Genomic DNA, 140416 nt, shown 5'->3' on the forward strand with positions numbered 1-140416 from the left:
TTTGGAATTGATGACATTGTTACACTGAAAACAAGAGTTTCAGAGATGAAGCGGTGACATGTTGATGAAGACGTCACGTCAAAATAAGACTAATGATTTGTCACTTTGTGAGAACAAACAGTTCTTCCCTCAATATCGTCCTAATATGACGAGAGACTGGGGAGGAAAATAGTCCTTGTCCACAGAGTGTTGATGACTAGTTAATGAAACTGCTTTCATTTCCTTTTTTCCAGTCTATTGTTTTTTCAGTGTAAAATGGAAGCCGTAGCAATTTATTTTCATGATGGAAACTCAACATGAGTGTCACAGAGGTGGGGCATTTCCTGTCCTTTATTTCCACTGACAAAATTAGGGAAGACAAATGAATACAATTTTCCATCGTTCCACTCTGCTGTCGGTGTGGTGGAGTTTGGTAAATAAAAACTACAATAAATATTGATCGTTCTGTTTCAACGTGCCAAAGTCTAACGCTTAATCTTCATCAGCCGTGATTGTTATATATAAGACGATGAACAGATTATGTTTTAGAACGACACAGTCATATGAAACATCTCAGCATGAATGATGACATCAATAAAGTTCATCTCACGAGCTTCATATTTATCCCAGCAGGTATTTTGTGAGAGTAGATGACAACGGGTTTATGAGGAAGTGTCTCACTCGGAAATTCACTGTTTATTCAGTTCGTCCCAAGAAATAGAAGCAATTAGTCAGTTCATTGATTCGCTGATCAGAAATGTAGCTTCTCTGTGGTTGTTAACTGGTTTTCTATAATATCTTTATGTTTTAACTGACAAACCAAACGTCAATATGGATTTTGTAAAGAACAATCTTCACAATAACCATTTTACAAGTTAAATGCTTATTGAGTTAATTACGAAAGTAGTCCGTTGATTAATCAATAATGAAAACAGACTGTAGTTAATCCATTCAGATATTATATCATGGTCAAACCTCAGTGTTGATCAGAAACCTGTTTCCTCATGAGTCGACCTCTGGAAGCTCATTACACACATTTGCTGCCAAATTCAACTGACTCCGAATGCTTAGAAAATGTCCTTTCTGCTACACTGACCACCTGATGTTCCTCCGGTGCACCTTCATTTCCCCTCACCTGTGGCAAATGTCCCCTGGGTTGCTATGGTAACACTGGCACCGTGGGTTAGGACTGAAAGCACGGTTTGCTCCAGTTTTCATCTCTAACAGAGTCGATGCGTCTCAGGTGATCGCAGCACTGGCGGCTGCTGGTCTTACTGGTTAGGGCTCCTGGGAGGAGTGGGCAGCCGATCACGTATGTTGCCAGCTGTCAGGTGATAAAAACAGCATGTCATGAATGCTCCTCGTGGATTCCCTGCCTTTCCCAGGACTCCATGTGGCCGTAGCACGTGTGTTTATCTCCACAGTCACTCTCACATGTCTGACTGTGGTGACGCAGGACTGAAGTAACATGTGACCTCAGACCATCAGCTAACAGGGCTGAGTGGGGAAATGTTTAAATAGGAGGGACAAGCTGGGACACAAACTTAAAAAGTACAGCAGATTTAGAGTAATGAGTTAAAATGTGGAAATTCTGCTTTTAGGAGCTGATAAATATTTAAACGTTATTTAGAATTATATTTAAAATGTATTTTGACTCAATGGTAGAAGAAACAACAATGTGATGGCGTGCTGGGACGAGGTTCAGCAGCTGGCAGCGTAGTGTGCAGACAGTAATATGACCCTCAACGCCCAGAGGGCCAAGAGATCACTGAGAACTTCCAGAGAACTGGAAAGCACATCTACACGCACACTCATAGTAGTGGAGCATGATGTGTCCAACTTTAATTTTCTCAAACTTCTACTGATCTTTGTGACCCCCCTACCGGACTGTAAAACCACTCATAAAATACAAAATAAAAGTGTTTTAATCACAGTCAGACCTGCACTACGTTTGAACTTGCACTAACTAATCCCCACATGCTGTACACATCACTAAGAGTCACACTGTCCATGTCCTGTAGATATGTCCACATAGACTGAAGAGTGTGGTGAGGGACATCAGGGGTAGACAATCAGATTCTGGTTGAGTGGTCGGGGCACAGTGGCACGGTTGTTTGCTTGTGTGATGACGACACAAAAATCAGGGTGAGATCAGTCAATATTGAAAGATCACTATTTCTGTGAAACGACAGAAATGACGTTTTTGACCTGACGTTATGTCTTTTGGAATAAAGGCTGGAGAACTGGAGAAAGTGGACATGTTGTACTGCAGGCGTCACGCTGGTTGTTTTAGGAGGACCACCAGCACCTGCTCCTCCTGGTCTGGGAAGTGCAGGTCTTGAACTATAACGTGTGCACCACTAATTTAAGATCTCACTACATTTCATCTTTGGTTTAAAATGTTAATGCTGAAAGGAAAAACACAGCCCCCTACAATTATACTGGATGGCGATTTAGACAGCGATGCTCAACCCCCCACTAGACACACACTCGTCTCATTCCTTTACTCGCCGAGCACTCTGCACTGTGGTTGCCATAGTAATTACGAAGCCAATAACAGCCCAAACCTTTCCTCCCTGAAGTCAAGGGAGCCAGGGAGGAAAATTGCCCCAATCAAATTTGCCCTTCAGAGTATAGGTTTTCATTGCTGCCACCACGTCACACCATTCCCAGTACCCCCAGTCTCCATTGTGTTTCCCCATCCTCCAACCTACTCAGGAGAAGACAGCATTATAAATCAATTTACAAGCTGTGAGAGACATCCGGCAGAGGATGGAAATGAACAATGGCAGATGAAAGATATTGGAAAACATTTTCTTGCAGGCACAGTGAGCTGGGCGTAGGCAGGGGCAGCAGCTCGGTTGCAGCTGGCACAGGAAATCTAATAGTATTTTCGCGTGTGCACGTGTGTGTGTGTGTGTGTGTGCGTGTGACGAGTTAGGGACGATGGGGATGAACACACAGAGAAGAGGATCTGTGTGAGTCTATTGCTGGTGATCCCGACTAATAAATAGTGGAAATGTTCAGTCATTGTGGGCAAAGTTGTTTGAGATAACTCAATTCTTGAAGGAGGTGCGGAACAAAAAAGTGCTAAGACCTCTCATAAACCATCAGTCAGACCTACACCAGCCTGTGTGTTGTGCTGCGACTTTGGTGGATCTACTGAGTTGATCGATTTGGAGACCTCATAGGAAAGCCAGGAATTTAAAAACAAGATACCTGTGAGGTTATATATATTCAATTAACGGCAGCCTCATATCTCATATCTCTCACTGCTTTTGAGCATGTCCATGACAAAAGACTGCAGACAGAAGGAGGGAGTGGTAAGAAAAACTGTAAAATAAAACTGAAGCTAACACAAAGCTGCCTGTAGAAATACCCAGGCTCAGTCTGCTCCAACAAACACATGTAAAAGAATAAAAAGTCGGGAAATTGAAATCTGTGAGACAACATCAGTCTGAAGTAGAGAAGAAATCTGCTCGTGTGGATGCGCAGTAACCAGTAGAGCTCATGCCATCCATGTTATACGATGATAACTCCTCCGCATCATAGTAATTTGTCATGTTGCGATATTGATGATACAGTTGTGTGATGACACATCCGCACTGTAAAAAAAAGTCCTTCCTCTGTCATTTGGAAAAAGGTTCAGCAGCAAATGAGACGCGAAGCAAACATCTGTTATTTGCGAGTTGCGTAGGAAAACAAAGGGTGCAAACGTGAATCAGATCTTTCACCAGCTCAAGCACAAACAATATGAGGAGGAGATCGTAACAGATGTTACAGCAACTGCACTAGCAAGCTTAGTTTGCCAGATGTTCTCCCTATGTTGAAAAAGAAGTAACCACTCTCTGAAGTGGTTACTTCAGACTGACTATACTGAACACCACACTCCGTTGTCTTTGCAGCTCTTACTCCTTTATTTTGCCTTAAGCTTGTATCTTCCTCTTTTGGTCGTGGCTTTAGAGCCTGGACCTTGTTTAAATCATTTCAATTGGTTTAGTTCATTTGATGATGGCTGGGATTATGGCCAAAAGGATATTGTTGAATGGAACCATATTCGTATATTGTGAAGTCTGTATCGCCCATTCCTATAGTAACCAGGTTGAGTGCCAGCTTTGCCAGATTAGACCGTTTTCCACCCACACTGGACCAACTGTTCTGAAAAGGTGGGCGATCTGGGCTACTTTTTGTATATTGTGGGATGTGTCCATCAACAAATAGTTTATAGTTATAGTTTTCATGACATTTTTCATCAACACACACAGCAAAACCTAAATATGGCCACCCCTGGAAAACCAACACTGAATGAGTTTTCATGTTTAACTTGAAATGACTTTCAGTTTGACAGTACTTGATTTGGAAGCTTTGTTTGCCACGATGAAAAAGTCAAAATTGTGAGATAGAAAGTCAGTGTTCATCTTTACACACAGTGTTTTATCACAATCTGTGAGTTCATCAATACGTGTACATTAGCAGCTGTTATTACCGGTGTTTCCAGGTGTGTTTCTTCCACGATCCCACACACTTCCTCTCCAAATAGGTCGATTCCAAAACTGATTCCTCCCTGAGGCTAATGGCGATGGTGCTGAATTTTCACTCTGCCAATTAAAGTCAGCATGGCGGAGATGAGATGTTTAGTGTGGCTGTTTATTTCTGCTGTACATGCTGATTCAGGGCAGAAGATATTCAGCAGTTGAGAAGGACGGGAGGTCTGAAAACTTGACTGGATATGGGATTTTAAGTGGGAGGATGCCATTAACATGATTTGGGGTCAGTCCGAGGCAGCAGGAGTGTCACTTTTCTGTGGTGAATCAAGTAATTAGAAAGACAGAGAGGACAGAGGCAGGGCAGCCAAAGATGGGGGAGGGAGGAGGCACCAGTGCTGCTCTCCAGACTGAAAATGCTGTTTACAGAAAGCCAAAGGAGATTCTTGAGGACACATGGACGTTATTATCCTGTCAGTTACCAGTAACCTTTCCTCTTTTACTTATTCTGTGCAGACTAAATGTCTGGATAGTTAACTCTCAGTTAAAACACTGGGTTTCCAGCTCCATTGATGTATTTATTCAGGTTAGCTTAGTTTTTCTGTTTTAAAAGTCTGTGATATTTTAATGCAACATGAAAATAATCAAACTGATGATTACAAGATGTTATATGATAAAATGTCTTTTAAAAGATACAGTATATTAATTCTTGTCAAACAAGTTTTGTTTTGTTTTGACAGATACAGCTTCCACCACTGTCAGAAACTCAGAAACAAATGAAAACCATTGTTTGGAACATTCAGTATCAGCTAGTGATGCAATGAGTGTGAACAAAACAGGTAAAAATAATAATTAAACACTAAATCAGGGACGGCAACTGCAAATTAATTAATGGAGATAAAATTAAGTGATTTTATTGCACCTATTGAAGCAACAATGTCTAAATCAGTTTCTCTTGTCTCGGGACTTAACAACTCGATAGGACGCTGCTCAGCTGTGAAAGTTATTACTGGTGTGTTTGTTTGACTTTTACTGGTCTCAATTTACTACTGATACTGACAGCGTGCATTTCTGTGTTTTTTTACTTCTTTACCTTCTCAATCAGCTTTTGTTGCTGATTTAAAGGCTAAAACAAGCTCAACACAGTCTGTAGAGTAGAATTATACAGTCTTCTTGGAAAATATTCTCTATGATACAAACTTTATATATGACTTAGATATGTTTAGAACGTGTATAGTATAAAATCTTCTCAGTACTATAATTGAAACAGCTGCACAGTATCTGCACATAAGTTTTAATTTGAGAGCTGCTTATAAAACATGGGCTGATTTCTTCTGATCAGTTTATCATGATAAATATATTTTTTCTACTGGATTACAGCATTATTGAAATGTATTAATTAAAAAAAACTGAAATACCTTTTAAACAGTGTTTTATATTTCATTTTGGAAGTTAATCAAACTTTTAAATCAAAAACCTTCAGTTCTGTACACATGCAAAAGCAATGCTTGGTACTTCGAATGAAAAGACATGTTGTACAAAACTTTAACTTAATTCTACAAATTAACTACAAGTCAAAAACGACGAAAGCAGAGAGACTGTGGAACTTTTGCTTTAATTAAAATATTTCACACCCATTGACAGTAACAGAACAGCTGTTGGTGGCTGTGGGATCACAGTATAAAAGGATCTATCTGCTGAGGCCAAAACACAACGAGAACAGCAACAGCACTTCTATTTTTTATATCTAAGGCTGAAGAGAAAATAAAGATTTCAGTGTCAAGTAGCGGACCGGCACTTGTTTCATGTTTCAGAGAGAACCTGTTAAGACAGGAAGACTTCAGAGACACTTCAGCATATGTACAGTATATTAAAAGACATAATATCATTACTGCCAATAATAAAAAACAAAAACAATATCAAACGGCTCACACACACTCACAGGGAATGACGTCTTCCTTAATTTTAAATATTAGTAAAACTATTTTGTCCTTTACTTAATTCAACAGAAACTGAGCGCAGGGATATAAAGACTAATTTTCACCTCAACAATAGACTGAAAATGGGAAAATTTATTATTTCAATTCTGTGGATCAAATTAAAGTTAGAGCTTACTGAAAAATGGCCAAATGACCGTGTCGTTACTCCAGGAGTTCAACACCAGTGTCAGAATGAAATATCCAGACAGATGGATTAGTATCACTTGGTACGCAGATTCATGGTCCTCAGAGGACAAATCCTGATGAATGTGGTCAAACGTACCACAGAATTCACTTTAAAGGAACAGTTCACCTTTGTGAACAGCCCAATTAACTGCACTCTGTACCTCAGAACACATTGTATTTATCAGTTAGCTTTAACAATGTTGGTAGATGTGTTTTTGAACTTTTCAGGAAGGCTAACTAGTGAGTTAAAAGGCCAGTTTTAGTGTTGGTTTTTGTCTGTATGCTTAGTTAAACTAATCATCTCCTTCTTGTTCTGCCTTATTACGTTACACTTGGTAAGTAAATAAGTGTATTGGAAATAATTCAGAAGATCTCTCGTCCATGGCAGCAGAAAAACATATTTGTTTTTCAGATAAAATGTGTGATTGATAACTATTAGTCCAGGAGGTGTTTCTTATTTCACAGGTTTTAAGCTGTAAGAAACAATTTTAACAACATTTGAACCCAGCAAAGACAGAAGTCAGGAAAAACTTATCCATTCAAGAATAAGACACATTCAGAGGTGTTTTCATACGACAATTTCTGTTGATTGCAATTGATTTAATAATTTGCAGAAAACCAATCTGTGATGAGGTCACAGTTTGACTGAGGACAGCACAGCCCGCCAGGCAGAAGTGTTGAGATAATTGTTTTGTATTGTTTTTTTTGCCCTGCATATAAATGCCATTAAATGATAAGCCACATGAAAACAGCCAGAGCAATTCATTAAAACAGGACTCAGTCAAACACTTCACGCGTATTTCAGGTGTATTATTATAAATATTGGTGTCAGCAGGAAATACTTATTTAGACCCACCACTGCACGATAAAACCCACTGAGTATAAGAACTGACACTAATGACATATTTTAGTCATGCTTCAAGGAACGTCTGGTATCAACAGGGTTGAGTACAATTCAGGAAGTCTGAGTAAAACTACAATTAGTCTACGAGCAGGCACTGTATGTTTGCACACCAAGTATACAACAGGGATTACAACAGATCACAGAATTTCACAGGAAGCTGTGTCACTGTATATAAAGGAGCATATCGATAGCGGTGCTACAGGTGAGCTACAAACACCAGGTGAGAGTAATCCTCGCAGACTTAAACTGAAGCTTTGGGACAGCGTGTAAGGAACCTCAGTAAATTGCATCATGCTGTCGCCTCTGACTTCTCTCTCTGTAGTCCCCCCCCTCCTCCCCTGTCGAGCCCTCCAAACTGCAATCACACGTAATTTCTCCTAATTCCTCAGAAGGATAGCAGAGGATACCGACAGTGGGGCGAGTGCTGCTGTCTGTGTCAACACATGTCATATTGTTTTTCCGTGTTTCTTTCTCGGCATCTCCGCCTCCCTCCCCTGGGCTTCAGTAAAGACGTATTTAAAATGCTTCTCAACAGCACTTTTCACTTGCTGGTGCATAATTGGCATATCACTGACGATTGTAGAAACGAGTACATGTGTCGTTATGTACAGTACAAATCCAACACACATATTGAGTCATTACAAACTATTCAAATACATTTTACAAAATACTACATCGTATGTACTACCTTTGGACAAAATGTTGCACTAACCAAAATACTCTCTTGCTCTCTCTCTCTCACACACACACACACACACACACACACGTCAGGCTAAGGCTTTAGGGTTTCAGAAAACTTGAAGCACGTCATGCAAACACCAGTTTGTCACTGACATATTGATGCCATGCAGCTGGTGCTGTGACACCTATGCTCTGTTCTTCTCATATGAGACATTTAATACACACACATGCACACAGTTACTGTATCTGTCCGCTGCCGATACTGAGACTAAGGCAACAGCTTGGTTGCATAAACTGATAACTGTTCAATTCTGTTTCATTGACTGACGTAAGTGTAGCTTTCAATAACAATGTTTCTTGTGTGCTATCAAAATGAACCAGAGATCAGTTCAATGTGCAGGTGAAGTGCTTTGTCACAGCCACATGATCCTGTGAAGCGTTGACCTTATTATTTTATTATTTAACATGATCAACTGAAGCATTTTGTGACTGCACTTTTGGGGAACAAGCGATCCTGAGGGACTCGGGTGAAGCAGAGTGGAAAAAAATGTTTGAAAGATTTTTTTTTTTTTAATGTGGCTGCGTGACTGACTGCACAGTTGAAATGTTCTCTGTTCCTGGATTCCCAGTGTTGACAGTCTGCGCAGAATAATACTGAGCCGATGCCAAGCGCTTTGAATGCAGAGTGAAGTTGTTGCCGCGCCTCTTTGGCGTTGGCCTGTTGCCTAGTTGCACAAGATTTAGTCGAGGTGCCCGTGTTGGATGAGGCATGTCCAACATGCTGCAGCTGGACACTCCACGTTCATGAGGCTGAAGACGTTTCATCAACCTCATTTACATATCAAACACGTGAAAGTACTTTCTCATATAGCGTGCAAAAATGTTTTGCTCCATCTACCACATTCATTAAATCAGTGAGCTGGGTTTTCCCACAGTTAAGGAAATAACGTGCTTTACAGACATTAAAAATCCAGGTAGGCCAAGTCATGTCTGACTAATTGAATTCTAAGTGAAGATGTGAAGACATCTGCCAAGTGCAGTAAGAATAGTCCTATAAATAGATAAATACTAAATAATAGTCCTACCTATTTTGAGACACGCTAGTTTCAAGATTGATCTACGAGAGTTTCAGAAAGACAACTTGTGGTTTAAAATATTCCTTCTGCAGCTGCTGATTTTAGAAAAAGGGAAAAATAAACTTTACTAGTGGTGATCTAAAATATTAAATATGTTGTTTCGTGAGGAAGCAAATACATTCAACCTGTTTGAAACACTGAATGGAAACATCCATTTTGTGTGTGTCTAACTTACAGACAACAGATCATTCGGTAGCTCACAAGTGTTTGATCACCAAGACCGACACAACCTGACGCTCTCGGGATCAGGTTGTGTCGGTCTTAGGGTTCATCCTTACTTGCATTACAGTTCTATTTTTAATGTGAATGTAAATGTGACTATTATCACTGCTCTGTCCCTCGCCATCCGCTGTAGGAGGTGGATCATGGCAACTGGGATCAAAGGGTCATTTGCACATCAGTGCCACTTCAAAGCCTGCACTGATTCACAAAAGCATCTGGGTGCTGAGCACACATGTAGCTAATGTAAAAACCACATCCTGCGCTGCTGTGGACTGGCATCACATTACAATGATAAAAAACCATGTAGACAAGGACGCCGAGGCCAGCGGATGCACAGGTGTGGTCAGACCTGTGTGAGGAGGCGTCCATAAGAAATAATAATAATAATAATAATAATAATAAACCTTTTCATGTCAAATTCATCTGCTGCCAGGAACATAAACCAAGTAAACACACAACAGAAGTGCTACAAATCTGCCATCCAGGCCGCTTACATCAAGAGATGTTCATGGACACATTAGTAAAGACTCTTTCTTCAAGGGGATCTGGTTCTTCGTGGACACACCATGTGTCTGTTTAGGTTTTCATAACTTATTTCATCTGTAGAATAAAAAGGGCAGATTGTGTAGAAACCAGTGCAAACGTATTATTTCACTTCCAGTCAGGATCCTTGGATTTTGCCTCCTTTGGCCTCGGTTTCCAGACTTTAGAGGCCTGAGAGCAGCTTGTTGAGAGGCACCTCTCGCTCCCCCAGCAGGGTGTCCCTCTTCAGGCTGGTGCCCTTGTTCACCACCTTGAACTTCACCGACAGGTTCTTCACCTGCACCGAGCTTATGGAGTCGAAGAAGAAGTCCTCGTTGAAGACCGGGTTCCGGCTGTTCTTGATGATGTTGCTCCTCTGCTTCTGCAGCTTCCCGGGGTTCAGGTACACGGACACGCAGCAGTTGATGCTCTTGATGTCGACGTGCTTGTCGTAGAGACTCTCCGCCGCCAGGACGCGGATGAGCAGGCGGGAGGTGCTGGAGTCGTAGTTGGCGCTGATTCTCACCACGCCGCCCTTGTGCAGGTTGATGGTGTGCTCCCGGTGGAGGCCGTGCTCCGAGGCCCCTGCGCCGCCGTGGAAGGAGGGGACGTGGAGCCGCCGCTGGATGTTGGGACTGGGCTCGGCCGAGCTGCACTCGTCGGTGGAGAGGGAGCTGTGGCGAGCCAGCGTCCGCTTGGCCTTCACCACCTTGGCCTGGGTCTCATGGGTGAAGATCTTGAGCAGGGAGGCAGATCGGGAGAGCAGGGGGGAGCTGAAGGGGGAGGACTCCGCGGAGGAGCAGGTGTCACTCTCTCCGCCGCTGAAGTATCTGTAAGGATTCATGTGAGAGGCGCTGAAGTCAGCCGGGTTCAGGTGGTTTCCTCCTTCGCTGCTTCTCCCCGCGGTCCTCCTCTGGGTGTTCGGGGAGGTGATGGGGCTGGTTAGCTCGCAGTGGAACAGTGACTCTTTACGCCGGGTGTGGGGGCTCTCCTTCAACGTGGCAAACCCGTAGGATGTCTGCGTTTTGGGTACGTAAGGCAGGGACATGGCGGTCTGAGACTGCGGGTCTGCGTTGGTGTCTCCAGCCACGACATCATCAGCACTCTCGATCTGTATGATGTGTCGGTTCGCTGCTCTCAGCAGGCTCTTGGTGTCTCCTGCGATCTTAGCCACCAGACGGGGACTTCTCGGGCTGCTGATCTTCCTCCCGCTGCCGATGGTCTGCTCTGAAGTGGATGGTTGCAGCCCCTCTTTGGGTTTCACAGCGGGGACCTCAGGCTCTGGGGGGCAGCTCACTAGTTTCGGAGGAATAAAAAAGTCTGGGATCTTGTCGGGGGTGAGGACGTTGCTGTAGGCCGGGGCCACACTTTTCTTGTCCCCGTTCTCCCCCTGTCGCAGCACACCGGTCTCCACCGAGCCTCGGATCTTCTCCAGGACCCACATGGTCCCACCGGACAGTGGGGTGTGTGGGCGCGCCGAGCAGGTGCACTCAGGTGTGTCTGCAATCATAAACACACGGGAGGAGATGTAAATGATGAGAGGAGGGTTGGAGGGACTCGACAGACGCGTCTGATGAGCAGACACAACCCCAAAAATAGAAAAAAGATAAATACTGAATAAACATAAAGACAGAGCTGCTGTCCCTGAGTGATATGAAGCAAAAGCTCCTACAAAGACAGGTTAATGATACTATTACTGAGGTTCGTACGTGTTAGTACACGACACCTGGCTGAAATAAAGATCTTTAACGTGACAAATGATACAACATGAACACGAAGTAGAGTCAGGAGACAGGAGAGAACAGATGAACAATTTCTATTACTTTCAAAGGACCACATTTAAAGTCTCATTCTTTATTTAAGCATCAGTCGACACTGGTTTCAGTTGAACTATCAGTGCTACAACCTCCAAGGAAACAACAGAGCCGTTATTTAAACGAGATATTAAGTCAGAAACTAACTTTTGCAGTAGCTATTTAGTACATTTGTGTGGCTAAGATGAATAATCTAAGGACAGATCGTCTCTCTGGACTTTTTCAGCGGACACACATTCTCCTCCACAGGTGCGAGATCAGCCGTCCTCTCCCTTTACGCACCAGTCCGCTTTACAACACCTCTTCCATTGACTGTTGCCTTAACATCCGGGACAACGCAGTGCTCTCATCTGCATCAAATATCACAAATAACATACTTACAGTCCTGGGGAAAACGAAACACTCCTCTTTGTCCAGCGGCGCCGTCAGTAACAGGTGTTTCCTCCTGTGCGCTCTGCAGCGCGGCTCCGTGCCCTCAGACGCTCTCGGCTCCGGGACTATCGTGGTGCGTTTTATAGACGACACAGAGCTGCAGCTGACCAATAAGATCAAACTGCACGTTTCCGTGTTTCCCAGTAGAACCAGCTAGAAACATACTGGTTCTGTTGCCGAGGCAGAGGAATCTAACAGGTGGGTTAAAAACAGGTTTAACCAGGACAGCCACTGCGCTCTGAGCTGAATAAACGTGATGCTTCCTGCTTTATGAGTGTAAAGATAAAGATTCCAGTCACTCTGCTTCTCTCACCGTGGTTTCTAATGTCAGTGATATAAAAGTGGGGGCTGACTGATTTACTTAGTTTCCTCATCATTCATTTTCACTTTGACAACACATATTAATTTCAACCCAAGGACATAAAGATGAAGCCCCCTTCAACCCTGAACCTTACAGCAGCCTTTTCCCCCTTCTTGTCTGTTTCTGTCTGTCTTCAGGTTTAAAGCAACTGATCAGTTTCCCTGGAAACTTTGCTATGGCAACAAATACATTTGTCTGTCTAAAATAGAAAAAGGCCCCACTGACTTCATTGATCTGCAGGACAAAAAAAAAAAATAAATCACTTTGTTTGTCCAGATTGCTGGTTTAGAGTCAAGTGCCATGTAACTGTGGACTGAGAAGGGCACTGATCGTGTGCACAGAGGCAATGGCAACACTGCACTGACCTGACAGAGAGGAATGTGGAGACGAGCAGGTCTCTGTCGCAGTGAGTGGAAACAGCTGATTAACAAACATTTAAGGTGAATGTGTGTCAGCGCTGCCTCAGATGGAAAATGAGACGAGCGCAGTTGTTCTGGATGGGTTTGCCCTTCTTGTCACAGCTAATTGGGAGCTCTGCAGTAAATGAGCTGTTGAATATAACTTCAATTTGAATCTCAGCCTCATTTAAAGCCAATAAAAACTCAAGACATCGACAGGGAAAAGCACAGTGATGGGATTTTATAGTTCATTTATTGTCTTCGTAGGCCATTAATTATCTAGTGTATATTCTCTGTATCAGTGGTTTTAAGTCTCATTTAGGCCTATATGTTCTCCAAACTACACAAACAATGGTAACAAAAATAAAAAGAGCTGTTGAAATGAGGCTGAACCAGTGCATAAAAAATGTCCATTATCTAAAATGATTATCATTCTGTCCATTAACTAACGCGTTAATCGACCAATCAGTTCAACAACACAGTTCATTACACAACCTTCATTCTTATTCCAGCGTAAAAAAAAGGGGCTACTTTATATATCAAACACAAATGGGGGGAGAAAAATCAAGGATTAAACAGTTTATTCAAATGGAAGCAGTATCTGCTGGGATATCTAAATGTCATAGCACTCGGTGAACAACTCCAGGCTCAGACTGTTGGCTGCTTCCTTTTACAAAATAATGAGATCAATACAGAAGCGTCTGAGAATCTTCAGCTTTGAGACGAGAGCCGGCTACAGCCCGAGAAAAGGTTAATGTGTCTGTTCTGAGCTCATTAAAGGGTCGGACCATCAGACATCTCTGTCTCTTTGAAAATGCGAGGAACACCTTATCTGTTGCAAACCCACAAGTGAGCAGCACAGATTTGACTCACGGCGGCTGAGGGAGTCAGGCCAAAAGATGTTTCACCACTGTGGAGCAACGTCTACCCTGCTGATGTCAAATTGCCTTCCTGGAGGGACAGGAAGGAGGAGTTAGGGTCGGTGTGCTGAAGCGAGGCTGTCAGAGTGTACAGAGGCTGAACAAAAGCGCAGCAGGCGGTCTGGTGTACCTCCAGGTATGCTCACTTGTTCCTGTGTATACACATTGACTTTCAGCATGGATTAGGGTTTTTTAACACATGGTTACTCATTATGGCTGCACAGGGACGTAAAACTAGGCCTGAACTGTCACAGGGTCCCTTTTATTGTTGCTATCTGCCAAGCTGCTTCCACCTTCCACACAACTTCTGTTGCCTTGGAGACATCTCATATCGTGACATATGGATCAATCCCTTCCTCTCTCACCGACCAACTCTCCCTCTCCTCTCGCATTTCTCCAGCTCTCCACTCAGCTCACCTGGTTTGTTCATTCCTCAGGCCGACCCAGACACACACAAACACACACACACACAGTCGCACAGGGCTGATTCCTCGCCACAGGGAGCCTGGAGATCAGTGCCAGGCTACCAGCTGGAGTAACACATGTGACTCGCGGTCATAGTGTGACACTACCCAGAGAGTGCTTGCAGGTTGTAACATCTGGCTCTGATCTGGCAGTCAGGTTTATGCCCTGCAGTTTAACCAGAGTGTTATCCTTTCTGAACAAAAACACTGTGCGGCGTATGAAAAGAAACCACAGAGAGAGAGAAGCAATTCTGCAAATGCCAGGACCATTTGAGTGAGCTACCTTTTCTGGTCCGCCAAACTGGCATTTGGATTGGACACACGCAGGGCAAAAGGTCAGACCTGTCGCCACAGGAAACAAATTTGATGGACTCTGCAGAAAAGACGGTATATCTCTGCAGGAGGGGGGACTAATGGGATGACCTAGGAGCTTAGGGGAATATGGGTAATAGCATTCAAGAAAAAGAACAACGATTGGTGAACGCTGGTCTGAAAGCATACAGCATATTGATCTCTATTTTTGTTGGGAGAAACTTCTTTTACAGCGTCTCACTGATGGATGATTTTCATTTCAACTACCAGATCCCAGATAGTTTGGGTGGGTCAACGTTACCAGGAAGAAATGAAAACATGGAGATAATAAACCGTATAACTCATGTGCAGAAACGTCACATAAGGGCACGGCGTGCGAGTTATCCTGGCAGTCTATTTACAGAGTCGCAGTGGGTGATGAGAAAAGTGGAAATAACCAGAAAGTACTTTGGCACTTTGATGTGAGAAGGCGAAATATATGACTCATATTACTCTTTATTTCGGTGTGTGTGTGTGTGTGTGTAGATGGCAGCGCTGCGAAGTGGAGAACACACTGCAGGATTCAACTTGTGGTTCTGCTCGAAGAACCACAGATGTTTTAGCTAAGAAAACAAAACACACACGCACTTCATTAGACTTGAAAATAAAAAAACCCCACAAACTTCTATACATATTTATATTATAAGTGATTGTTTTAACTCTTATCTTTGTAGTCATGCAGACTCTGTGCTCACCACTGACAGAAGTTCAACTACAAACAAGCTGCTGCTGCCCTCTAGAGGATTCATGTGGTCACATTTGAAAAATTTGGTGCAACTGTTGAGAAGAGGAGAGTGTCCGGACATGTTTTAAGTACCAGTCTCCCTGATTGAGCTCGACTGCAGGGCACAGATCTTATCAGTTTCACCCCTCACACAAAAAAACAGGTCAAAACAGCTTCAGGCTTGAGGGGGAAGTGTGTTTAAAGGTCCATAAATCTGCAACACAATGTGTTAATGCTGCAGGAAAACACGGTAAACTGGTGGATTTAAGAGTGCTGTAACATAAAGAGCTATTCACAAAAAGGAGAGTTTATCAATTAGAGCTGCACTTTAAGTCTTTGCATTTACGGCATTCAAGGGACAACAAACACTCTCACCTCATTTTCCGTCTTCGCTTTAATTTCTAAAGGCATCTGGAAAAAAATAGGAGACAGGAGCCTTGTTTACTTTTTTAAAACTTTCTGTGTGTGAATATTTAAGGCCGACAAAAAAGAGGAGCATCAGTGCTAAAAGCAATTTGTCAGTTTAAGTTTATTTAGTGTGTAAAAAGTGTGTTAATGTAATGTATAAGATAATGCTGTCCAGCGTTTCATTTACTTTTTCCACCTTCACTCTATATATGAGTGGCTGTGTTCAATAAAATCTCAACAGTTTGTGTTTTATCAGCTTAGAAATATTGTGTTTGTGTCTATTTGTAACTTTGGTGATCATCAAACCATATTTCATGACCACTTATGCAGGAAACCAGGAAATTGCAGTGCCACTCGGTGCCATTACTGTTTCTTGTTGACTGTTTTCTTATTTTTTGCTTTCTGCATAGCCTGAGTTTGCAAAAAAGCGAGTAGTTCCAGGATTTAGCATTAAATTCCAGTTATACTATCACGTTTATGTATTGTTTCTTGCATCACTGTCTCCTTTTCCTTTCATTCTGTAGGATACTGCACAATGTATCTTGTAAAGATGTTATGAACAATTCAAACATTCTGTTTTTCAGTAGTAGCTTCTTCTTCTTCTTCTTCTTTTCCTTTTGGCTGTTTTTCACCACAGCGAATCATCTTCCTCCATTTAACCCTGTCCTCTGCATCCTCTTCTCTCACACTAACTAACTTCATGTCTCTACATCCATAAATCTTCTCTTTGGTTGTTCTCTAGACCTCCTGCCTGACAGCTTCAACCTCAGCACCTGTTTACTGATTCACCATCTCTTCTCGAAACTTGTCCAAACCACCTCAATGTGGCCTCTCTGACTTTATCTCCAGCTCTGTTTTCAGAAACACTTCCATACCTCCACAGATATGTCATCAGGACCAGCTGCCTTTCCACTCTTACTAATCTTTGCTACTTCACCTCTTCTACTCGTCGTTCTCTTTCATTTTCCTCATTCATCAACTCTTCAAAGTACTCCTCCCATCTTCCCATCACACTCCTGGCACCTCTCAGTACATTTCCATCCTTCCCATCTCTGTCCCCTGCCTTGCCAACCTGTACAAATCCACCTCTCCCTCCTCACTGTCCAAGTCCTCATGTGCCCTTTGTTTGGTCTTCGCCACCTCTACCTTCACCTTATGCTGTATCTCCCTGTACTCCTGTCTACTCTCTTCAGTCCTCTACGTTCCACTTCTTCTTAGTTAACCTCCTTCACTGTATACACACCTAGACGTCCTAATCCCACCAACAAGTCTCCTTGTCCACTTTCCACTTCCCTGATGCCACATGAAGTACCCTCCTACCTGTCTCCCTGATCACATCAGCTGTAGTTGTGCAGTCATCTGAAAACATTCCTGACCACCCAGAGCCTGTCTCACCTCCTCCCTGAAAACTACACACCATTCTTCCTTTTTCACCTTCGACCACTTCGTCCTCTGCCCCGCTTTAGTCCTTTGCATCTTTCTTTCCACCATAGTCATTTTACAGACCCCCATCCAGTGTTGTCTGGCTACACTCCTAACAATACTTTGCAGTCACCGGTCTCGAGATGTAGTCCACCTGAGCGCCTCTCCCTCTGCTCTTATACAGTATGTTCCTGCCTTTCTGGAAGAAAGTATTCACTACAGCCATTTCCATCCTTTTTGCAAAGTCTACCACACTTCTGTTCTCTTTACCAACATGTGCATTGAAATCTGCACCAATCACCACTCTCTTACCTCTGGACATGCTCTGTATCACATCATCTAACTCACTCCAGAATTTCTCCATGACTTCTAACTCACACCCTGCCTGTGGGACATAACCACAAACAACGTTGAACATCGCACCTTCAATCATTTCCAGCTTCAGTAATATAACAATTAAAATGTAAGAGATTTTTAAAAAGATTTACAACACTTCTGCTGATCAACTAATTCCTTACTAATGTCAGCACTAGGTGCTAGGCTTTTTAAATTTTAATATTTCAATTTGCATTTACAGTAATGCACAACAGCACACTGTATTTTTAAACTTTAAATGCCTCCAAAAATTGATTTGCATTTATTTCATGCTAAGCAGGACTAACAGAAGACCTCACAAAACATACAGAGATGTCTTACCATGGTATCTTCCCAGACTTAACATTTCCTAGAGTCACAAAGGGAACAGAAGAAAATGAAATATAAACGTTCAATTAGAGATAGCATTTCGTGAATTCCTACTTCTGAAACATAAAACATGGAAAGCATCAGAAAATCCTTTAAAGTCTCCACCACCCTCTGAGTGTAGCAGGGTAACTGCTGGTTAAACATCTCATCATGCACTTTCTTCACACTTCAACTCCACAAAAAGGTTTTCACCATTAAGTGAAAGGGAAAAGCAAAGACGTGACTCTTACCTTTCAAAGCCAGTCTCTCACTTTCATTTAAATTTCATTCACTCATGCGACTACAGCGTCTATAAAAAGGACAGAGGAGGGGCGACCAATGAGACCATGAAAACTCTCTCACTGAGTGAGAGAACGTAATACTCCAATAAAAAAAAGGCAATATCTAATAAAGATCTTTATTTCAGAATTTAAATAGATTTACAAACCATAAGAAAAAAAAGAAAAGAAAATATAAACGAGAAAAAACTAAGAAAAAAAAAACAAACATTAAGTGATCGCAAAAAATCCACATGTGCATTTCAAGGTGGACATTGTAAACAGTCCTTTGAAGCCAAAAAGTGAGACTCCCTGGGGTCAGGTTCACTCAGTTGGAAAAGTATTTGTTTGTTGGTTGGTTGTTGTTGTTTTTTCCTGAGGTTTTTGTCATTTTCTGTAATTAACTGCTGGGTTTTGTCCCTCAGTGATGCTTCCACCAATCAGAGCTCAGAGAACTGGGGGGGCGGCGGCGACGAGTGCAGAGGAAAAGACAATAAAAATAAAACTAGTTTGACAGAAATACATTAAAACAGGCTGTGTAACGGACATGAGTCACTTATTGAGTAACAACAACTAGTTTCTGAGCACTCCGGGCTTGGTAAAAGGCTACAATGATTACAGTATGGTGTGCTGTGCCATCTGTGCGAAGCTTCTGTAAATTGGCTGGTATATTTATTTGTTCTTCTGTGAAAAATCTTGGGTTTTCAAACAATCAGGTCAATATTCTTAGCACTTATTATATGTGATATAGAAAACATTGCAGCTCACTCCACAATTTGGAAAAAACAAAACAAAAAAAACAAACAAAATAAATCCTGAAAATAGTAAAAGAAACCCAAACTAAACTGACAACCCTCAGCCCACTCACAATGCAACAGTTTTAGATAAAATTGACAACTTTTGACCCTGGACACAATCCCAACCCTTATAGCAGATCTAAAAATCACAAACACATCAGCATGCTAGTTAAGAACCACATTCTCCTGTTCATGCTCAGGGATCAACCCTTATCCTACTACCTTCCCATGTCTGTGCTTCTCCCCCTCAGCTCCTCAACACACCTTCTAAACAATCAGTACATATTCATACACAACAGAAACATGGCTATAGTGACGTTGAGAATCTCCTCAGAAATACTACTGGATAATGGTAATGTGTTTTTGAGTGTGCAACAAAGCACTTTCTGGCAGTTGCGAGAGGGTCTCTGACAGCATACACTGAAAACAACACCCCATCAGGCTGCGATCATTCTTCTGAATCACTCACACTGCTACCTGATCTCTGAGGTAACAGGGTTCACCGATTCAAGTGAGTCAAGATGGCTGTGGCCCAGCTGAACAGTGGGGGCAGGGGAGAACTCCCTATAGACACAGCCCTCTGAAGGCTAGTGTACGATCTCGGGAGACTTGTGCTACTCTGGTTTTGAATAACAAACCACTGAAAAACAAAAAAACTAATACAACTACCCATGTCCACTTGTTATAAAGGACACACTCAGTCCAAAAGGTATAGAGCCGGCTGTATAACACTCAAGCTGGAGTTCAGGTCAGACTGTGGAAAGGCTCAGCTTTCCTGCCACGTTTGAAGCACTGCATATTAAGTAGGTTCAAGCACTGACTGCATAGATTTCTTAATACAGTACATTGGATTTCAGTAGCAGCAGCAGGCTTCGCTAGCGGTTTCTTAATGCATACAGGCCACTAGTAGCACGTGCTTGTGTGATGAAGGCTATGTGGCAGTAGGTGGAGGACGTTTTTGGGATTCTGACCTACATTCCACTCTTCACTTCAGCTGTTGGAGCTTACCTTTCTCACTCACACCGCAGACACATCTGACAGGTGCTGCTATGAATAAGTTGGAACTTGTTGCATCTGGAGGGCGCTGTTTACACAGTGTCCCCACCTGAGACCTCGTGAGCCTGAATATTACCCTCATGTTCCACCTTTGCCTGGTTTGCTTGACACGTCTGTCCAACAACTCATTCTGATCTTTAATAACAGCGAATGAAGGAAGGCACAAGGGAGCATGAACAGCTTTTTTTTTTTTTTTAACGGATAATTTCCCTGTTTGGAGCAGCACAAGGCCTGGGGGCTGAAAGGGTTAGAGGTGAAGCATGACAGGGCTTCAAACAGCCTGCTAACTGGAGATCACACACATGGACTCAGATGTGGAGGGGACTCAGGTTTTCCAAACACACACACACACACACACAGTCAATTTTTTCTAAAGATACTTTCTGCTTGTTTTACTCTGACCTGTGACATTACATCTTGGTCATCAGATAAACTTAGTTCTTCACAAAGCCTGATGTCATGGAGCTAAAATATTTTAGGAGAAATGCCAATTATCAGTGCACGCAAGCAGAAGCTAATGAGGATGTACTATTACTACAAATTGCCCTGCTCTCTGTGTGTATGTGCGTCTGTCATGTGTGCAACCTCTACGCAGGCAACATGAGAAAAAAAAACAAAAAACATGTAAGAAACAAACAGAAACAACTCTGTAGCTTTCTTTTCGATGCATCAGGTTTTAGTGTGCATACTGTGACTGCACATGTGACAGAAGGTGGACAAGGGGTGAATGCTACATGAGGATGAAGAATTAAAGGGAAGAAAGGGTGGAGGGTGGTCGGGGAATTAAAAGTTCAGTCCATGACAGAAAGGGGAGATGTTGGGGGTGAAGGCAGGGACTGGTCATGGGTGAGGGCTGGGGAGGCGAGGTCAGGAATCCTCTGTGCCCGAGTCATCCTCGTCATAGCAACAGTCCTCATCGTCATCCTCGTCATCGTCCTCCAGCTCCTCGTCGTCGTAGTAGTCGTCATACAAGAGGTTTGAGCCGTCATCTGTGGGGGGAGCTTGGGTGCGGACGCAGTACTCGTCCAAAGTGATGGGAACCTTGACGCCGTCCCGCTCTGCATCAGCTTTGGTAGCGAGCACTTGCTTCCTGTGAGAGGGAAAGACCGCAGATAGAGTAAAGGGGAAAATAGAAAAATCAGACCAGGCCAGCGCTTAAGTACTCTGTGTACCTGCTACACCGACAAGCTCCCATTTGATGTGTGAAAAACACTGCATGGTACCTGATAATCTCGATGTATTCTCTGTCCTTGCCCTTGCTGTCCCTCCACTTGCGGTACATGACGGACGCGTCCACGTTGGCTGGGGAGAAGGTGTTGGGCTCATTCAGCAGAGATATCACACTGAGCAGGATGGTCCTGAAAGACGTCAACAAGATGACCGAAAGTGAAGAGAGAGATTAAAATAGAGGAAGGCAATACAGGAGGAAGGAAGGGAAGGGGAGAAACCCCAACCCAGGTGGTAGGGACGGGAGGATGGAGGTAAGACGAGACAAGAGACATTGATAATGCAGGACAAAGACTTGTTCAAAAATGGAAAGAAGGGCATATGGACGAGAGACAGAGATGGAGATGGATGACGTTTAACCTTCAATTATTGTTGAGCTGAATTTAGCTGCTACCAGACAACACTTTGTGTGACTCAACTAGTTTGACAAAGATGTCGATCACCTCGTGGAGTGCAGTTAACGCCACCAAAACATGTTTTCATATTTGTGATTCCACCAGTTCACCTAGTGTCTCCTTTATTCTTGGGAAAAAAAAATGTAAGACTACACTAATGTGTCTGCTGTTGAGATAATCAACTCCAGGAGCTAATTCTTATGGACTCACTTAAATGCTGCTGTGAGTTTTTCCTTCACAGTTAAAAAGTGTTTGACCAGTTCCCAATTTCAAAAAATCATCTTTCCATATTTGTCACACTTAAATGATTCAGATCAAACTTAATGTTCTATTATACAAAATATCCAGAGTAAATAACAAAATGCATATTTAAATAGTATTTTCATTTATAAAAGAAAAAAAAGCTGTCAAGATGGACTACAAGCTGCACAAATATGTTGCACAATATGTAAACCATTTAACCTGTTATGACTGGTAGACAGGGAGACACGGGATGGTGCGAAATTGATTAGACACCTTTCCTGTCCTAATCAAATCTTTGTTAAATCCGAAGGCAGGAATATAAACAAATAAACAACAGAATAAAAAGAAATTTAAGCTCATCAGTTGGCTGAGAGACGGCCGATTGGTCTGAATCAATTCTAATACATAAAATGTATTAAATTTCAGGAAGCAACAGCAGAGGCAAACACTATAAACAAACGTGGCTGAACTTATGCTGTGTGTTGTCTTTCAGCAGGAGAACCTAGAAAGGAATTGAGGACATTTCACTATGTTGAGCACCTGACGTTCTGTGTGGGGTTCCATCGCTCTGAAGGCAGCTCGCCACTCTGTGGGTCGTCCACTGGTGGGTGCAAGATAGAGATACACACATCCCCGTTCTATGGACAGGAGAAGACAATGTTGAGACAATATTTTAGTTATAAGTACCTAGATACAGTTTAAAAAAAAAAAAACAAACATTGTAAGCTCTTCAACTATTCATTTTGTCTTTTATGCGTTAACATTAAAACGCCTAAATCAAATCTTATACTTCTATATCCCCGGCTTAACCAACTCTAGCTCACTGTCACATTAATTATTGTTGTTCAATCAGAGAATGAGTATTTTTGTGCTGACATAAACTGTTCATTTGTCATAGTTACCTCATAAATGTTGGGATGCCACATTTTTGTGAGAAAGCGGAAAGCAGGTGGAGAGTATGGGTAGTCGACGGGAAACTTGATTCGTGCCTGAGGGAGAAAAACACATTAGCAAAGTGAGAGGCAGGAGATTTATTTATACTTCTGTCATGCCAACATACAAGTCTTGATTGTTGTGTTTGGTAAAACAATTTCCACCCCTTAGGCAACAGAAGGTTATAGAGTGTAGTAGGGAAACCTACAGGTGACACTATGATACCTTAAGGTACTGCATATGATTTTAATATACAAGTAGAGTTGTTAAAAACACTACAATGTTTACTATAGACACATCCTTTCTAAAAACTATCTTACTGGGGGAAACAGGTCCCCTGGGTTAACTGAATCCAACATGTAAGTCTGTGCAATGCTGCAGAAGGAACACACTCGCACACAGCTGCTGTGCAAAGAGAGGGCCTCATCCTAAAGGCTTTTCTGCACAAAGACTTTTGACCAACTGCTGAGTTAAGACCTCTAACATCACGCTGATCAGCTTTAAAAGTAAAAGAAATATATATATACACAAAGGTAACTATACTGTATATTCAGATCAAGCCCTTTTGTGGTAGCCGAGCATGGAGGGAGGTGTAATATAATATGTGGAGGGAGGAGGCTCGCAGTGCATGGAGCTTAGAAAAACACCAGTGGGTGAGGGGGGCCACTGATATAAAGACAGTTACACCACCATCTACACTGATGATGGTATAACACGCAAACATCACTCACAGCATGAAGCCTTCTGCTGATACACACTGGCACACATTTGCTGACTTGCACGGTCAGCTGGTCCTCACCACAGTGACCTGATGAGCAGGAGGGAAATCGCCTGCATGGGAGCAGGGAGGTGGTGGAGTTGTAGTGGGAGGAGGAAGAGGGGGTGAGCGATTTTATTTGGAATAAAGGGGGTTGTGCTCTACAGTATATAATACTATAAGCTCTTCAGCCCTCTCTGACTGTGCTGCAGGGTTTAAACCTGTATGGCTGCATGTAGTGAAAACACTGCAAGTGTGACCTGTTTACAGTCACCAGCTTTGTTAGAGTTGTATTTCAGGGTCTGAAGTCATTGAAGTATGTATCTGTACGCACAGAACAACTTGAAAAGAAAATCTTGGATGTTAAGCATTTAACCTGATTACAGGATAGATTTGTTGTTTGCAGAGAGAGAAAAAAAAAAAAAAAAAAAACAGAAAATCCCAGGGTCCTATTGACCCTGCCAAAAACCGGCAGCCCTTTGGAAAACAGGGTTTGAGCCAACATTGTACACATTAAAGGGTAGCAACAGTGCAACACATAGTAGCCAGACAGAGGGACAGAGGAAAGGGCTAGGTAGGAACAGGGACAGCTGTCCACTAACTGAGAACTGGGCAAAGAAACTGTTATTTTGTAGATTTGGTAAAAATGTACTCTCTTCAAAATGAATTGAAGAGGGCTGCTCTCCAGCCATGTGAAATCTCTGTCCAGGATGTCTTTAGTTTGCAGGCACGGTTACAAATATATTAAAAACAAGTGCAAAAGTCTCACCACCACCAAAATCAAATTCACACTGGAAAACAGACGTCTATTCATCCACTTTCCTCCAAAATGTTCTGTGGTATTTTAGAAACAAAAAGACAACCAGATATGGAAAACAAGTGTCAGTCCAACTGTGGAAAGAAAACTGAACCCTGGTGACACACAGAACACAGGCACATCTTAATGCCAATACATGTTAGTATAAGAATATCTCATATCTCACTGTGTGGACTGCTGCTGCAGAAGAGAGACCTGTGCATCAGCACTTTTTCATAAAATAGCTCCATTCATAACGATTCTGTGAATCCACAAGTAACACAGGAAGCTGGGTATATGTATTAATGATAAGCATGAGCATTGATCCCTGTAAGAAGTTAAGAGCATGGTTTCACAATGCAGCTTACCATGAGGCTTTTCCTAGAACACACGGCCAAAAACTGTATGTAAAAACAAGCAATGCAAACAGTTATGATTTAGGGTTGCTAAAATAAGTTGTTTCCAAATGTGTCATAAATGATGAAGTGATAAGTCTACTTTGTGGTTTTAGCTGTGCCATGTTGGTGACTTTACTGAACAAAAGATCAGAGGGCAGAGACTTGAGTTGACACCAAACACTGAATGGGTAGAGGAAGGAGAGGACAGGCAATTTATAGAAGCGTGACGGAGCTGGCCTACACACAGACGGGCTGCTTGGTTGGGTTGTTTGCTCCATTTAGTCAGCACCAACCAGACGGAGGAGAATAACACAACAGGGTGGAAGAAGGAAAGAAGAGCAGGACAAAAATCACATTTCTCTTAAGTTTCCAGGGAACATCCTTACGTAAAGTAAGACTTTAGATCAAATTCCTATGTGTGTTCCTGTCCTTTATTTATATTCACACACTAGCCTATTCACTTTTCTCCCCACAAAACTCCACAACCTTTCTGGATCAAGCAATAACAGGTACTGGAAATGATTTGTTCCTTCAGACAGGGCAGCTCAACCAAATTCCCTGTGAGTTTCAAAGTACTAGTCCTGACATCAGTACATTTGTTATAACATGCTACCACAGGCTTGCATGTCATGCCTCGTAATTGGATTGACCACAGAATTAACAGCATCCAGAGTCAAAAGATGATTCACCTTCACCAGCTCATCAGAGAACTCGACCTGAAGAGCAGCCAATTTCCTGCTATGCACGCAAAAACAGACCCATAAAAGGCTGGGTGCATAGAATACAGAATTTAAAATTAATTTACTTTCTTGGATTGTGACCTAAATAAAAAAAAAGCTAATGAGAGTGAGTATACCCACTCCTTGGAAAATGACTGTAAGGAAAAAGTAAACCAGGTCAATGTAAAGACCCCGAGCAGAGCAAATCATTCTGTTCTCCTAGTGCACCTCTTTACTTTCTCTATAGACCTTATCACACAATTCTCCACACACCCTCTCTACCCCCAATGACAAGGAAAAAGGTCCTTGTGTGAAGTAAATTCCACAGCCCCACACACACACTATCATGTTCATACCCAACAGGCTCCAGCCTCATTAACTCAACTCAGGAGAAGGCTGTAGGAGAGGAGAAGGGTCAAATGCTGGGGTTGTGTTCTAAATGATTATTGATTCCCAAATGACTGTAAGATTTGAAACAAAAAGCTCACACAGCCATGTGTCAGAGGTGTGATTGCCAAACTGGTGGTCCATATAGGAAGAGAACAATAACACAAGGCTGTAAGTGCAGGAGACAGTTATAAGCGTCTACTGGGGCCCCACATTCACCTCTACTCACAGCGGGCTCTCCTTTCAATGGGGCAACGCTGCAAGGAAGGGCTTTGCCTGGTCTTGATCTGGCTTTATCTGTACCCCCTCTTTTTTCCTCTACCCTGCTCTTGTTTCTCTGTGTCATAGCCAGAGGGGGGAAACATGACGCTGGCAGCTCAGCTGGGTCTGACCCAACCAAGCAGCCCTGCAGCTGGGTTGGGCCCTTACGTCCATACCTTCCTCTCCGCTGCCCCTTGTACAAGCTTGTACATATTAGGAACCACACACAGCTGCTTAACTCACCTGAGCCTGTCAGAAACTAAAACGACAAGACAGACCTGGACTAAAACCAAAGGATAACACCTTTCTTTACCATGCCTGCCATGGCGAAAACCTTTTCACTGAGATCTAAAAGTCACGGTCACCCATCTAAAGTCCCAGATGCCTCCACAGCAGTGCAGCACAGACTGGTGTTACTACAGACACAGTATAGTTTCTGAAACATAAACAGATGGCCACATAGTTGTAACGGTAGAGCACAAACAAAGCTAGATATCAAATATTCTCAGCTGCCAGAAAAAGAAAAACTGTCGTTTACAAACTAAGTTTGTAGACCCACATATCTTTACACATGTTTTTGTTGTTTAATGAGCCCAATAAGCTCATCAACGTGTCAAAAACAGAAACAGTAGGAGCATAGATGTCTATATTAGCTCAAAAATACGGATTTTACCATCTGTACATAACCAAAGAGCAAATGACCCAATTACCAAAAAAAAAAAAAAAAAAAAAAACCTCAGTATTTTCTTGTCTGCAATTATCTGGTATGGATAGCAGAGCAAAACAAAATGCTTTTTCTAACTAAATCAGAGGGGTGGTACGCTGCCTGGATTCTTTGGAAAGTACAGTAATTATGTTTGGCTTGTTAAGGAGTCACTTGAATTGAATAACAATAGTAAACACAACATGAGCCAGTCATATAGTAGATTTCATGGGCACTTTGACCATTTAATGTTAATATATTATTTAAATATTAACATTAATTAAAGTTATTGTATATTGCAGGTACTGAATAAGGAAAGTGCTAAATTATCATATTTTGAATTTACATGATGTCTTTAAGGGCAAGAAAATGTGTGATGGCATCATGGAGATGTTCAAAACAAAGAAAAAACTGCAGATTGAGCATCAAATAATCACAGGCCAGAGAGCTATAGCTAGAAAATAGACTAAATTAGAAAATGACTAAAGGAAGGAGCAACTTGACAAATGGCATGGCAAGTAACTGCAGCCCCCCCGGTTCGAGCCCAGCTGAGGACTATGCATGTGTTAGTCCCTCTCTTATCAGATGTTTCCTGTCTGTCTCCTTATTAGAACTATCTAATAAAGGCACAATGACAAAATAAAAAAACAAAAACAAATAACCATCACAGTTTGTAAGGTTTGATGATGATTATATGACAAGTAGGCCATAAAACTATACAGTCTGGACATCAATTTTAACTGCACAGCTACAATACAATACAATACAGCACATAAATATGAATGCTGTACATGTTTAAGGTTAACCTCACAGTTGATGCTAATCTGAACATCAGCAAAGTGAGATGGGATAGCACTTCAGTGCAAGTAACAAATGCCATTGTAAAGAAGGGTCAACATAATGGCAAAATGTTTCAGTTTTGGTCCAAGGGCTACTGTCCAAACACCTTATAGAAGTCTGTACTGTAATGGTAGGAATCTCAGATGCTTTGCCTCATACATCTAAAGTCCTAGCTGTCTATGGTCTATGGAGCTGACTGGTCATCTGCCAGTAATCATCAGACTCTCAGAACCTGGAGCAATATGTCACATGACAAAGCAGAAGAAAAAACACTGAAGACCTTCAGCTTGTAAATTTCTCAGAACCAAAGAATAAATGTCAGCATAAGGCTGAATGTGAGACCAACAGGTCAAGGGTCAATTTTATGATGATAACTTGATACTGTTTACTCATGTATTGTTCATCCAAGAGATTATCTACTTCTCTTTTAATGACATTTAAATATGTCTCACTCCACCTTGTGCCGGCAGTCATAATGTATTCACTACATCCTTGTAGAAATTGACACACCTGACTCAGCCACGTTTTGTGTGACGTTATTAAGTGCCCTATTTCAAATGGAAAGGCAGCCTCAGCATGTCTTAACTACTTGTTTGCTTGGGTAACCTGGTGTGTATGTTTCTTTTTCTTTTTGTTAGAATATGGCAAACTGGTTGGATGGAAACCCAGCACAAAACAATGAGTCACAGCCATGCGGTGGATTTCACAGGCAAGCTGCGCATTCCTGGCCCGACAAAGGAATCCAGTACACAGCACCCACACAGATACAGCGAACACCGTCTACGGTAGCCTGACTGGGGCCCTCTGTGATCACAGGCTTGACTAAGAAAAGAGGCAAAAAGTAAGGCTTTCTCAACAAGTGAAATGACAAAACACTGTAGAAATAGATATTGGAAACAGTGGGAGCCACTACTTATACATTACCTTTTAGTTGTTATGTTTAAGCAATGTTTAATGCTGGATTTAGTATGAGCATGTGACAAAAACCTCTTGTAAAAAGGCATCATGTACAAAGCAATAAATCCAAGTATTTTATAGGATAATTAATCATATGTACATGAAGCTTGTCAGTGCTTTGAAAAAACTGAAGTTGATTTTGACATGCACTAAATTTGAGTAATAAAGTACTAAACTGTGTGCAGGGCCATTCTGTATTTACAAAGTAGGTTAAGTTAGTTACATAGGGTAACTCCAGCTTTTAGGGCAAAAACAAACAAGTTAACAGGTAAAATAAGTTCAGGCTGACAAATTATGAGCTGGGGAAAAAATGACACTTATCTAAAACTCGAGTGGCTCTGTTAACCACCAGTGTTTTGTGACGGAGGCAGAAATTAAAATAAAGAGGAACCAACACATCTTCCCTCTCAAGGGAGGAAGTATGGCATGAATAAATAAAATGTCTTACGAGCTACTTTAAGCTAGCTAAGCTAAGTGTTGATATTTCAAAAGTAATCCACGTAACGTGGGTTGGTTTCATCGAGTTCAACTCAATATAATGCCATCTTAATTAATATTAAGCATATCCCTATCCAACCTAAGTTTGCTGGTATGTAATGATAAAATAAAATGATTTAACGTCAATTAACTATTGTTTGATAATACAAGTCAGAGTAACAGAGCTCGATGCTGTTATGCTAACAACCTTTTGTTTCATGTTAACACTAAAGTAACTCTGTGCCACTATAACCAGCCTCCATGGATGTCTATTTTAAAGACAAACAAGCCAAAGGCAAAAACTTTGAGCGGCTACTCCTGCTGCTAACCAATAATGGTGATTGAATTTAGTAAATTATAAAGTTGAACAAACTAGAGGAGACAGTTTATCACAGTAAACACACAACAACTGTCATGTTAGCTAAGTCAACGATGTTAACGGTTAACGTTACCTGTCGTCGTTGAAAGCGGTTACACGGAGGCTAAGGTTACATGTTAACCTGAGTAAATCACCTCAATAAATATAATTAAATCAACCAGCTAACGAACAATGGACCGACTGCTAGCTAACGTTAGCTACTCACCTTAAAATAACCACCCTCGTAGTGAGTATTTGGGGGTCCGAATATCGCTACTTCCCAGTTGTACATGTCCGACTCGTCCACCAAAGTTATTTTGAACCCTTCGACTGGCTCATCTTGGAGACTTTTCATCTCCAGCATTAGGGCTTTTTGGGAACTGGCTACATAATGTCCATGCTGAGCCATATTCCACAATGGTTTGTATAAATATAACAGCAACCCACCACAGCTGTGACTGCGAAGAAGGACAAAGCTAACCTAGCTCGCTACAAACAATAACGCTAGCTACCAGTGGAGGAATGAAGCCGTTTCAAGCTGGAACGCGTTAACGTTGGCCTCCGTCTGTACAGATCCGAGACAGGGTCTAAAATCTGGACTGCTCTTTAACCTATTGGGTCGGAGCTGAGACACCGTCCTCTGTTGTGAACAATCCCAGGGAGCCCCAGTTATGAACAACCACCTAAACCTAGCTCCTGTTATCAAGGCGCACACTGTCTAATCGACTTCCGGCTTCAGCTCTGCAAAGAAAAACAAAAAAACAAAACAAAACAGCGCACATTTATGTTTCAAACATACTGTGGCTGCAAAAAGAAGACACGAACAGACATTTTCTTTGTTTATTTAACAGCTCGCAACTTAAAATGATTTTAATTTATGTTGATTGTTATATACAATATATTATCATTCAAGGGCTACTATTTAAAATCACGTTATTGTTTGTTTTCAGGCAATTAGGTGATCATTTAGCTAGGCCAATAAATAGCCTGCTCCCTGAAACAAGGTAAAAACGTTCAGCAGATCAGCGACATAATACTTAGAGAATGTGTTTTATTTTGAAAGTCTACACAGGAAACGCGTTTCTTTTTTTAGCCCGGTTAGCTTGGCAGTGATGCTAAGGAAAGCTAACCCCTCTCTTTTTAGAGTGCATGTAGCGGTAACGGGACTTCGGCTGAGGGACCTTTGTGTTTAAACTACCTATACATGAAACAATGCAACTAAAATCTGTGGCCTTGTGAGCTGAACTTTACTCCGCTCAGCTGTTCACTGTCAGTCAGTACGGATGTCTCGATTACTTTTGCTGCCCGGCAAGGCTTTCTGGGAACTGAAGTTCAAAGCATTACTCTACATCTACGAATGTTTACTGTGAACAAGCAATAATCTCTATCCAATATCCTTTCTCAGTTAAAAAAATAATGGTATCAATAAACGTGTGATTGTGTCCTCCACACACACTCTACCATCTGTCGTCCCTTTTTGCCATACCCAGAAAATATAAAACAAAACATTTTGGCATGTGTGTTTACTGGTTCACTACAAAACAAAAAACTACAGGAGCATCTTACAGCTTTTATTTTTTATTGGGGTGGACTTTCTTTAAAGGGAATGTAGATCATTTATGGTGTCCCCTTTAAAACATATTGCATTATACAGATGGAGAATTGAGTATGGAGAAATAAAAAGACAGGACCTTTAAAAAAAAAAAAAAAAAAAAATCAGTCATATCAGAGTATATTTCAAAGTCACCAGCCAAACAGGACTCACTACAACTGAACCAATAGAGAATTAAGACAGACTGGGTTTCGTCTTAGTACACCCTACAAATCACCTGTTCTGCTCAACCTATTTTTCAGAGCCTCTTAACGCCAAACAGAATCCCCTTCCTTCCTGTGTTTAATAATTTAAGACATTCAACGATATCACTTTTTTTTAATTGTCTGAACTTACAATAGATAAAACATCATCAAAATAGAGAATGGTCATGTAAACCAAGTAAATCATTAAAAAAAAAAAAAAAACTACAAAGAAAAATGACAAGATGGAATGACAAGTTCTTGTTTGGGTAAGCATGGATCAGGGAAAAAAAGAGAATTAAAAAGTGTACATTCCTAATCATGCAATATACAAATTTTTAATCAAACATTATGCACAAGAAAAATGATCAGAATTAGGACAACGTGTGATTAGGGAAGGTGTTTTTTGAGTTTTGTTGTCATTTTCATGAACATGGTGTACATACATACTTATTTACTATTGACATTCTGGATATACAGCTGATTACCTCTGTATTCAGACTTTAGCATTGGACAGAAGATCACATGGAATGAGTCACCTGACCTTCAGGTCACAAACATCATTATTGTAGTTTTCTTCAACAGACAGATGTGAAAGGGCCTTACCAGTATATATGAACAGAGACGCTACCAAGTCAGTTTTTATCTTGCTACTACTAAGTCGTGCTGAACTGGGTAGTGACGTCAGACTTGAATAACACAAATTAAAACATCAAATGCCTCTGAGAGACTTCTAAGTGAATGTCATTTCTTTTAAAAATGTTATGTTCCTCATGACATGTCAATGCACAAAATAGTAACAAGGCAGATTCTGAAAAGAAAGGGAACATTGGAGTTTATCTGGGTGCACGCCATCTGGGTGACAGCCAGCTTGGGTGCAGTGACTGTAATGCAAATGACAGAGTGGCACAGGCGCAAATGTTTCACATGATTTCACATGAAGACAGACAAAAACTGCGTTCTGTTGTTGTCAAAGTGCATGCTTCCTTACAGTGGAAGCCACATTGCCCAATACTGATGGAGAGGGAAACTAAAACTACTGACCACTTTATGTAACTTTAATGTAACCTTAGTGACCAGACATACAGACCAACAGGTTTTAAACATTGGGAAATGTTGATGGTGAAACAGTGTCATCCTTAAGCTAGTCATAGTTTTGAATTTTTCAGATAAAGGAGCCAGGGCAGTGATATAATGTGGCCCTCTCCATGTCAGATTTTTCTGTCACTTATTTGACCATGTGGTGACACAAATGGTGGCCTATAGCACCATAGCGGTAACAATATGCTTCTGTGTCATTACATCAAAATAACATCTAGCATACAACTAACAACTCCAGCTTTGCATTGAAGTGCCAGCTGAGATAGGCAGCACTGACCTGATAGCAAACCATCCTGTGCTGATATAGAAATCTAACATTACATTACACTTGTGTCAGAGTTTCTTTCTTTCATTTTGTACTCTTGCATTTTAATTTCTTGTTTGAGAAGAATTCTGTTTTTAAATGGCCAAAAAACAACTTGAATCAGTTGAATCTGGGAGCAGATATACGATGGAGGATGTGGGAATATACCAGACTCATGAAGCGCTGGAGTAGGTCAGACTGCGGGGCTAAGGCACAGAGCAAAACCACTAATCTACTGTACAAATCACCCGTAGTGCCACACAAGGATTTAGTTAAACTAACACTAGCAGATCTGCTCTGGGTCTTGGCAAAAGGCAAGTGGGGCAACAGCTCTGGTACAACTTCAAAACCCATACCTTATGTGTAACTTTGGTTTAATCTCTGCATTATTCTCACACACAGTCATCCAGTGTCTGTTTGTTCCCCAGGCACCAGGTCAGTGGTGCCATTTTACAGCTTGCCAGTCTGTAAAAGAGTCAATCACATGGTATTTCCAGGCCTACACAGATGAGCAGCACATACACTGATGTTTAGTGAGCGGAAAGAAAGGGGCGAGACAAAGGCGCAGACAGGCTTCAGACAAAAACAACAAAAAACAAACCAAAAGACAAAAATACTTCAAATCAGTAAAAACACATCTCAACCATCAACAGCAAAAGTCCAGTTGTTAACATTACGTTACATGACTGTCACAGACTCAACTGCAGACAGAGCGGAGGATGGAAATGTATACAGGAAAGAGCAGAGGACGCAGGGCATCCAGAAAAAAAAGCTCACAACAGAGTCAGAGTCAAGGTGAAAAGGGTGGCTTTTTAGGGGGTTGAAAACCAGAAGGTAAAAATGAAAGTGCATTGCAGAGAAGACAGAGCATGAACACAGTGAATCTGTAAAACAATAAGTGTCAGGGAGTGACCACTGAGCTCAGGGTGCAGAGAAACAACAGACTGTGGGATACTGAAGTAGGAGGTAAAGGGAAAGAAATCTCGCAAATCTGAGGACTAATAAATAGGGCAATACTGTCAGCCGCAGTGTTTTGTAACAAGATCATGTTGTGTTTCAGCGTGGAAGGGGGTAGCATGGAGTGGTCGGGGGAATCCTGGGGCTGTCAGACACAATCAGCACTGAGAGAAGGTCTGCTTGATCTCATCCAGCACATTCCCAAGCAGCGTCGGCTCGTCACATTTAGCGTCAATGGATACGGTTTGGCCAGACTGGCAGAAAATAAGGAAGTAGAGAGAGACAAAATCGAAATCACATTTTTATTTATAAATGGTGCTACATTTCACTATGGATATTCCTTAACGGGTGAGCAGTGAACTGGTTCACTTACAGTTTTGACCAACAGACAGACGTGGTGACCCTGGATAGACCTGCTGTACATGGAGGCACAGGAGTCGATCCTCTCGACGACTAATAAAATGTACAAAAACACAAGTGTTAGCCCAGGCGAGGTAACTACATGCAGTTGTATGGTGTGTTATTTAGATTACAAACATTATAATGAACTTCTCTTTGTAAATAACACAACTGGAACAACACATTGCATACTGCATGTCAAGTTCATCATCATAGAAGTCTTTCACTTGAGGACAGTAAATAGCGTCTGTACCAGAGAAGTGGTGGTGGAAGCAGATTCTGGCCAGTAGGTGGTGAAAGGGCATGTTAACGCCTTCCAGTCTGACAGAACTGCCCTTCAGGTCCCCTGACTCCAGCAGCTTTGCAAATGCATCACTGTTAGCAGAAACAAGCCAGGTTATAGCAAGATGCTTGAAAAAGTAAACCTGGTGATCAAAAATTCATGGTCACCAGAGGATAAATCAGATGGTTTTCAGTGACTTGGTGGATTTTCCTCTAGTGTCAGAAAATTTTAAACACCAACCTGTAGCAAGGAGTAGTGATTAGGTAGGAGGTGCAGGTAAAGTGCAGTTTGAAATCCAGTTTCTCATGAGTGGAGGAATCCTCATTCTGTAAGAACACACCAACAAATAAGGATAAGAAAGTAATGTGACACTTTGATTGTCTGCTAACCTGTAGAGGCATCTGGGTGAAAAAAAAAAAAAAAACAGAGCAAGTGGAGGATTTAAAATCACATTGTTTCAGCTGTAACTGGTTTCAAAGACAAAATCCATTTACCCCAAAATAAATCACCAATTCATTTTGTTTTTGTTTTGTGTTTTCTGCTGCCACTTTATTTTTTTGCATTTTCCTACTGACCTTTACTATGAAGGTGAGCGTTCCCTTCAGTTTCTGTGGCATCACAATGCTCTGCACAGTGAAGACGAATCGTGCCTCATTTGACACTCCTGGAAGAGAACATCTTATGGTTAGATAATCACACTCATAACTCAAACTGCTAAAGATAATTATTCTGCTGTTAATTACTGACCAGGTGGAAGCTGGAAGGGGACGACGAGACCATCATGTGGACCCGACCCCTCTGGCCTTTGCAGCTTGGAGTTCAGAGAGTCCAAGACGTTGAACTCCATTGATTTGAGGAAGCTGTTGCACTTGTTTTCAAAAATAACAGACACCACTACCTGACTGCCATCCTGCAGGTTTCCCTGGATGTCACACACCTTAGAGAGAAAATAAAATATTTAATAAATTAATTTGCACATCTAATTCTCCCTCTTATATTTTTAAAACTGGCCAATGATTATATAAAGAAGGCACACAAAGGACACTGCAAATCTGATTTATCAAACCAACACATCGCTTTTTCCAAGAAATCAGAGTGAGCAAAGTCACAAGGACAGAATCATTGTCAGAAGGTGACGCAACACAGCTGCGCTACAGAAAGATTAGCATAGTCTGTGATACAGGTCAGTTTGTGAAAAACAGAGAAACACATCTAAATAATAGTTAATTAATCTGATAGTTAATTTTCTGTCACTTGCAGAACAGACCAAATACCTCGTCAGCATCCTCCATCATCTTTAAAGACAGGAAGAGAAAAAGGAGAGATCTGCTTATGTTGCTTTTTTCTCCTAGTTACTTTTGTCTTAGATAACTTTCCCATCACTATTATTAGCACACATAGGAGCCTTAGCAGGGCTGTTTCCACATTTGCTTGCTTATTCATGTGATGTGAGAAAATAACGACACACCAACACAACAACAAAAAACAAAAATCACATGATCAATTAGATGATGAAATACATCTATCCTTTTAAGTAACCACATGAAAGTGTTTCATGTAGCAGGCACACCCAATTTAAGAGCAAACCTTTTAATTATCCCCCTCTATCGCAAATGAACGACCATTAGCATGATTAAATCAGATAAAGAAGTACCAATACAATGTGATAATGTGTGACGTATTCATGTAATGTTTTGTCATTTATCAGCGCCTCCAGGGAATTTGCGATAATGCAATTGCAACAATTAATGCAATTATAACCAATTCCTTTGGATCACCACCACAATCACCATAACATCTCTGTTAATTTGATCAAACATTGTAGTTTCCCCAAGAGATTTACCAATCACAGCAACCTTCCCAGCAATATTTTGACTGATGCAGATGTGAAGATGCAGACCTGTGACATAAACATCTCAAATGTTTCAAATGAAAAGGAAGTGCGAGGCAATTTCCTGATGTTCTGCATGAAAAAAAGCTATTATTACAGTGGGACACAAATGAAAGTCATTGATTAAACACTTCTACTGCAAATCTCCTGCATATTTACAAAAGAAATTATAGCTGGTTCTTAGTCGGGTGTTTAAAGAGCAATTTTGGGGTTAAGACTAGATTTTAGGGTTAAAATTAGGTTTTGGTTGGGGTTAGGGTTAGGCAGTACAACAATTAAAAATCAATACAGAGTAGCATTAAAATGGTCTAGGGAATGCATTATGTCAACGTGTTTCTTCACAATCACTACCATACAAAAGTGTGTGTGTGTGTGTGTGTGTGTATGTTGAAGAATAGTGAGGTTTCTTCTCACTGGAACAAGCTGCCTAGGATTTTGAATTTGATTAAAAATAAATAAATACACAAAATCATGACTATTTATGTGATGTTCACATAGTCAGCTGATGGTGATATGATCAATATGTGGCCACATGGTGGCAAAGGTATAAATGAAAGAAAGAAAAAAAAAAAAAAAAAAAAGGGACCACTGGTAAAAATCTCTCCTGCAGCATTGCACTCGCCATCACTCACCATCTTTATGTAGGAGTTCTCAGCCAGCAGGCAGTAATTGGACATGGGCTGAAAGAAAAGAAGAGCAGGTCAGACGAGGCTTTCTCTGTCACTCTGTATGCTAACTAGGCAACATGAGCTGCCTCTACCTAGCTGATGCATAACAAGCAAGGCAGTGTGTGTTTGACTGCAGCAGTCAGTGAGTTTAAACAGTGAATGGTAAGAAGACACAGATCTTAATCACGATAGATTCTACAGCCTACATACGGCACTCATGGTATAGAAACAGAATGATGTAAGGATGCTACCTTACTTTCAGCGTTATTGGGAAATCATTATTTCTTGCAATGATGGCACGAAGGATTGTATTACGAGTACTTTCTTTTCATTGGCTGTTAAATGCTGATGGCAAACACGTACCGGGAGTGGTTCTTCCTCCTCCACAGTGCCATTCTGCACAGACTCCTCTCCACCTCCATCACTGTGGTGATGATGGTGATGATGCTTCTTCTTTTTCTTTTCCTTCTCTTCCTTTTCCTTTTTCTGCTTCTTCTTCTTGTGTTTTGAGGACTTCTTAACATTGAAACACCACAAAGAAGATGGAGACAATCCATTAGAAATTCAAATGGTCAAAAACTAAATTGGTAATGAAACATAACCACGGTATTCACATTAGAACTGGCAGATCTCTAGTACATCATTGACACAAGTACAAGAAGAGCTGCCAATGTTCTGCATCCTGTCAGGTCACTGTGAACTGGGATCTCTTGCACTGCAGCCAAACTTTCTACTTTGCAATTAGTGCTTCATCAGTGGTGACTCACAGTCTCCTCTGTCTCGGCGTCTTTGGGCTCATCAGGCTCAGAGTCTGGCGCCATGCCAGAGGTTGCCTTGGGGACGGGGGCTGCTTCTGGTGCTGCTGCTACTGTTGCTGCTGTTGCTGCTTCCTGCTCTCACACACGCACAAACACACAAGCACACAGAGAGAAAAGCATTAGCAAGACCAATCACCTACAACAACTAACACCTACAGTAGTGTTGCCACTTCTGTGTTGACAGAGGTAAGTGAAGTTAGTGAGTTCTCTCAATCATTCAAAAAATATCAAGTTCATGATCAGCTGCAACCTACTGAACTGATACCAGATTTGTTAAACTAAGAGTAAAACTTGCAAGATCGCTAAATCACAATTAACCTGCTCTGAGAGACCACAAAGTGTGATTTTCCTAACCGACTACACTAACCATCCACTCAAGCTGCTGCTCACAGATCAGGGACAGCCTGTTCTGCTGTTTAGGGTGTCAATCAATACAAAAACAAGTCTTCTACAAAGACTTATTAAGGAGCGTCTATGACAGATCCTGTTTCTGGGTCATCTTTTGCTTTGGGGCTAACAGCTCGCATAATTAAAAAACAGAATTCTTTCAGAAAAGTTAAGATGTTAAAATGCCTGACGGACCTGGTTTCACAAAAAAATAAAGTCTGTGTTGACAAAATCTGCCTTCTTGCTGAATGTTAATATGAAAAGATTGGCACAGTTCTCATATCTGTCTGCCCAGCAGTCAGTCAATTTAGCTTAGCACAGAGCACTGGAAACAGGATGACGGCATGGTTGTGTCCAAACGTAACAAAATTACCTTATCAGCATCTGAGAACCTTTATAAACCATACCTCTCAAATAATCTGCATGTATGCTCGACAAAGCCATTTCCTAAATATCCTAAATGCTGCATTGTTTCTATCAATGTTTACCAGCTAGCACTCTTCTTCTTCTTCACTGCCTTTATTGTTGCATTGATATATTTCGCTGTTTGTCACTACAGCATCACATCATCAAAGAACTGACTCCAGGCCACATTCCAGGGAACATCAGGTGACTCGCACCCACTTGTCACCACCATCCAACACAACAACAACCACTTTGAAATGAAACCTGACATGACACCCAGCAAGCAAAACAAAAGCTGAGGAAGAGAACTACTGGCATTGTGAGACAAACACACACATACTGTGTACATATACATGCTAGAAAACAGAGGGGGACTGGAAAATGTGAGAGGAAAGTGCTATGTGACCTGTGAAAGAGAGGAAGATGTATCAAAAAGGTGAAGTATGAAGATGAGGAAAAACATAACTGATCCATATCAAGAGTAGAGCGGGAATGCATGGCAAAATTTAACGTACAAGTCAAATCAATAAAATAAAGAATTATGACAGAAGAACTGAGGAGATAATGGGAAGATGGCGAGAGAGAGAGAGAGAGAGAGAGAGGGGGGCGACTCAACCTGGGTGTTAGAGGGCACTGGAGCGTTTGAGAGCCAGAAATCCAGATCCGAAACCTAGAAGAGGAAGGGAGGGAGAGGAGTGCGAGGAGGTGAGAGGGGTGAGGGTCAAAAAGGTTCTGTATCTTACTACTATTCATGAAAATGGATACAGAGATAACACTGTTCTGTTTCATGAATAAATCAAGTATTTGGCAAGAGCCTGCACAGTCGGCTACAAGGGAACTGATACTTGATCACTAAAGCTCACTGAAAGAGAGGCTGGGAAGAAGCAATGGAAGTGCTGAGTCAGTGAAAATGATCAAAGATATCCATTTGCATGTATCCTCAAGAAAGACACTGTACACTATGTTTAACGGTATTCCTGAGCAATGTTTGATATTGGTCAGATTATTTAAATGAATCAGGTTTTGGGATCAAATAAATAATTAGATACAATCTGTGTTGCTAAGTAGGAAACAGCCTTGCTCCACCCTTTCACAAGAGCATACCTCAGCACTGGTGGAAGTGGGCGGTGGGGCCACCTCCCTTGCTTCTTCTGATTGAACCTCAGGCTCGTCTGCCTGACCCCCAAGGAGATCTTTCTCCTTTTCTTCATCTTTATGTTTTTTCTTCTTCTTCTCTTCTTTGCTCTTCTGCAAAAACAGAAGAATAAATTAGGCTCCGTGTCAAAATGAGGTTTAGAAACACAACCACTGAGTCATCACGTCAGAGCGGTTGACAGTTTTTTGTTGTTGTACTCTTGCTCAAACTGCTCCATAAATCTGATTTACAGGTTTTAACCAAGAGCTTCATCAGCTAGACATAATGATATGATTGTTTTTTTTTTTTAGTAAGACAGGCGTACAACCCTCAATAAAAAAAGAGCTCACCTTCCTATCCCTGTCTTTATCCTTCTTCTTCTCCTTCTTTTCTTTGCCGTTTTTCTTTCTGGGTTCTTGTATGGAGGCACTTTGTGCTTCTCCATCTTCTCCCGGGCTTTTTGGAGTCTCTGCTGCTCGGTGTGACCTGACTGGTAGCTTCTCACTGTCTGCAAGAGGCCTGCACAAACAAAAGCATACAGATACACATTTGAGTTTGCTTAAACGACAACATATACAGTCATTATGGTCCAACTTAAATTAGTGTCATCCTCTAAAAAAATATGTTCAATAGTTTTTGGTAAGTGTTAATTTTAAGTGATTTAATTAAGTGATCAAGGCTTGTAGGTGCAGCAATCCATCAAGAACATATAGCGCACTGTGCAGCAGTCAGGTCTCATTCAAAGCGTTGAGTTAAGCCATTCTTCTAATAGACCTGGAAGCACTAGACATTCACAGATATAATTAATTCCTCCATACTGAACTAATGGGAGCTGTTTCACTAAGTCTGTCCCTGTAACCAGTAAGGATATACACTGCAGCCCCCTGCTGGCTATAATCGAAAAAGGCACACTTACTCTATGTCACAGTAACAACATGTATAAGATACATTTTTAATTCTCTCTTTTTTAGTTTCCAAGAGATTTATCACCATATGTACATATTTTGTCTGGTTCTGGTTTAATTTGAAGTTTCTAAGCAAAAGGAAGGACCTGCATTCACATTTTGTTTTCTTAGAAAGACTGTTGATGTATCTTGGGGACTTTATGTCAGACACACACACACTATAACCAAAAACAAAACAAAAAAAAAAAAAAACAGAAAATTTAACAATTTGTGCTTGTATATATCCGAAGCATCTAATATGCAGTTGCTTATTAGATCTCTGAGACAGAGAGCAGCAGCGGGCTGAAGTAATACTAACAAAATGGAATCCACCAGTCACCTACAATCAAAAAAATGAGTCATTGATACTAAGGATAATTTTCAGAAAGGTGCGAGATATAAATATATGCTCTACAGGCATGACTTGAGTTGTACACTAACTTTTAATTATGTTTTCAACATATTAAATTAAAGCATAGCTCTAAGGGCACATGTGCTTGTCATTTCCACTAAGGGCAGACAAGAATCCACTTAAAAAGACAGCTGGTGAGAATTTGGAGGCATGGCAAGTCTACTGAATTAAAGTGACAAGGATCTGGGAAAAGCGAGCAAAAGAATTATAGGACCTAACTCCTGGGATAGATTTTCTTAAAAGCATGTTGATGTGGATTATTTTTTACCACAAAAAACAAATGCTGAAATGCTTTTAGGAGCCTATTCCAGGAGGACAGGTGATGAAAGAGATAAAGCCTTGAGAACATCAACAGCAGCCCAGTAAAAATCGCCCTTTGGCCATTAAAACTCATGTTTTTCAGAAGAATCCTTATTTATTTAAGGTCAGAACTAAAGAGTTTGCTTAAAAACAGAGCTGATGATATAATCAAGCTTAGAACAGCGTAACAGAAAAGCAATACTAGATACTAGTTCAAAAGCTACTATTACAGAGAATTAAAATACAAGGAAAGAGCAGAATTATGTAGCAGGTGCTGCACAGTCCAAGGAAAGCATAGTAAAAAGCAAAGAGAGGATAACTATGTTAGTGAGAAGAGCAAGACAGCTAACAGAAAGAGGCAGACCAGGTACAGTCGGAGCCCAGGGCCTATGGCTGGGGTGATACTCACCTACGCCCAGCCGTTTCCATCAAACTGCCATAGACGGAGGCAGTAATGGGTGTGTGTAGGCATAGAAAAGAGGAAGCAAAAAGCCATGAGAAGAAGTCAGAAGAGGGAAAGGGCCAAGTCACATGGCCTCTGATGTAATGGCCAGGAAGCTCAAGGTATTAATCAGGAATAAATGCTGAATTATTTGAGACAAGAAAATATCAAGATCAAAAACAATTCCTACAGGTCTTTGTCTACATGCACTCACTTATCCAGGTCAATGTCCAGGGCTTTGTGAGGGTCATTGGGGTCTTTGTCGTCATCATCACTAGGTAAGGCATTCTAAAGCAATGACACAGTGGAATAAAAAAATAATGATTAATTAATAACTTACTGTTTTGCCACAGCACACACACACACACACACTGTGAACATATCTACTGAGATACAGAACAACATACTGGAAAGAAAATAAAATAATTTACAATAACACTTATTTTATGAGCCCTGTTTCATGCCGTCTGTGGTAATTTATCCATAAATACTTTTTTTTATGTTGACACTGCTCCAGTGTACCTCGGGCATCTCCTCTGTAACTATGTCCACCATGTGAGCAGGTGTGATGTCCTCTTCGCTTTCCGGACCAGAATCGTGTTTTTTCCCTCTTCCGCTGCGCTTTTCTTTCCTCTTCTTCTTCTCCTTCTTCTTCTTCTCTGCTCTCTCTTTCTGCCGCCGCTCCTCCTCCAGCTTGACATATTGGTCAGACATAGGCAGACCTGTGGAACAGGATAAAGCAACAGAAAGAAAAGGAACTTAAAATAAACATGCAATAGATACAATCTAATCTTAGTTTTAATCTTTTAAAAGTAATAACATTAGCATCTTGTGGTGGTGTTAGGACAGTGTTTCCCACCTGGGACTTTGAGAGGCACACTGAGGTCAATCTGCACAACTGGGATGTGCTCAACTCCAGGGGTTTCCTGGTAAACCTGCACAGAAAATAACAAATTTAAAACACAATTTCTTTTTTTTCCTTCCACAGAAAACATTTTGTTTATTAGTTTGTGTGTATATAAGTCTAGCTACATTTATTTACATTCAATTATATTATTCAGGTATAAAAGTCAGGTTTTGAACACACTGAATTAAACAGAAATATACTTTATTGAATGAAAAAAATGCAGCCGAGTACTGGTTGGTGAGCACACCTTCTGAGAGGATGGGGAGGCTTTGATGTAGAACGGGTTGTTGGCTTGTTCCTGCTTTCTAGCTTCTCTTCTCTGGGAGTGGGGGAAAAGAGCAACATTAAATTAATCATTGAAAAACAGTCTAATTCTGTTAAAGCCTGAACCAGAACCACATTAAAAACCAGATTAAACTAAAGCTGAACTCGGAGTAAAAGTCAATATTGGTTGTATTGTTTAGGAGTTCATGTATGCATGCTTACAGTTGAAGAGTTAATCATGTTTGTCTATTTATTGTACTTAATATGAATATCTTAATTATTTTAATGTGGCATTTTGGTGAAGCGATATAACTATCAAGACTATGAACTTATGAACTTTTGCAGTACAATATTTTAAACAAAAAGTTAAGGCAGCAAAAACAACACAAACATTTTCCTACATTTTTGTTTGAGTGAATATTACAATACACAACATGAAAACATTCAACACTGTAGCCCTGAACTATTTATAAAACTGTAAAATTCAGTGAAGCTTTGATCATTGACCAGCTTACCCTTGCCAGCTCTTTCTCGTCCACCTCTGTGTGACGGGGGCGGGAGTGTTTGGGTTCTTCCTTAGTAAAAATAGCCTTGGGCTGCTCATCCTCGGATTCACTCTCAGATGGAGGCTCGTTGATCCACGCATCCAAGTCCAGACTACAAAAACAAACATTTCACAATTCAAGACTCAAAAGAAAATTAAGGATCTTTAGATCAGAAATAACATCCATCTACGTAATTATATAGTTTTAACTGCTGTTTTAATATATGCGCATTTTCCGTCTACTGAGACAACTCACCCTTCAGGAACAGGCACTTTCTTCTGTGCCTTGGGAGCTACAGGGTTAAGTTCTCCAGCAAACAGTGCACTGACTTCCTCTGCTACTTCTACATCCTTCTGCTGCAATTTCTGGATGTACTTGACAAGCTGCAGGATGCAAGATGCCTGCCGACATGACAGAGGGTAAAACAACCACATTAATTAGATATTACATAGGTATCTGATGAATACCTGTATTCATCAGATACGTATGTAATATGTAACCTAGGTAAGATGTACACTGTCTTCACTGACACAGGTTAATATTTTATCTATTTTAATTTAGCCAAACAAAAATGTATTTCTTTATCTTACCCTTTCCTGCACCTCCAGGTTGGCGCTCTGGACAAACAGCGGCAATCTGTCTATCATCAGCTGGATGGTTTCCTGTGCGGCTGTGCTGTCTGTGTTCCCCTCCTGACTCTTTAGCACAGTGGCAAACAGCTTGGCTGCATTCTGCACATACACTGCCTGGATGTGGCCAGGTAAGGTGGCCACTTTTGGTCGCAGCATGGCCTCCAGCGTTTGCATGGGATTCTCCAGGTGTCTGGAGAAGAAGTGGAGATCCCTTTCTGTTTTTCCTGGTTTGTAACATTCTAGTATATACACTTTGCTTAGGTTATACATTTTGGCTTGATAGAGACAAAATTACAGAAAGTGCATCAGGTTGGAAGATGGTCCCCACTATCTGAAAATACCATGATATTCTAGACATTTTATCACAGTGGGATTTTTTTGTTTAGTTTTTCTGAAATGTGAAAAGAGAAGACAAATGTCACTGAGTCCATTTTAGAGTGACAGATAGCTCTGCTGTGTGTGTAAATAGAACCAATGATTGTGTAAACTGTCAGTCAGGTTGGGCTGTCATCCTCTGGATAATAACAAAGGGAAGAAACACAGAGCTGTATCGAAGCACAGTATCTGAGCCAAGCTGTCAGTCATTTCCCTGTGGATTCATTGTTGGCAACAAATGGGGTCAAAGGCCATGCCATTATACAGTCATGAAATATTTATGCAGGGTGTACTACTTTACTGTGGGTTTACCTTCCTTGTTGTTTAAGGAAATTAACTGTGATGCGTTTTATTGTATTCTTATGTACGTTTGTGTGTGAGAGAGCACGAGAGAGGGGAAAGGGGAATCAACATACTCTGAGAATTCACCGCAGATCCAAGCTGCGGCATACAAAACTTCACAGATGCCGTTTCGCTGCATGTTGCCAGTCAGCAGGTGGGCGTTGTCCAGCAGAGTGGCCATCTGGGCTACAGCAAAGGCCCGAATGGCTTTAACTCGAATAGCAACATCCAGCATCTGAGAGGCAATAAGGTGACCATGTCGTGTGCCCTCTAATCGGGTCAGCTCCACCAGGATACTGATGTACCTGTCAAGCAGACATGGAGAGGGACAGTTATATACAATGTCAATGATTGCAAACACAAAGTCTGAGTGAAACATAAGACAATGCTGCTGCGGAGTGAGACTGACCATTCAAAGTTAGTGATGTATTGGTAGTTGCTTTGGCTGCAGATGTCGATAATCTTGGTGAGCAGCTCGTCTCTGTAGGTTGTTCCTTCTGCTTTGTCCACATGCAGCATTAGTTTCTTTACAATCTCCATCAAGTTCTTTTTAGATACCTAGGGAAAGCAAAGACCAGTTGATTAAGTTCACATTTTCAATAAAACAAATATCTAAAAATACATTTATCGCTTACGAGACAGAACTAGTCAAATTCAGTTCACTGTAATATATTTTAATGGCACAATTTAGTTTTATAGTTCTAGTTGTTATATTCATCAGCTACTTCTGCTCTCACTACTATCTTACTGCCAAGTAAAATTTTAACTATACTGTACAAATCAAGCCATCTTGTAAAGTCTGCAAGCAGCAGTTGGACTCTGGCATTTACCAGCAGCAATGTAAACGTCAAATGTTTGCCTCCATACCATGCCATAGAGCAGGTCCAGAGCTCTTAGACGGATGGACTCATCCTTGTCATCCAGACACTGGAGGATGAGGTCCTTGTGAGACTGCACTGACTTCGGGTGGGTTTTCAGGATCTTTGACATAGCAAGCAGTCCCAGGTACTTCACTACATAAATACAGACACACACATATGGACTTAAAGCATTTAAAGACACATTCCTACACCCCTGGCTCTTTGCACCCTCTGTACATCTCTGTTTTGTCCCTTAGCGTTTACAAATTTGCCATTATAATATTTTCTAATATCATTCATAGACCTGATAATTGGTGACTCAGTTACTCAGAAGAGAAAAGTAAAATTCTTTTGAACTGGACTACTAAAACTTTCAATTTATACTACCGCCTACATACGTCTACATACATCTAGTAAAACTATACAGTCTATATGCAAAAAATCTCTTCATATAGATTCAATATAAATAAATTACTGTTTTGTTCCACTAAACCATTTACAAATATCTATATGGAAATAAACAAAATATTAGAAGGAAAAGAACAAATAAACACTCACGACAATGGAAAGGACACACACACGAACACAGGACAACACACACATTTTACATGGTAATTTTGTTATGTTATACTTTAGCCTTTAGTTGTATCTCTGGCAACGGTTTCTGGTCAATTATTGAAAAAAGTTTTGAAGATTCTTTGAACTCTGCTGAATCACGCACTTCTGATCATCTAATCTGACAGAGACAAATGCCTCTCAGGTTCTTCGATCAATGTGTGTGTATGTGTGGGGTAGTGACCTTGGGGTGAGGTTGGCCATTGCACTGAATACACTGTAGAAACACCAGGAAAATGGTCTGCAGCATAATACATTTAAAAACTCAATCAACTCCAACACAGTCTGTTGTTGCCCTGTTTTATCCATCTCAGAGTTTCTCTGCCCTTATCCGATATTTTGTATTTATTTTATTTCGCTTTTATGTTAGAGAGATCTTTTCTAACTGGGATTGGAAAAGGTTTTTGAATACTATTGATTTTGAGGCAACAGTAATTAGTTTTTCTACTTTAGTAAACTACAACACATCTCATCAAGCATGATACTCATTTCAGTCTCTGTCAGTTATCTAAATGTAACTTAAATGTGGTATATACCATCATACCCTCTTCCTTTCAAATATGCTTGGACAGCTTTCCATTTGTGACATTGCCTTAGTGACTTTATAAGTGAAGTATTTTCAAATTCCTGGAAAGGTGTGCCCTGTCATCCAGGTATTCATCAGTTTATCACTTTATGTTTTGAATAAAATGAATAAAGACAACCTTACACCAAAGGTTCACAGTCTACTCTATTAAACCCAGAAGTCTAGCTACAAGTGGTCTACTCCACACATATAACTATGCATGGGAGTTCCAGATAACTCGAATAGTGGGATGCAGCAATCCCAGCTCCAACTCAAGGGAATGTATTTATAGAGCCAATTTTAATGCTTAAAAATTGTTTCAAATGTATAGAAAAAAGAATAAAAAATGCAAAAAATAGGCTGCATGTTTTTCACATTCCGTGTCCTGAGTTGAGTTTAATGTGGACACAACGATGACTTAAGTGCAAAGGTATTCTGAACAGGCCACCCAATTAAGAGTGAAAAGGTAATAGTGTTCGAGTTATCCAGAGTCAGGGAGTCTACGTTTTTGTCATCTAAAAAGGGCGGACTGCTCCACAGTCAGAAACACGCAGACAATGAGAAAATGACACACTGCAGGCATTGACAGAGGGCTCACAGTTCTGGTCCGAGTCTTCTATCAGGATTCGCAGTTTCTGCACACAGAGCTGAGAGAGAGGAAGAGAGAGAGAGAGTGGGGGAGAATGGAAGAGGCGTTAAAAACACCATAAACCTTTCCACACCAGTTTCAGTCTTATCATAAAGCCACACTTTAGAAAACATAAGAGATGTAATGAGATAAACGAAAAAGCAAAGGAAATGGAGACTGGATTTGATGGTGCAGAATAGCTTTTTTGTGCATTACTGTATTAGTAATGATAACATTACTATTATTATTATATTATTACTATTATATAAGAGTAAACTGGATGAGACTTGGTAGCCTGTCTAACAGTTGCTCTGTTCTAACATGATGTTAATCACAGACAGGCTTGCGAACTGAAAGGAACTGCTGAAAGCATGCATTGCAGTTTAACTGGAGTGGAAAGGGTTAAAGTGAAGATATAACCATAAAAAAAGAGCAGATGGAGAAGTAATATTCAGGGACTTACCTGGATACTAGCACTGTGGTTGGGCATCCCAGAGGACAAGGAAATCAACACTGCAGTGTGAGATAAACAAACACATTGAATCAGAACTAAACATTTTGAGAATTAAAAAATGTATAATAGAAAGAAAAAAAAAAAAAAAAAGGAATAACACTTTGTCTACTGAGGTACTTGAAGCTGCGGGGTTCAAGAGGTGAAAATTAACTGTGGAAGGATAAAAGCTGAAGAGTACAAATTAAAAATAGCTTTTTTTTGTATTCAGTAGGACTGAAAAGGGTGACTGTAGATGCTATCTATTGTTATGATGTAATAATAATCTGTATCTTTGCAAACTACACAAAACTACACTTGGACATGGAAGCAAAAGATACTCAATGTGTTACTATTTTATACGTCTTAAAATAATCAAAAAGCAAAATTCCACTTCCTGGTAGGGTTAACTATTGTACGCACTAACTGAGTGGAGTGACACCACTAACCTGCCCACAATACTGACCTGCAATCACAGTGTTGACACATTCATACAGCAGAGACATGGCCGAAGTACTGTAAGAGAAGACGGCAGAGTGGGAGTGCAGAATGTTTATGTTTATTACTGATGTTTGTATCACGTCACACTGCTGTTTTTGACACTTTTGGGAAAAATTACAACAAAGCATCTGAATCTCACCTGTGAATTAAGTTTGTAAGAGGTTCGATCAGCTTCTTTCCCAGTCGTGGTTCAAGTGGTGTGAGTGCACCAAACTGTAAAAAACACATTATGGCATGACACATCGCAGTAGGGGAAAGGAGAAATATGTATAATTTTCTAAAATGAAACTACTGTAAATATTATTTTACTGTTTGTTATAATTGACTGACTGTATACTTTCAAACAATGTGGTTCTGTTACAAAAACAAAGCTTTCTGCAATGCAACTTGAGTGACTCACTGCAGCAAGGCCTAGCTCTAGAGGCCAATGCTTGTGGAGAAGCTACTATCGTTTCCTCTTTTCTGACCGATTCATACTTGTATGTGAATGTTGGTGAGGGGAGATAGTCACCCACACCCCACTGACTTACCAGCTTGATGATCTTAATGAGAACCCAGTTATTAGTAGACGAGGTCATAAGTTTGAAGAAGAGTGGGGCCAGAGACAGGTAGTTCTTGGGATTTCTCCGGGCCAGCTCACAGATAACATTTACTGCTGCTGACTGGACACCTAAAGAGGAGAAAACACATTAGACTGAACAAGGGTAATCAAGAAACAAGTAAGCAGTAATCATCAAAACATAAATTGTTTGATATAACTGTAATTCAAACACTATTGTTCACTGTAAAAAAAACTAATATGATAGTATGAACACAAAGATAAAAGTTAAATGCATAAAATATATGCAATATGACAAAAATATTTAATTTGAAGCAGTTGAATCTTTTGACAGTCAATATGCCAAAGATTTGAGAGTATGAAATGCCCCCTTCCAATAGGAAGTTACATAAACTGTTGAACACTCCCAGACAGAATCAGGAATGAGCTGATAATCTCTATATTCTTAGCCGATGAATAATTCATGGGGTTCAGGTGACAAAGAACTCCTGTTCCTAGGAGTGCCAGCGAGTGAGTCCATGACTTAGTAACTTCCCATGAGAGAAAGTGTATCAATCCAAACTAAAAGCCACAAAAGAAAACTCACAAAGAAACATTGTCTTCACTAAATTTTGTAACATAAGCTTTAGGACTCCAGAGAAAAGTCTTAATACCTGGGTCTGGGTCCTCCAGTTTTTCCTTAAGCCTGGGAAAAGCAGGGCGCAGGGACTCTGGATACTTCAGAAACACCTTGTACATAATCAACACTGCTTTCTTTCTGATGTAGGGCTTAGTGTGAGACATCTGTCGTGGGAAAACAGCAAACATTGTACAGACAGTTGAGTTCAAAAGGGAATAACACTTGCTGCAGGATCTAAGGGGTGAAAATTACCTGCGGTAAGACAAAATCTGAAGAGTGTAAGTCCTTGTTAAACCACTTGACATATTCACTATGACTTACCAGTGTCATGATGTCATTGGCCAGGTCACGAGCCAGGTCAGGGGTCACAAAACAAGAAAGGCCAGTGAGGGCAACACCTGTGTCATATTGGTTAGGACTGCTGAGATCCTGGAAAGAAAAAAACAAAAAGAAATTGGGTAAAATACAGTTCAAGAGTAAGAAAAGGTTGTATGAAGGAGATATTCTATTCTGAAACACTCCTATTATATGATTTAAAGAACAAAAGCCTAACTGACCTTTCGGATCTGATTGGTTGTCAGCATGATGACATCTGTGCTCTCATGAAAGCACTGTGAGGCTGCCAAGTAGCCAATCCTCTGCAGGAAGAGCGGCAAGGAGACAGAAATACAAATATGCTGCATTTTAACTGTGTAACTGTGTACTGCACATTTCACTACAATTCTACTACATCAAGCATTCATCAACCTGCAGCAGATCCATAGAGATTAATCTGCTCTGTACTGTACAAAGAATTAGCTAGGACTATTTGTAGTTATTTTTGGGTGAGTATCTATGTGGAAATCTAACTTAGTCTTTCTCTTTTGCATCTTCGATCATCACTAGCATTGGACATCTTCAAGACTCCAGGGCTCTTGACAACAGTGGATTCTGGCATTTATACTGGTTGATGTGTTCTGACAGCGGTATTTCCAAGAACTTATTATTCTGCCGTCATACCTTGTATGTGAACTTGGACGAGCTCATGACTTCAACAATGTTGAAAGCTGCCCAACTGACATCATAGCCCAGCATCTGAAGCTGTAATACAGAAGAGAAATTTTACAGAGAGGGTAAATAAAAAGAGGAGGTGATCTGTAAGTTGTCCCTGTGGTGCACAGATTTGAGCTGAAAGCTCTCAACATGAGCACAGATGCCAATTGCAAAAAGCTATCTAAAATGTAGGCCTAGGATAAAAAAAACTGTACACTCTTCCCAATAAGTGCTGGCTACTGGCTATTTGGCTGTGTAGAGACAATTTTTCAACTCTAAAAGCAAAATATTCACATGTACATTATTTCAAATGTACAAATTGGCTTCCAACACTATTAGCCCGTGGTAAAGGCTTAAATTAAAAAAATAGACTCTGATTTAGCATCAGTCTGTTTGAGTAGGAGAAATAATACACAATGTTTGAAGTGTGTCTATTTCCTTTCTATAGTTACCTCAGTCAGACAGTTGACACTTGTCTATGTCAACAAAATATGCACAATATGAAATTGAGCAAACAAAAAGATAACAAATTTAAATCTCCAGCATGCTCAGGTGCTCTAGCAGAGAGCTGCTTTAAGGTCAAATTCATCAAGTTACTTACGTAGGTGAGCTTGCACACAGCATTGGCTTTGACAGCAATGTTGTCCTGCTTGAGCTCCTGTTTGATCTCATCGATGCATGTGGAGATGTACTTGGCCTAAGGGCAGACAACGGAGAGGACAAACAACAGACACATTATCAAATTAGGTGAAGCAATATCCAGAGCACAAGAGGAAAAAAAAAAAGAAAAATCCTGGTTTATCTGTTGTTTTGTTATTGTAAAATTATAACGCATTTCTACTAGTGTTTCTGGTATGAGCTAAAATTAAAATTCAACAAGTCTCTAATTAAAAGGTGAAAGTTATGACTGAAACCGACACATAATAAATGGTGTCACTTTCCTATGAAACAGTCATCAATCACGGGCCAGATCAATAAACACAAAAAAAGACAACAAAAATAAACATGACCAAAAGACTCAACTGTATCACATCAGATCAGATTCTCTCTATTTGCAATTTCTGTAAAATGTACAAAGGAATGTGCCTTACATATATGAGCGATATAATGCGATATAGCACAATGAAAAACAGGACTGAAGAATTAAGAAACAGGAATAAATAAAACAATGGTGAAGTAGGACATATGAAAATAAAACATATCTAAGGATGTGTATGAAAAAGCAGTTATGCTGATTGCATACATTTTATACTTCCCATTGCCCTCAAATCGAATAAAGCAATTCCTTATTTCAGCACTTCATGCCTGAATGAATAAGTAAAAAAATAGCTGCTCGCTATAATAAACAAGACTTCCATAAGTAATGAAAGAATAATGTAGGCCCTACGCTCATTCAACAGTAGATAGCAACTATTGTTGAGAAGAGCAACCTTGCAAAGCAAACGCATATGGCTGTGTGGAGTTTGAGTTTGTGCTGATCATGTGTGTGTGGTCATGAGACAGAACAGTGACAAGAGGAGGTAGGGGGTGGATGGGGGAAACTGTGGCTAGCAGGGCTGAAGGGCAAGCTGGAAGGTATTCAACTCACTATCACCAGACACACATAGTGCCTCTCCAGCTCACTCTCCTTCAATGACCAATTCATAACCCCTTGAAATAACTGACATAGTTGTCACTGAGTAAACACTGGCAACCTTTCTCCCAGGACTGCAAGCTGAGCTGGAGGTTCCCTGGAAGACTGACACTTTCCAAGCGAAAAAAAAAAAAAAAAAAAAAAAAAAAGAAGTATTTCAGGCTGAGTATTAGCTGATTCTAACTTCTGCTAATGCATTTTCTTTCTTTAATTTTCTTTAACCGTTTAAATAAGTATTTCTTTGAATTACAGTTTAGACCTTTTCACATGTTTCTACTATGTGCCTTCTGTTCCAAAGGCATGGAACGAAGAGTGAATGAATGAACTGTGCAAAGTCTCAGCACATGTGAAAAACAAACATTGTATGGGCTGGTCAGTAAAAAGGTTCGACACACACTCTGACGTACACACGCACACAGCGTATTAATATTTTAGGAAACTGTTCAGTGTTGACTGGGCAACCACCACCATCTAATCTGGACTGCTCAGATTGAGTTACCACTGACAAACTGGATCAAGAGATCACACACTAAAAGGTCTGCTACAAAATACATAATCTAACTGCTTGTTTTTATATGTAAAAAATAATTGGAAGGATGTTTTATGTCCCCATGTTTAAATTTCCTGTGAGATCTGCCATGCCAAGGGAAAGAAATCCAACCCAAATGCTGCCCAGAGGCTCTATACACTACATGTTCTACAGGTCACAACTAAGCTACAGCTTAAGACAGGTGTGCACAACACCACAGGTCTGCACAGCAACAAACCTGGGAGTCAGCTTTATCAGCTATGTCAGCTTACTGCCTGACATAGCACTTTATAGGAGGAACAAGGTCGAATAAAACCAATACAGAGCTTATAGGAGGAGGAGGAGGCGGCTGTCCCAAACAGTGCCCTCTATCGGCCCATCCGACCTTCCTCCCACTCGGGTCTGGTGCTGTGATGAGTCTGAGCTGTGACAGAGATGACTTCACCTTCGATCACCGATGGGGATGTTCTAAACAAGCTGCAGTCTGACTCATTTTACATGATTTACACGTTTATATAAGACACAGTTTAGATATAAACATCCAGGATGATCACATCTGCATTTGTAAGCATTAAGAATTAAGGTACATAATAAGCTGGTGTCCTCAACTAAAGTAAGGGACAAATATCACAGGGATATTTAAGACCTCTGGACACTTGTCCTCACATGACTGACGAAAGGCCTCATTTGGTGGTACAAGTGAACACATTAGCTGCACACTGGTGTGATTCAGAAAGTAATCGTGATAGTTAATCTAGCTAGTCAGCTGCTTCCCCTGACAGTTAGCTAGTCTAGCTAGCTAGCTGTCAGTTACACTTCTAACGTTACAATAAACTTCTTTCCCAACATGTACTTTGCTATAAAGTTAGTAACAGCATTCAATTCGTAACCTCTTATTTAGTAGGTGCTCAAATTCAAATTCAAATTCAGTCTGCAACACCACCCGCTGGAAAGAAGTGTTTAGCTGTTAGCTAGCGAGTGAAATGACTGCGCTAACGTTAGCTGACCAGCCTACCCGTTAATTTACGTTAGCGTTAGCCATTAACGTTAGCTAGCTGGTCACCGATAACTGCAACTGTAATACATGTTGACTTAAAACATTAATGAACATTGGAGTTTAAAATGTTCCAGGTGACAGTGTTTGCTCGGTGATCGTTTTACCTCATCTTCCTTGTGATTCCTAATGCCACGTACTAAATCCTGAAGGTTTTTATCGAACATCCGATCGATGCTCCCTTTGACTATCTTCAAAGCCATGTCTATCTGAGAGTTGTACCGCTACTGTCCTGCGGAGCCGAGTGCCTTGCAGAGGTCTAGTGGGTGCCGACCGACCCGCTAGACTGTCTCTCATCCACCCGGATACCGTGTGTGCAGGATCCGCAGCTGTTTGCCAAGCCCGGGTAGATGAATCTGAGGCCAGACGGGGCGTCCTGTGCTGTGCAGAGACGCTGGCAACCGATGAGTGTAGGAAATGGCTGACAAAATGGCGACTGAAGTCAGCTGACTGAGTATTATGCGAGATTCTCATGTGGGTATCAGAGGAATTAAAGGTCCAGTCCCCCAGTTTGGAAAAATAAACTAGTGTATCAAACCGTCTGTGTGAAAATACCAGTAAATCCTACTGTCATAGACTATATATAATAAAGCCATGTCTTAGATTTTGTCCTATAATTCAACATAAGTGTGCCAGGCACTGTCTTATATAACTAATTATTTCACAAGCCTACAGTAAGTAGCAGAAAGCTACAAATCATCTTTCGCACAAGCACAAAACATTATTTAAAAGCACAACACAAAATGCCACAGAAACAAAAGCCATGCTGAGATTTTTATTCAAGTCTCAACTAAGTGATAGAAATGCTTTACCGATTTACATAGCACTAAAAACACCTGTTGTATGCATATGACAGCTACATGAGATCTCAATAGCTTTTAAGGGCAGGTTTTGATCTGTACAGTTATTCCATTTATTATGCAAGTTACTGAAAGCAGACACTAGGGAAACAAGAGTGCAGGGTGTGAACTCCACAGCAAGTATTATTTTAGACCAAACTGTAGATGCAAATATCTGATAACAAAGCTATAAAAAAGTAGGTGGACCTCAGTTGGAAAACAGTTTTCAGTGACTCGATTCATGGCTTTACATTTCAGACTGGATTAACTGGACCAGATAATTAAAAAATACTTAAAATAAAAGACTCACAAATAGTACTTTACCACTCTCACAATGCCATACACACAGACAAGAGGCTTTTGTGATGTTTTGTAGGCTTTATAAAAAAACACGAAGCCAACAGATTTAAGTGGTGCGCAAAATCTTCAACAGAAAAATTAACAGCATTGCTCCATTTCCAACCAATATCCCAACAAGAATCATTAAAGTTTCATTTCAAACTACCCCTGCCTAAATTCTGGTTAGAAGTGCTAAAAAATGTAATCATTCAATATACATAAGGTACGAAAGACCAAGAGTTCATGTGGTAGAAAGAACAAAGTAGCCAGGAGCAGTGGTTTGGGATGAGGATCCAGGCCGGCCAAGTGTTGTATAAAAAGAAAAATTCATTTGAAAAACAAAAAGGGGTTTTGCGCAGAGCCACAAACTATCACACTAATAAGCTTTCATTTTTGTTGTGATAAATAATGGACCGAACAATGTGAGCGATGGGGCCTTCTGCTTTGATATCAGTATAGTACAAAATGTCCAAAACATCAATATTGACGTAACAGATAGTGTAGGAAATGCTGGGTGTGTGCTGCAGTGTTGCTGGCCCACAAGTACTGCATCATGTCAAACAGAGAGGCCACCATCTTTTAGCACTTGGTCCACTACGTTGGTGGTTAAACGTCTTTCAGCTTTCTATAGCAGGTGGTTCTGTCTCTGCAGAAATGGAGTTGTCTGCCTCGTCATAGGTGTGTGTTTGTTCATCAGCAGGGCTATCTGGGCTCCGTCTATGGAGAAGAAGCATAGCAATGCTTAAATCAAGCATACATGTGTATCTATCATATAAGTCTTTGTCATGGCTACCAAATATCAAGTAGAGTAATAATACTCTATACTGCATCACATTAGATGTTCACCTGTTTGGACTTGAAGCTGTATTGCCATTATTATCCTCCTGGAAAGGTGATTTTGGTTTTTCCTCTACTGACATGTCATCTTTTTTCTGTTCTGATTCTCCATTCACTGGAGTGGAATCTAAAAAAAAACAAAAAAACAAATTCACATAAATATCAGCATTCACTGCAAACCAGAAAACAGTATATGTCTGATGAAAAAAAAAACATATCTTAATAAAGTCCCACCCCCCAAAAAACAAACAAAAAAACAGTAAGACAATTTACAGTTTGCATAGATTGATCATGAGTTGTGATCTGACCATCCCCAGTCACAAATATCAACAAACACTAATTTCTTAGCTGATAAAACACAATATGAGATTTCATGTTTTTATTGAACACACCAATTACAGATAAAAAGTGGAAAAAAAGTAAGTGAAACCTTTGAGAATCTAATAACCTTAAGCAAGCTCTTTCTGTTACTGTGAATTAGACCTGTACATGTCCAAGAGGAACTTTGGACCACACCTGCTCACAGAACTGCTTCAGCTCAGACCTAGTCTTAAGACGTCTGGTGTGAATGGCTCTCTTCTTGTCATCTCCATTGGGATGAGGTCAGGGCTCTGACTGTGCCTGTGAAGTAATTCTGTAGTAAATTTAATTTGATGCTTAGCGCCATTGTCCTGCTCCATCATTGTTTCTTCAGAGCCTCCGCTTGTAGACAGCAACCCTGACATTATTCTGGATAAACTTGATAAACATGGGAGTTCTTTTTATCCCTCCACAAGCAGCCCAGGTCCAGAGGCAGCAAAGCAGTTCTAAATCACACCTTCGTTCTTGTTTTATTGACTGGACTCCAGGTTTTCTGACACTTGACTCCAACTGGTATTTAGAAACATCAAGACATCACTTACTTTTTCCACCATCACGTTGTATATTTATTGGGTGTTCGATAAAGACATGAAAGATCATGTCTGTTTTATCAGTTTGGAAATGTTGTGTTTGGTAATATGTATTTTTTTATATTTGTGAAAATCTGACTAAATTTTATGACAATTGAAAATTGAAACAACACCAAAATGTGGTGTTTTACCTGGGTTTTGTGTCTCCTTAACGTTATCTTCTGGTTCCTTGTTTTCGGTTTTAGGTTTACCTGCCACCTCGGCCTTGCCCACAAAGCGAAGTTTTAACTTGTTGTAGACGTCAGTAGCTTTTTCCATAACTGCAGTGCTGGCTTTATACCGCCGGATCTAAATTGTCAAGAAAAAAAACTTAAGTTAGTTGGTATATAATAGATAAATAACACAAATAAATAAAAAGAGACCGTCTTAAATATATGTTTTCCTTTCTCCTATCCTACTACATCCTGTATCCAGGTTGTCCTCTCTTGCAGTATCAATTTGCAACACAAGAAACTGCACCTTCTTCAGTGTGGCAATAACTTCAGCGTTCTTGTGGAGGATCTGACTGGTGACAGGCACAGCCTCAAGCTCTTCCAGGGCTTGCAGACACTTATCTATGTCCTAGAAAACACATAAATACAGTAAAAAGGATCAGCTTTCATATTGCCGCAAAAAGAAGATAAACTGTATGTATCTGAAATCTTAGATGTCCCTTACTGGGTTGTCCACTTTGAGTGCAAACTTTATATCTGTATGGAGTTTCTGTAGCCGTTCTTCTGGCGATGGCTCTGCAAAAGAACACACAGGGTAAATATGCTGTACTGAATTACTACACCACAACAGAGTTAAATAAGCATTCAGTGAACTTTAGTTTAGTCTTGCACAAATTCAGCTTTTGCAAATCAGTAGGGTACGGAGTGGCTGTCAGCTTCAGTAACAGTGTTGTTGAGCCTGAAAGTCACTTCATGACACACTGACCTTTTTTCTTTTCTACTTTCTTCTCTGGTGGTCTCTCAGGTTTGCGTTTGGGTTTTTCAGGCTTGGACCTGAGAGAAAGAGGGAACTCTGAGATCTGTGTACATTAAGTTTTAATGACATTCTCCTAATGAGGTCTGCATGTTGAAGTCTGTTCTCTTTTGTGCACTCACCTCGCTCTGGACTTCTCCTCTGACCGTCTGGCTTTCTTCTCTTTTAGTTCTTTCTCCTTTCTTTCTTTCCTCTCCTTCTCTTTCTTTATTCTTGCCTTCTTCTGGCTGTCAGACTTTTTAGGTGGTTCCTTCACCTTTTAAAAAAAAAAAAAAAAAGCCCAAGAAGATGCAGATTTTAATAGCACAAAGAGACAATTGCACTAATACTCCACATACAAATTTTGAGATTGTAAAGTTCTTGTTTTTTCAGTAAGAAACTGTACCTCAGCTAGTGGCTCAGAATCAGAGTCTGAGGGCGCCGGGATGGGGGGTGGAGGAGGTTTCTTGGATTTCTTTAATGGATGGTCATCTACACCTTCATCTGAGCTACTGCTGCTGTCACTGTCACTTCCTTTTTTACCCTTATCCTTGTCTTTTTTCCTTTTCTCTTCTTCCTCCTTCTCTTTTTCACGTAACCGGCGGATCTCTTCTGCTTCCTCCTTTTTTCGGCGTTCCTCCAGCTCTCGTCGGCGTTCTTCATCACGTTTTTTCCATTCACTTATGCGGTCGGGTTCACTGTTGATGTGGAGAAAAAAAAAAAAAGTAAATTTTATAGGGCCTTTTTCACCAAGGTGATATGCAGAATATAAATAAACATTAACGTATTATTATTATCTCAAGCTGTGTGTATCTTAAAAAGAAAAAAAAGCCTTAGTGCAGCCTGACCTGTCGCTGTCAGAGGATGATGAAGGTGCTTGTTTTGCTGGAGCAGGTTTGGGTTTCCGTGCACGAGGTTTTGGTGCAGGCTTTTCTGTGGATGGGAAGAAAAACAAGGCATGTAACTTTTCTAACTTTCTTCAATATCAAACAACATACATCCCCAGGGTTTTGCACAATGACGTATATTGTACCTTTCTTGCGAGCCTGTGGACCCTTCCGAGGAGGCGGATCTGAATCTGACTCAGACTTGGAGCCAGACTGGGATTCTGAGCCAGACAGAGCAGGTCGAGGCTTCTCGTCCTCTGAATCACTGTCCACGACCTTCTTCTCTGATCCCGATCCTGAGTCTGAATCTGAGTCAGATGAAGCCTTCTGCAACACCAGAGATAAGGGGTCAGAGAAGAAGATGGAGCAACAAATCAAAACTACCATCACAAAAGGTTTTCAAAACACTTTTACTGTGTAAGAGACCAGATGGTTCACCTTTTTCTTTCCTCTGCCTCCTGCTTTCTTTCCACCTCGTACACCAGTTTTCTTCTCTGGAGTAAAATCCTGTGTAACATATAAATAATGTTCCATTTCAGAACACCCAAAAATCATATAATGAGAGTGTGTGTGTGTGTGTGTGTGTGTGTGTGTGTGTGTGTGTGTGTGTGTGTGTGTGTGTGTGTATACCTGGTCACTGTTCTTTCCAGAATCAGACTCTGAAGGTGTGGGTTCTGATTCAGAAGGGGATCCACTCTCCTCTTCATCCCTGTCACTGGATGAGCCTCGAGCCTTTTTTGGAGGAGGAGGCCGCTAAAAACAGACAACCCAAGCATTCACATTGAAAAATATAGTTTAACTAAATCAACTATAGTTGTATATATAGTAGAACTATATATATTAAGTTGCAGATGATTTTCATTGCAGTTTGAGCCAAACAATCTGTGTCTAGCTATCTAATGTGCACTCAAGGCAAGGCAAGTCAAGTCCCATTAATCATGGCTCATTATGCTTTTATCACTGCTGTGACAACTCCTGATATAAAAAAGGAAGTTGCTGCTACTTAGCGGTCTATTTTGCTATCTTGTTTTTATAGCCAAGTGCTTCCTTCTGTACCATTAACTATAACCAATAATGTTTTTTTGTATTCACATCAATAACATATTTTAATTATCAAACTAAATTTCTGCACTACACACTTACCTTGGGAGCCGGTGGCTTTCGCTTCACTCCTCCTCCTCCTCTTCCTCTGTCTTCACTCCCAGAATCCGAGTCAATCTCACTCCCTGAGTCTGCTTTCCGAGGAACTGTGGCCTCTTCATCGTCGTCATCCTCATCACTTCCTCCTTCGGCATTGTTTCCCTCACTGTCTGATGAGCTCGGTGGCTGCAAAAAAATGTGTCAGTGAAATGGACTGCAATCTACAAAGCATGTTAAAAATACCTCCAACTCCACTACCTCAGTTGAAACTTAAGCCTTTTTTGATAGCTGACAAAAAACATTGAAATAAACGGGTGCAGAGGAAGAGATGTACCAAAGGCGCACCATGAGGTAATGTTTGATTAAGGATGCTTCAGGATTCTACAGTATGTCAGGGAGACTTACTACAGGCGGGGCGCTGTAGGAGGCATGCGGATTGTTCTGGATTTCCCATAAACCTTCATTGAATCCCTTCCTTTTGTTGGGTTTTCCATAGCGTTCTCTGTACTTTTCATAGGCAAAAAGGTCTTTTGGTGCAAGGAATGCACTGTGAAACAGAGAGATAAAGAAACTGTGAGCAATTTAACTAGTTAAAGTGAACCACTAAACAACTAAATCAGCGTTATCATTACACTTCAACACAGTAGAATGTGCCATCTAGTGATGGATCAATATACTGCAGGTGCCATCTTGTCAAACAGATGGTGAGACTGGTGTTGTGTCCAAGGATCAAACATGTCAACACATCTCTGAGAAAAACATACTGCACAATCAGCTGACACAAATTAGAGGTTAATAGTGCACTGACAGAAAACAAAGTTTAAAAAATGAAGCAAAAAATTGGTGGTGCCCCACCAAAGTAGCATTTTATGTATTTGTCTCACGGCATTGCTCTCACGAATAGGATATCAAAATTAAAAACAGATGAGTCGGGTCCTACATTTAAATAGGCACAGTCAATTCTTCCATGCATAACCAAAACAAGACAATGCTACAGTCAATCAATTCAACCAGTAATATGAATGAAGGATTCTGCATCATAGGTTTGAACATTTCAGCATATACAAGACAACAAGTGGCAAATCACCCAGTGTCTTATGGTACAGCACTGTACTCACGTTTCATGTGTCCCAAAGAAGAAAATTGGGATTTTATTAGGAGGTGGTTTCACTGCCCCATCAGCCACATCTTCAATCTAAAAACATGCAAAACCAAGTCAGATATGGCAAACAGAAGGTATAAGAGACATTTCCATGGAACTGGGATACAAACATGAGAGCAGCATGTAATAATTGGTTGGTTACCCCTATAAAACATTATTCATCTTATGTAAACTTCATGCTGCACATTAATCTGTTTCTTTAACATGAGCTCCTCATCTAGGTACATTTGCACAGTTATCTCAGACGTAATTTCCAAAATAACAACGTTAGCTCCGTCTCTACGTCAACGTCTGTAACATTATGTAGATTAGGCCAACAGCAACTCAGCCAATGGTGCTGCTCGTACACTGACTGTAGGCCTAGAAGATGAACTGTCAGCCCAACAAATATGAAGTTATTTATGTTTATGATGGTTATCCGTGCTAGACAGTAACGAAGATACACAGAGAACCTTCTCCAGCGTCCCAGGCAGAGCAGTCCACCCCCTCCTCCGCCCCTCCGGCTGCTCTTAACGTTACTTGCTTACCCTGGCTGGCCAGTGGGGGTATCCCTTCATTTTAGCGAAGACCAAGTCTCCGGGTTGGAAGTTGTGTGGCATTGCCCCGCTCCTTTAAGCAGTCTGGATTTAAAGAATATTCAGCTGCGTAGTCTTTCGGTGTCTCTCTTCGTTTGCTGTTTTCAGGTCGACACGAAACCTGGAAACGATGGGGTTAGCTAGCAAGCTAACAGTATACTAACGTTACCGCGAGAAGAGACGGCGGGGTGAAGGTAGCAACAACACAGGAAGTCTTTCCGGTAAAGGCTCGCGCTGAGACTTCAAAATAAAAGGCTCTTCTACCGTCCAACTAGGGCTGCAGAAATACACAAACTCAAGACAACATTTTTGGAAAGAAAAGTACTTCGCTAAAAGTAGAATTACCACTCAAATTTTCTACTCTATTCAAGTAATTGTTACTTGAATAACACAAGTAAAAGTGATTCACTAAAGAAAAAGGCGTATTTTAAACCATGTTGAATTTGATGCTGGTGATAACTAATGAATGTTGAAAGCTAGTCCAGATTAGTTTGACAAATTCTCAAAGGCGAAAATTTATCACTAAAATGCGTTGCTGCCTATAGCCTGTGGAGCTAAAACAGCAGTCTGTAAGGCTGAGGGTTTTTAAACCACCTTATAAAGTGACTAGGGGTAAATCTATAAATCATACATCAGCGTTTTATTACTATATAATCATTTTTGCTAATCCTACACAGTAACTAATGATGTTAAACTAAAAGTAGTGGAGTAAAGGTACAATATTAGTTTAACTAGTAAAAGTAAAAGTGAAATAAAATGGAAATACGTCAGTAGAGTACAAGTACCTTTAAATTGTACACTCCTTATTATAGTGTTAATGTACTTGGGTACTTACCACGTTTAATATTTATTTATATTTTGCATTAAAAGATTACATTTGCGAATTAACTAGGAGCCAAAACTGGTTGAAAAATGGTTGCACATACTGTACATGCATATATAATCAATAGATGTAAAAAAAAAAATCACAAAGATAAAATAAATAAAAACATGTATGTATGTGCCAAAACAAATGAGGTTAAAATGAACTGAATTACGTAAAGTCACAGACTTTTACTTGACTAAGAACATGGTCGTACGCGCTCGTTCAGTGTTGAAGCAGTCTGATCGTTTCCACTCGATACGACAAACAGCCCGGAAGTCCCGCCTCTCCCGCTTCCTCATTGGCTAATGTACGAGCAGTTTCCTATTCCTCCAATGACAGATTACAATGTGGAACACAGCGTTGACCTCCCCCCGGATTCACCTCTAGTGAGGAGCCATGTTTCGGTCTCTGAGACGCGTCCAGCAGTTTAACTGCAACCTCCTGGTTTGGCAAAGACACAACGCGAACTCCAAACTTCTCTTCCGCACGTCCAGAATGGCCAGTTCAGAGTACAGGACTGAGCGGGACACGTTTGGTGAGCTCAAGGTCCCGGCGGACAAGTACTACGGTGCCCAGACTGTCAGATCCACCATGAACTTCAAGATAGGAGGACCGAGTGAGAGAATGCCAATCCAAGTGATCAAGGCCTTCGGTACTTTGAAGAAAGCGGCTGCTGAGGTGAACAAGGACTACGGCCTCAACCCCAAGATAGCAGATGCAATCATCCAGGCTGCAGACGAGGTATCAGCTGGTAAACTGGATGAGCATTTCCCTCTGGTGGTATGGCAGACTGGATCTGGCACTCAAACCAACATGAACGTGAACGAGGTGATCAGCAACCGAGCTATTGAGATCTTGGGAGGGAAACTGGGCTCCAAAGATCCTGTCCACCCTAACGACCATGTCAACAAGAGTCAGAGCTCTAATGACACCTTCCCCACTGCAATGCACATTGCTGCAGCCACAGAGGTCCACCAGGTCCTCCTGCCTGGCCTGCAGACTCTGCACGATGCTCTGGCTGCCAAAGCTGAAGAGTTCAAAGATATAATCAAGATTGGACGCACACACACTCAGGATGCTGTGCCACTTTCACTGGGCCAGGAGTTTAGTGGTTATGTCCAGCAGGTGAAGTACAGCATAGAGAGGGTGAAGGCTGCTATGCCCAGGGTATATGAGCTGGCAGCAGGAGGCACCGCAGTAGGGACAGGACTCAACACCCGCATTGGCTTTGCTGAGAAAGTAGCTTCCAAGGTTGGTTCCCTCACAGGTCTGCCATTTGTCACAGCTCCCAACAAGTTTGAAGCTCTGGCAGCCCATGATGCCCTGGTAGAGCTGAGTGGAGCCCTCAACACAGTGGCCGTCAGCATGATGAAGATCGCCAACGACATTCGCTTCCTGGGGTCGGGGCCCCGCTCTGGTTTGGGGGAGCTCATCTTACCAGAGAATGAACCAGGAAGCAGCATCATGCCAGGAAAGGTGAACCCCACCCAGTGTGAGGCCATGACCATGGTCGCAGCCCAGGTGATGGGAAATCACGTCGCAGTCACCATCGGAGGCAGCAACGGACACTTTGAACTCAATGTCTTCAAACCTATGATGATCAAGAACGTGCTGAACTCTGCACAGCTACTGGGAGACGCATCTGTCTCTTTTACCAACAACTGTGTGGTGGGCATCCAGGCCAACACTGAGAGAATCAACAAGCTCATGAATGAGTCTCTCATGCTGGTCACTGCACTGAACCCACACATAGGTTATGACAAAGCTGCCACCATTGCCAAGACGGCTCACAAAAAAGGCTCGACGCTGAAGGCCGTTGCTGTGGAGCTGGGATACCTGACTGAGGAGCAGTTTGACCAGTGGGTGAAGCCGAGTGACATGCTGGGGCCAAAGTGAACTCTGACATCACCAAAAATACTGCAATACAATGAAAATACTCTTCCAATATGAGGCGAGTACTTTCATTAAATCAAATAAGAACTGTATAAAAAAAATTGCTCTGAATCCTGAACATCTGATCTCTGAATAAAGATTTAAATAATCCGTTACTTGTTTAACGCAGCCTTTTACTCCGTTTTGCATGTTGGTGTTTAACTTACTATGATGCAGCTACATCTGTCAGTCAACATCAAAACTGTTTAGTTTCACTCTCACTACAACTCTTTTCCTGAGGAGTAAAATGTATTTGTATACGAATGTACTGATTTTACTATGGAAAGTCAGTCAAATACTTTTTTGCCTTCTTTAACTACTAGTTCCTCCCTTTGTGAGAATTTACATGTTAACTGTGCCATCTCAAAGAATTCAACATGGACAACTACCTTGGGTGTTTAGTTGGGCTCTAGTTTACAGTATGGGTGTCATTTGTGCTGTTATGCACTACAATGCAAATATATTAACTACAAAAAGCAAGAATATTCTGATTTGACATTTTTTCTTCTTACATTGTCTTATATACAATATACACACAGCTAAGACACTGGTCAAATTGCAAGGTACATGCAATGTACTGTAAGTCAAAGCTACAGACAAAACATGTTAACTCAAATACTTTATTGTATACAACAAAAGAACAGATGAATGTCAACCAAACACATTTTAACTGAATATCTAAAACTAATAAAAAATACAAAAAACTTGCACATCACATTTGTACAAGCAGTAAATAAAGTGAACAGTTGCTCCTCTTCTATTTGGTCCAGCTGACCTTGGGAATATCATAATGCTCTGTCAGGGTATCCAGGTGGCGATTGAAATCCTGTGACAGAAACAAACGATAGAAAGAAAATATGTTAAAAGATAAAAACAAAAACTATTAATCCCAGAAGGAAATGGCTTTGTCTTATTACAGATGCTTTTAGTTCAAAAAGAAAGGGAAAAAGTAAAGAATCACACCGACACAAATACAAAAAACTCCAACATCAGTCAGTAAGAGTAAAGAAAATCTAAATAGGAAACATATGAGTTGCACAATAAACAGCAATGGTATGCAGTATAGTGTCTTGTATTGATTGAATTACACAGAATTAAATAGATAAGGATTTTGTTGAGGGTCAAACGTATGTGAGCCTGATGATGATAATAAATATATTACAAAAATAGCCAGTTATGATAGAGACAACAATAAAAGATATCAATTTGTTTATTAGATATTAATATTACATTAGTCATTAGTTAACATTACTGTATCATAAGATATCACTAAATAATCAGGTTCTACTCTGAATTAGCAAGTTTGACTCAATGGTGCTATGTATGGTCTGACGGGACTTACTTCAACTCTGTGTTTGTGTGTCTTTGATGCCTTGTTCAAAATCCTCTCCATTTGCTGCAAGAAAATAGAGAGAAATAAACAATTAGTGCAATAAAAATTAAACGCCACTCTCAGTCACATTTTAAATATCTCTATCACTAACATAAACAACTATTACTGTATATTAAAACATCTTAAAAACATCAAAATCTGGGTACTGGACTTGACATTGTCATAGCTGAGATTTGCGAAATATGAACTTGCTGTAATTTCCCGCTGTATCTAAAAATATTATACACTCATAAAAGGTGTATTTTTTTTTAACATCCCACTGTTTCATTATCAGCTTTCTCATTACATAAAGATAAGATACCATGTCCCTGTGATCATGTTTTATATGCTCCACAATACACAACATTCACAGTTTCAAAAAATGAACCATATCCTTTAATTATTAATGGGTTGATAAATGTTGCCACTATTTAATGTGAAGGATAATACACTGACATAATAAAACATCTCTTGAGCAAACTGCTGGGCTAATCAACATCATTTGAAAATTGTTTCAGGTAGGGATTATTCTGTTCATTTAAATTCAACACTATTAGTCATTTCCTTACTGCTGTATTTTTCTGACAGAACTGGTCACTAAAAACAGGACATAAGTTAATAATTACCCAGACATAGATAAGTTTGTTCTACTGCAGAAATATAGGTTGTGAGGCAATCTTCATTCCATGTTATGTGTGCTATTGATTAGTGCAAACCTACTATTACTAAATTCTATCAAAGTGTAGACATTCATACTGTAGCAATACAGCATAGTGGCTGTTATAAACACTTCATGTGTTTGTATTTGCAAACCTAGTAGCCTAGTAGAAACCAGTGCTTCGGTCAGTAGTACTAAATGTGATTAATACCATCTATTACTACTTCTATTCACCATGCCTCTGCGTCAAACCTCTGGCTAATGACTGTAGCTTCTGATGAAGAAATATCCTACCCTTTTCTCCTGCATCTTGTCAAAGGCAATCTGGGCCGGTGTCCTTTTGTCAATATATGCTTTCTTGGTTTTCACCTCCTCGTCGTTTTGACTGGTCACAACCTGCTCCAAGCGATGTTTACTTTCTTTGTCCTTCTTCTTCTTCCTAAAAATATACATGTATTAATAATTTAGTTAAGCCCGCACAAGCTCCCACCTCGATAGGCACAGAGAAAGATGCAGTAAACGAGACTGAAAATCCAACCAAACAGTCTGTGCCACTTTGCATCTACCTTACTCATATCCTCATAAAAACATAACGTGTTATTGATAAATAAACGTTTTTCTACTTAGTGTGCCGTGTTGGACAACATTTATATTACACGTTCCGATATGAGTGTGATGGGCTGAGATCGAGCTAACTTCCGTTGGTTGTTTTGTTGTAGCTCATGCTAGTATGGCAGCTAATGTTTACAAAACGCATCTGTACAAATAGTGTCCAATGTGACCACTGTTTTTCTGCTGTAAAATGTTATTTTCGATATAAATTAGCTTTAAGCGTTAAAATACGAAACAGTCGTACACATCGACGTTGGGGTGTTTATCAGCAAACAAGCTAACATTAGCCTTAGCTACGCGATTACAAGGGGCTTTTATCAGTTGCGACTGGGTATTATAAAGCGTATTTACCAAGTTTCCCCATTCACACTGTCGTATCGTAATAAAGTGTTTCTACTACTTACTTTTTTCCTGCTGAAACGCTTCCTACGCCTTTGATTTTCAAGGCACTCTTCTGGACCGTGGCGTACTCAGACATCTTCGAGAAATTCTTCTTCTTCGTCTGTTTTGGTAGAACGGCCGTCGTTTTCTTCTTCTTCTTCTAAATCTGTGGTTGCTGACAGCGTGTTACCGCCCTCCACAGGATGTTATTTACCAGTTCAGTATTAATTTCTTTATGCATGTACTATGTAAATGTTTCTTGGTCAGATGCGTCTAATTTTTCTGATTTAATAGAAATACATTTCTAGGCTTTCCCATGATGTCCAGATTTGAATTTAGCATCAGTCCTTTCTATACCTTATGTGATTTTTCCTCTATATTGCGCTCTCCTGGGCGATTTGTTCAAATCTATCTTCAATTATTTAGGATTGACTTTACATAGAGTCTTCTGTTTCATTTCCCTGAATCACAATTTTCCCAACATACTCAAGAAAACTGATTTCTTAAGTGTCACGTAAACGGGAAAATGTTTCTCGTTTAAATAACACTTGACTGAGAAGGTCAGGTCAAGCTTTTCCTCTGTCTTAAGGCAGTCAAATGAGCTGCAGAATCAAATCAAACAGGGACTATTCTTTGTGTAGTCCAGAGGATTGCTAACAGTTCTGGTTACATCTATGACATGCTGGTCAATCTTTATTTCAAACTGTGACACACACACATCTCAAGTCCAGTTTTCCCACTTTCTGGGTCCCTGTCAACTGTCTGAATATTTTTAAGATAAGGCCTCATTGCTCTGTTGAGGTCCTGCTCTACTTATGAGTTGATGTCACTGGTGTTGTGTAAAAATCCTAAATCAGTGTCCAGATCCTGCATTTTAAAAAAAGGAACAGAAAATCAGTCCAATTCAGTTCTATATTTCCCCGGGCTATTTTCAGTTTTCCACCCTACTGACTTACTTAAACTGACTGTTTTTGTCACCCTGCTGTCATGAGTCTCGACAATAAGCTGGGACGCTTTCTAATCTATCTAATTCCTGTTGCAGCAGCTGAGCTATAATCAAATACGGATCTTTCCATTCATTCATTTATTAAACCCATAATAAACAATAGAAGTCCTGTGGTCAGATGCAGCTCAATCAGTGCTGCCACCTGTCGGCTTGAATTGAAATGACCCAGTCGGCTGTGAGCAGCGTTCGTGTTGCAGTGTGTCTTCCTGAACACTGAGGAGCAGCAGAGATCATCCTGCACAGTCAAAGAAAACGGAACTTGAAGGAACTATGAATGTCAAACAGTAGCATGGTGAGCTGCGCCGGCACATAACCCGAAGTAGAAAATGTCAGGGTACATTGTATTTAGGACAGCAACGCTGACAAAATGCACCACAAGCAGCTGTGCAGCGGTGCTCTGCAGGACCAACGTGATGAACAGAGTACAGTGGTGCGGATACGCGAAGAAAGTGGGTGAGTAAACACAGACATGAGTAGACATCGACAGCACCGGCAGCTTAGTGGGTTCACTAGTGTTGCACTGACGGGTATTCTCATTACTTTGTCCACCCCCTATTTCTATCAGTGAGGGGAGCCTAATTAAAACACTCAATAACGCAGGTTTACGTTGACACTGATACCAAACCCGTCTCTCTCTCATTGTTTAGTGGCCAAAGGAAAAGGTAAAGGAGCAATGAAGGAGGAGCTGACAGGTCCAGAGGTGTGTAAAGACCCTGTCAAGCTTACATCTTATGCAGTTGGGGTCAATATCTTCAAGCAAGGAGAAGACCCCAAGTTAAAGTCTCCAGAGGAATATCCACCGTGGTGAGAGTCACATTGTTTTAGTTTTGACTTGTATCTGTTTATTTTATTGTCCTTTGGGCTGCTCCTTGTGATTTGAGTTTTCTGGATGATGATGTGTCAGGATAAATCTGTTGACATGTGTCGGGTTTTTGTCCCCCTTTACCCAGGTTATTCAACATGAACCTGGGAGCAGCCAAAAAGCTGCATGAGCTGGAGTCAGACACCTGGGAGTACTGGAAGCGCCTGAGGAAGGAGAACATGTGGCGTTTCAACAGACTGCACAAAGGGAAGAAGTTTTAAGCCTCCGGTGGACTCACTTCAGTAGACAGTTCTCTTCCTGGATGGTGACGTGCTTCAGACTTTGTGGACTGAATGACCAAGACATTGACATGATGGATGTTCAGAGCCTGTTTCAAGTTCCTGTATGAAACACTATTTGTCTCTTATCCAGCCAGTTATTTCAAAATTATTCAGCATGATTGGTCTCTTTGGTCACAGGAAATCATGCAGCTCTTACTCAAATGCAGAGAATCTCAGTTCACAAGAGTAATAATAGAAAAATAAACACCTTAAAATAAGATTGAAAGTTCACTGTAAGCCTTGGAAACAGAAGTTGACACAATTATCTAATTAAAAGCTCCATCTAGTAGCATTGCGGCACATCAGGTTTTCCAAGCTGTCATAAAGTGGAGTCAAATTTACTTTAATTATTTACAACATTGCTGAATTGACTTTGTGTCAAAGGGCTGCTGAAAGACAGTGTTTCCTGTATTTGTGCTCATGTTTTTACATCTGTATCTGAAGAAAAAAAAGGCTTTTCTTTTGTTTTTTCATTAAATAAATTTGAATATTGAATTCAATTTAATGTATTGTATAGCACCAAAATTACCGCCAGCCCATAAAACCTCTTTCTTCCTGTTCTGGTACAAAATGATGCAGTGATTTTCAGAGAAAATCCCATCTTCACTTTCTAGACTGTTTTTTTTAAAGTCAGTGTTAATTAAAGTGTTGCTTCTCTAATACTAGACTTCTCTAATACAGTAGAGGTCAGCTGTGAGTGACCTTTTAGAGGTCAGCTGTGAGTGACCTTTTAGAGGTCAGCTGTGTCCGGCTGGTCATCTCCTGCGCTCCGGTGTCTGGCGTTGCCATGACGCCGCTTCATGCAAATCACCGGGGATGGCAGAAATGAGGAACCGAAATGAGAAGCTAATCATCCGAGGGAAAGACATGTAAGGTTGGGACAGTGATGAGGGACGGAAATGCATCACACTTGTCCTTTCTGTAAGAGGCACTCGGTGCACCTTCACCCCACCACTGGATGTGATCACAGGCCGCCGGGCTGCGTGCTACCAACTCGGTAAGTCCCGGTTCTCGGTAGCACGTCGGTAAAAACGCTTCTTGGTGTGAATGGCGGAAGCGGAAAGTGGCGGCGCAGCTTTAGTTGGGTCCAAATACAACTTCTAGCTGGTTTCGTTTTCAAAACTTGCTGTTATATTTCTCTTTTTCCTCAACAGGGTTCATTTTACTGTTACACGTTTTCCTCTGGTTCGCGCATTTTCATAAAGTCCACCAAGGAAAACCCCGAAGCTGTGTTTACAACCGGTGAGTTTTTGCGGCATGTAGGCGAACAAGTGGGAGATTTCATTCAACACGCAAACCACTTTTTGTAGGTCACACCCCGAACAAAATGCCAAACAGACACTGATTAGAGGGGATGATTAGCTAAACGTGTCGAGGTCCAACCAGGGGCAGATCATAGCACATCAGGTTTGAGTTTTGTTGTCCCCGTCTGTCCGGTAGGTAACTGCGTTTGTGAGTGTTGACACAGGAAGGTGAGGAGTGGAAAATGAGTGTGGGTGCTCTGAGTGAAGAAGCCCTGAACAGGCTGTCTGTGATGTTGGACAACGCCGCCTGCGGATGGAGGCAGCTGGCCAATATGATGTCCGAGCACCCGAAATTCCGCTACAGGTGAGACATTGAAGGCATCACGAGAAAGGCTTGTGCAGGTCAACACATTGTTGAGACCATTTTCAAAACCTTTAAAACCAACATAATGACCAATTTATCTGCATTTATATTTGATCCTATATTATAATGGTTATCCTTGATGTATAATAGGCATGCCAAACGTTTTGTCCCCCCTCCCATACTAGTGGGCTCCTAGAACTAACACCTCTCCCTCATTGACACCCTCTCTGCAGTGAAAGTGAGCTGACCAGCTGCTCACTCCAGGTGTTGAAGCCTCAAGGCAGCTCAGGACGCACATTCCTGGCTTGGCTTGCTGATCGATCGTGCTCCCTGGACTTTTTGCTCCACTGCCTGAGGAAAATGGACCACCAGGAAGCTGTGCAGTATCTCACCACTGCAAGTAAAGTGGAAACTGTGATATTAAAAATTATTGTAATGTTTTAGCCCTTGACCTGTGCCCTGTTACATTCTATGTAATGTGGAAGGAAGCACATACTTTCACTCCGGTATTAGTATAATTTGGAGGTGCTGACATGTTCCTTTTAGCAAAATTGTGACTTGCAATTGCAGCAAAAGCACATGCAATGAATTCATTTTTTCCTCAGTTTCTCTGGTGGTTATTTTTATGTGTAAATAAGTCATAAAGTTAAGCCTGGCAACTAGTAGGACCTGTAAATATGTCTTGTCATTGTCTCAACCCTCTGGGCTGTAATCCCAAAGAAGGAAATGTATCTCAAATTCAGCTTCCTAATTGTGTTTTGCATCAGCTCTTCTCAAGAATGATATTAATAGGCTTTAGTTTTTTTTTTTGTTCGTTTTTTTTTTTAGTTTAATGGGTGACTAAATACCTGTTAAACGTGTCTAAATGTGTTCTGAATGAGTGTTGTCCCCTGTCTCTGCTTATGATTGTTGATGTCATGTGTGTTTGGTAGTGACAGAGATGATTCAGATCACACTGCAGCCACAGTCTCAGCAGGCCATGTTGGGAGGCAGGGTGGTACTGGCCTGCAGAGCTGTGGGTCCACCTGGACTCAGCTACCAGTGGTTCAGAGGGAAAGAGGAGGTCGGTCCAACCTGTAAAGATCATGTGATTATAAAAAGTAGCAGTAATATCTCAGGTCCTATCCTTTTTGGATATGAATCCAATAACTGTACATGATAATGATGTTAATTCAGTGGTGACAATGGAACTATTCACTTAATCTTTTGGTAATTATCAAATACCACCTATTAATTATTGTGTGTACATTTCATTGATCATTTTCTTACTGTAGATTTTGGATGAGACAGGGAGTACACCAGAGCTGGTTTTGTGTCCACTGTCTCCAGTGCACCAGGGTCACTACATCTGTAGGGTCAATCATGGTGAAAACTGCCTTTTCTCCCAGTGGAGTTATGTGAGCTTGGTTAACTCTGCAGGTTCCAGTCCAGGTACTACTACTTGCATCTTCATTTACTTCCCCCTGTTTCTACTGTTTTATTTTTTATGACATAGCATGTTATGTCTGCTAAATCCTCCTTTGTCATCTACTGTAAGGCTGCAGCAGCAGTCTGTTTCCAGGCTCAGTGAGTGGGCTGCGTATCATCCATCAGCCTCAGTCCCAAGCAGTTTCTGAGGGTGACACTCTGTTATTAGAATGCAAAGTGGAAGCCAACCCTCCTGCCCAGTATGAATGGTACCACAACATGGTGCCAATGCCACAACACAAGACACGCTTACTCAAGGTAATTGTATTCTCAGAGTCTGAACATGAACATGAGAATTTAAATGTTACAAATAATGATTTGTATTTTTTTTCATTAAAACACAATGTCATTTGGTCTCTGTGCAGCAATTTTTTTGCCTTGTTGATATTGATATCTTGATAATGTGTGCTTTATTCTGTAGGTCCCATGTGTAACCACAGCACACAGAGGACAGTACAGATGTAAGGTATTCAATTTGTATCACGAGTCTTGGAGTGATACGGCAACAGTCACAATTGGTAAGATCTACATAGATGATGGGTTTTAAATTTAAATTAAAGCAAGTAGTGCAACACATGTTTAAATGTATGCTGATGATCTACATTAATTTAATATTAATATTATAATATATCTAGATATGGTCTAAGCTGCTAGGAAAATCTTGCAAACACTTGTCTGATGTTCAAAATGATTAACAATGTAATAAACTTGTATCTCAGAAAATGGTGACAACAGGCTTTCCAGTTTTAGAAGATCCTTCCATTAAATAGAAATCCTAGTCTCTCTAATTCCTTTGGATGCATAATTGTTAGACTTGTCATCACACTTAGTCGCTGCATGCTTGCCTTTTGAGAAAAATCAGTCTGACACTACATATTTACTGTATAGGACCAATATCAGTGTTTACCAGAATTGTTGAACTGTGAAGTAAATAACTTCCTGTTTTTCACTTTTACACAGGCCCTAGTTCCATCGCTGATGCGTCCTGGGTTGAAGTTTATCGTGGTCTAGGTATTACAGTCGTTGTTTTCTAAGGCAGTATTTAGGAGGGAATAAAAGAACTAGAGTAATATTTTAGTTCCTCTCTCTGGAACATTTCAACACACTGTGGTTCCTGTTTTGAATGTGCACCAGTAGGGGAAAATTTTAATTAAGACATTAAACATTAGGGTGTTAGCAGTCACGCATTTTTAAATGTTCTTTTTCTGGTGTTCCCAGACACACAGGAAGTCCACAGGTCTACCATCAGACCAGGAAAGCACCCACAAGAAGAGATACCCGATCAACCACTATTGGCCAAGCAATTCTATGGTGAGTTTTGTCCAATCAATACTGAACTTACAATATGTGCTTGCTAGACCAAGGTTTACATGTTACAAAATTATTAAGTTGCTGTTGTCATATCTTCTACAGCCACAGATAAAGTTGCTCTTCTGATTGGCAACATGAACTACCAGTACCACACTCAGCTGTGTGCTCCCATTGCTGATGTCCATGAGTTGACCAACCTCCTCAGACAAATGGACTTCAAGGTGGTTTCCCTGCTTGACCTCAACTGGCAGGAGATGCACAGTGCTGTTACTGAATTCCTATTGCTGCTTGCCAAAGGAGTCTACGGTTTGTCTCTTGTTCACCTGTATAGTCTGTTCATATACATTTTAACACACTACATAAGAATATATAAATGGATGTAGTGCTGATTTTCTAAGAAACACTTTTTATAAATACAGAAATAAGCTGAAAGAAATGTGAACCAATCATCTGTGTTTCCACATGTTTGTACAGATTTTTTACACCTCAAACTTGATAATACTTCTCTGTCCTTCCTTCTCTAGGCCTATTTTACTTTGCTGGCCACGGTTATGAGAACTATGGCAACAGTTTCATGGTTCCCATTGATGCGCCGACCTCCTACACGTCGGACCACTGTTTGTGTGTACAGAATATACTCACCAAGATGCAGGAGAAGGAGACTGGGCTCAATGTATTCTTGCTGGACATGTGTCGCAAAAGGTACTGTATAAATGATTATTTATCAAATGAATGAATGGATGAATCGGATTTCTGTGGTTAAGCTTGAATCATCTGCTGTAAATATTGTGCGTCAAACTTTTTTGTTTTTTTTTAGAAACCCACATGACGACATCATTGTACAACCAGGGCTGCTGAAGGTGACAGCAAATATAGTTTTTGGCTATGCCACGTAAGTTGACAGATACAGTTTCAAAATACGTTGGTATCAGAGATCTTTGAAATAGTCCAGTGTTTAATACAAAACAAATGCAGTCTTGCCACTCACATGTACATCGTTGTGTTTAGATGTGTAGATGCAGAAGCATATGAAGTGAAGAGGGAAGATGTGTCCAATGGCATCTTCATAAGCTTCCTCAAAAAGCGAGTTTGTGAAGATGAGAAAGTCACAGTCATGCTAGACAGAGTGGCTGAAGGTATGTAGAGCACACAAAAGGATATGAGATCTCCACTTTCGTCATGTAATAGAACCACCTACGTAAATAGAATTTGAACCAACTGGTCGAGCAGATAACTGTTTGTTTGTAGTATGGTATAATACCAGAATTTTAATTATAATCTAGATCTGAAATGATAGATTGCAACTCAAACACAAACTGTTGCATATTGGCACACTAACATAGTTTACTGGAACAGAGTCAGCATTCTTGTCATTAGTTCCACCTTTTCCTGCTATGGCAGTCAACATTTCTGCTGTATAAACAATGTTGAATATCCTTGTTGTATCAAAGCATTGGTGCTTATTGTTGCCATATTTTCGTAGCAAATAAACTGAACAAAGGCATCACTGCATTAAAAACATTTACTTTTTCATAAACCAGACATACTACTATACTATCGTACGATGTTTTCATGTTTTCACGTTGAATGAATTGCTAATGTTGCTGTTTCAGGCCAACTTGGAGTGGGGAAGATTTTGCAGTATAATAGTGAATCATGGTTAGAATGATGTATTAATTTCCATTGTTTGAAAGTTTAGAGCCGTTTGCGGTTCTGGCTGCTCAGTCATGCTGCAGCAACACCCTCTGGGTTCTATCCAGTTTAGCAGCGAGATTAGCAAGTTTGAGATTTAGGACCTTGTAGTTTATTCTTCAATAATAATAATAATAATGTAACAGATTGAATTAATGCAAGCTGTGCATTTAAAACTTTTTCCAGACATGGGTCGTTGTGCAATCACACGCGGGAGGCAGGCTCTGGAGCTCCGCAGTAATCTGTCTGAAAGACGCTCTCTCACCGACCAGATACAGATCTCTGAATGTTCTGCTTCCTACTCAGCTCGCAACCTGCAGTGGGCTGTTGCTCATGGTACTCTATCTCTTATGATGAAATACGCAAAAGTCATTACCATGTTGGTGGATTATTTGATTTCGTTAGAGTAAATTATGCCTAATTCAAATTTCTTCATAGTCCTACCCAAGAGCCATTGCCTACAGTTTGACTGCGGTGTGACGGTTCAGCTTGGTTTTGCTGCTGAGTTCTCCAACGTCATGGTCATCTACACTCGGATACTCGAGAAGCCCAAAGAAATAGTGTCCTGCTCCGCTCAGCTTACTGACTTCCCTGAGGTTTGATAGTTGATATTACTTATGTAGATTTGAGATTTTAGAGACACACTTATGCATGCTTGTGACCTATAATTCCTCATTGTATCATGATACACTATATATTTAAGCAGAAATTCATTTGTTATTGTGAGTGCTAGAAGCACACAAAAAAAAATCTAATTTAACTACTACTGTATATGAACCTTCAAAGTGTGTTCCATGTTTTCTTTTTGGCAGGGTGTGGACATTGATTTGAAGAGGAGCAACCAGGAGACTCTGATTGAAGCAGGCAGTTTGTTATTGATCAAGGACAATCTTCCTTCACCTGAGGTCCCCAGTCTTTACACACGCATCCGCAGCCTGCAGAGGCTCAGGGTCAGGACCTTGTCATTATTTTTAGAATGAGTTGCTCTATTCTTTCCTATGGGAAACCCGAGAAATGTGTATGTGCACTCTGGTGACCCTGCTTACAGTTATCAATTAAATGTTGTTGCCACATTTAATTGCATAATAATTGTAGTCTTACATTAATTATTGGCTTAGCATTTTTTTTCTGTAAACCTAAAAACCACAATCTCCTTCTCACTGTCTTATCAGGGGGACCTCACATTTACCGTTTGCCTTCATTACACCTATTCCAACATGGATGAAGAGGTACAGGAAAGGCAGCCAGTAACAGTTGGAAAACCACTCGTCTCCAAACTCAACCTCCATGAACCACGACAAGCTCGTGCCTGGTCTGCCTCCTCATCCGTCAGTCTCAGCTCCTTCAATGTTCCTGAGTGCTCCTACTTTACTGAGGGCTTCAACTCTGCTGCGTCACCCTCAAATACATGGTCTTATAATGCAAAAACTGGCCGAGAAGTTTCCACCACTGATTCTCCATCTTCATCCAGGGGTGTCAACATACCAGAGGAGACTGACAGTCCTGAATTAACTGATGCCCCTAAACCACTTGTTGCCAGCAAACACTTACCCTCCAATGACTCCAACTACAAATTTAGTGAAATGTGCAACTTTCACTCTTACTAGGCCTGATACCTGATTTGACCATTACACACTAATAAATCAGCAGTAGGGCTAAACAATAACACAGAACTTCCGAAAATTGCCATTTCAGTAAAGCTGATCAAGGTCTAGGTGCTTGGTGGTCTGTCTTACGTATGCATTATTTTTTATGTAACATTTTAAAAACATTTTTGTACGAAATGAATGCATTATAATGTCTGACGATTAAATACACAACTAATTAAACTGCAGGTCAAGCTCCAGGTTGTGAAAGGGAAGAAATGATATAACCTGTGGATGTATTTAGCTTTTAGGTTACTTCACTATCACTTGTGCATTTGTCCAGTCGTAAAATACTTACTTTCCCATCACTGAATGTGTTGATTTTGTTTCTTATGTATTTAATACTTCTCTTATAAATATAAACATTTTCCCCTGTGCTGGTCTCTGCACTACAACTGTACTGCGCATGCGTTGTGATGTCACCGGCTCTCCGCGGTCTCCATTTTGCAGCAGTTTGTGCAAAGCAGCTGGTTACAGTCGTGGTGTATCCTCAATAACTAAAGTGCACAGAACGATACGTTCACATTGAAGAGGTGCTTTAACGAACAAAACTATGGCTGATCTATCAGCAGATGTGGAGGTCCCGGAGGGCGCAGAGGTTCGCAAGCTCTCGGAGCTGAGAGTTATCGACCTGAAGGCCGAGCTGAAGAAACGAAACCTGGACACGACGGGCGTCAAGAGCGTGCTGTCGGAGCGTCTGAAAAAGGTCTTATAACCTTGCTGTGATTAAACGACTTGGCACATAACTGCAACATAACATTGCTGTTTTGTTTGTTGTGGTTCTGTCTAACATAATGCAATGAAGTCTTGTATCTGCGTTAGCTAGCTAGCTTAACGTTACGAAACCCATTGACCTGATCTCGGTGCTAACGTTACCCGTTAGCTCCGCTGCGTTTGTGCCAATGATTTAATTTTCGTTGCTCTTTTTTTTTTCCTCTTACTTGACGCCGGTTTATTTCAAGTCCCTGTTGTTTGTAACGTTACACTTTATAAGGTCATGTTTACTCTGCACAAACAGGCAATCGAGGAGGAGGGTGGAAATCCCGATGAGATTATTGTTGCTCCGGAAGCGACCTCAAAGAAAGTTAACCTCACCCCCAAACGGGCTGCTAAAGGTAACGTTTGCATGGACGAGCCAGCTTTAAACTGCAGCACATGGTCTGCTGCAGTCGTTTCTGTCAAAATAAACCATACTGGACATGCTTGTCCTTACCGGATGTGTCATGAAGCCAGGTCTGGCGCTATTTCGTGCCTGTGCACGTCCTGCATTAAGGCAAAGCGTAAATTATGGTTTCACATAATTATAGTAAATTATGGCTGTTATCTGAATTTGACAGATTATATTTATCACGTACTATGAACAGATATGTTTAATGATGATATTATGTCCCCCTTCTTGTTATACTGAAGAATTCTTGGTACAACCTTAGGTGCCTAGGGCACATCATACAAATGATTCAATACTACTTGCCTAAACAAGCGTTTTTTTCTGTAGATGCCAGACAAGAGAATGATGAACCAGAGGACAGCACCATTGAGGAGGATTCCCATGATGGTCATGTGAGTTTCTAGAAAGATGAATTAATTTCACTTGTGTAAGGGCTGTAAAACGTTGTTGCTAAGTCTTAGGATGTTACTCTGGGATTATCCTGTTAGGAGGATCTTCAGGAAGATCACGAGAACATGCAGGACATGGACATTCTCGACATGAATGTCCTGGACGAAACCGAAAATGACAATGGAATGCCAGCCGAGGACGATGAGGATGACATGGAGAATTTTCACGACGAGGAATATGAAGATGAAATGATGAATGAAGAACATGACAGCAGGGCTTTGGAATCAGAAGATGAAGCCAAAGATCCAGAGGTGAGAGACGAGCCCAGAACCTCGATTGCTTATCTTGTAAACTGGCAGGCTACTAACTTTTTTTACTTTATGTGTTGTAACAGATGTATGATTCCGAGGTGGAAAAGGGTGAATATTTTACCTGCTCATCAATCAATATGGTATGTTTCACAACACGTTTAAACATCGCAAATCCCAAAAGTATCGCAATTAGGTTTCTTAAATATGTTGTTTACTGTTTTAGGGTCAGGATCCAGACGCTGATGATGTGAAAGAAGGAACAGGTACTGTAGAAAATGATTCATAAAAAGGTGGAGGCTTTTTTTTTTTTTTTCTTTTTTGGTTTTTGTTTTTTTTGCAGTGTTGATCTTGGAATGCAAACACTTTAATTAGGAGGGGAGACTGGAAGTCCAAAGGAAATTGCTGACTTCGTGTTGAAATTTGGTTAACCATGGTTAATAATGTCAGTTGTTATTGGTCAAGTTACCAGTGACATTTTTGCAGGAGTAAAAGAAATGGGGTTAACAATTTGATGCACACTGACAGCAATTCAAGTAAATGGTCAGGGAGATTTGAGCTGTTGCAGGTGATTGCAGTGTTTCTAGGTTGCCACATGAAGATCAAGACAAAGATTCGTCAAGACTCACTGACTGTTAAAACATTTAAAAGACACTTACTCTGAAATCAGCTGGATGTGAAGCTGCTGGACTTGAGATGAAGTTCCGGTCAAAACAAATGGACACTGGAAAAGTCAAAGGCTGAAAGAAGATGGACTGCAGCGAGCCTCTACTGCTGCATTGCTGATCTTGTGGCTTTCTTCAGCACCAAACTCTTGGTCTGCTTTGGATCAGGTGAACAGAGTGAAGTGTTAGTCGCACTAGTTGCTTGGTTGTCCTCCAGCCTTTGGGTTTTCTTCCAGTCTCTTACTAGGGTCTACATCATCGTTTTAATTTATAGTTCTAAGAGCACAGGCCAGTGGTCATGACGTTCCTAATCCAGGCCTTGCCAGTTCCTCGTTAACCATTGCTGTGTTTCAGAAGTGATTAAACTCTGTGCCATTCTATTCCTGTTAAATCCGTAGAAAATGACAAAGTAGCCGGGTCTTGTTTATCTGAGCCACTTAACGAAGATCACCACCAGAGCCACGAGGCGAGTCCTGAAGAAGAACAAGCTGCCACCGCCGGAGGGGAAGACAATGTGTCCGACACTGGTGCCAAGTCCGACAAGGCCACCTCTGGAGATTTGGAGAGCGGCAGAGATGTTGTGGAGAGTGACACCAAAGAGGTTGGGGACACTTCTGTCCCAGAAGAGACATTTGACACTGAAAACAAAAGCTCGCAGGCTGTTAGTGTAAGCGAACGGGGCACTGTGGGTGAAACTGTTGATTCAGAATTGGGGTCTAAGAAGGTTGAGGAGGATGAGAAGACAGAAGAGAAAGCTGCTGCGGATTCAGCCTCGACAGTGAAAGGGTCCTCCTCTGTAGAGGGCGATGATCAGAAAAAGAGGTTTGTTGCTTTCTGTCTACTAGAAACCAAAATGGCTATCTCTGTTGCATTGGCTCCTTTGTGCTAGAACAATTTGGATGCTCTTTTGGAGGTAAAAACGTTCTGTGCATTTGTCTGTTTTCATTTGTCGTTTCTCTACTCTCACCTGTTCCACTTTATTACTCATTAATAAGTAATAGAGGTAGATTGTCTCAGGTGACGTTCCATTTTTTTTCACTGTTAAAACACTGCACTATTGTACATGATGGGCTGATCACTGTCAGTATTTTTATGAAACCATAAAACACGAGTAACTACATCTATGTGAAGAAAGATCCCACATGGTGTCACTGCTGTTTGTTTATAGTTTGTTTTCTTTGTCTCTAGCTCTGAGGAAAAAGATGGCAAGTCAGAGTCTAAGGATGAAAAGGGTTAGTGAATGATTTACTTTTACTTCTGGTCTTTTGACATTCAGTGGATACAATCTCATTAATTCATAGTGTGTATGTGTGTAGCCGCTGGAAGTGGTGCTGCAGCAAGCAGGAATCTGTGGGTCAGTGGTCTCTCCTCCACTACCAGAGCGACTGATCTGAAGACCCTCTTCAGCAAATATGGCAAGGTTAGTCTGTCCAAACTGCTGCTCGGCAATTATCACTAGGCATAGATTTTAAAGATAATTTCTAATACGTCTAAAATTGATCATTTAATGTTTCCTCTCATTTCATGCTTATCTCCTCTCTTCTGTTTGTCTGTTTCTTGCAGGTTGTTGGAGCAAAGGTGGTGACCAATGCTAAGAGCCCTGGAGCTCGATGCTACGGCTTTGTGACCATGTCTTCCACAGAGGAGGCCACTAAGTGTATAAGCCACCTTCACAGGACTGAGCTCCATGGCAGAATGATCTCTGTAGAGCGGGTAGGTCATGGATGCATCATAGTGCACTTATTAATCTACTACTGTTTTTCACTATAACAAGAATGCAGATTACACTAAGATGGGATGCGATGAGTTGTGATATTGTTAGTGTGATGTTGAATCTGTTCCCCCCGCTCTTGGGAATGAACGTGTTCCTATTTTAACATTGTAGGCTAAAAATGAGCCTGCTGGGAAGAAGCCAGCAGACAAGAATGACGCCAAGAAATCCAGCAGTGACAGGAGACACTCCTCTGACTCCAAGTAAGATCACTTCCACAAGGTCCCATGTTTGAGTACTGGCTGGTTGTTAAGATTGAGGGTGCCTTTAAATATCATGACTGCATGATAGCAAGTGAGGTGTACAACTCAAGAGTCAATAAGACATGTCCACTATATTGGACAAAAGTGACTCAGTCATTTAATTATTTAAAGTAGTTATTATTAATCCTATAGATTTAAAACTGTTGATATTTTCTATAGGGCTGATGGAAAAGATGAAAAGTCTGAGGGAGAAGGAAAAGATGGCAAAGGTGAGACGCATGACATCATTTCCAGCTTGTGTTTAGGAAGTCAACATTTTCCGAATTTACCTTTACAATATCGATTATGTTTCCTTTTCACAGGACGTAATGAGAGGACTGTGGTTATGGACAAGTCCAAGGGAGAGCCTGTCATCAGTGTCAAAACCAAAAGCAAGGAACGAGTAAGTGAAGCTACGTCTCTATAACTTCTAACTTCTGTTTACCCTCCAATTTTGTCTTTAGCTTCAAGCATGAGAACTTGAAAACTGAAGTTTGTTACCCTTACTTTATGGATCTTTGTTTAACTTCCTTACTCTTCCCCCACTACTTTGGGCAGAGCTCTAAAAGTCGAGACCGAAAGTCATCCAGCAAGGAGACAAAAGACATTCTGTCTTTTGACCAGATCAAGGAGCAGAGAGAGCGTGAAAGGCAGAGACAACGAGAGCGGGAGATCAGAGAGGTGGAGAGACGCAGATTCACGTAAGGGTCATGCAGTGGTGGGTTGGATACAATCTCGACCCACAGTGAGCTTTAATACAGCATCATGGAAATGAATGATGATTTTTAAATTCTTGTTTATATTCTACCGACAGTACTGGTGCCATATTGATTTCTGTAGAATAATATTTCTAGTTGGATTTTTATTGATTTATTTTTGCTATCTCCTTTCAGGGACCGTGATAACCGCCCAGATCGTGAGCGTGAGCGAATCCGTCTGTTTAGGGAGAAAGAGGAAAGGAAACACTTGATGCGAAAGAGACACTGGCTGGAGGTACAGACAGAGAATTGCTCTCTGACAGGGGTTCCTACATTGGTGATTCTGCCCACATTCCTGCTTTATACTTTACACATTTATACAATTTTCACATTTCTCATTCTCCCGATATTTTCTTGGGATATTTTTTGATGGTCTTAATGAATGGTTTCTTTCCCAGGCAGAGAAACGACGTCTTGATGCAGACCGTATGGAGCGTCAGTTCCTGGAGCGTGAGAGGCTACGTATAGAGTACGAGAGGCGGCGCGAGCAGGAGAGGATCATGAGGGAACGCGAGGAGCTGCGACGACAGCAGGAGCAGCTGCGCTACGAACAGGAAAGACGACCCGTTAAGAGGCCGTATGACATGGACGGCAGGTAAATAATAAGCAATGATGTGGGATCTTCTCTGTTTTATCACTAATTAGAGTGAGTTTCAGTATTTCTGTGTGTACAGTGTAAATCTACTGAGCAGATCAGTGGAAGTGGATTCATTCTGGTTGTCTGATTATACTCAGGAAAGACGACTGGCCCGATAAGCGCATGGCCATGGATGATCGTTATGGCCGCTCAGACTTTGGTCGTCAAGAACGTTATCAAGACTTCGACCACAGAGACCGGGGTCGTTACCAAGACGACATGATGATGGACAGGCGGGACAACACTCGTGGCATGGGTGCAGAGAGAGATGGTCAGGTAAGAGGCACAGATCCTCCCATGACTGTGTGTAGGGTCATTGGCTTGGTGAACATAACACTCATGAACATGTAAAAACATACTTAGTGCCATTTTTATAGCAGTAAATCATGAATCTTTTTAGCTTAAATTTTGTGGGAACTGCATTAAAAACAAGATTGTAAGTATTTTAACTGTATTTGAACTCTTCTTACAGCACTTCTCAGACAGGTCAGACAGACATGGCAGAGATGGCAGAGATTCCTGGGGAGGAGGTTATGACAAGCGCATCAACCCCAGGTGAGAATTGCACTGGGCTTCTTCAGTTCAGGCTAACAAAAGCAGCGGTGACATTTTCTTTGATCAAAAATGTAATAAAACAACACTTTTTTTTTTTTTTTTAGGGAAGGGGGTCGAGACTGGGACTCCGGGCGGAAGATGGATGGAGACAGAGCATGGCAAGGTGTTAATATTTTGAAGTAGAGTAGTTTACCTACTGTAGGACTGGAGCGGATTTAAAGAGTAGTGATGAGATGCAACATGTCCTGTAACTAGAGTTAGTGTGTGACCTTACTTAAAGCTAATCATTTTCCTTTTCATTTCCAGGTAGAGATGGTGCTATCCCAGGCCAGAGCCACATGACACGTGGAGGAATGCCAGGGTGAGTGGTGGAAATCGGCAAACTTAAGCTTGCAATAGCAGCCACCACCATTAGTTTGAACCATTTGACTGATTGTGTCTGTCATTTTTTTCCTCATCAGCCGTGGAGGCTATATGAACACAGGAACCTCTCAGTCCCTCTCCGGAGCTCTGAACAGACAGAACCAGCTCATGCAGGGCAGCGGGATGCAGGGTGGAGCCTTTGGTCGACGCTACTGATGTGCATCTGTATGAAGACAACAGGACTGTTTCAAGAGGTCATATCACAAAGGATTTGACCATCTTGTTTTGTGTTTTGTTTTGTTTTTTGTTTTTTTTTTAAATCAGGAATCATTTTTTGACACGATTGCAATCCATCTTGGTGAACCCCTTAATTTCTTCTGGTCTCGTTTCTTTGTGATGATCTCCCAACCTGTATGTACCTTTCAGTCCAACCTACCTTGTTTGTATAACACAGCTGTCTTCTGTATGTGGTGAGGAGTCATGTCAGAGCTCTTCTGTAAATGCAGATGTTTTATAGATGCCTGAGTTTATGGACCTAACCTCACCACTCTTTCTCTATGTTCTGTTTCAGTGTGTGAAAGTTTCCATTGTTGTTAAAGTGGACATTAATTTGTTCAGAGTGCAAGGTTCCTTTTCAATGTTGTTCTTTTAAAAACACCGTTGGTACAATATCCCTGCTCAAGTAAAGGTTTTTAAATTAAACATTCACATTCTGATTATCCAGGCTTGACTTTTTTAACAGTGTTTATTTTTGTACACAGTATGTATTTGATTTGTGTGATTGTTGGATAATGGTAATAAAATGCCTTTGGAGCGTGTATGTGTGCACAGATCTGTGATGAAATTTAATATCAATGTCAACTTAAAATTTCTGTAACTCAGATGTTTGTAGTTTATTGTATTTAATTTGTTTTGCATGACAGCTTTTTGTTTTTTTTTATTGTCCCTGTGTTGACAGTGTCGGGTTTATTACAATACCCACCCCCACTTCAGTGGTTTAGTAGAGCTTTACTGTAAAATTCCCAGGTTAAAATTGCCTCTATAAATAAAAGATTTTTCATTATTTTGAAGTGGCATGATGAAACAAATGCTCATTTACTCATATAAAAATTTCAGTGACTTCAGTAATGTGATGATCTTTCTAACAATGACGAGGTTGTCCATGATTACATACTGCACATCGCTTTGTAACAGGAAATGACTTTGACCTCTGTGCTTAAAACTCATAGGTCAGGAGTAAACCTGCTGTCAGAGTCGGCTTAGTAATACGTAAATAAGTTCCTTTTTCAATATTTAGAAAAAGAAATGAACTCTTACTTCAGTGTTATCTATGATGGAGTCCCAGTTCCTTTTCCAGAAGTGTAGTTACATACTGGTTATTACTAACCTCGGGCTGGGTGGTTAATCACAGTGTCCTCAAAATGAAATTTTCACCGAATTGTGTTCATTTACGAACATCACTGCTGCTGTTTATCTGTTTATTTATATGAAACAAAAGGTAATTATATTCTTAACTGGAGCTGAGGAAACCTGTAATATAAAATCTCCCCTGTTTGCCTGCTGTCGTTTACTTTCTGACCATTAGAGGGTGTCATGTGACCATACATTTCAGCTGTAACTCACTGTGTCTATGTATTAATCAGACATGAACTTTATGCTGTTGCACACATTAAGTGGCTGTCACTGCAACCTCAGCATCACTGTAAGAATCAATATTACAACAATCAAAATAACTTCGAGAACTAAGGTTTGATGTCACATCATCTACATTTACAGACTAGATGGGACATAAACATTTGAATGACAGAAGAGAAATGCAGACAGAAGAGGGGGGCACAGAGGACATGACATGTAGGTCACAGTGTGTTGGGGGATATAATTAGGACTTGTACCAAGTTCCCTGTGGCTGTTTCACCTCTTTCCTCCTCTTGCCCCGAGTGACTGCCCCATTACAACAGACACAGACACCAGATGTAGAACAAGGAGCTCACAGGGTCTGAAGTGGAGAAAGTAACAGACATTTACACACATACACACCTCACACACACCAGGGTTCACACTCATACACACCTCAAGACAAAAAAAAAAACGTGTCTGCCAGCACCAGTTCACTGGGGTCAGTGTTAAAGGAACGCACTTTGAATCATCCTCGTGTCACCCCTTGCTGTGTAACATCATTTACTCACATTCCTTGGCTTCAGATATTTCTTTTCTGTGATGTGTGTCCTGATGAGACATCTAGCTAAAGCTGTGTCTCTGTCCTCTTTCTTTACATATCCCTGTCTTTAGCGATTAAACAGGATCAATGCTGCTGCAGCAAACATGCATGTTTTGAAGTTTAAATTAATAAATAGGGATAATCTCAGGTCTAACTTGCATAGGTGTTTGTATGAAATATGCTTTTCTCTCATAATCACAGCTGCATTCTTACAGAGGTTTATTCTTTTAGGGTTAGGGTCTTTTGAAAGCCAATAGAAAAGATGGATCAGATATTCACATCACTGAAAATCTGCTATAACTTGCTCGACTTTGTTGAAACTCTTTCTCATTTTTCTATCTCAGCTTATGAACATACAGAAGGTTCCAGAGCCACACCTTTATCCCGCTGATGAGAAACAGACTAACATGACAGAGCAGCAGGTTGTCAGTGAGAACTTCTGCAGTGTTTCGCTGCTTCGATTGGTTCACATCTTCAAATGAGTGGCAGTGCAGCGGGGGAGCCGAGGTAGAGCATCTTATGGTGTATGCATAAGTTCTTCTGCGGGTTAGTCTGAGACCTCTACCGGTGGATACACCAGGAGCTTCCTTGGACAACTGAGAGAAAACAAAGCTGAGAAAACATCTTTATGTTTCAACAGAAGTGAAGCTCAGAGCTACAGTGTGACCAGGGAAGAGATCTGAGACCATATGACTATATATAAGGTGAACATTTCAAATAGAACAGTAGACCACATGTGGAGCAAGTCATAAATTATTCTGATCAGTCAAACAGTAGGTGTCTGATGATCGTGCATGCAGAACACCCAGATGACATGCCAGGCAGTGGACATGAGAGGACTGAGGCAAACCATGAGCTCAGACAGCAGCCACAGCCTCATTGAAGAGAGAAACAAGCACCATGTTAAAGACTTCAGTCATCCAGGGCCACAACAGGAATGCTAATGAACTACTGTCAGTGGATTAAGGCTTTATAGTGTCTGAATCACGTCCTGTTACTGGTGCAAAAATAATCTTTGAATGTGTGTTATTTTAGTCTAGTTTCACAAGAAACAAAACACATGACTTAATTAGCTACTTCCTTCTCTAATCCATTGATCCATCTTATTATAGACTAATATCACAGTTACAGTACACTAACTGACTCTCTGTGTTTCATGTGAAATGATACAAATATTTGTTTTTGTTGTTTGCACACAGATAAGATTAAATTGACTCAAACGTAAATAAAAAAGTCAATAAGAGCTGTAATTAACGCTGTAAGAAGAACATGCTGAGTTCAACATGTGCAAGCACAGCTTGCTGCTACCCCCCAGATGCGGGCATCTTCTGGAGCAACTGAATTCAAATAGTTATGAAACACACTCCTCAGTTGGGACATCACAGACTTGAGTAAGAGACCAGTCTGGTGCTGCCTGCTGCACACTCAGTGACCTAAATCTCGCCCTTAACTTAACTTTAACTTCACTTACATTACCAGCTGCATTTATTCATTCAGGCTTCTGTTGTATTCCACTCATAAAAAACACATGAACCACTGACACACGTGCAAAAGTGCCAATGCAGTGTCCATGCATGAAATTGTGGCTTTCAGTGTGAGCATGTAAAATCTGGATAATGCTCTACTGAGCCGCCCGAGCTGCTGGCACGTGTTTGTCTCTGCTACAGTATGTGAATCTCAACATACACCATGGGTGCGTTTCATGCATGCACAACAAAAAATAATGATAGAACCTAAATTCTATATATAATGGTACATTTTACACAATGTTTTTATAGCAAGCGCACATTATTTCTGCTTTCATGTTGATTTATGTACTGTAAAGTGAAGACTGAAGGGTTCATGAACACATCATTTACAGTGCACAGTGGCTGTGAATGAGTGCTACGCTTCACGCTTCTGTGCAACACACAAACACAAACTCACACATCAATTAGTTTCGTCGTAAAACCGAGGGCGCAAGTGTATAACACAACCTCTTTATGTCACCCTTGAACAGAGAAATAAAATACAGCCTTCCTCACACACATAAACCTCGAGTCTTTCTGTGGCTTCTTTATGGCCTCACTGCGCCTTTAGTAAGAGGCTCGTAAAACAGTGAACTCCCACCGCGGAGCCTGTAATTTTTTTCTTCCTTTTTTTATCCTAATGAATTTCTGAATGGGCAATTAGGACTAAAATCAAGTGTGGTGTCAGCTGCGTGCACACTAAGCTTCATGTGTGACGTGAAGTAAATCTGGTCAAGGGTTTTTTCTTTTTCTTTGACATTTTGCAGAGCTCAGCTAAATTCCCTGAAGGTCTTTTCATCCTGTTGAGTCTGGGCAGTGATGGCATTGAAAGAAGGCGACTATTGAGATAATGAAGAAGGCTGTGATTTGTGTCAACGGGGCAACAAAAAACAGTACGAGGCCTTGCACAGGTGGCAAGGTGTTCTGCATGAAATGAGGAGGTTAGATAGAAAATATTCTGTACATCCTGTACGCAGCGCTACGGCGCCACCACTGCAGCACAAACACGAGGGCATGCACGTAAATTGAAAGAGCTAAACAGGGGGGGAATAATCCCCAAATGAAAACCAGGCCATGTTTATGTTCTCATTCAGTAAGTAAAGAAGAAAGTCAGCTGTCACATCTCCTCTCTGCTGGCTGTGGATGAGCCAGTATGTGGAAGCTGCATACTATATCCACATGTTGAAACACAAGGGGGGGCCCTGCAAAGTCGCTCGCCAAGCATAGTTGTGCTGCATCGCTCTGTGAAACCAAATCCTAATTTTCCGTCTTTCCTAGTATCAACCTTCTCAGTGAGTCATCAGAATTGATGTTTATATGGAGCGTTTCACCATTTGCGAGTGTGTGTTTGCAGGGCTGCTTAAATTCACGTTCATGCTTTTCCTGCCTCACTGAGCACAACTGACTGCACGTTACAGAGAATCAAGTTTCGCCTGTAGCTACACCTGCAAAGAGTTTGCTACAGTGGCTTGCTCTTTGAAATCCTGTAAACATATGTATAAACCAGACCCAGAACCACCAGCAGATCCATGAAGAGGCCTGCACGGCTCAGCACTGCTCTGCTCTTTTGCAGGCTACAGTCAACATAATCTCTAAGAAAGTGCAAACAGAGGAATGTGAAGCCTCTGAGGTTCGTAAGGCGTCAGAAGAAAAATCAGAAACAGGAAAATGAAGGAATTCTTCCTCAGCTGGAAATCTGTGTTCTCCCTGCAGTGATCCTTTCATTTCCTCAGCAGGTCTCAGGGTCAAAGCCAAACCAATTTGAACGAGATTAAAATGGGATATATCAGATTTGTATCCAGACCAAAAAAACACAATCTGGCAATCTGCCTGTATTTAGCTGCCTCTCCTGCTCTTCCACTGTTAACAACAGTGTTAACAACCTCCTATCCATCTGAAATGCCCCCTCCTCTTCCGTGAAGCTAAACATCCTTTTTGGCGATGTCGTCTGGGCGTGTCGCATACAGGATATTTAACAGTCCTGCTCGAGCAAGTCTCCTCCGCCGTTCATCAGTGTAACTCTCCCTCGGGGTCAAGTCTGGTAACCGCAGTGAATCTAGAGATCACAGACTGAGATACATATAGGCGTTCCTCTGCTGTCTAATCACTGGGTTGGGCCTGCTGGTCTCACCATAAGCATCACTTTGCTAACAATCACTGGCACAAATGCACTCATACAAACTCCCATTAAGGTACATATGTTCAAATATGTAAGATAAAAGAAACAGCAGACTATATTTAGCAAAAGCAAACATAGAGCAGCAGGTTATAACAGATTAAAAGGTGCTTCATTGTAAAGGAAAGCAAATCAGTTCCTTCATTTTTTTTGTTCTATGGGTTGAACAACATGACGGGGGACATGAACGCAGTTCTCCACAAGTGTCATTTTATTTATTACATTTACAGAAAAAGCTTGAAACTATCCTCTATTATCATTCATTTTGTGGCTGACATCAGTGAACATACTGCACAAATTGAAATTACGATGTTTAAATATGTAGGCTACAGGATTTGCTGTATACGACGTGGAGAACTAACAGTGGTGAAAAAGTTGTTCACGCAGGTGTTTTGGCACAAAACTCCCCTTAAAATTCAGACCCGCAGGCCCAAGCATGACTCGTGTTATGCTACACATGTTTTTGATTCGTCTGCAGTTTCAGCTTCTTTAGGGCCCCCGCGCCTCAAAAAACATATAGCATGCACTGTATGTCTAAACATCTTGATTTTATTGTAACACTGCATGATTTGGCACAGGAGTGCGCTTTGCTTTCTTTGTAGTTAACATTTAAAGTTTGAATGTTTGTGTGACCTGACAGTGTCATCTGTTTCCCAGTTGTGTGCTCACTGTTTCGGAGACACAGGCGGCTCAGCAGTGGTCCACCAATGGGAGAGGGGGCTCTGTAACACACCCACACTGCACAAGATGCTCTGTCCGAGATGTCCTGGATGCCTGGAGGCTGGATTTACACAGACTTTTGCCCCACGTTAAAACAATGCAAGGGGCCATGTTAGTGGGGGGGGTGGGGGTGGGGGGGTGGGGGGGGTGGGGGGGGGGGGTGAGTGTTGTTTTGTGCAATGATAAGACAATGAAACAGGACCCAGTGAGTCCAGCTGGAGGAGCGGATATGTGTGTGTTTAAAGGTTATTAGATGACAAATCACAGTAGAGTGGTTTGAAATACTCACAGACCACATCAGTTGCCTCTGTCAGGACGTTCACCGTCACACCATCAATAAAATCAACTCTATTTATTATTTGATTAAATAACATTTGATTAACACATATTAATAATGTGTCATTGTTCACATTGTGCTCACTGTCATTCCACCTCTTCTGTCTGATTGAAGTATTAAGGTAGTGCACTAGTGTCTTATTGGATTAGAAAGCTTATGTTTCCATATAAATGTGAGTTTTTTTCCCACACACACACACATGTATTTTAGGTCTAATCCAACTCTCCTGTGCACTTTCTCACACACTCTTGTCTGCTGCCCTCTCTCAGCTCTGCACTGAATGATCCCCTCAGCGAGTCAGAGCTGGGACAAAGTTTAAACTCCGCCTTCAAAGCTGAAGCCAATCGCGGTTCAATATTCAAATGAACCCCCCATAAAGTTTCCTTGGAGCCTCATCCGTGACAGACCATAAGAAACTTCAGCCAGAAGCCGCAGCTCCAGCGGGTCAGCGGCGCACGGAGGTGGGACAGACACCACTGGATATAAGAGACCGACCGGCATCTAGGTTTTTATTCAGGACATTTCAGATCTAAACATCTCAGTAACATGGGAAACGAAAACATCTGCATTTTTTCTCTTTGGATAATTTTGGGAAACATTTTTGCAACTTTTTCCTCTGACCCCGAAGCCGCCGCCGGTGTGTTTGGTAAGATCCACCTAACACTGACTTCTTGTTAGTTTCAGGATTCAGTCGCAGCTCGACTTACTCAGACTAGTGGGTCAGTTAATGCTGACTGGGAATAACCCCGTCAAAAGCTTTGAGAGTCCAGCTCTGCAGGTTTGCATTTCATCTGCACAGCATTCAGCTCCATGTGTGCATGAACTAAAGTCCCTGCTGCTGCTTTTGTCCCAATTAAAAGCAGAGAGAGAGAAAAAACAAACAAACAAACAAACAAGTAGTTTAATCAAAAATCTAATCTAAGTATTTTTATGCTGCAGTATTAAATATGGAGTTTAATTAGGTGGTTTTCAGTCTACTTTGTGTACTTGGACATTTTAGGGCACTCTGCCTGCACTGTGAGGGAAATGTTTGTCCAGGGTTAATACATGAAGCTTTGCTTTGGAAATCCAGGTAATTAGTTTTTCATTTATAGACTTATCTTGGTTAAAAAAAAAAAAAAAAAAATGCAGTGGAGACAAAAGGGGGCGACACTGGCCTGCTCTGCTTCAAGCCTCTGTGCTGCTGCAGGCTGACTGGGGAGATTACTGGTCGCTTGATACAGAAGAAAAGCAGCAAGGATTCATAATTAGCATGACAACTTTCCCTAAAACTGTTACAAGTTTGAGCATGATGTGTATGGATTAGAGGTTGTAATAGCTCAGTTATAGAAGTCAGGTTTCTCTGCTCGGGATCCTAACAAACTTCTGCATTTCAACTATTTCTGCTAAAACCTAATATTCTGCTGTCAAACTGTCTGTTTGTGTATGTGTGTTGCAGTAAACGCCACCGCCACCCCTCCGCCAGCCACTACAGAATGGATCACAGACTACACTGACATTGTCTCCAAGTTCTCCCTGCGCTCGTCCGACATCCCTGATGATGACATGTGCTACATTGTGGCCGGCTCACCAGAAACCATCAAAGAGTGTGAATTCAACTCAGAAACACAGACCTTCGTTGTAATTCATGGCTGGACGGTACGTCAGACTAAATATACTGTCCTTCATTTAAAGTTGTCGCCAGCACATGTTATTATAGAACAGCCCGAGGGTAATTACAGGTATATTAAGAGCTTAGTCTTAAACCTACGTGTGTTTGTGTGTCGAGTTTGAAAGTTAAAGGAACTAACTCATCGAATGCTGAGTCTGGTCCAAACCGATGTAGCCTGATGAATTTACCATAAATATCCAAACTGTACATTATTTCAGAGACAACATACACATAAGGTTGAGTTATATCTGTGTTTCACTACAGGTGACAGGGATGTTTGAGAGCTGGGTGCCCAAGCTGGTGACTGCTCTGTACGAGCGCGAGCCCAGCGCCAATGTGATTGTGGTGGACTGGCTGACCCGCGCCAACCAGCACTACCCGACCTCTGCGGCCTACACAAAACTTGTGGGCCGAGACGTTGCCAAGTTTGTTACCTGGCTTCAGGTGAGTGTTTTGACTGAAAGACTTCCAGGCTTATCTACACTTCAGTATTTAGTGAATCGCAGCATTCGTATGGACAGCGTCCACGTCATTGCAACATGTGTAATGCCCTAATTTGTCTGTATTTGTGTGTATGAGACTTCCAGTGTAGTGTTTGTAGTGTTTTTGGCAGAGCACAAAATTACACAAAATAATCCCGTTCTTGGACGATGTCCCAAACTCCAGACTGCAGCCGTGCTTTGTTTGAATACCTTCAGCACGTCATCCATCTTTTCCTTTTCAGAAAGAGCTGCAGTTGCCCTGGGAGAGGATTCATCTGCTGGGTTACAGTCTGGGAGCACATGTTGCTGGAATCGCTGGAGACCTCACTGACCATAAAATCAGCAGAATCACAGGTGAGTGTTAACAAAAGGGGATCTTCATCCGCTCACATCACATGTAGAGAACCGGGACGAGCGTAGGTGCGTACATGTTGAGTCATCAGTCCATTCCAGTAACAAACAAGTAGAAACCTTTTATGCTTTTATTGTAAAAAATAAAATGAGTCCCTGAGCCACTAAAAGGTGCATGCAAACATAACATTTTAACTTTTTGTTCCTGCCCCAGCTTGCGAAAACGACACACCACCCCTATGAAATATATTCTCTTGGCCGTTACATTCCAAGTCCTGTATGTGGGCCCATTTATCAGTCTGAAGTATGCTTCACATACTTCTTAGCTTCAGTGGTTCTGCAGAGCTCTGCTTGGCAGAAAGATGCCAAGAAAAACCCCAAGCTGAAGTGCTGTTATTACGGGTGGATCGAACCCATTCTTCATCCTCTCTCTGTTTTCCACCCAGGTCTAGATCCTGCTGGTCCCACCTTTGAACATGCAGATGACCAGAGCACCCTGTCCCGAGGTGACGCCCAGTTTGTGGACGTCCTACATACGAACACCAGGGGCTCTCCAGACCGCAGCATCGGCATCCAGAGGCCAGTGGGCCACATTGACATTTACCCCAATGGAGGCACTTTCCAGCCAGGCTGCGACATCCAGAATACTTTGCTGGGGATTGCACTGGAAGGGATTAAGGGCCTCCAAAGTATGCACTACAAATATTATCTGCTGTTTGTTTTTTTACTGCACTTCTGCATGATGTTGTCCTATGACTGTTAGTGTCTCTGTGCTCTAAGACGAGTTGTAATTCACAGTTAGGAAGAACCTGCCAGTCCAGCTGCTGGTATCAATCTTCTTCACTTCTTTTGTGTGATGCGCTGCGCCATAAATACAAATCTCTGCTCACATTAAATGAAAGATTTGTAACAACAGGGTTGTAAATTATCTACAAAAGCTTTCAGGAGCTAAATATTTAAATGTGTTTATAGATTAGCAATATTTCACAGACATGTTCTGTTTTATGTAGAGATGAAAGCTCTGGATGTTTTGCTGGTTCACTACCTCAACTGTTAACTGAGCCAGAACTAATTGAGCAACGCCATCTGGATCAGTAGTCAAACTCTGAGATGTGAAGGACCATACAGAGCCACACATACGGAAGAAATTTTCTCTGTTGCGTGACGTAATCTGAGAAAAGACAAAGAGGTTCCATATTTTCTGTGCTCTGTGTGTTTCAGACATGGACCAGCTTGTCAAATGTTCTCACGAACGCTCCATCCACCTGTTCATCGACTCTCTGCTGAACACTCAGCAGCAGAGCATGGCCTACCGCTGCAACTCCAAAGAAGCCTTTAACAAGGGCCTTTGCCTGAGCTGCAGGAAGAACCGCTGCAACAAGCTGGGCTATAACATCAACAAGGTTCGCTCACCTCGTAGTGCCAAGATGTACCTCAAGACTCGCGAAATGATGCCTTACAAAGGTAAATAGTAAGAAAAAAGACATGCAGCTAAAATGAATATGTGCCATATCTGCCAGGGATTTTAATACACTGGTTTTGCCAGAAGCATTTAATGTTAGAAACTACAAGTATATTGATATTTCAGAGATGCACATGCATATTTACAGTATTGAAATGAAACCAAAGAGGACTTCTCACAAGTTCCTGGTTGTGTTTAAATGTAGTGACACAAGACTTGTGTTGAACTAATAAAGTAGTGGCACTAAAGAGTTCAAAGGACCTTCAGTAAACTCCCACCTCACCCCCTCCTGCAGTATTCCACTACCAGGTGAAGCTGCATTTCTTCAGTAAGGACCAGCTGAGCTTCACAGAGCAGCCAATGAAGATTTCTCTGTATGGAACCCATGGAGAGAAGCAGGACATTCCCTTTGTCCTGTAAGTACATCACAAAGTAAAATGTTGTAGATCCCTAATGTGAAAACCAAAAAAACCCAGAGATATACGCATGATGATTATGAGAAAAAGTAAACAGGTGATAAGTTAGAATTAAAAGTACATATGCTTTAAAACGTCATACATGTCCACACCAGTCTGAGCAGCTGATCTCTGAACATTGCTCTTATGTTTCCCTCACAGGCCGGTAATGAACGGTAACTCCACTGTCTCCTTCCTCATCACCACCGACACGGATGTTGGAGACCTGATGATAGTGAAGCTGCGCTGGGAGAAGGACACAATCATCAGCTGGTCCAACTGGTGGGGCAGCAGCCAGTTCTACATCCGCAAACTGCGCGTCAAGTCTGGAGAGACCCAGTCCAAGTAAGACGTCACTGCTACTAAGATGTAGAATAGAAGTAGCGGCATTTATGTACAAGCCTGATGATGAGATTTTGGTTCTTTCGTCTAATGCTTGTATGCTCTTGTATAATTTCAGAGTGATCTTCAGCGCAAAGGAAGGAGAGTTTGCCTACCTTGTCAGGGGAGGAGAAAATGCTGAGTTTGTGAAGTCAAAGGAAAGCAGTGCAAGCCGTAGAGGGAAGCTGTAAGTTAAGAAAAAGTTTTTGTTTAGTTTTGGTTCACAAATGGAACAAACTGTTGGCCTAAACCTTCCTCCACCCAAACTCTAACATTGTTAGATCAGGAGGAGTTTGGAGCAGTGAATAAATTAGCCTTGACCCCCATTCATCAGAATGCTGATCGTGCTATTCCATAATACAATTTGGCTGCCTTCTGCAGACCTCAGCCTACTGCTATAAAACAGTGACAATGACTATGATGAAGTGACTGATCTATTAATACAAATATTGTCAGAAGCAATATCTCACTTTTGTCTTGTCTCCCGTCCAGGTTGCAGAAGCTTAAAACGCAGGGCAGTCTTTTTGGACAGAACGACGCTTGAAGCTTCACTTGATTCATCTCTACATACTTAGCCAAAGATGGACAGCACAAAGCAACACTGGGAAAGCCTTTGCAAGTAACTTTACACACACACTGACTGCTGCATCCTTCTGATTCCTCCTTGTTTTTTTCCTGAACTCCCAGTGCAATCAACAACACAACCTCATCCACAGCGCTGGAAACCATTCTGCTCACGAGTTCTGTCTCTGAAAACCGTCTCTGCTGCTGAAAAATGTTACAGTTTTGTTGTGATGATGTGCTCACATTTTTACAAATTCATACTTACAGTAACTTTTCCTGCATATTGTCATAATCATGTGTTTATGCTTGTGTAGCCTACATGTACTGTTTATACTGACTTCAATGCATTTTGAACCCCTGAACTGGTGTGCTGTCTTTGCCTTTGTGAACTTGGATTATTGTTTATGTATAAATGATTCTGAGTGACAGGCATAACCTAGGCACAGCTTTGTGAGTTTTATTGTTTGTTTTTTAATGATAATTTTGTCCCTAATGTTTGTCTTTACCTAACCACTAATTGCCAATAATCGTCAGGGACCAAAGAAGTATTTACTATCTACTGAACAGAGAATCACAGCAGTCTTTGGAAATACCTCTTCAATCATTATTACAGTATATATATATTTTTTGAATTTGAGTTTTGTGTTAATATCTGATTTTTTGAAGCCTTGCTTGTTGATTGCCTTTGGTTATTAGGTCACTGGTCACTTTAAAAGGCTCTCTGTCCCCTGGAGACATTTTTTTAAAGATTTAAAGATCATCGAGAGCACAGTCCAACAGGCACATGTATTCATTAGTTTTGGTGCCCTTTTTTTACGAAAATGAACCAAGGTAACTTTTTAAATTATCCAGTAATGGCTAAGTGCTCCTTAAAGCTTAATGATAAAGTAAACCTACCTTGTCAGGTTTCTCACCTACAAAATTTAAGTTTACCTCATTGACTAAACTCAGCCCTTATTTTGAAAGGTCAAACATTAATCATTTTTGATAAACTGGCCTACATGATAGCCATAATACATCTCAACAATTGCCATATTGTATTTATTGTACATTTATATATATTTGTATATTAAGCTGTAATATATTTTTGGCAGGCTTCAGTTGTTTGTAATTTTTTTAAATGAAGCGTTTTGTGATTTTAAGGCTTTGGAAAGATTGATCAAAATGGTCTCTATGCCAGCTCTTGAGTGCATTTACTTTTATGAACTGAAATGCAGTGTGCATTGTGTAAAGATAGAGCCCAGGATGGTTGAATAAAGAGATAAACCACATATTTCAATCTTCTAGAAGTTGCTTTTAGATAAAATCTTAATCAACTCATGAACGTATCGTGGACCCCCTGTTAAAATGAAAAGCTGTCACTCGTCATGTCGTGGAGGAGAAACACTATCAACATGTAAAACACAACCTCTACACAGCTCTGTCTCGTGTCAAAGTACTGGTAATCACATACAAGGGTGTGCCTGGTAAAAAACTTTATAATTAAAAATAATTTGGAGTGTCAGTGATGACAGATGATCCCTTTAATGCCACCACCTGCCGTAATGACTGGGATGTATGTTCAATAATACAAATATTTGTTGCAGTAAATGATTATTACTCTTAAGTCACATACATGGAGCTGATTTACAATTCATTTCTTGAACGTGAGGGAATGAATGGGAGTGATTCCAGGTCCAGAGAGTTTTATGAAGTGCTCAAGTGGGATTTTTGGTATTTCATTAAAAGAAAACCCCACACATAAAATCACATATAGCAAACCCCACAGAGAGCAGCTTGACATAAACATCCAGAGCTGAAGGTGCCCTGAGGAGCTTTAACAAACACATATGATCCCCCCCTCAGTGAGATTGAACACAATAAGTGCTCTTGAGGTCTGAGAAACATGTTGAATGCATTTCCTTCATCGTATCATGTCGCCAAATGATATGTTGAATGCATGTCATCACTTATTCCTTCTCATTTAAATGGTTTGATAAGTAGTTTTAGTCACAACAATGCCAAAGTTCAAGGGAATGAGATTAGTTGACCACTCAGAGGTTCAAAATAATGTCCAGGTTCAGTCTGGATAGTTTGAGATTATGCCAATATAATGTACTAATAATAATAATAATAATAATAATAATAATAATAATAATAATAATAATAATAATAATAATAATAATAATAATAATTATTATTATTATTATTATTATTATTATTATTATTATTATGTGCAGCATTTAAGAAAACGTAGAGCTGAGCCTGAAGTCCAGCTATTCTGGATACAGACACTTTAAAATCATACATGTAGCTGTTCAGTAACAGCTGGACAGGGGAGGTGAAGGGGGCTTGGGGGTCAGCAGAGGTAACTGGCACAGGCTGGGGTCAAGGTTAGGAACACACATATACGGGGAAACAGACTTTATTGCCCTCAGAGCTCACATCCTACCTCTCTGAGGGTGCTACTTAACTCCACTTGGTATCTCTCATCCTGCAGTGCCCTACTGTCAGGGCTGCTATCATGTGCCCTCAAACCTGTGGCACATTCAAGACTTTTCTTTAACATCTCACTTTGCTTTGAAAGTCTTTGTCGTCCCGACTTAACTTTGTTCCTTACTTTGTTTCTCACTTCACAAACTATTTACGTCAAAGTGCTAAGACGTAGTCAAAGTGTATTTTTACGGCATTAAGCCATCATTAGGTATGTGAAGCACCACTACGACTACTTGTGTATGCGGCCGCTGATTTTCAATCTTATGCTCATGTTTCACTCATACTTCAAAGACTTTTCCTCTTTAAGTCTGTTTTCATAGTTTAAATAAAAACAATTCAGGTATTTTGCTCTGCGTGACCGACACAGTGTGTAAACACATCCAGTTTAGACACTGACAGAGGACAGTTAAGGTACTACAATTGTTACGCACAGTGTGTCTTTAAGTAGGTTGTTATAGATGTTGCATGGCTGAACTATCTGTCCCTGGAGTCTCACAACAGCCCCATCCAACATGTTTTAACAGTATAGGATTAGAACTGGTTGTTTTCACTGAGCCAGCTTTGCTAAAAATTCAAAACATATTAAGTAACAGTGAACTAATCCACAGTATGACTGAGAAAAACAACTCAGATTCCATGAGTCTGTGGATTATCTCCTCTGAAACAGATTCAGGGGCCGAGTAACAGTGGACAAAGTTAAATAAAGTGTATGGTGTATATTTCATGCTGCGCCTATGAATGTTAACAGCAAACAAAAGTCTCACCATTAACACTAAAATAACCTTAATTTGCATTAATTACATTCTGCCCAAATGTTGATTTTATTATTTTTAAATCCTCTTAAATCCACCTCGACTGGCGGCATGGTCACTCTCCAGCATTTAGCAGAAAATGTAAACCCACTGTTGAGGTTCTTGGTTCTCGGAAAATGGTCTCATGGTCTCATGGTCTCAAATTCAGTATTCGACCTTATCCATACAGTCTCACTGACATGAGACCATCTCTGCTTACATTTGTAAAAACAACAACACCTGATTGAGAATGAATCATCAGCACCGTCAGCATCACTGTGCCCTGAAAACCACTGTGTTGTGGAAAAGAACAGTAAGGGAAACATGCACAACAGTAAAGTAAAGCTATCAGCGAGGAATAGAGACAGCTGTGAACCTCCAGCTTATCTCTCTCTCTCGCTCTGTAAATATTTCCTCGTGACTCTGTGTTAGTTAGTGGACTCATATTATTGAAGCCACAAAGACGACTTTTAAAGCATGTTCGGTGGCCTGCACTCACTCGTCGGCTACCAACCTGCAGAACGCTCTGATTCACAGAAGCTTTTTAGTTTTCAGGTGATCAGTGAATTGGAGGGAAACGAAAACACCTGGAAGTTCTGCGTGAACTAATTTTGAGAAGCGTTTATTTTAATGTAATTTTTTTCTTCACACAGTGGTCTGTTCACAGAATGTTTTTTTGAGTGAACAAAAGCATAAGGAAGGTTCGGTTTTGGATTTGTTAATCTGGAAGTGTGATCGTCTGCCATTCCTAGAAATAAGGTTAGGAAATCAGTCTTGGAAGTACTTCAACTTTAAAACATTTCTTTGTGTCCAAGCTTTGTGGAGGAGGACTGTTTGTCCACATTTCTTCTCCGCTGGCACTGACAATCTCTGCTGTGGAGGTCTGACTCACGGTGCACCTCGTCACCTCCTTGTTAACACGTGGCAGCAGAGATGAGGAGCACAGCATCAGTAGTCGGAAAACAAATGCAGTCATTGGTTTTCAAGGAAAATGTTGTCGAGTTCATTGAAAAGTAACAGCCCATGAAGACAGCTGGCTTGCTGCAGTAGCAACATCTGTTGGTGTGTGTGTGTGTGTGTTGGACAAAGAGCGAGACCTTTTATTACCCAGTGTGGACTGCACCTCTTGACACAGTGAGGTCACTCATACTGACACATTACGCTTATTTACCTGAGGTTTCTCAAATAGCTAGAGATTGTTTGAAAGTGTTTTTTAATCAGTGTTGTCTTCACAAACAGACCACTGGTGCATGATTGGGTGGAAAGCTTCTATTCAGATCTGCAGAGGCTTCAGATGCAGCAAAACAATCACGGGCCCATGCTACATAGTCACAGCATACGAGGTTTGAGCAGAGGGACCTTTGCTGCATGTCCCCATGTTTTCTATCTACCTCTTCACTAGCATCTGCAAAATTAAGCAAAATAAATCAATGTGCATTCTGGGGATCTAAGTGACAACCTACACAACAAGCTGTCATGACAAAATTGAAATGTGATTTTCACAACCTTAATCCTTAATTCAGTTTGGAGAACCCCATTGGCAGCTTCCCCAGGTTTTGCAGTTCATCCCGGTCACTTCTTCCTGTGTCTATATCATATTGGGTGGGAACTTTCTGATCTTCTGATCATCTTCAGGTCTCTCCACAGATGTTTCATGGGGTTTAAGTCTGGGCTTTGGTTGGGCTCATCAAGGACACTGAGTTTCCTTCAAGGACCTCTCTGGTAAACAGAGCAGCTTGTGGCTTCCATTCTGCCACTGTATCATGAAGCCATGGTTGATGGAGTGTTACTGACCTTTCAGCAGGTTTGTCCATCTCTGAGGACGTCTGTTGAGTTCTCACCTTCCCGTCCTTCTTGTCATGTTGCTCGGTTTGGCTGGATGTCCGACTCTATTAAAGGACTCTAGTCCTTTAATTACACTTGTAGTCCGTTAAAGATCTGCCAATCATTCTGGGAGTAATACCATTTTCCACTTACAATCACTGGCCACTTCATTAGGTACACCTGTACTGTGTCATGTAATCCAGTACAGACTTCTTTAGATTGTACAGGTGTTGCTACTAAACTGGACAGTGAGTGTATATGTTTAGTTTTTTTGGTGCCTTTGCAAATGTTAACACCTAAGTTAAAATAGTTTCTTGAATCCTCACACTAGCTGATAGTTGGTTATAATGTCAGCGCTTTGTTGCAAGTGTCAACATGTGCATGAACTTCCCCGTCCAGCTGACCTTCACGGCATCAAGCCGGTAACTCTTCAACCATCAACTCATCGGCTTCCTGCCCAGTTTATCTTGGCATCTCATGCTGCAGTTTCGGGCAACACATTTGTAAGAGCCAACTACTCTTGCCTGAGTGTTAGGACATAATCTGTGCTGTGGCAGCATTTTCAAGTTATTTTTTCAGTTATTGAGTGAAATGCTCTATGTAACAAGTCAAAGGTCAGAGTTTTGAAGTAATGGAAACAAAGAATTAGCTGTAATAGCTGCGAGCGCCTGTTTCATTATAGGCCTGCCAAGACTTACTGAGTGGTAACATACTGCTAACATGCACTGTACATGTTTTATAAATAGTAAAAATATAATACAGTGTTTTTTCATCAAATCCCAGCTAGGTCATCAAATGTGCAATGAATGCATGATTAATAACTGCATTTCAAACATTACTAAATAAAGTTAAAGTTTCAACATGCACTGACGCTCTGTGCTACATGCAGGTTTGAGTCTTCTGTCATCCTTGTTTTGCTCTGTCTTATCTTCTGATTCCATGACAACAGCAAATCAGCAAAAAGGGGCCCCAAAATACCCTTAACCATGCTGCCCGCGTGCTGAAATGTCACAGGGAACCAACCAGTAAGTAACCGGTGACATGCTATATGTCAATCTGTGCAAAACACAGTCCGCATGACTTCGCTGCACCAGCGAAACTGACCAAATACTGACAACAAGCTCAAAGTTGATGAGTTGATGAGTACTCAATACAACTCAGTGCTGATGTTTTCTTCAGACTACTCCCTGTAGATTTGAGATCATACACATAGTTAATGTTAGAAATACATAAAACATAATAGTTACAAATGTGCAATATGGACTAATTACTTTCCAATTAATAAATCATTCACTCACACTTATCCAGTAATAAACTAATCAATTAATTTTGCAACCAGTGGCTGGACTAAATTAAAACAAGGCAATGAAGCCCCAAGATAAATTATGTTTTATAATATTCGTTTAATAAAATGAAAAACATGAATGATGCCTTATATTGGCTTTAGTAACAATCAATACTCCAACCAGCTGTTCAAGTTCTTGTCATAAAGCAGTGTGATGATTTACCAAACACTTCTTTTTCCATTCCCCGCCCGGGACTCAGCAGCCAATAGCTTGTCAGAGGTGCTATTTAAGACCCGCTCATGACGCGGTGGTTCAGATATCAGCGCTCTGTGCGGCACAGGACGCACTGGATTATTAGAGGGAATCATTTACAAACTCCTCTTCACCGAGACCCGATTGATATAAATATATCTAATTTGAGTGCTCAAGGCATCTCCTCTAATAGCAATAGGCTGTGAAAGACATGAAAGCCTGCAGAGTTCCGCTTGTGTACTTTGTGGTGTTGAGCGCAGCTGTGCAGCATGTGACGTCCCTGGAAGAGAAGCTCGCAGACTCTGTGTTTGGTGAGTTGCCAGATGAACCTCATTCACGTTTATGCACATAAACGGACTTTTGGACGTGGATTAGTGTGTTTGGCGCCGTTAGACCTGAAACTCGCACTGAACAGGGTCGTTTGAAGGAAACGTGTCTTATTATTGAAGCCCAGTGTTTAGTATGAGTGTGTGTGTAGTTTTGGACTGAGGATGACATTGAGGGTCTTTACAGCACATGTGTGTGTGTGTGTGTGTGTGTCACGTGTCTGAGACCAAACTTATTTTTGTGCTTTTTGACAAATAGACAACTTTGACTAACTCCCCTGTTGTTGGCTGTGAGGGATCACAGAGAACCAGCAGTGTGGTCAAACTGCTCAAAGCAACCACAACATCAGTTTCATTTGTGTAGCTGGGTCGTTTATGTTTACAACATGGCCCCTAAACCGCTTCAGCCCGGTGGCAATGTGAACCTTGTAAATCCCTGTGTGGCTTCTACATCTACCACCCCAACCCCCATCCTGAAAAGCAGCACAACCCCCAGTTGAGTTGAGTCAGCTGACTGTGTCAGGACCACTGAAACATGGACAGATTATAGTGGGTGAGGTGGCAGGAACAAAGCTGGTTTCTATGGAGCTCAGTCTGATCAAGTGAACTCACGTAACCCTTGAGGTCTGATCGTGTCTAAGGTGGAAGCTCATTTGCTGAGGGGCCCCTGCTTATTGGAACCAGCTAGTCAGGCGTCTCGGAGCTCGGAGGCAGGACCCTAAATGATATTTACATAAAAACACCAGAGGAATGTATTCTCCCCTCTCCTCCAGCTCTATGTGCAGAAATAAACATTATAAATGACACTAATTTGGAAACTTCCTCTTCAGGTAATGTCCTCGACCCTCTGAAGGACCTGTTTGATGATAAGGATGACAGCCATCACACCGTTGCTAAGTTCTCTCTTCGCAAACCTTCCCATCCTGATGATGACCTGTGCTATGTTGTTCCCGGCGAATATGAGTCTTTGGCAAACTGCACCTTCAACAGCACCTCCAAGACCTTCCTCATAATCCACGGATGGACGGTGAGCATAGATGCTTCAGCCTGTTGTGACCTGCCCCTGTCTGTAAACCCCACGAAGGCTTTGTTCACTTGACTTTGATAAAAGCACTTGTGCCTGGTTGTGTTTCACCAAAGTCTGGTGCTACACTGTCTCTACAAACTCACATAACTAACGTAGACTGTGGTTGTTGTAGCTACCACCAAAGAACGAGCTGCAGAAATAACCTGGTGGCTTAAATGTGATAATATGGACTAATTGTTTTTTTCTGTCATTTCAACAGTTGAGTGGTATGTTTGAGAGCTGGGTGGCTAAACTGGTGTCAGCGCTTTACAAGAGAGAGCAAATGGCCAACGTCATTGTGGTGGACTGGCTCGCCTCAGCCCAGAACCACTATGTGGTAGCAGCTCAGAACACTAAAGCAGTGGGACAGGAGATCGCTCGCTTCATTGACTGGATCGAGGTGAGTTGGATCAAATTGTCAGAGGTTTGATGTCAAAATGCTTGTCCACTCATTAATATCCAATGTAAGGTGTAGACGTAATGTAAAGTCTGTTAGAAACAAGAAGACATTCAAACTGTAAGCAAAGGTTTAAATTGACAGTGATCATGTGTTTTTCCATTCAACAAGCCCGTATCTTAAAACAGCACGAGACTCACTAATAAACTCAGTCACCAGATAATTTATTAACTTATAGGCCTGGTCCTAATATACCTTATTGTAAAATAGTACAGTTCTACCTGTTCTACTTCAAAAACATGTCTCAGTCCTCAGTGACAACTGTTTTCTGTCAATTTGTCACAGGATCATTCAGTTGTTTACACTTTACACACAAGTCTTAATAATCTTATCACTGAAGGAGAGTGTTTGTCTTAAAGACTTATTAATGTACTTCCAAAAGGAAACCACCAACATGCCTCTGGAGAACATCCACCTGATTGGTTACAGCCTCGGGGCTCACGTGGCAGGATTTGCTGGCAGCCATGCAAACAATAAAGTTGGAAGAATAACTGGTAAACAAAAGTTAGAGTAGATCTCATGAGCCTGCAGTTGAATTTATTCGGTTAACTGAGAGTTGGTTAATTCATTGTTCCAATTCTCTGTTGCTGTCTGCAGGTCTGGACCCAGCTGGTCCTGACTTTGAGGGGGAGCACGCCCACAGGCGCCTCTCTCCAGATGACGCTCACTTTGTGGACGTCCTTCACACTTTCACACGTGGCTCCTTGGGTCTCAGCATTGGAATCCAGCAGCCAGTCGGACACGTGGACATTTACCCCAATGGAGGCAGCTTCCAGCCTGGTTGCAACCTCAGAGGCGCCCTGGAGAAAATCGCTAACTTTGGGATTTTTGGTAAAGATTACATCAAATTTCCTTTTATGAAAATTAATTAAAAGCTGCAGTACAGCTAGTATAAGCCCCTTTTTTCCTCAGCTATCACGGATGCGGTGAAGTGTGAACATGAGCGCTCGATCCACCTGTTCATAGACTCTCTGCTCAATGACCAAGAAGCAGCCAAGGCCTACAGATGTGGCAGCAACGACATGTTCGACCGTGGCATGTGTCTCAGCTGCCGCAAAAGTCGCTGCAACACAGTGGGCTACAGCATTAGCAAAGTCCGCAAGCCGCGCAATGTTCAGATGTACACCAAGACACGAGCATCCATGCCTTTCAGAGGTCAGTGGGTTTCAACGTCAGAGCTTTGTTTCGATTCTCCTGTGAACAGCCGAGCAGAGGTTCCTTTCTTTTCTTACTTACAAAGTCAAATTTAATCAAAGATTTAGAAATATTGCAAAAACAAGGTTGAGGGACTTCATCTTTAAAAAGGCAAAGTACAATGGATAAATGGTTAAAAATGGAATTAAAGCATAATAAATGGATACTACAAATCAATAATGTACATTTATCCAAAGCCTGATTAAGCCTACTCATCTGTGCCATGCAGCTTATTTTTGTCCAAAAACTAAAAAACAGTAGTAGTGAGCCACACCATTAAACTGAGTGACATAGATAAACATAGAGACAGAGATAAATAAAGTTTATCTGTGTCATGGGTGACATAGATAACACATATTTCAGCTGCACAGATAACGTTTAGCTCTACAGGCTAATAATGACGAAGGCTTTCACAGTCTCTGGGACGGGAGTTCTTGTGAATTGTGCATTCTTGTTGACATAGTTCATATTGTTAATAATCACTCAAATGAATCAAAATTAGCATTAGAAAATGGCAACAGTAAGCACAATGTTATCCACGTTTCTCCTTTGGGTTCAGATTTTCTACTGATCAACTCTGTCCTAGACCAAAGTTAAGAAGTTGTGATGTGTAGTGCAACTAGCCGGCAAAGCAGTGTAAACAGAAAAGCGTGTCCAAGCATGAACAATAGAATCTCCATTACAGGAACTACTCTCCAAAGAATGTGAAAGTGATGAGTCTTTAGAGCTCTTTATGGATTAATGGAGAAATATGAAACCCAGTGAAATCACATGGTCCAAAAAATCCAGTTTAGATAAACACAGTACTTTGTAGCAGGATCAATTCACTTATATTTCTCATTTTCATTTTTAAAATAGCAAAATATACAAACCACTGACCTCCTGCTCTAAAGACTTCATGAGAAGTGTTTAAAAATGTGATTGTTTGGGCTAAATCAAATGAGTATTAGCAGCTTAATTTTGCTAAACCAACAAAATCCAAACGGCTTTTATTACACTAATCTACATGCACGTTGTGGCTCTCGCTCACAGTTTACCACTATCAGCTGAAGATTCACTTCACCAGCAAGGTGGACCGTTCAGAGATGGAGCCCTCGATCACTGTCTCACTGTTTGGAACCAAAGGGGAGGCCGAAAACCTGGAGCTCAAACTGTGAGTGAGCAACATAAAACCCTTTATGGAAGAGAATTACAATGCTGTGACTTGTACCTTGTGAGTCATATAAGCTGCTTGTAACAGTAGGGTATAAGGTAGAAATCATAAAGAGTTGTATTTATGGTGCTTATGTGACTTAGCAAGTAGTAAGTAAGTGAAACGTTCTTACAGGCTAGAAGTCGACCACTTACACTTCTCTTCTTTGGCAGAAAGGAGAAAATAGCACCAAACAAGACACACTCATTCCTGCTAGTGACAGAGAAGGATATCGGTGACTTGTTGATGCTGAAGTTTAGATGGGAGGAGACAAACGGCTGGTCGGCCTCCAGCATGCTGAAGATGGTTTCCTCCTGGTGGTCCGGTGACACAGACAGCAACGACGTGGAGGTTCACAAAATCCGCATCCGAGCTGGTGAGACCCAGCAAAAGTAAGTGCGTGTTAAATCTGGAAAGGACATAAAGGACATTTTAACATTCAGTAGTAAAAGAAACATACGAACCATCAACCTGCCGTTAATGTTATATGTTATTTTTAGGCTGGTGTTCTGTGTTAAAGACCCCGCAGCTCAGAGCTTAACTCAGGAGGTCACCTTTGTTAAATGTAATGATCCTTGGAGGGCAAACCTGAAACAAACTCCTAAAAGGTAAGTTAGACGTTTACTCGACTTTGTAACTCATAACATAAGAGTTAATTCTCATAAATAACAACTTCATCTTTATCTGTAGAGTGAAGCACTGACTGTGAAGACAAAAGATCCAACTCATGAACGCTCTCTGGTCCATTTCAGCACTTAAGTAAATAATTTATACACATGTAACTTATTTTATTTGTCAAATTATACAAAACTCCTGCCTTCTTGTATATACCAACATATACTTGTTTGTTATTTAAAACAATAATGATGTAATGTACTGTATAATATTTTTTAAAAGTGTAACTGTAACTTCATTGTTGTATAAAAAAAAAAAGGAGGTTGTGGAGACGGATACTATTCAAAGTCACTTCAGAGTCTCACATACTTAGAGGCCTGGTGACTGGTTAAATCATAATAGTTGTGGAGGTACAGATGTTGTATTATGCAAAACAACTTTTAATAATAATGTCCTACAGACAGTTGTCTCAGAAAGAGAAGGAAATTATGTTACATATACATTTCTTTATAATAAAAATAATAAAAACAACAAAAAAAGAAATGTATAAATCACTTAGCAAATGTAACTTAACATAAACTGATAAAAGAGACACGGAGCCTGTGTAAAGATGCTAAATTGGCCATGATGTGCTCTCTCTTTCTTATTTTGCTAACAGTCAGCTGCATTTTAATCCAGATGTAGCGTGCTAATTAAGTTTTTCGAAAAGTGATCCCAACATTTCTCGGTGGTGGAATAACGTTTCTGTCTTTGTGACAGTGTCAATGTGCTTCCTAAAATTCAACATATGCTTTCTCTTGACAGCTTGAGAGCTTTTCTCTCTAAGAGTTGAGAACATGTTGTTTCTCTCTCTTGCGCCAATTAGTATTTGAAATCCAAGCTGTGATACTCTTTACGCAGGCTGTTAGTCTGCTCGATGTTGTTTTTGGTCTTTGGGAACTAGGGATCCATACAGCTGTATATCAACCACAAAATGGAGGAAGGGAGGCCTTTGGGACGTCCTATGAGGGGACACAAGCACTTGAAACGTAGTCACTAACACAAACTGTCTCGCGGTTAAGTAACAGTCGAGTTCCTTCCCAGAAATACCAGATAATTGTTTCACTCTGTTAATCAGTATTTTGTGACGTGTTGTAATATAAGTGGCACTTAAATCTAGGATGAGTACAGACACAGTCCCCAGCAGCACTTTGTCTTTCAGTACTTAACAAAGCAGTTTCTCTTCCACGAACTCCCTGAAGCTCTGTTTGTCATGAGTATGATTGTCACTCATGAACCCATGTAATTATTTATACAGCTAGGATCCAAACTGTATTTATGAGGACAAAAACTAGACACTTCATATGCAATATGGTGCACAACTCCTATTTTATGCAAAAGGGTAAACTGTACGTACCTTTATGTGTTGCCTAACTGTTGTATGACCCAACAGAGCATTCACCACTGTGGCTCTCGGCACTACATGTGACTTTGGGACCCGTATCAGTGTGCCTTATTGTAAGCTACTGCAAACTGAATTTGTCTTTGTGCTTTGTTACTGTTTGTTCACCTGAGTGTTTTTTCTTCTTCCCCCTGAACATGCAAAAGATGTTTTGAACACCTTTACACCATTTTCAACGCTGTGCTTCTGCAAGTTGTTACTTTAAAAGCTGTTACCTCAAAGAAGTGCCTCACAGGTGGTCTGTGTGTGACCTTTAGGAGGTACGTGGTGCTCTGTGTGAGGTTGATGGCACATTTTATGTCCGTGTTTTCACTTTGTTGTGCTGTCTTTTTAAATATAGTGTCCTCTGTGCTTGATTAGCAATATCCAAAAACTCGTCACCTCAGAGATCGGTACTGTCATCATTGTGATTTCATTTCTACCTACTTTTTTTTCTTTTGCACTGAAAATGGGAAGATTGTTAAACCAAGTTTCTTGCACAGCAAATGTAAATACCACAACACAGAGAATGGATTTTGTAGTGTCAAACACTGTTAGTTATCCTTTGTACATATCTGTAAATATGAACTGTACTGTATCACTTTTTTAATAAAGCAAAACTGCCACCTAACTTCTGAGCCTGACATTTACTTTAGTGTTGTGACAGTGTGTTATCCTCGCTTCACAAAACAGTTCATTGTCTTCGCTCAAGGATGTTTCATATTTATTTTAAAAGCAAAATGTGGCTTTGATACAAATATTTTAACAAGTCAAACTCTAACACCTGTTTTTGATATAGAGTTTATTTTTAATCAAAATAAACTCTGAGATTTCTTCCTGTCCTTGCAGCTGCGATGCCATTGTGCTTGGTTGTCAAGGTGACCTAAGAGATAGACTGCACCAGGATATTTATGTAAAACACAGCTTTAGATTAATCACCAAACATGCCTTTTAGTGAAATCACGAGACGTAAACACAGTGTTCAGATGTTTTACTTAAGTAAAAGTAACCTTAATAGAAGAAAATAAAACGCAGTCCACCTGAGTAAAAGTACAGCAGTGTTATCAGTAAAATGTACTGTATCTCTAACCTTGAGTGGTTATTCAAATAGATCCATCTGAAGAGTTTCGACAAGATAACAAAGACAACACAGAGACATCAGAAATGTAACAAAGGGCTAAAGATAAACATTATTTTCAAAGAAGTCACAAACCAAAAAGTTTGGAAACAACGTATGATTTATATTTCATAAGCTGAGGAAATGCTCTCATGCAAAGCGTGAATTTCCGGCACAAACCTCCAATGTTTTATGCATGAGGGAAAGCAAAGCAAAGATTCCAACAACTCTTTCCTCAGCTATTTGCCTGTCATATTATTATTGTGTATTACCACTTCATTCACTATAACAGGAGCGTTTTGTTCACAGTAAACAAACAAATGCAGCATTTGTGTCAAAGGTGACGACTGATTTCTACTCGTCTCAGTCTCAAATAACAATATTCTCACTGTGATGGGAATCTGGATGTTTAAACTTAATAGCAAAGACAACAGCAGGTTAAAACAATCATGAGCCTTCAGTCTTTGCAGAGACAGGTAACTTCTAATCAGTGCATTGAATGAGCCACACTTGGCAGCAACAGTGCATCATACTACACTGTGAGCGGGTTAGTGACCTAAGGAGAAGAAATGAGAGATGCATAATAAAGTAGACAGATATTAGTTATCAAAACAAGTGTGAAAGCTGCTGAGCAGGTGAACGTTTCCTCACGTCACCTGCAAGCCGCACAAAGCCTGAGGTGTAGGACAAAGTTGAAAAAAGGAATTTTCTCAATGTCAACTTGGCAACGTTTGATATCCATGGTGAATAAATGTGAGTTAATTTGTGTGCACTGACAATAATAGTTGTATCCCCCGAGAAGGCATGGATCAAATGTTGGAGGTCACTTCAAGTTCCTGGTGTCTAGGGCGCGGCTGCAGAGGCAGACGGTGCAGCCCATCACTCCAGACAAGGTCAGGATGACCAGCAGGATGGCCCACCAATGAGCCTGCAGAGAAGAAATGAAACAGAAGTTGTCTGAATGAATGTGGTTTAAGTAAGATAAAGGGATTTTGTACTTATTTGGATTATTGTTGACTTGATGTCTTAACTAGGTTTTGTTTTATTCAAAATAAAGTTTTCTGGATTGGCTCTTTAAGAGTCAGCACGAGTGCTCCCTTCATAAACTTAAAGCTTCTCTTGGGTGACTGCACCTGCAGAGTCATGATCAGTGAAGAGAAACATAACAAATAAAGCTGGCACGTAAACCTATCATGAAGCTAACAGCAAATGCAAGTGATGACCTTTAAATGCTGTTCATGCAGAAGACAATATGTCTAATCGGCTTTTTAATTTTTTTAATTTGAATCTGATGTTGCAGTGTATATGGCATACACACTATTAGGCTACCACACATCAGCATTTTTTAAAAAACTTGAAAATTATGTAAAAAAACACAAACATAAACAATGAATTAAGCATAATATGGCCACTTTAAATATTGACTTAAAAGTTACTTACAAATTATTTGCATAAAGCCACATCGTACTGTTATTTATATGCAGTTCAGTTTAAGTTCACCTTCACACTGTAGTTATAATTTCTTTTGAGAGCACTTTCCACGTTACTCATTGCATTTTTTAGGATAACAAAATGTATTCTATCAGACCAACTGTTTGTCTGATATATTTGCTTATCTCACATTTTTTTAGTTTTGGTCTCTCCAGCACTTCTTCTGCAGACATGGTGAAACAGCACATTGAGTATTGAAGTCAGGGGTCATTTCTGTCACCAGCATTGAGTGATTCCTAAGGGTGCTTTTAAACCCAAATGGGCATTCCTGATTCTCCGTGCTGTCATAAGGAGATAAAACTCAAAGGCAGCTATGACCGAAACACTGAAGACAGCTGAACATCACTACAGGAGGTGGTGACAAACACTGGGCTGAGATGAGACCTCAGGTGAACAGCTGTAGCATCTTTAACAGAGACAGATCATTTTTTAACTACAGAGTAAGAGAAATGCTGAAACCTCTAGTCAGGTCAAGCTACTATGTTCCAGCCAGTTCCTTGTGTGTTTCTCCATGTGTCCCAGTTTGTCCTTATGTCTTGGACTATTTACCTGTTTTTGCCTCAGCGGACACTAGCGTAAACCTATTTTGTGTTTTGTTCCACTTGCCTGTCTCCTAGTATTGTTCCTCAGTAGGGTCCCTCCTGATTTCTGTTTGCAAACCATTTCTTTCCCAGTCACATTTTCTACTTTCAACAAGCATGCACACTTCATATAACCAATTGGCACCAAAATGAACAAATGTGCTTCTGTAATAATACCACCACTGTGCTTCATGTTGTGACACAATGAGATGACCCCCCACCCCTCCAAAAATGCATTTTACATTTTTTGCATGATGAGTGTGTTATCAGACTATTCACACAGAGAGATCTTCACCTTCATCCACTCTGCTATGTCATCAAATTGGTCCAAATGGAGAAAAGAGTTCTTCAGCCTGGCGATGGGCCCGTCCGCATCCAGGAGGCGACACACGTGGAATTTGTCACAGTATCCTCGTTTTCCAGAGCACGGAGCTCCACCTACCAGGGCCAAAGCTTTTCCCTGAAAGTAATGAGACAGCATGGAGGAGGTGGTGCTGGCACATGTCTCAGGCTTATCTGTCACAGACACAGTGAAAATGTAATCAGAATATCATACAGCCAAGTGCTTGAAGGTGCTGACGTCGGTTGTATAATTTGTTGTTGTACTTTAAATGATATGTTGTTTTTATATTTAAAGTTCAACACGTGGATCTGTGATTACCAGGCTGCTGGCAGCACATGTGGCATTTCTCCTTCATGGAGACTCCTGGACAGTCGCATTGCTCCAGGTCGTGCTTCACACAGAGGGACTCGGCGCAGATCTTCGAAGAAACAGAGACACAGATGATGAGAGACAATGAAGAGTTTAGGAGAACAATGGGAAAATAACAGGATACAAAGGCAGGTTGTTTAAGATGTTGACTGGCTTGGTGTAGATAATACTGTCTTCACTTCACTGTATATATACCGCATAAATAATTTAATAGTGTGAGTCAGGATTATTGGCAATTTAATTTTAAGTATTTTTTTTTTTTTATCATTTGAATCAGATTTTTGAAACAAGCTGATGTATAAATTGAAATGTGAACCAGATTTTGGTTCTGACTTCGTTCTGAGAAAGCAATCTGTTTCTAGTTCTCTGTTCATTTGATTCTAGGAATGATTCAAGCATTCAGTGATGAAAAAGAAATAATTTGACTTTGAATTTTAACCAAACTCCACCTTCATTTTTCTTGGTTTCCTAAATTCCCATGTCCCTCTTAAAAGCCTTCTCCAGTCATTATTTTCTTTGTTCTTGGATGATGTTGTCAGAGTATTTTAGTACATTTAAAGCACCTCTGGAGATTAATATATCTAAAACATGTGATGACCTAACATCTGCACCACAGTTTGTTGGGGTGAAGAACAATTTTAAATGGACACAGTTAAACTTATGAAGTCGTACATTGAAGTCACTTGAAGATACTGATTAAATTAGATTGGTTGGTAAATCATCTGACTGCATCCAGAGGATTTTTCACCTTCATGTTAACTAATAAATAAAAATAAACCAAATACACAGAATAACTTCTACTGCATAAATACATCATTCTAAAAAGCAACAAACAGCCCGGATGTTTTTCAAATAACTGTGCAAGATGATTTTTGAAGCAAAGAGAACTATAATAAATGAAGAAGATGCTGACCTCCACCCACAGTGCACTAATTAATCCTACAGTCACTTTCAGTTGCAAACATATAATACTGGTTTGTCTGCTTGTGTCCTTACAGGGTAAACTGACACCAGGCCTCACATTGCAATGACACTCTTTTGTCATCTTCTGATCCTGAGGTCAAGAATGGACCCTGAAACTTAACATATCTTTCAGACCAGCTTTGCAACATTGCTGCATTCTTTGCCTTCTTGTTTGGCAATAGAGTTGAACCATGTTGAGTCACAGCGTGATGTGGCGGCCGCCTCACCCCATTCAGGCAGACGCGCGTGCCCTGGCTGCAGACGGTGAGGTTTTCCTTGGCGCTTGGCTCGGGGCAGAACGGGGAGAGGCCGGAGCACATACTCTCTCTTTGACAATCTGTCTCCTCGTCACAAATCTGACTCGCTGGCTTAAACACACAGTCTTGACTGCAGCACGGGCCTTGACTTGGACTAGTGGATGGATTAGTGAAAAGACATCGTTCACATTAGGGTGACACGTAGAAGCCAAAGACATATAAACAAAGCAGAGACAACAGAGACAAATCTAGAGGGTTGACAACAATGTGGTGTGTTTAGTAGAAATGATGTGAGAGAGAATTAGCTTTGAAAAAATTTCAACCTGGAAACAACATCAATATACAACTTAAATCAAGTCTGAATGCAGATGAAGCATGTTGTCATGAACTTTATGCAAAGGCTTGGATGACCTGTGTATGTGCACATTACCTGCAGACTATATCGGGCTTGAGGCGACACTGGACTCCTACTGGCTCTTTGGCACTGTAGCAGCAAAGGTCTGTGTCGTTGGGACCTACATCACAATCTTCGTCTTCCTCTACTATCTGGTTTCCACATATGGGCTGATCACTGACTGCATGTCCAACAAAAAAAAAAAAACACATATAAGGAAATAAAAACACAGCTTACACCTGGGTCCCTAGGTAATCTTTATCCTTACTCTCTTACCCACAAAGCAGTTGTCTTTCTTCAGTTTGAGGATCTTGCTGATGTGTTTGATGCTGCAAGGAGAGAATTTCTCATTGTTTTCACGCACCTCATTTGTGGCGTGAGGGAACATCAGGTACCTGCCTTTACCTCCACTGGAACCAAGATCCCCACAGTTTGAGTTTTCATCATGCTAAAACAGAAACAATACCACAAATTAACATGAAGGGAACAAATTTTAATCCTAATAACAATAGTTTTCATGCTAATGACAGATATGAAACTTAATCCCCTTTACTGCTGGTCTCAGCTTGTTATCCATCACTGCAGACAGTGCTTTCAACAGAAGATTTTTATTGTTGCATTTGTTAGACATAGGAAACAACAGACGAATGTTGTGTTCCACACACGGAACATCAAGGACATGAAGACAGACTGCTCCCTCTGGTTTATTTGGATCCGTGAAATGTTTTCTGGATGTCAAATAATGTTAAATACAAGACCAGTGAGTGGACTCAAAATGAACACAAACACATGCTGAGAGAACATACACTGATGTGGGTTTTCTGCATCTGTTGTCAATTCGTTCGACGAATGTAATGAGTGCTAATCCATCAGTATTTACGATTTTGGGTTTGGCAGAGCACTGTGCCACGGCTGAGCAGATGCTGGTGCAGTTTTCTTAGAATGCTACATTTGTTTTTGTTTTCTTTTGTAATTTATTGGGATCATGTCAAGTTAGTCTTGAGCCATGTTTCCATTATGTCCTGCTCTATTGCTTCAGCACGTTTGTGGCATCTCAAGGTCTTAAAACTAAATACATAACAACGAAAATGAAAGCATTAGGAAAAGGGAAAACTAGTAAGGTATGAGTGTATATTAGTACTGTGCTCAGTCAATTGAGGGAACTGCATGAATGTATTATTGGGAAGAAGAAGCACTTCAAATGCCAAAGCAGCTCTTCATGCAGAATACGTTCTACATCACAGTTAACTGCTGTCTTTCCTCCACCACACTTGCCACTAATCTCAGTGGCAAGCATGCGTTTCTCCCAGCCTGTCTGTCCAGGAAACAATGAGACATGCCTGACACATTAGCCAGGACACCAGGCCCAACAACAGGAGAACTTCAGGTATTTGAAGTTATATAAAGCCTGCATGGTCTGACATAGCAGAACTAATCTGCTCAGGGAGGCCTCAGAGGACCCTGTGGTCTGTGGAAGTGTGAATTACAAAGTGTGAGGGTGAAAATGCTGCTGGCAGTGGGACAAAGGTGTTGGCAGCTGTCACACAAGGAGACCGGTGCATGCATTCGTGTTTATACTCTACCTAAGCTGCATGTTGTTGTGGTGGGTGAAGATGAAGTGCAATGGCTTGCATGTGAAGAGCTTGCCTAATAAAATAATGGATGAAAACATGCATGAAACCAGAGCTTCTCTTGTTCCTCTATCCACTGAAGCTGAGCCAGAGGTCTGTATTAAACACACCAGTCAATAAAGGCCAAGGTCTCCAGAGCCCACACAGGTGAATCATTCACAGGCGGTTTGTTGCAGCACAATGCAAACAGTTATGTAGGCCTTGTGCGAACATGCACGGTGAGTCAAATTCAAATCACAGAGATTTGTAGTTTTGAATTGTCATTCACTTGCACCAACACATTTTCATTTAGGACTAACAAGTTTGAAGTTTAAATGACTATCCTGCTACGGTCAAATGGTCAAAGCAGCACCTGCAGCACCCACACGAGAGCAATGGGTTTGGCTTTTTGCACGTGTTCTTACAGTACTAGTGTTATTGTTGTGGTTCCCATCTCAGCCCTGTTTGTTTCAGCCTCCCTTCTTCTTTCATCTCGTGTCATTCTCAAGCCAGCCACCAGGTGCCCTCACATTTTCCCTCCATTTCCAGCCACCTGACTCTTCCCTGCCCCCCCTGCTCTCCTGTTTCTCATTGCCCTACTTACTTCATAATATATGCTGTACTATACTACTGTGCTGGGATAACCCATCCTAAAAGCAGAGTCTTGTCTAAATTGTGTTAAACTCTAAAATATTTGCAGCTGTTTCCCTAAATAAATCAAACATGAGCCAGAGATTCATAGAATTCATTGTGCCACCATGTTTTGTTGGAGTTCATGTATTGGATTTAGCTATATTACATCCAAATTACATGAATGTAGGACACAGGATGTGGTCCTTTTCCAGTAAAAACATCACTGTTGCTATTATGTTGTCCCAGAGTTGCTCCGTTAGTCACTGTCTGAGAACCAGCACCAGGATTTGTCTTTAGATGACCTCATTGTTTGGCCATATTCACAAATGAAAACTTTATGTAGTTTGACTAAATTAGAGTGAATGTTAGAGTGAATTTCAGGCAGCTGGTGAAGAGGTTTCAGTGTTAAAGCTCGCTCACTGACCGGAGATCCCAGGCTGTGGCCGAGTTCGTGGGCGAGGGTCAGCTGGATTTGTCGAGGAGGCAAATACTGTCCATAATTCTGAATAGTGACCAAGCCGGTGTTCAGGGTGGAGGTCCTGCCGTCACGCAGAGTGGTGTACTGCGAACATATTCCTCCCCAGTTACCTGAAGAACATACATGAGAGAATAAACTCGGTGACGTGTTTGGTGCTAGAAATACTGCGTTAAAGATGAAGAACATAACCAGTGTGTAATTTGACTTTCAGTTGGAGATGTCCTGCTCTTGGAAGAGGACAAGCAGTTGGGGAAATGTACCAGTGCCTCGGCTTTTGCTGGTTCATTTACATACTCACTAAATTCCACCTTTATTGAAGAGGACAGGTAACATTTTAGTCTCTAAAAGTAATTTTGTTGCCAGATGTTTAGTAACTACTGGCACTATATTTGTGTATGAACGGTTCACTTTACCTTTCTATTATCTAATATTCATCCAACAATGTTAAAAGCAAGGTCTATGTGACCTTTACTGTGCACCTTATGGTTTATCTACTGTATTCATGTATTTTATAGCTCACAGCTGGTGTTGTATAGCAAGAGAGGGGAAGGAATCTATCTTCAGACTCTATATGTAACTCGACAGAAAAGGGAGATGCAGGCCTAATGAAACTGGAGCTACTGGAAATGCCTTAAATCAAGAACGTTTTGCTTCTCAAGTATAATCTTCCTCTGACCTTTGAGGCCCCTGGGTTGGGAGAGGTTGACAGATGGGCCACAAGACCTGCTGGTCTCCTCTACTGTAGTTTCACATCAAAGCTTGAAAAGCCAGTGGGTTTAGAGTCGTGCATTTAGAGAACCATCCCCACAATTACAAACACATGGCCACCTTCACCTGAGTGGATGGCTGTGCTGTGACATCATCTTTCAGCTGGCCAACCAGTGGGCTGGTTTAACAGAAACTAGTCTTGGTGACACTGCTCATGAATCAGAGTAAGACATCTGAGTTTTTACTCCAACGTTTGACTTCAGCTAGTTTCCAGTTTGTGAAGTAGTGACATTTCGTGCTGCCATAAACACGGTGAGAACCAAAAACAGTGAAGTACTGAACCTAGATGGATGCTAGATGCTAATCTAAGCTCAACAAACAGACAATAGAGATTAACAAATACTTTATAGAGCTCAATCATGGAACCAATGAGAAAACACTGACAGGGATTAGGATCTTTGGTGAGCAGGAGTCCTTTCTGTCAGAGAGTTACAGCAAGTTAAAGTCAAAGATAAATCCACCCTCTCTTGAAGAAATCTGGTCAGAGATATTAGTTTTCATTAATCTAATGTGCAACATGCATCACTATCTATTCCAGTCTTTCAGCTACTGTGTCCACTCTGTCCCTCGTGGGTTCTCTTTATTTGTGCTCATGTGTGGCCCAGGTTGGAAGTCTCAGTAGTTCCCATGTGGTCACATGAATTTTATGTAACACCTATTACACAATATGGCCTTCTTCTAGGGTGAGGCTTCTGAGGTACACGTTTGTTTTAGATATTCAGCGCCTGTTTCAGGAAAACATGAGTTCATCAGGTCACTGAGTGCTGTGGGAACCAAGCACGGGCATCTGGATCTCCCACCAGCATGTTTTTGTTTCAGAGTGGGCGTTCGCGTGACGTCCAGGAACAGTGAAGGACGGTGGAGGTCGTAAAACAAAAACAAAAGTGCCCCCTATCTCTGCTTCTGCTGCTGTAGAACACAATAAAAGTACTGTAGGGGGTAAACCAAGATGGTCACACTACCATCATGTGACAGGTGAAGTAACCTGAGAACAAGGATACTACAAGGATACTCACGTGACTGTTTTTGAATGAAGAAAAGCACATGGAGATTTTTTTAGTTTTAGGGAAAAGCAAAGGAAAAACTAAAGTAATTGAGACTATTTATAGTACTCCACACTGTTAAAAGCCAAAACAAATTAAACTGCAAAGCAAGACTCCCACAGTCACGTTAATCAAGAATTCTGGATGCATTTCTTCAACATTACCCGCTTCTTTAGCTAAAGTGGCCCCCTAAAGGGCTATTCAGGGAGCTGGCTTTCCTAGAAAGAGTGTTACTTTGTGATGTGGTTTTTTTGGCAGCACAAGCAGAGAGGGGCTCCCCTCCTCCGCCTTGTCTAAGCCCTCAAATGTAGCTGTAAAGAAAGACTCCTATTATTAGCCCGCCGGGTAAACACAGTTTGAAGACATAAACATTCCTCATCAGGAGGAAGCGTGCTTCCATACTGGGACACACATAAGCAGAAACAAGAATCATACACACTGTAACACACACTTGAAATACATATTAGATCATACACTATAAAGTAATATCACGGAGAAGTATATGGAGGTGCACACATGCAGGGACTTCCTTAGTATGTTGTACAGTAACCACGTCTGGTCACTTCTGATCACTGCTTTCTTTGTCTCCAGTGTTCAGTGACCTTCATGTTGAAAATTGGAATGGGATTTATTTTGTGAGACTAATATGACCCGCTGAAAACAAAAGGCTTAATCCACCTGGAATGCAACACAGTTCGCTCAAGAGAAATCGAAAGTAGCTCAGGCCACTCATGTTTACATCGAACCCTGGTATTTAGAAGTGCAAACAAGGATGTAAATGTAAAATGTGCATCATTGTCATTGTTAAACCAGTAAAACTGTGAAATATAACATTGATAAGAGAAATTGCACATAGTTGCAGTGAGGTATACTGTCTACTAAAACTGATGATGTAAATTATGATAGCTAAAATACTGAACGCGAGAGAAACGTTTTCCTCTCACCCACAGCTGGGTTTGGCTCCAGCACTCCCTTAACAGGAAAAGAGCTCAAGAGTTTGGATGCATGGATGTTGTTTTTTATATTAGTTTTTTATTATTAGATTATTATATAGTTTTATATTATTAGATTATTGCCAAGTTTTATTGCATATTATTTTGAAGAGAGAGTTACAGGTAGACTAAGACATGAAAACGCTAAATATTGTATGTCGTTACTGATGTAATGTTTTATAGTGTTGGCTTAAAAGTTGAACATACTGTTGAAACATTGCTCACACAGTAGATCAATATTTTGAGGATATATATTTATAGTAAAGCTGGTATTTCATTCCTTTTGAGGACATATTTCCACCCAGCCGTCTAAGACGCCCCTCAGAAACATCGAACAGATTGTTTGGCATTTTACCGGTGTGGAAAAAGCTCAAGCCATCCGAGCCCCAACCCCCCACACGCCTCTGACGTATGGACACACAACTTGTTGAGGTTAAAAGAGGAGATGGGGAGAGTTGCGTGTGAGCATGTGTGTGCGGGGTGCACCCTGCTGTAGCTGTAGGGGCATCAGGGTAGAGGAGTTTATGTTCCCGTGGCTGCTGAAGACCACTAATACTGAGAAACTGAGGAGGAGCGTGTCTGTTGGTGGAGTTCAAACATTATCCACACTCACATGAGACTGAGAAAGTCACAACAATGTCACAGCCACCATGAATCCACTGTGTGTGTGTGTGTGTGTGTGTGTGTGTGTGTGTGTGTGTGTGTGTGTGTGTGTGTGTGTGTCTCACATGAGATGTCACCATGGCGACCATACTGTGGAATGCGGTCACTAGCGTTCACCAAGACGTCTGGGAGGTGTGTGTGGGTCCTATGTATATACATGTATGTATGTGTGTGTGTGGGCATTCCTCCCTCCCTAATCACATGTCACTGTGGTGGTCCGCTCTCACGCCCCTCAATACAGCCAATCAAAAGCTCTAAATGAAACAATGTCATAGAAACAAGCAGGAAGAGCCTCCTGCCACAACAATTCCCCCCACATACATCCAACGTCTTCTAACGGAAACAACAATAATACTGCACTCACACAGTCTGTCATCAAACATGAGAGAAACTTTGGGAAAACAAACTATTAATGATGGTGATCTAAGCGTATGTATTTAGGCCACCATTAACTGTGGTTCATACATCATGTATTGTTCCCTCATATGCAGCTGAAATCAAAGCTTCATGTCCTGATAAACATTTCTACTTTCTGTAAATAGCAGTAAAATGTGCCCTACATGTTTTATTTATTGGTCAGATAAGTTTTATTTAGTCCAGTTAAAGGCTGAGTAGGATGGAGTAGGTTCAATTAATATGCATGAGTTCGGAGTTTGGTGTTTGTGACACAGTGAGTGTGACTCACCGGCCTTGCCCTCCCAGGCGAGTCCCAGCACTCCGCTGTAGTCTCTGTTCGTGAGCAGGTACGACAGACAGAAGTTGCCCCAGTTGTTCTCAGAGTACAGGCTCAGCAGTTTCTCGGGTCCGATGAACAGAGGATACAGAGGATCGTTTTTATCCTCCTCGGTCGTCATCTGGAGGGAGAAGTGACACATCATTGTTGAATCAAACGTGCCTCACTTGTAAGTCGCTTTAGATAAAAGTGTCTGCTAAATGACTAAATGTAAATGATGACTCGCCTCACATTCAAATTCAAATCCTCCAAGGCCTCAGAAAGGGAGGATGATATTTAAGTTATTTTGTGACTGAGAGTTTAATTCACACCTTGAACTGGTGGATTGACCCAGTTATCTTAATCAAGTGCTCCCTTCCATTCATTTTAAGACTAAAGCCATTAGATGTTGGTAAAGTGACATCATCAGTTACTGGTTAAGTGGAGTTACCAACGTGCTACACCTCACTCTAAGGTTTCAGTAAATTGTGTCGTTTGAGTGCAGGCGCATCTTACACTGATGGATTTGACTTTGAAGTTGACCAGCTTGATTCCCTCGAAGTCCACGTTGTCGTAAATGTCATTCACTGCTCGCATGTAGGAGGCAACCTTAGAAAACACAGACAGCACACATCTTTGATCAAAAATAGGTCTTTTCACAGGTAGGTGTCTTGTGGTAGGTGTCACAGTCCATCACAAATTCAGTGCGGCACCTGAAAACCAGTCACATGTCCAGTCTGAGTCTATACAGCAGGAGATGATTGAGCTGGATGGTTTCCATGGGAATTTCCCTAAATGTATTGTGTTTGTTGACGCCTAGATGGAGGAGACATTAAAACCAGGTCAGCAGTGACTGACACCAGCATTTTGTTTATTCTCTCTCATAGATCACACCACAACATCACTTACACTATATTTTCTCTCCCGATGCAACAAAGCTCTGGAGCTCATCCAGGGACAACAACCAGTGTGTGTGTGTGTGTGTGGTGGAAAGAATTTGACGAGAGGTGATGAGAGGACGGACAGCAGGAGGAAAAGAATAACACTGTGCGGCCACAGAAAACAGCCAAGGACAGACGTGTACTTATTAACTGACTTTGCTCTGACCAATAAGAGATTTAATTAAAGAAACACAGAAACAACACTGTTTCAAATTGGGCCAGAGAAGATGCTGAGTACGTGACATAGTAAAATAAAGATGATGAGATTAAACCTCTCTGCTTACACTTTTCTTATCAGATACAGAATCTGAAACAAATACTGTTTATTGGTTTTAATTCAGAGGCAGTGCATGGCTGAAGTCAGTATCGAGATAGCATCTCATGTGACCTTTACCTCTAATGACAAAAGCTTTGTTCAGACAGAGAAACTTCAACACAGACACTTAAATCAAATCTTACATAGCTTATTGCACTGAGGCAATACAGACGCAGCAGAAGGCAGCCAACCTTTTACCCAGACTATCAGTCAAATCTGAAATCAAGACGTGTTTAAGCCAGAAACTGATCAGACAATTTACTGTTTTGCACTTTAGCTGTAAAAAGAACATTCTTATGAAAACTAAACTAGTAGATTTTTCCTCGTCAAAGCGACAAAGGTTTAAAACATTTGACATCTTGACCTCAGAGTTCAAAAAGTGCATTTAACACCAGAGAGATGTCGTCCGATTCTCAAATCCGGTTGTGTTTTTGCAATTTTGTACAAAACCTCTGCCGTCAATATAGATCTATCAGTCATCGAAGCTCGACATCAGCCCTGGCAGTTTTATCGTTGTTGCTTCACACAGACGTCACATACTGCAGCTTAGGCGAAGAACAAGAGGCCACTGGTCCAGCTTGTTCAACTATGTGGACTCACAGTTCTGTTACAGGCCTTTGCATGTGGCACACAGACCTATTTAGCCAAATGTCTGCACTATATGTGCCGCTGTGTTCTTGGAGAAGAACAGAAGCTCCTCTCCTTTTTTTTTGCCATGTGCAATACCGTCAGAGCTGTGTGTGTGCACATCAGTGTCGGCCATTTAGTCTGTTCTTCTTACAGCAGCAACAGGTTGGTCGTTTATTTGGTCATTTTGAATTTCTCAGTGGTAACTGGTGCAGCGCTCTGGTGAGAAATCAGATGCGGTGCATTGTAGGAAATTCAGTCAAGTAGCATTTTTGGTAAATCCAATTCAAAAGCTTGAGTCTTTTCTGGGTCAATGTTTAAAACAAACAAAACTAAGAAGAAACACTGATCTTGTGCCAAATAACTGTGTATACACATGGAAACAAGTTAACTGAACTCACACTATTGGCACATAGTTTAACTTGTTTTATTTAGATAAGATTTTAGGATTTAGAATTATATCAAGTGAACTCGGGTTGTAGCACCGTGTCCACAAAATCCAGGACACAAAATCAGGATGAGGTGTGTAAACAAAGCATGCAGTGCTCAGCCAATAGCCGGGAAAATCCCGCTGTGTGTTGATGCTCCTGCTGCACTGTTACACTGGAAATGCTTGAATCTTTTCTCTCGCTCTGCAGGTGGTGACACAAATGTTTAAGTCTTTTCTTTGAATCAAGAAAATTAGGACAAAGCATTGCATCCTCTGAGGCCTCTATTTTTACCTAAAGCTGACATGTTTTTTTTGCCCCTGTTGATTGTATATGAAGATGAAATCATTGTTAAGACAATGTGTCACCTGAGCCACAACCGCTTCCACAGACTTGAACTTCTGGTAGTAGCGGTAGTCGGCGTGGAAGTGGAGCAGGCAGCTGGTCTTTGACTCATCGAGTGTCCTCCTTGACCGGCTTGTTGGTGCCTCCTATGGAAAAGAATGCAGTGGCGTGAAGAGGACAGAAAGAGACTCATATGAGACAGTTTGGAGTGTGATTAAACCTGTTAAGTCACCAAAACACTGCCATTTCTCCTCAGAAGTAGGGAACAAGGGGCTTTAAAATGCAGGTGGAAACATGTTAATATCATCAGATCCAGCATTAACATTAGATAACACATATAACAATACAAACTGTCTGATGGCAAATGTTGACACTGTGCTGGGACGAGTGTCCCAGTATTACCGGCGACACGTTGACACAGGAACACGACTCGGATGGTCCATTGGGAACAACATCTGTTCAGACCATTTCGTAATCAAACAGTGGAAATGATCTACACCAGCAGGCATGTTGTTAAAAATGGATCCATACCAATATCCACTGTTGACAATAGACACTTGGATCACAACCTTCTTGGTCAAAGGTGAAAAATAAAAAGGGCACCCAAGGGGGAAATCAACTAAACTGTTTTGGCAGATGTTTCCATTATAAGTGGCTTCATAATTTCTTTACAACACAGTAAAGGTTATCCAGTTCAGACCTCCAGCAGCAGCTACTGTGTGTTTGAGGCCTTGAGAGAAGCAGCTCACCTGTCAGCTTTCAACAGGTCACCATGCTGTGCATGTTTTTATCGTACACATTAGTGCGTTAGTGTAATTGTATGCATGTAATTGTGCTGTGTGTGCGATCTAACAGGCTAATTATAAAAGTGGCCTCATGAATTAGGTCGGTTACTGAATAACAGGTGAATCACACACATCAATTCCCTCCAGGAAAAGTTCTGGAGTTTGAAGTGAATTTGGTCATAAGAGTTACTGCAGAGGACAGAAAAAGAAAGCGAGTGCATGTGCGTGTGTTTGTGTATATTCACTGAGGTGATGTCTGGAGTGTTTTACCTCATCGGCTCTGAGGCTTTGGGAGAGGAGGTTTAGATGTTCTGCACCACAGAATCCATCAGGGCGAGAAGGCAGGACTACGGTATAAGAAACACAGACACTTACACACAATATAAAAATGATAGATGTGGATATGACTAATATCTAAAATCACATTTTTATAACTTTGGTTCCTGTGTTTTCTTCAATCTTCTATTCTTCTGAAATGATCAATGTTCATTGCAGGAGCAATAATTAGGAAGTAAATTCTGAAACAGAGGTTGTGTTTGACATCTGAAGGTCTTGTTTCCAAGTTAAAAGATTTTTAGATGCAAATGTCCATTTTCTGTGTTCTTCACCCAATCCTCCATTTCTGTATGTTTTAGTGATAAAGTCAAACTATTAATAGGAATCAATTCCTAAAAACATCACAGAACCTGTTTAATCCACTTAATAACGACTTGTTCACTTGTCAAAGTTATTGTAAGTTGTGGAACTGATATAATCAAACAGAAAACTTAAAACAAATGAGTGTTTCATGTGCAAAGTCCTACAATTTGTCCTATAATTAGTCACAGTGCTGTGTTTAAACACACATTTAAGCAAGAGATCTTCTATTAAAACTGTGCCTTAATAGTAATGAAGTGAATGAAGTCAAACAGGTAACACAGACAGAAGCACGCTCACATTCTCAGATACCATACACACAACTTTTGTCCTTTTTACACTTATACAGTGTATAAAGGACTCACTTTTGAAAATCGCTGCTGGAGTGGGAGCCATGGGGCAGTCTAGGGAAATGTGCTGATAGCTTCTTTTTCAGATTTGAATGAAACAATAGCTCAGTCTGTAATTTGCAACACCTCTGAGATTTGGACTGATGCAACAATGGTGTGATTGCAGCCATGGGAGGCATTGCATTTGTGTAATTTGGACCATTATGTTGCACTGGAAAAGCCAGAGAGTTCCACAAAAGGAGCTGAAGGGACTCCTGTTGCCAAAGAGTGTATCAGGTTTACAGTATGTTCAGGGACTGTGGGAAATCACATGGAGCAAAGAATTTAAAGTTCACTGCTGGAAATGTTTCAGAACCATCTAAAATAGCTTTCAAGGGGATTATTCACAAACCCTAAGATTAATGGACAAGCTAGTCCAGAAGTAATAATATAGACCAAAATAGATTTCCTGTTCAGTGGAGTCACATGACGTCCTGTAATCGTAACCTTGCCATGTCATTTGCTGTAATGAAATGAGTGATGGGTGACAGAATCGGGCAATGTTTTGCCAGTTAACTTGTGGCACATGTATGTGTGTGAAACCAGTACAACATCCTCCAGCATCTGACACGGGTCCACAGTGAGAGACAGACAACACGTGATTGGATCACCCCATCTCACGAAAGCCCTCCAACCAATCAGAGACCTGATATATGTACAACACTTACATGAATGGGGATGGGCTGTGGGAGTGGACGTGGATGTGGATTCCTAAATGCTGGGTGTCAACCCCCAACTGGAATCAGTTCCAGACTTTCTACATCCTCTCCTGTTCCTCAGTTTGTCAATGAATGAATGAGTGTCTGGCCCACTTCACTAAAGATGGCCCTTCATTCTTTCTAGTACAAGTTATATATGTAAAGTAAATATTAGTAACTGAACAAAATCCTAAATGAAAAATCAGCGTCACGTTTCAGCCAAGACTCACAATCCCAGCAGCTGTTGGAAACTTGTTCTACTGTTAAGATTAATGCAGGAAACATACGCCAGAGCCTCAAGTCTCACAGCAGCACAGATTGAGCATGATATCGACACAAAATCACAACCACACACAAATAATAACATTAACTTGTCAACCTTCAACTCGCTTTAATGCTTTTAGAATTAATTTTTGCATCCTCAACCCTAAAATGGGCTTAGGAATGTCGTAGGAATGCCAATTTTTAAACTGGCATATGTCCTAGAGTCACTTCATGCAATCCTAAACGCTAATCATTTTTCTTTCTGACCAGCATTTGTAAAAAGAGACATTGTCTGCAAAGCTGTTCTGTAAGCCTGTGTCACAGGAGGCTTTATCAGCACCTCTCTACACTGAGATGAGTTTAGGAGCACATTTTAATAAAAACAACACTTTGAGACCCTTGTTCAACGCAAAGTTCAGTCAGTGTTCAGTAGAGATACATCTCTATGTATGTATAATGTAATTTGGAAATCAATATCATGGAGAAAAGGATGTAAGATCATTTACACGATTGTTAACCTGAAGAAATCATCATCCCATCATTTACAACGATGTGAACCTTTAAAGGAAGGAACTACGGTATTATTACACACACAGACTCACACAAACACATACATACTAACAAATTGAAGGGATTTTTTCTGTAGGCTACCTCGTCATATTCATGACTGAGGGTCAGCTGTGTTCTAAACCTGTTCAAAACAAACCTGTCGTGGCACATTTCCCAAAGAACAAGCACAAGTCCTCTAAGTAAACATAGCAAAGGTTACAGTACACCAGATGTTCCACACATCAGCTAAAAATAAAATAAAAACCACATTGTTTATCATAACTTTAATTATGTAAATCAGAATATTTTGCTTTAAGTTATTTTTGAAATGTTCTTTTGTTGCTTTACTTTTTATTTGCAGTTTAATTGCTATTAACCCAAATGTGATAATATTATCTCAGAAATTCACACTCTGCTTAACAGTATGTTGATTTAATCATAACATTCACAACACATCATCAATAATATCATGTTATTTTACATTATTTATTTTATATGTAATATTTTATTTTGAATGATCTTAATACTGGGGGTAACTTTCTATTTTAAATTATTTTAAATTATAAATTGAATGAACTTGACTGTTTGGACTTGATCATTTTATACATCATTTACTATCTTTTTTATTTATTAGCAAGGGAGGGTGCAGTTTCTGAAAAACAAATATTGCCATTACAGCTTCCATTGGGTCAATTCACTGTGTCCATCCTTTTACTACACCACACTTCAACTCAGCGTGTGCAGTATTTACCAGAAATATATTAAATTACAAAAACGTATTTAAAACTGTTTACTTTGAAAGTGTCGCAAGGTGTATGCAACCAGCTGTCTTGAGTTCATTTCGTTGTATTTGATGCCACCCTCTGTCCCAGATTGGATGGAACTCACAACATCCTACATCACAAAGGACAGAAAGTCTCCTACAACCTTTTTTTGGTCCCACACAACAACCACAGGAAGCGGAAATGCACACAGTAGCAAAAGCATTATGTCAGCCCCCTGTGTGTCCAAATTTACCACTTTGAATGGAAGCTTTGATTGTTAATTGAAATATCATGTGGTAAATCGTTCACAGCTTCCTGCTGATATGCTGGCCTGCGTATGAAAGTACAGGATGTTGTCAGCAGCAACACTATCTCGTGTAAAGCTTTGCTACAGTTGTGGAGAGGATTGAAGGACGGCAGGGGCGTCGGGAGGAAGGCAGCCACAGTGTCTTTGAACACTTATAGACAAACACAGGTGGGGGGAGGGGTTTGGCACAATCTCAGCTGTGTTTCCAAGAAAAAGCTTTCTTAGAAATGATCTAATATCAATGCAAATGTGCACATGTAGGAGGAGAAACACACAGATAGAAAGTACTGGAACAAATCCTATGTGACATAATTAGAACCCAACTAAGAGTTAATCTATATATGTTTATATGTCAAATCTGTCTCAGAGGCCTTTCAGCCCAGCTAGATTTGTTATATGCTCCTCTTCTCCCTTTTCCCTCCCCTTCAGCTTCTGTACTGTACTCCTCCCCCAAGATCTTTCTCCTCCTTAATCTTTACATCTTCCTCCTTACTGTAACCCCATCTCTCCTACTCCTCCTCTTACAAAAGTCACGCCACCTCCAGTTTATGTTTTCTTTGGCTGGTGCCCAACTTGGGTCTCAACACTCCCTCTGAGCTCTAAATAGGCTATGCTGTTACAATATAACTCCACTCTTGCTATGCGTTCAGATGGTTCACTGACCACTTGTAACCTCAGTTTGTACTAAGTTGGAATCAGCAGAAACTGCACAGATCAGAAAAGAGCAATCAGGATTGGTAATGTGGGGAGATGTACAGTATTTTGTTTGTTTATCATTCTGTGAGGCTGCCAAGAGTCTGATGAGTCAATCCGTTGAGGGAGCTCTACTGTAGCAAAGAATTTATTTGCGTGCTCCTGCCATCATTACCAAATGGCCAGAAAAAGCAGTTGAGGTTGAGGGGTGTCATTTGGAAATTTCTCCAGATGCACAAGTTTCTGATTTAAGTTTTTTTATCCTGGATGTTGTGGGGAGGCCAGAAATGACTAAACTGCCAAAAGCAGCTTGAAGATTTATGCTAAAAACACTTACCCATGTCATCCTCATGATAAATGATAGAGTGGTAATCTGTTTGGCTGCTGGTATATCTGTGGAGGGGCTCTATGTGATAAGTCCCGTTGTCTGTATGGATGGTTCCCTCAAACTGACCCTGTAACACAGAGCCATGGCAGGCTGAACCATTTTCACCTGCAAGACAAAGTCAAGGGTCAGGGAGGTTAAAACTGAGCAGAGATAAGAGAAGGAAAGATAAAAAGGAAAGATTAAATAGATAAGATACTGAAAGAAATGTAAAGAGCAGAGGCAGCGCTGCAAGGGTTGAGGTTTGAGACAAGACAGATCACTAACTCTTACTTTGTTCTTCAAATTTCAACAATTAAAGATCTTTGAGTGCAAACAGATGTCGACAGACAGTTTATTTCTATCAGTGACATTTTCCCTGCCATACCAACCTTCCAGTGTTCCTGAGTAGATGTGGGAGAGATCTGCATTTGTGAAACCGTCTTCACTCATCACCGTGAAGTTTTGGGAAAATGCTGCAGCATTTCGTCTTAAACGCAGACGGAAAGTTCTGAAAGACACAAACAGCTGTGGTCCAAGCTTCATAGTTTTGTCATCAGGTAAATACAGATACTAATATTTGTAATATTTATAAACGGATGTAAGGGGCTCAAATGGATGAATATGGTATATTTAGCATGTTCAGTTTATCAGTGCTTTTGAATCACTTGACCAAGTTGGAGAAATGTGAAGTTACCTGTGAAAAGCAGTAAAGTCCAGCTGTAGTGTGTTTTCCCGTGTGTGTGTGGCTCTCCTGGCTCTCATGTGCTTCCTGTGAAGATCATCCCTGTCATATGACAAGCCCTCATAATGCTTTAGGTATGGACTGACGCCACTCACAGCTCCTGATAAAAAAAGACAGACGTTCCAATCACAGGACAATGATTGTCTGTTTAAACAGGATATGTTTTCTTATTTCACTATGGACCTGTTGTGTACTGTACAGCTCAGGTCGCTGCTTTAATCAAATACAGGAGTTGCTCATCTCTGTTGTGAATATATAACTTTAGCATTAAGTTTCGGAGAATTTAGAAATTTTTTGTAATTTTATTTTATTGCAAACATCAAAGTAAAATTTGATGTGATTTGATTTTGATTTGATTTTTGATTTGAACTTATGTAGCACGTAATTAATCTATTAATTACTGAGTATTGACTGTGAAAGTGCTGAGAGACTGAGGAAACTCCAGAGAAAGGCTAAAGCTCCGTCCTGGTCAAAGTGTTGAATCACTGCTGCCCTGAATCATGAACCTAAACTAATAATAAATGACTGTACTTCAGTAATCATAACTAAGGAAGCCAAGCACTACATCTACATCCATTTTACATGAGGACTTGCAGAATTCCTGAGAGGACGGGCGGAAACATGTCCAAGCTGACAATTGTGCCAACCCACCTCAGGACACATCCAGGTAGAGTAAGATGCACACACGCATGACAATGTGACAACAAACAATCCCACGCAGTTAGTCATGGAGAAAAGTGTGAGTAAAGACTTGACACACACACACACACACACACACACACACACACACACACACACACACACACACACACACACACACACACACACACACACACACACACACACACACACACACACACACACACACACACACACATACACACACTACTTAACTACCTGTAATCCGTTCATGGCAGTTGACCAACAGCAGCAGCAGCAGCCAGTAGTGTTGAACCTCCATGTTCTCCTCATTGGTGTCTTTGTGTTTTCCTTCACTTTCAGTCTGTCCCCTCCTTCACTCACCTCTGTTGCTCCTTTTCATCCCTTTTCTCTTTATCTCTCTGCTCGCCAGCCTCTTACCTGTGCTGTTTCCACACTGGAATGTGACTAGTTAGGAAGTTCAAGCCAGAACGCAGCATGAATATATGAACACTGACACAGTGGAGAGGCATATTCAGACTTGTTTGCAAGCATTTGAGTTTTCCATATAAAAAATGCCACAAAAATGCAGGAAGACTACCTGCTGAAACAATAAAGATTAAAAGCAATATTAACACATGCAATTGTAGCTGCCATTAGCGTGTAAACATTTTTGAATGTTGAAATTTATTTCAAACTATAAACTCAAGCTGGCTCAATAAAAGCGCTCAGTGACCAAAGGCAGGGTACAGGCTTCTGCTGATTGTATCAGCATGCTAACATGTTAGAAATGATAATCCTGATGTTTAGCAGATATAATATATGTTCATCATCCTAGTTCAGTGTGTTTGATCGATGTAAACCAAAGTTAAGTGAAGTATTGTTTTGTTATGCCATACAATATCGTCTAAGATGTTGTTCATCCAAAGCAGTAGCCGGGCATATCCTGCCTTTCTAGAACTAAAAAAGTACCTAAAAATATTGTGTCAAATGTCAACATTTTGAACTTTGATTAATTTTATGGGTGATTTTCACAGGAAACGGCCTCCCACAGGTTTTATTATAGCATGTGTGTCGTAGGGAAAGTGCTAAAATGGTTCCAAACATGAGAAGGAAGTAATCATTTGTATGAGTCACACTGTGTCAGGGGTATTTTTGTTTGTTCATTCTGAACAAAGAGTGACGGTTTTGGGTAACTTTGAGGAACAATAAAATGTAAAAGGGAAATGTGACAATAATTGACCTGGAAGTGAGACAAATAGAAACAAGGCTTTTGCTTCTAAAAATAAATGCCACCTCTTTGATATTTAAACATCTGCATAGATGACGATTTATAAAACACCAAATTATGTAGAGAACACCTTTGTCTGTCAAAGTTCGCCCCAACTTCCAGTGACAGCTGGGATACGCTCCAGCAAATACTGCTAAATAATCTCTGCTGTATAGCATAAGAAATGTGTGAGAGTTCCTACATAGGATAATCTGCTTTAGAAGTCCAGTATTTTTCAGATAGTTATGGTCAAAGCAGAGCCAAGATAAAGTTTAAACAGCTCACTGAAATGCACTGCAGCTACTGAAAGTCATTAAAAATCTGATGTATTTTAAGCACTTGTCTCATATAATGATAATCCTGAATAAAAACAAAAAAAGATTATTACACAGTTCATATCAGGGGCAGAATGTCTGTTAACAATAATTAAATATTTAGTTTAGCTTGCAAATGGTTTCTTAAGTGAGTAAAAGTTTGTCTTGGTTTTACTACCCGAGGTCAGGAGGTGTTACAGTCTTATGTACAGCAAGTAAATAGACTTAAATCATATAAGACATAACCCAGTCGTTATAAAGATTCTGCAAAACCACGATGAAGCTCTGTAAATCTGCCAAAACACTGCTGACATGCACCATTTTCTTAATTCTTTAGTTGGATTACCATTAATTTCCAGCTAGTGTAGCTGGTGCTACAGGTTTATAATAATTAACTCAGTGAGCTGGTGCACTCTGAATGTGTGGGGCTCAAAGAGACTGGGGCACTGGTGTCTGAAGCACTGAACTTAGGTTAAGATACTGACACAACATCATCATTTGTTACAGCTCTGTTCATATCTTAGCGTAGTCACATCCAGCTGTGTAAACCTAATAGATGTCCCAGCTTGAGATGTTACTATAGACAACATACTACACCACTTACTTACTGCCACAGGTCAAAGTTTTACTGTCTGGTTTAGAGCCTAACCTCCCCCATCCTTCAGTCATCTACCGACCACCACCCCCCAGGACCTCCAGCTTCACACTGATTGGCCAAGAAGGGATCACCCGGATCCAAAGCCATGACATCACACACTCAGACACACCCACAAGAACAGGCTTGCACAAATATGTATGCATAGAGGCTGTCTGCTTGCAATAAAAAGTAAAAAGGTAGGTGCAGCTTAACGCCATTATATGTTGTTCAGCATGTCCCGGTGAGAAGTTGTGCACAAAAATGTGTTTTTGACATTTTAAGATGTTTTTCATAGAAAGCCAAAATAAAAAACTAAAACTAAAACTAAAGTATGAAACTATCTGTGTACCAATTGTACCTTGAACACCTGCACAGTTCTATATGTATCAGGAAGCTCCTGTAGAACCTTATCTACCCCTTATTAAACAGTGGAGAGGTTACTCCAGGGCGTTGACTTCACATGGTGAGGTGACTGAAACTCAAGCCTTTACTTGTGAAGTGCAGTCAGATCTCAGCATTTCATCCCAGTGCTTAAACAGTGCTTTATTTTTAAAGAGCTCCGATGCCAAAATCTTGACTAAGAGGGAGTCGAAGGGAGTAAAATTTATACTTATTTTCCAAGAAGTTCCCAGATGTATGAAAAGGATTTTTTTGGACCACCTGCTGTAACTTTTCCTCTTGGCTCAGGGAACACTTTCATTGTGTTTTGAGCTTTACATGATGTCAAGTTCTCATCGGGTTTATTCACTGCTTGACTGAAATGTTTTCTTGTGGGTTTCTAGTTTCCTTTGAGGCTAATTCAATCCAACGCTACACATGACATCTAATCTGACCCTACAAATGACTGGTATTTAGTGCCAGACAAAGCATCATGGGATAATTAGTGCCACTGCAGCTCCTTAGCAAGTTCTTTGGTGCTCTTGAGGGTTCATAGGCTGTGGGAATTATCAAATCACATCTTTCTGCTGACATAGCCACCTGTTAACCCTTTGACAGATATGACCCACTTTACAAAGCATTCCCTTTTTTTCATCCCCGGGCGCTGCACAATATCTAGTCTGTGTCATTCTTCATAATGAGTGCATTGTATTCAAACTTCGACACAGATCTGAGCTGAGCAGATAGCCAAGCCGCCATTAATCTCTGTTTATTAAAGCATCTGATGTGCCTGAGCCCAAATTACATTCAACACTGACTAACTAGCACAAACTGCATTGTTTTCCCATCAACTTTAACTATTAAGTTATTAAGTTATTACATTAACTTATGACAGTTTATGCCACTTTCACACTACACACTACAATATTTACATAGTGTAAAACTTATTCTTGAAAAGCAGACTGACAGAATATTTCACACAGATTAGAACAAATGTTCGGAAAAAATACTGATAGCTAATTCTTTGAATGTAATCATGCATGCAAAGTATATCATTTATGTGTTTTTGTTAAAAAAATTATTAATATTAATAAAAACTATGAGCTTCCCCGAGGTGCTCAGTCTAGCAGAAGACAGCAGCAGGCTGGCTGATGTGTTACAGATTTGCTGCAGAAGAGCAATGCAATGCCTCCCCCTATAGAAAGCTCCTTCCAGTACAGGGTCAACAGTGTGGCGCTGTATTAAGTGCATATTCAGTTTTCTGTTTTTATGCACAACCCCCTGACTTTGATTCCTATATCTGTTTGCAAAATTATGTTCAATTCAACGTCAAAATCTTTTTATATTTTATATTTTATATTATATATTTTCTCAGCACACAGGAGGTTTTAAAGTTAAAGTTTGGACGAGTCAAGAACCAGACACAGGTGATGACTAAATAGACTCTTGTAGGTAGAGTGCAAATATGTGTAGTTAAGATTGTTTATTTTTGAGTGTTGGCCACCTCGCATCAATGTTTCTCTTGGGCCCAAGGTCATGACGTTAACAGATACCCAAAACAAGGAGCCAGACGAGGTCTTTTAGGCAGCCGATGACAAAAGAACTGCAGGAACTATCAGTAAAGATAGCAACAGTCTGGGCTCATTGAACTAACATCAGGATAAACTGTATTTTATACAGCTCTGAAGTAAAAAAACAACAATACTAATGCTATCATTTACCCTTGACACGGTGGAAATGCAGCACCCTCATTGTCGTGTTGAAATATTTCACTTTTAAAAGGCAGATTCAGAAGAAGAAATAAACTGCAGTTTTGTGTAGCTCAAAAAACTGTAAATAATAATAGTAGTATTTCTTGAAATTGTGTACTTTGGGCATTTACAAAAGCCAAAACTTAGTTTGCCATTGTGCAATATATCCTCTGCCTACATGATCTAGCACAAAAGGTCCTCAGTGTCAGTGATACTTTGATCGCTAGACTGCGTCAGTCAAGAGAGTTTCCTTTTTGATGTTAACTGATGTCAGCCAGCTGTAGGGAGGATTTGTTTACCGGGTTCTGACACATCGACCATTATTTCTTGTATTTTTGACAAAGCAACAAATGAGATTACTGTTCAGACTTTGATTGTCTGATCTTTCTCCTAATTACTGTATGTTATCAGACCAGTTTGTCATGAAATCTAATCTGATCTTTATCTAAGTATTAACAAATACAATGTGCCTAAAATAATAACACAAAAAAATCTGATCTACCACACAGGCCTGACCCTACTCTTGACTTAGATCAAGATCAGATCAGGTTTTATGACTAATTAATGCAGAAAACCTTTAATATACTACTTTTTCTTAACACTGTATGTGACTGCAGCTGCTCGCAGAGCAAGTGGTGTACTAGACCAAACAGACCTTGACACAAGATGTTTTGAAAGTGGCACAGTGTCATCTTCCTCAAGACCAAAAGGCAAAATTAGACAGTTTGTTTAAAAATGTGAGTATTGATTATACTCTCAGTTTATGCTGCCAGCAAAGAAGAATCTACAATACGTATGGATGTATTGATAGGCATTTTTCACAGAAGATTTATTAAAAGAGCATGTAGTATTAATAATATTAATGTAAGTCCCAGTAAATCATGACATTGTGACAGTGAGTCTGCTGTGAAAAGAGAAAGAGTGGCTCCTGCTGATTCTTTGAGCAAACATTACTTTCATGTTTGCTGAGTTTGTGAATGATTAATATGTTAGTGATATTTCAGTAAATCTAGTTTTTCTGGTTTCAATGGAATAAAAAATTTAATATTTTCAGTGTGAGAGATGCTGGGCTCAATTCCTGGATTTATCTTCGGTGTGTTAGGACCTGCTCAAGGAGCCATGAAGAGACACCAAAAAGCTCTCTTAAATTAATTTATGAAAGATTCAAGATTCAAAGAACTTCAAAAATCTCACAGGGAAAATTGTCAAATCTCTAGATGAATGATGATTTTGTTAATTTATTTAAAGTATATGTCATATTAGATAATTTTATTAAATACATTTGAATATCCTGTATCATTCCAGACATTTGCACATGAAGTCCACTTACAACTTAATTTAATATTGAAAATTGTGATTTTCTGAAAGTCCACAAGAGGGAGCTGCTCACAAACCTGTGTGAAGTGATGAGTGTTTGTGTGAAAGCAGTGAGCCACAAAAAGTGAGTCAGGAAATATTGCTGGTTTCAAATGGTAACCAGTAATATTTAGTACAAGGGGCAGAGGGAGGATGGGTGTGAAGCAGCAACAGTATAACTATTAAACGTCTGATTCTTTCCTCTCTCTGCTGCTGCAATGCAAGGATTCAGAACAGAAAACACAAAGTACACCTCTGTGTGCTGTGAACAGTTTTGAATGCTCTGAAATGATGGGTAGAAACGTAGAGGATATATTGTAAGAGTCAATGAACATCTCATTAAAGAGAGAATGTGTGTGTGTGTGTGTGTGTGTGTCCTCTTTTGTTTATACTGCTCATGACAGATCACCCTGTTCTATTAGTCTCTAAATGAAGCCATATGTTGAACAGTATGTGGGCGAGGCAAAAGGACACAGACTTTTTCCCAGCCAACCACAAACACACACACACACACACACACACACACACACACACACACACACACACACACACACACACACACACACACACACACACACCATGGCCAGTGATATCCTGAGCAGTTCTAAAAGGTCTAAAATCAAAGTGACCAGAGAACAGAAATAACACTTCTGGGACTCTGGTACGTGACACAGAGACACTAAATCAGTGACAAATGAACACGGCTACGATAACTGGTGGGCGCATAACGGAGAAGGACGTGCTTCAAGAATTTGGAGTCACTGTTCTGGCCTGACGTGGGTGGAAGGTTTCAGGCTCAAACTGGGAGATGATTTCAGGCCAGGCTGGGTGGAGTGATGTGCAGGTTGCCCACGTTGTACTGGACAGGAGGGCTGGTCATGCTCAGCACATTAGGGAGTGTTTCCTGATCCAGTATCAGGATTTTAGTCTCAGTCTAAGTATCCAGTGTGGGGAGAAAAGAGGGAGTGAAAAGAGAGGATTTGTGAAGGCTAATGCAGTTTTTGGATGAGTTGCTGGGGTTGGAGCGAGTGAAATTCAGACAAGAGGGCGTTCCAGTAAGACTAGGCAATGGGAATGTGAAACAGCTAACAGCTGTCACATTTTGATGTATTTCACGTGAGATGTAGCAGCAGCAGCAGCAACAAACTGCTGCTCACCTCCTTTCACGTTTCACATCTAATCCAGTAAGGGAGTTCACAATTTATATAGTGACCTTTGACCTCTTTTGTCAGTGGCAGCACCTCATCGTTCACTAAGCTGGGACACTATCAGCTCGGCAGCCTATCACCAGATGGCTGCGGTATAACGTCATGCATTCTTCCTCTGTGGGGTTTTAAGAGTAGCATCTAGATAACCTCAGCAATGCAGCCTTGTTAAAGTGGTGACAGCTTTGCCCCTCCATAGTTCACCATTTAAACTTTGAATTCTGTATAAACACATTTAAATACATTACATACAATCACACGACAGTTTCAGAATGAATTCCCTTTTAAAGCTGCACTATTATTGTTTTAAGTGAGCAATAGGAATGTTTATGTGTGACGTTAACGGGGCTGCTTGCAAAGATAAACCCACAGAGAATAACTGCCCGACTCGACACTTCCCCACAGTCCTGCAGGGTTTTACAGCCTGTTTCAGCTAATTGTTTTGATTTTACAGGTCTTAGCTTTACTGTTCTGGTTTCGTGTCTTCAAACCTAGCAGGAGCAGGGGGCTGTTTTCAGCAAAAAGCTGACACCTCATCCCCCTCTACCAAGCAAAGGAGGCTGCAACATGGAGATACATGACAGTTTGTTAAAAATGGCTAATTTCTCTATGAGATTAGGTGCTGTTTTGCTGATTAAATACAGTGATTACACCTTATTTTTGAGATATTCATTTATAAACTACCTGTAAGTTCACATTGATTAAAGTATGACCCATTAATCATTAAGTAATCCTGCACACTCACGGTGACATGATCATTTCTTCATGTTAAAATAAAGAAATTCTCGATTCTTCAAATCATCATGACTCAATCATTAGGTTCACAGTTGCACTTAAATGTGTGTTTTTTTCCTCTTGTTGCTAAAAACAACTGATGGCAGATTTAGGTGACAAAGATGGTGAAGTTATTGAATGTGGTGTGAAGTTATTCCTGATCATAGTACATAATAATTTGAAAATGCTTCCTTTTCCTGTCCATGATACCACAAGCTAACTTCAGAAAGTCCGTCCCCTTTGTCACCAGAAAATGTCTGCTGGATATGTTTCCTCTCCTTCCTCTCACCCTGTGGGCCGCTATCTGGTGAATGAGTGCGATGAGGTGATAAACACTGGTGGAACACGGGCTCTCATTACAGCCATTCAACTGCAGGGATCTTTATTTACACATCCTCTGTGAGCAATGTCAAAATGTCAAAGAGGCAAATGTTAGGGCAGATAGCAGAGGGCAAAGCCTGGACACACACACACACACAGTATTTTGTGTGCAGAGAACCAAGGGTTGAGTTAACACGTTGTCAAAGCCTCGTCTGAGAAGCGCCGGGAGCAGGAGTAGCACAATATTATGTCTGTCACAGGACTAGACACACAGAGACACACCCACACCCTGCAATCACAAGTACAACGACTCAAATAGAATCATTATTCTATTTTTATTTACAGAAGCTACAGAAAACAGGAAATGTGCCTTTTATTGCCAAACATATCAATTGTAATTTAAACCAAGTATGAGTATCACTCAGCTCCAGGACATCCTGACAACTAGAGACTGGTGCTTGATCAGTCAAAGATCTTCATCCCTGTAGAGATGTAAGACACAGGATGAAAACCTCTCTTTGGTCTTTGTCTACTAAAACAACATCAGGAGTGTCAGAGATGTGACCAAACAGGTCATGAGAGATATTAAAATGTCCTGCCATCACACGGGAATGTTTGTACATGATCACATCTCTTGGTAACGCTTCTCTGACAGCGGTGGCAATTAAACCAACAACTCAGTCACGTACACACTCACAAACCTAACGCTGTGGCTGAATTTAAGTGTAAATCATAAATCAAGAAGACAGTTTTGTGATTTGCTAAAAGAGGTGACAAGCTACAGTATAGAAACGTTAGGAATTTGTTTAATTCTCCTGACAATACTCAATAATTTCCCACGATGGCTCAGTTTGTGGATGCATCTTGTGTTTACACTTGCTTTAGATTGCAGATAATTTTCCCCCGTGAAAGAAACGCATGGGGTCTGATTCCCACACTCTTCCCCTTTCAACATGACTCAGATGGACAGCAGACGACATGAATGTGTCTTTCTGTG

The 140416-nt window shown here is 40.8% G+C and overlaps 12 protein-coding genes across 19 annotated transcripts; 6 read left to right on the forward strand and 6 right to left on the reverse strand.

Moving 5' to 3' along the window:
• Positions 1–6068: 6068 nt before the first annotated feature.
• Positions 6069–12530, reverse strand: LOC113152820 (C2 calcium-dependent domain-containing protein 4C). The gene is made up of 2 exons (XM_026346279.1): positions 12289–12530; positions 6069–11593 (listed from the first exon to the last, which is right to left on the reverse strand). The coding sequence occupies exon 2, from the start codon at positions 11535–11537 to the stop codon at positions 10278–10280; it is 1260 nt and encodes a 419-aa protein (XP_026202064.1). The 5' UTR covers positions 11538–11593; positions 12289–12530; the 3' UTR covers positions 6069–10277.
• Positions 12531–18514: 5984 nt separating this feature from the next.
• On the reverse strand, positions 18515–30409 carry cdc34a (cell division cycle 34 homolog (S. cerevisiae) a). Its single transcript, XM_026345875.2, has 5 exons — positions 29919–30409; positions 23009–23095; positions 22647–22744; positions 21465–21599; positions 18515–21331 (listed from the first exon to the last, which is right to left on the reverse strand). The coding sequence occupies exons 1-5, from the start codon at positions 30099–30101 to the stop codon at positions 21109–21111; spliced, it is 726 nt and encodes a 241-aa protein (XP_026201660.1). The 5' UTR covers positions 30102–30409; the 3' UTR covers positions 18515–21108.
• Positions 30410–31254: 845 nt separating this feature from the next.
• Positions 31255–54499, reverse strand: ap3d1 (adaptor related protein complex 3 subunit delta 1). Of its 3 annotated transcripts, XM_026345108.2 has the most exons (34): positions 54190–54499; positions 51468–51563; positions 50834–50914; positions 50392–50472; positions 50156–50263; positions 49869–49998; positions 49187–49326; positions 48796–48869; positions 48622–48671; positions 48129–48178; positions 47636–47684; positions 45865–46010; positions 45407–45555; positions 45072–45302; positions 44239–44470; positions 43904–44049; positions 43619–43760; positions 43087–43158; positions 42792–42867; positions 42455–42654; positions 42147–42220; positions 40185–40353; positions 39804–39947; positions 39316–39369; positions 37857–37979; positions 37453–37605; positions 37054–37101; positions 36431–36493; positions 35278–35467; positions 35106–35194; positions 34771–34856; positions 34501–34622; positions 34222–34301; positions 31255–34102 (listed from the first exon to the last, which is right to left on the reverse strand). In XM_026345108.2, exons 1-34 carry the CDS (start codon positions 54283–54285, stop codon positions 34007–34009), a joined length of 3840 nt encoding a protein of 1279 aa, XP_026200893.1. In that variant the 5' UTR covers positions 54286–54499; the 3' UTR covers positions 31255–34006. The 3 variants fall into 3 exon arrangements, with proteins under 3 accessions (XP_026200893.1, XP_026200894.1, XP_026200895.1); XM_026345109.2 differs by lacking the exon at positions 36431–36493; XM_026345110.2 differs by lacking the exons at positions 36431–36493; positions 39316–39369.
• A 785-nt stretch (positions 54500–55284) lies between these two features.
• hdgfl2 (HDGF like 2) lies at positions 55285–61967 on the reverse strand. The gene is made up of 16 exons (XM_026346316.1): positions 61709–61967; positions 61138–61214; positions 60425–60566; positions 60023–60205; positions 59510–59632; positions 59318–59386; positions 59026–59206; positions 58841–58925; positions 58399–58690; positions 58136–58269; positions 57966–58033; positions 57705–57775; positions 57507–57608; positions 57179–57335; positions 56107–56224; positions 55285–55977 (listed from the first exon to the last, which is right to left on the reverse strand). The coding sequence occupies exons 1-16, from the start codon at positions 61778–61780 to the stop codon at positions 55878–55880; spliced, it is 1974 nt and encodes a 657-aa protein (XP_026202101.1). The 5' UTR covers positions 61781–61967; the 3' UTR covers positions 55285–55877.
• Positions 61968–62960: 993 nt separating this feature from the next.
• Positions 62961–64682, forward strand: fh (fumarate hydratase). Its single transcript, XM_026346185.1, has one exon. It carries the CDS (start codon positions 63018–63020, stop codon positions 64515–64517), a length of 1500 nt encoding a protein of 499 aa, XP_026201970.1. The 5' UTR covers positions 62961–63017; the 3' UTR covers positions 64518–64682.
• A 477-nt stretch (positions 64683–65159) lies between these two features.
• Positions 65160–67718, reverse strand: fam32a (family with sequence similarity 32 member A). Its single transcript, XM_026346186.1, has 4 exons — positions 67600–67718; positions 66878–67022; positions 65896–65949; positions 65160–65379 (listed from the first exon to the last, which is right to left on the reverse strand). Exons 1-4 carry the CDS (start codon positions 67671–67673, stop codon positions 65311–65313), a joined length of 342 nt encoding a protein of 113 aa, XP_026201971.1. The 5' UTR covers positions 67674–67718; the 3' UTR covers positions 65160–65310.
• A 1114-nt stretch (positions 67719–68832) lies between these two features.
• mrpl54 (mitochondrial ribosomal protein L54) lies at positions 68833–70220 on the forward strand. The gene is made up of 3 exons (XM_026345870.1): positions 68833–69035; positions 69230–69386; positions 69533–70220. The coding sequence occupies exons 1-3, from the start codon at positions 68909–68911 to the stop codon at positions 69663–69665; spliced, it is 417 nt and encodes a 138-aa protein (XP_026201655.1). The 5' UTR covers positions 68833–68908; the 3' UTR covers positions 69666–70220.
• A 254-nt stretch (positions 70221–70474) lies between these two features.
• On the forward strand, positions 70475–77825 carry malt2 (MALT paracaspase 2). Of its 4 annotated transcripts, XM_026346275.1 has the most exons (18): positions 70475–70722; positions 70880–70967; positions 71166–71333; positions 71567–71733; positions 72266–72396; positions 72608–72764; positions 72871–73058; positions 73222–73318; positions 73761–73811; positions 74019–74111; positions 74214–74417; positions 74636–74813; positions 74929–75003; positions 75120–75247; positions 75990–76139; positions 76242–76399; positions 76616–76753; positions 76976–77825. In XM_026346275.1, the coding sequence occupies exons 3-18, from the start codon at positions 71212–71214 to the stop codon at positions 77408–77410; spliced, it is 2472 nt and encodes an 823-aa protein (XP_026202060.1). In that variant the 5' UTR covers positions 70475–70722; positions 70880–70967; positions 71166–71211; the 3' UTR covers positions 77411–77825. The 4 variants fall into 4 exon arrangements, with proteins under 4 accessions (XP_026202060.1, XP_026202061.1, XP_026202062.1 ...); XM_026346276.1 differs by having other exon boundaries at positions 70880–71333; XM_026346277.1 differs by lacking the exon at positions 70475–70722 and having other exon boundaries at positions 70744–70967.
• A 45-nt stretch (positions 77826–77870) lies between these two features.
• Positions 77871–85283, forward strand: safb (scaffold attachment factor B). 2 transcript variants are annotated; one of them, XM_026344849.1, is made up of 21 exons: positions 77871–78155; positions 78468–78564; positions 78945–79009; positions 79106–79318; positions 79402–79458; positions 79542–79581; positions 80379–80802; positions 81169–81212; positions 81297–81400; positions 81544–81693; positions 81866–81954; positions 82174–82223; positions 82317–82396; positions 82552–82694; positions 82887–83028; positions 83150–83346; positions 83487–83664; positions 83861–83943; positions 84048–84106; positions 84250–84304; positions 84405–85283. In XM_026344849.1, exons 1-21 carry the CDS (start codon positions 78003–78005, stop codon positions 84520–84522), a joined length of 2541 nt encoding a protein of 846 aa, XP_026200634.1. In that variant the 5' UTR covers positions 77871–78002; the 3' UTR covers positions 84523–85283. The 2 variants fall into 2 exon arrangements, with proteins under 2 accessions (XP_026200634.1, XP_026200635.1); XM_026344850.1 differs by having other exon boundaries at positions 82887–82986.
• A 6398-nt stretch (positions 85284–91681) lies between these two features.
• On the forward strand, positions 91682–97884 carry lpl (lipoprotein lipase). The gene is made up of 10 exons (XM_026344851.1): positions 91682–91911; positions 92704–92903; positions 93181–93360; positions 93641–93752; positions 94196–94438; positions 94971–95213; positions 95507–95627; positions 95829–96011; positions 96127–96234; positions 96540–97884. Exons 1-10 carry the CDS (start codon positions 91812–91814, stop codon positions 96589–96591), a joined length of 1542 nt encoding a protein of 513 aa, XP_026200636.1. The 5' UTR covers positions 91682–91811; the 3' UTR covers positions 96592–97884.
• Positions 97885–103318: 5434 nt separating this feature from the next.
• On the forward strand, positions 103319–110140 carry LOC113152391 (lipoprotein lipase). Its single transcript, XM_026345616.2, has 10 exons — positions 103319–103550; positions 104396–104592; positions 104852–105031; positions 105471–105582; positions 105686–105919; positions 106001–106243; positions 107315–107435; positions 107648–107866; positions 107975–108082; positions 108165–110140. The coding sequence occupies exons 1-10, from the start codon at positions 103451–103453 to the stop codon at positions 108175–108177; spliced, it is 1527 nt and encodes a 508-aa protein (XP_026201401.1). The 5' UTR covers positions 103319–103450; the 3' UTR covers positions 108178–110140.
• si:ch1073-396h14.1 (disintegrin and metalloproteinase domain-containing protein 10) lies at positions 107798–131900 on the reverse strand. Of its 2 annotated transcripts, XM_026345615.1 has the most exons (16): positions 131672–131900; positions 130727–130874; positions 130422–130540; positions 130003–130158; positions 125636–125712; positions 124604–124726; positions 122440–122532; positions 121897–122065; positions 117692–117855; positions 115301–115472; positions 115061–115205; positions 114601–114784; positions 113360–113459; positions 112994–113214; positions 111404–111554; positions 107798–107883 (listed from the first exon to the last, which is right to left on the reverse strand). In XM_026345615.1, exons 1-15 carry the CDS (start codon positions 131733–131735, stop codon positions 111450–111452), a joined length of 2040 nt encoding a protein of 679 aa, XP_026201400.1. In that variant the 5' UTR covers positions 131736–131900; the 3' UTR covers positions 107798–107883; positions 111404–111449. The 2 variants fall into 2 exon arrangements, with proteins under 2 accessions (XP_026201400.1, XP_026201399.1); XM_026345614.1 differs by lacking the exon at positions 107798–107883 and having other exon boundaries at positions 110486–111554.
• Positions 131901–140416: the final 8516 nt, after the last annotated feature.

The sequence above is a fragment of the Anabas testudineus genome, chromosome 4, assembly GCF_900324465.2.
Source record: "Anabas testudineus chromosome 4, fAnaTes1.2, whole genome shotgun sequence".
Lineage (NCBI taxonomy): Eukaryota > Metazoa > Chordata > Actinopteri > Anabantiformes > Anabantidae > Anabas > Anabas testudineus.

Bases quoted from the DNA above. Each gene is read 5' to 3' on its own strand.
- LOC113152820 (XM_026346279.1), bottom strand. From the start codon at position 11,537: ATGTGGGTCCTGGAGAAGATCCGAGGCTCGGTGGAGACCGGTGTGCTG.
- cdc34a (XM_026345875.2), bottom strand. From the start codon at position 30,101: ATGGCTCAGCATGGACATTATGTAGCCAGTTCCCAAAAAGCCCTAATG. The intron at 23,096-29,918 runs GTGAGTAGCTAA...TTTCTCCCTCAG, and splicing joins ACGAGGGTGGTTATTTTAAG to GCACGAATCAAGTTTCCCGT. The intron at 21,600-22,646 runs GTGCTCAACATA...GACGTCTTTCAG, and splicing joins AACCCCACACAGAACGTCAG to GACCATCCTGCTCAGTGTGA.
- ap3d1 (XM_026345108.2), bottom strand. From the start codon at position 54,285: ATGGCTTTGAAGATAGTCAAAGGGAGCATCGATCGGATGTTCGATAAA. The intron at 49,327-49,868 runs GTATTAAGACTT...TCTCCTCTTTAG, and splicing joins ACTGGAGGACCCAGACCCAG to GTGTCCAGTCAGCAGCAGTA. The intron at 34,103-34,221 runs GTAAGTGAACCA...ATTTTCTGCCAG, and splicing joins TCTGTCTGTTGGTCAAAACT to TCTGGCCAAACCGTATCCAT.
- hdgfl2 (XM_026346316.1), bottom strand. From the start codon at position 61,780: ATGCCACACAACTTCCAACCCGGAGACTTGGTCTTCGCTAAAATGAAG. The intron at 58,926-59,025 runs GTACAATATACG...TCCCATCCACAG, and splicing joins TCCACAGGCTCGCAAGAAAG to AAAAGCCTGCACCAAAACCT. The intron at 57,776-57,965 runs GTCAGTGTGTCA...GTTCTTTTGCAG, and splicing joins GAAAGTAGAAAAGAAAAAAG to AGCCATCGCCAGAAGAACGG.
- fh (XM_026346185.1), top strand. From the start codon at position 63,018: ATGTTTCGGTCTCTGAGACGCGTCCAGCAGTTTAACTGCAACCTCCTG.
- fam32a (XM_026346186.1), bottom strand. From the start codon at position 67,673: ATGTCTGAGTACGCCACGGTCCAGAAGAGTGCCTTGAAAATCAAAGGC. The intron at 67,023-67,599 runs GTAAGTAGTAGA...GTATATTTTTAG, and splicing joins AGCGTTTCAGCAGGAAAAAA to GAAGAAGAAGAAGGACAAAG. The intron at 65,380-65,895 runs GTAAGTCCCGTC...TTTCTGTCACAG, and splicing joins CACACAAACACAGAGTTGAA to GATTTCAATCGCCACCTGGA.
- mrpl54 (XM_026345870.1), top strand. From the start codon at position 68,909: ATGTCAGGGTACATTGTATTTAGGACAGCAACGCTGACAAAATGCACC. The intron at 69,036-69,229 runs GTGAGTAAACAC...CTCATTGTTTAG, and splicing joins CGGATACGCGAAGAAAGTGG to TGGCCAAAGGAAAAGGTAAA. The intron at 69,387-69,532 runs GTGAGAGTCACA...CCCTTTACCCAG, and splicing joins CCAGAGGAATATCCACCGTG to GTTATTCAACATGAACCTGG.
- malt2 (XM_026346276.1), top strand. From the start codon at position 71,212: ATGAGTGTGGGTGCTCTGAGTGAAGAAGCCCTGAACAGGCTGTCTGTG. The intron at 74,814-74,928 runs GTACTGTATAAA...GTTTTTTTTTAG, and splicing joins CTGGACATGTGTCGCAAAAG to AAACCCACATGACGACATCA. The intron at 75,248-75,989 runs GTATGTAGAGCA...AACTTTTTCCAG, and splicing joins GCTAGACAGAGTGGCTGAAG to ACATGGGTCGTTGTGCAATC.
- safb (XM_026344849.1), top strand. From the start codon at position 78,003: ATGGCTGATCTATCAGCAGATGTGGAGGTCCCGGAGGGCGCAGAGGTT. The intron at 79,459-79,541 runs GTATGTTTCACA...TTACTGTTTTAG, and splicing joins CCTGCTCATCAATCAATATG to GGTCAGGATCCAGACGCTGA. The intron at 81,213-81,296 runs GTTAGTGAATGA...GTATGTGTGTAG, and splicing joins AGAGTCTAAGGATGAAAAGG to CCGCTGGAAGTGGTGCTGCA.
- lpl (XM_026344851.1), top strand. From the start codon at position 91,812: ATGGGAAACGAAAACATCTGCATTTTTTCTCTTTGGATAATTTTGGGA. The intron at 91,912-92,703 runs GTAAGATCCACC...TGTGTGTTGCAG, and splicing joins AGCCGCCGCCGGTGTGTTTG to TAAACGCCACCGCCACCCCT. The intron at 93,361-93,640 runs GTGAGTGTTTTG...TTTCCTTTTCAG, and splicing joins AGTTTGTTACCTGGCTTCAG to AAAGAGCTGCAGTTGCCCTG.
- LOC113152391 (XM_026345616.2), top strand. From the start codon at position 103,451: ATGAAAGCCTGCAGAGTTCCGCTTGTGTACTTTGTGGTGTTGAGCGCA. The intron at 103,551-104,395 runs GTGAGTTGCCAG...CTTCCTCTTCAG, and splicing joins GCTCGCAGACTCTGTGTTTG to GTAATGTCCTCGACCCTCTG. The intron at 105,032-105,470 runs GTGAGTTGGATC...TACTTCCAAAAG, and splicing joins GCTTCATTGACTGGATCGAG to GAAACCACCAACATGCCTCT.
- si:ch1073-396h14.1 (XM_026345615.1), bottom strand. From the start codon at position 131,735: ATGGAGGTTCAACACTACTGGCTGCTGCTGCTGCTGTTGGTCAACTGC. The intron at 117,856-121,896 runs GTGAGTCACACT...TATGTTCTTCAG, and splicing joins CGCCTGGGAGGGCAAGGCCG to GTAACTGGGGAGGAATATGT. The intron at 111,555-112,993 runs GTGAAGATCTCT...TCTTCTCTGCAG, and splicing joins ACATAGCAGAGTGGATGAAG to GCTCATTGGTGGGCCATCCT.